The sequence below is a fragment of the Trichosurus vulpecula genome, chromosome 1 (genome assembly GCF_011100635.1).
Source record: "Trichosurus vulpecula isolate mTriVul1 chromosome 1, mTriVul1.pri, whole genome shotgun sequence".
NCBI lineage: Eukaryota > Metazoa > Chordata > Mammalia > Diprotodontia > Phalangeridae > Trichosurus > Trichosurus vulpecula.
In genome coordinates, this window is record NC_050573.1 from 566,821,797 (window position 1) to 566,965,975 (window position 144,179).

Here is a 144,179-nt window from a genome sequence, read left to right on the forward strand (position 1 = left end):
CAGTCAAGATAACATAAAACTTGGTAGCTGCAACAATAAAGAGAAGGGGATCTAGGAGTAATATTCCAAAAGAAAAAAGATTACAACCAAAAAGAATTTACCAGGCAAAACTAAGATTTAAAAAAGGATCATTAATAGAATAAAGGGCTTTGAAAAATTCCTTATAAAAGAGACTAAAGTTGAGTGGAATCTTTAAAATGCAAGCAAAAGAAATAAGAGATACCTAGAAAGTAAAACAAATTCAAGTGATTAGAAGAGGCTAAAGGAAAGTGAATTTATTATATTCTGAGAGGGAGAGAAGAGATAGGTCTTCCTTCAAATTCCCATTATCTTCTAGAGTCAGAAAGAGGAGAGCAAGACAAATTCAAGGCCTAGGACTTGTTTTGTCATATATTATGGCATTTAAGAGAGGAAAGAAAAGAAAAGGTAACTCAATACACTAAGAATAAGTGAAGAAGCAAGAAAAATTTACTATTCTTTGTTCAATTGGGGTATGCAAAAGGAATGTAAATATGTGGAGGAGTAGCTCAGGGAGGGGACATCTCATGAACCTCATCATTATCTGAAACTCGCAAAAAAGGTTTAAACACATAAATACAAAAGGTTTGGCATGAAAATGCATCAAAATCTGATTAACACAAAGATCAACCAAGATTCCAGAAGACCGATGACAAACATTGCTACCTGCTTCTTAATAGAGAGGTGATATACTAATATGCAGAATGGGAAATAGATTTTTGGACATGATCAAAATGTGGATTTTAGTTTGACTATGCATATTTGTTATAAATATTTTTGTTTTTCTTTTTTCCAGTGGGAGGGAGGAAAAAATGCTTGATAATTTTTTAAAGGAAGTAATCACTTGCAAGAGGAAAAAATACATTAAACTCAACAGGGGAACAGGCAGAGACAAAGAATAGAAAGAGGAGGATTTATAGGAAAGGCAGAGTCGGGAAAAGGAAATTCACAAGCAAAAAAAACCTTTAAATTCAGAGGGTAGATCATAAATTTGGAAAGCAAAAGGAGAGAAATAAAATATAAGAACTAGTGATCCAGATGTGGAATTAATGAATAGAAGAGGGGTCAAGAAATGGATCAGACTACTTCAACTATAGGTTTCTATCATTAGTCACCTTTTTCTTTCACCATCTTCTTTTAGATTAAGGGGATCAGCAGGAATGCAGTGATGGAGGGAAAAATATAATTAATAATCATAACAATGAGCATGAATAGGGAAAAACTCACCCATATAACAAAAGAAATGGATGGGATAGCATAATCCAACAATGTTTGTGACAAAAATACACTTGAAAGATAAAGCATAACATATAATTAAAATAAAGGGCAGGAGCAGAATTTATTAAGCCTCAGATGAACTCAGAAAAGTAGGTATAACAATCATGATCATGTAACAGCAAAAACAGATATATTTAAAAGCAATCAGCAAAAAGTACTGTTATATTTAAAGGCACCATATAAGATGAATTGACATCAAAATTCAATATGTTTATATATGCACCAAATGGCATAGAACTTAAAGGATAAATTGATAAAATTACAGTGAGAAATAGCAAATCTAAAATAGTTGGGGACTTTATTGTACACAGTTGAGAGTAAGATAAATCTAACAAAAACATAATTAAGCCATAAATTAATGGCCTGAAGAGAATTTTAGAAAATTTATGTATGATAGATATTTAGTGATTGTTGAATGGGAACAGACAGGGATATCTATATTCTCAGTTATATAATGCACCTTTACAAAAACTGAACAGGTTCTAGTGCTTAAAACCTTATTAAATGCAGAATAACGGAAATATTAAACTCATCCTTTACTAACCATAAGACAATAAAATTATAATCAATAAAGGACCTTTGAACAAAGGAATAAAACTTAAATGGAGACTAATTTAATCCTAAAGAGTTGTTAAACCAAAAAATAATTCATAAGAACAGTAGATCATTTCAGAGAAGAAAATGACAATGATGAGACAACATACCAAAACTTTTGAGATGCAACAAAAGTTGCAAAGAGTGAAGTTTATCATACACCCAGAGGCAATAAGGAACACATATTGCCATACTAATGGGCAACTAGAGGACACAGTAGATAGAGTGTTGGGTCCAAAATCAAGAAGATCTGAGTTCAAATGTGGCCCCAAATATGTGACTCTAGGCAAGTCACTTAACCCTTTTTGCCTCAGTTTCCTCATATGTAAAATGAGCTGGAGAAGGAAATGTCAAACCACTCCAATATGTTTGCCAAGAAAATCCCAAATGGGGTCGCAAAGAGTTGGACATGATTGAAAAATGCCGAAAGAACAAAATGATATATATCTGCAAAGAAACCACTATGAAAATAATTGCCACTTTATACACTGAGATCAGTTGATGAAGATGAATTGGCAGAGAAATACTATGAAGAATTCGACTAATCCTTCAAAGTCAAATCAGCACTCTGGCACTTGATAATTTAAAAGTGGGAAAAAGTGAGGCTGGGGGAAAGATATGGTTTTGGAAAAATGGACAAGAGAAACCAGTCCTGTATATTACACAGAAGGTTTCCAGTTTGTATCATGAATACTTTCTTTCCAAAAAGAAGCAGTAGGCACTGGACATGTCAAGCAGCAAATAACACCATAAGTAAAAATTACATTATATTTTAATAAAGAGGAAAAGATTCATTCTTTATGTGCTGGTTTTCTCTGAGCCACTGTCATCTTGTCGGAGCTAAGATCAGATTAGAATTACTGTCCCTTCCACTTCTCTCCAAAAAAAGAAAGAAAAATAATGAAAGTTTTGGTACACAATTAAAATAATTTAATCCTGAATTATTTAAATAAGTAATTGAAAGTGAAAATGAGAAATAGATAACAGAAATGATATCAACACCAGCTATAATTATTTCAGAAGTTTAGCCAACGAAATTAATTTCTGTAACAAAGAGACCAAAGCAGCCTGGAAAGTGCCTTAGTCAGCAAACTGAATTACTTGCCAAAGGACAAGATATGCCTGCCAAAAGTAATGCTGAGTCAAAACATAAACATGTTTGTAAAAATTAAAACAATAATTATAAACTCTCAGGTGCTTATCTCAACTCCCATTTGCACTGTCAGGTACCCTAGAGGGCTTACTAGCTATACCTCTCCCTCAAGGTTTCATGCCTGGGACTACACGTTTAACCTTTCTTTGCATCCCTAGCATTTAGCATACTGTTTAGCATTTAGTGGGCATCTAATAATTTTTTTTTTTTACTTACTGAATGACTAGACTAAGAAAAATTGGAAAAACATATAAATTGATGCAGAGTGAAATAAAGAAAACCATGAAGTTTTGAGGATAACTCTCAGGGTTTCTAGGGCAACCCTAAGAGATTAGAGAATTGTCTCTGATGTTGGATCATGTCGCCATTCTGGGGTGGTCTTCATAATCTCAGAAGTTGGTTATCATTTCAACATTATCTAACCAGTGCCAATTAATGTCTTCTCAATATCATCATTACTGTAGATTTATGCCTCAGTATCATTTATCCAATTAACCTCAATTAATGGTGCAAAAGTAATATTTACAGAAAAGGAGTAGCAAGAACAGAAGTACAAACACCCCTCCCTGACCCTGCCAAGTAAGGGCACACTCTCCCCTCAGTGTCCAGGGTACTGGACTCAAATTTGAAGTGATTGCTCTAAAGCATTCCCCACACGAAGTTCACATCCAAATGCCACAGAATAGATAGATCAAGTGTATCCCTTGCCACAGCAGAACAGAGTCTCACAATCAATACACTTCAGGGATGTCAAGCTCCTCGGGACCTCCCTGGTGCTTTACTTGGCTTGATTGCTCACAGACTTTGGCATGGACTCCACGTCCTATATTCCCAATGGCTCTCCTGACCTTTCATGGTTGACAAGTTTGTTATCTATTCTACTCCACCCGCAATACTCCCTCACCTAAATGCAGGAAAAAGCAAACACAATGAGGCAAGGAAACAGACACCATGTTCACGGCTACATGTCAACACAGGAAAAGAGATTGGCAGCTGTGAGCAGGAATCAGAAGCTCTCTCTTAGAGGCTTACAGCAGTCATTGCCTCGCTCACCACCAGGAAAGTTAGAGGTTGGAGTTCTTTGTCTGCATTAGAAGAGACCCTTTCTTTACCACCTGGCAAGTGGGACAAACAGCCAGAGAATATCTGAGCTTGTTCTGAAGTCTATGTGGGGGATTACTTCAAGCCAAGCATACTGAGCATGCTCATAGGGGCTGGGCTCCCATTGTAGTTTCCTGTTAGATTTATAAAGAAGTATACCGATGGGTGATTGTGAATAAGATTGTCTCGTAAAACAGAAACTTGAGAGGAAGGGGGGAAACTAATTTAAAGGAAGTGTGGCGAGTAGAGAAGTAGGAAGGCAAAAAAATAAATGCTAATTGAAAAAAAATACATGCAACTAAGCAAAATTATCTCAGGCAATTCAAGGGCATTGAACGACCTCTTGAAGCACCTCCTTCACTACAATGTATCGTGCAAAAGAAGATACCAAAGGAATGGGGGTGGGAAGCTTACTGACAGACCTTATTGATTCTGAAATAGACAAGTGAGAGAACATCAATAACTCTGGATGTCTTTATGAGCGTCATCTGGGGCAGCTAGGTGGCACAGTGAGTAGAGCACCAGCCCTGGAGTCGGGGGAACCTGAGTTCAAATCCGGCCTCAGACACTTGACACACTTACTAGCTGTGTGACCTTGGGCAAGTCACTTAACCCCAACTGCCCTGTCCAAAAAGAAAAGAGAGTCATCTATAGTTGAATCAAGGACATCCTCCATGAAGGCATTAGTAAGGAATAAGCAGGCTTCTGAAATCAACACTCAACAATGTGCTGCATCTTTATCCTTACATAATTAATTGAAAGATGGAGAGAAAATAAGTTCCCATTTTATTTACTGTTAATTACCAAAAAAAGGAATTTGATTTGGGAGAACAGAATTCTATTTTAAATGTTCTTAGATAGGATGTCATCACATATACATTCACCGAGAACATTCAAGATTCCCTGGAAAAACAGGCCACAGAAATAATCTTGTCCAATAATCCCCTGCTAATAAACACCAAGTAAAGCATAAAACCGGGAGATGTGAGCTTATCAATGTATTTGCCACTGTGCTAGAGGAGATCCGAAGGAGTCCAGGTCAAAAAGGGATTCCCTGAGGAAGGAGAAGTCCCCCAGATTCTCCCGTTTATGAATGACATTGTGTGTATTACATTAATACTAGAAACACTGCAGAGCCTCCTGGTAAAGCTCTAAGCCCTTAAAAGAGTTTGGTATGTCCGTCCACATAAGAACATGGGGATGAGGAATGTCTCTTGCCCAGATTTCATAATGCATTTGGAAACTGAAAGCCATCACTATAATAATCAATTGGGTTTAAACAAGCATTGAGAAAATTATCTCCTTCCTTTCACTGAAGAAAGGGAAGTGTATAGGAGTAGAATATCGCATATATTGTCAGAAGAGGTAGATATGTTAGTTGGTTTTATTGAATTGCTTTCCACATTCCCTACCCCTTTCCCTAGCAATCTCCTTACCCTGGAGTAATTCAAAAGCTTTGGACTCCAGCTCTTATAGTGCCAGCCCCAATAGGAGAGGTTTTGCCTTATCTCTCCAAGGCCTCACCACTTATCTTACTGTCCCTTTCCAGTAGCCTTCAACATGTTGACTTCCCCCATTAAAATATAAGTTCCTTGAGAGCACAGATCATCCTGCTTTGCTTATATTTGTCTCCTTACAGTTTATCATAGTATCTGGAGCATAGTAAATGCTTTATCTATTAGTCAATTAGCAATGATTAAGTGCCTTTTATGTGCTTATCATCTATCCTCTCTGCAGCTTAATCTTTGTTAAAAAGGATAACTCTCTGGATAGAAGAGGAAAAGCTATATTAAGAAATTAAATGTAATAATAAAAGATAATCAACTTTTTTAAAAAAACAGGTCATTTCAGATAAACTTTTTTTCAATACTATAAATCTGAGTCTGAGCTTTCCCCAATTTAACTCATCCTGTTGCTGTCCAATCATATGTTATGATTAGGTTATGTTAAAACATTAGTTTTTCTATCTCATGTAATGCTCTTTCTTCCTAGAGTCGTGATCTAGTGACTTTCTTTATTGAATAATAAATACCCTTTGTAACCAGGAAGTGCCATGTTTCAGGAAACAGAAGTGATCATGGCTGCCCATAATAACCAGGGAATATTTTATGAAGAAAGTTAGATATGAGATAGGCCCTGAAGAATTGTTAAGACTTGGACAACAGCTGATCTTTAAAAAAGTCATTTCAGAATTTATATTGGATTCTTTAGGCAACAATGATGCCATAAAGAGTAACAAGGCAGAAATTTACTAAATTATACTTTTTTGCAATGTTGACTATATCAAATTGAAACATTTTTATACAAATAAAATCAACAAAGTTAAAATTAGCAGAGAAATACCTCGGGAAAAGTCATTGTAGCCAAATCTCTGATGAAAGTATGATTCAGTAACTATAGAGGGAATTGATACAATTATAAAAGATTTGTTAACCAGGATATAAATGGTCAAATAATACAAGACCATTTTCAGAACATTTCAAATTATTAATAATAACAGGGAAAGTAAAGCAATTCTGAGGTTCTTTGTCACATCCATCAGATTGACCAAAGATGACAAAAATGGAAAACAACAGTTGTTTGTAGGAGAAGAAGCATACTAATATTGATAGAGATGTCAATTAGACCAACCATTCTGGAAGGCAATTTAGAACTATGTCCAAAAAGACACTAAATTGTATAGTTTTTTGAACTGTAAGATAATACTATAAGATAATACTATAAGAAAGTGTACATTAGGAAGAGGTCAAAAGCAAAGGAAAAGGTCTCATGTGTATAAAAATGTTAATAGCAGTATTTTTGTTGGAGCAAAGAATTGAGAACAAAGTGAATATCCATTAGTTGGGAAATTATCATCTCTATGCTGATGATTCTTAAATCTACCAATCTTTCTGGTGACCTCCAATCTCTCACCTCCAACTGCCTTTCAGACATCTCTCACTGGATGTCCAATAGACATCTTAAACCCAATATATTCAAAATGGAACTCATTATCTTTTCCCCTAAAGCCCAACTCCTCCTACCTCCCCTATTACTATAGAGGGCAACACCATCCTGCCCAGTCTTTCAGCAACACTATTCTCCCAGTCACCACCTAGAAGTGATCCTGGATTCCTCACTATCCCTCATTGCCCTATATCCACGTGGTTGCCAGGACCTGTCAATTTCACCTTTGCAATATCTCTTGAATATGCCCCCTTCTCTACTCTGATCATGCTCTCACTCTAGATATCTGGATTATTGCATTAGCCAGCCGGTGGGTTTTCCTGCCTCCAGCTTCTCCCCTCCCCCTCCAACCCATCCTCCATTTAACCACTACAGTAATTTTCCTAAAGCACAGTTCTGATCCTGTCACCTCTCTGCCCCTTGTACCCCAATAATAAACTTTAGTGTGTTCCTGCTGTCTCCTGGATCAAATAGAAAAGCATCGGTCTAATCTTCAAAGCCCTTCAAAGCCTAGTCCCCTCATACCTTTCCAATCATCTTACACCTTAGTCCTGCATATGTACTCTTTGATCCAATAATACTGGCCTCCTGGCTGTCCCACAAACAAAACACTCCCCCATGCCTGGAATGCTATTCCTCCTCTGTTCTTACTACTGACCTTCCTAGCTTCTTTTAAGTCCCAATTAAAATCTCACCTTCTCTAGGAAGCCTTCCCTAACCCTTCTTGTTTCCAGTGCCTTCCCTTTTTTAATTACTTTCCATTTATCTTATGTACGGTTTGCTTTGTATAGATTCGTTTGTATGTTGTCCCCCTTTAGATTATAAAAGGAACATCTTTTGCTTCCTTTTCTATCTCTAGAACTTAGCACAGTTCTTGGCACATGGTAGGTACTTAATACATATGAATTGATTGGTTGCAATGGCTAAACAAATTGTGGCATGTGAATATAATGGAATGTTATTGAACCCTGAGAGATTAAAAATGGTATTTGAATCATAGAAACATGGGCAGACATATGAACTGATTCATAATGAAGTGAACAGAACCAGGTGAACAATTTATACAACTACAGTAATGTAAAACCAAATAGCCAAATACTCAGACCATTACAATGGCCATTCACAATTGCAGGCTAATGATAAAGCATGCTTTCCTGATAGCAGAGAAACGATGACCTAAAGATGCAGAACGAAACTACATTTTTTTTTTTTTTTTTTAGAAATTGACGATGTGCGTATTTATTTTACTTGCCTATATTATTTGTTACAAGGGAAGGCCTCATGTTTTTTCTTGGATTGGGGGGGGAGTTGTGGTGACAGAGAGTGGTAAGGGAGTAATACTGATACCGAAAGGAAATATAATAGCATCAACAAAACATGTTTAAAATTCAGAGAAGAAAGCAGAGAAGTTCAGAAGAGGGCATAGACAAGCAGAGTGATGCTGGCACTATTTTAAATGTAACATATACTTTTTAACTGGTGCAGTAGAGAGACTCACAGCTTCATAAACAATCGTCTTTTTGTCTTTTGTATATAGAAATGTTCCTTTGTTTATGTTTGTAGAGTTCATAATAAAAATTAAGTCAAAAATATTTTTCTTTTTTGGAAGACACCAATTTGAACGTGCTTTACCACATTCTTATTTCTTTTCCCAATCCAAAATTTTCGTTCCGCAGTTTTTTTTTACAGTCCTAAATACTTTCCCGTTGCCTGTCATGGTCACCTAATTTTCACCTTGAATAAATTCTTCACAATTATTAAATTTGCCTTCTACACTCCATTTAATTACTCTCTCAAAATTCCCCTGAGGTCCTTCATGGGAGGCTGTTTTCCTCCGTTAACACTGAATCCAGGGCCTCATTTATTGGCTCTATTGTCAATTCTAAGTCACATATTCTGAATTTTTTTTCCTTTCTTTAGTTCAATTTTGTTATGAATCAGAGTAAAAAGAAAAGGTTACAGGGTCAGCTTCTGGATGAGGGAACCACCCAGCAAAAATCACCCCCTTTGTTTGTGACCTAGAAAACCCTAAGCATAACTTGGACCAGAAAATAAAAAGGAAAAAAAGGAAGAAGACTTGGCCAAATAGAAATAAGACTCTCACAAAAGAGAAAATGAGGCTTATTGCACTTTTGCCAAGAGAAAATTGGGACATTGGTTTTATCCAATTAATTTCAAATCCTCAGTTAGAAACTGAGGACTAGCAACCTAGGTATATTCAACATAACCATCAATCACTTTTTAATTAATTGTTTTTTTTTTTACATTGTACCAGATGTACATTTGTACATTGTACAAAGCCAGATCCAGGAGCAATCTCACAGCTGCCCATAACAAAAGATACAGTGAGTCAGCACAAAGAGAAAGACTTGTAACATTTTTATTCAATTCAGTTTAATTCAATAAGCATTCATTAGATGCCTATTATGTGCTGCATTTCATGCTAGGTAGCAGAAATATGAAGTATTAAAGGAGAGAGAAAGTGCCAAGATGGTGGAAAGGAAAATTTAGTCAAGCTTTCCTAAATTCCTCTCCAAACAACTCAAAAATAATGCCTCCAATTGAATTCTGGAATGTCAGAACCAACAAAACATCAGATGAAACAATCTTCTATCCCAAGACAACTTAGGCAGTCAGGAGGAAAGGTCTGTCTCACAGCGTGGTGGTCAGGCTTAGAGAGCAGAATAGACTAAGCAGAGGGGCACCAGCAGTGGATTTTGGAGGAGGCTGCATTGGCAACAACAACAGCTTCAGGAGCTCTCAGCCCACAAAAGATGAGGGGAGAGGATCAGGCTCTGACAACTGATAGGAAGGAGGCCGGAGACCCTTTGCTGGTGCTGAGTTCAGGACCCTATTGCATTTCCCATACGCAATTCTGGGTCACAGTCCCAGGGCCAAAAGGAGAGATACTGCTTGTGGATATTATTAGATAACATCTCTGGTTGTGGTTCCAGGTGGAGAGGAGTGCTTTGGGTTGCTCATGAGGGAATAGGGACCCTGGTTTCAGTTCCAAGACAGAGGAGAGCACTAGCAATTGCATGTGTAGGGGAGCAGGAGACGTGGTCACAGTCCCAAGGCCAGAAGGAACACTAACACTGGTGGCTAAAGGAGAATAAGGTCCCTTCCTGGGTAAAGACCAGACTACAGGCCAGGAGAGCAGAGACCACACTTCTGCTTAAACCCTACCACCTTAGAAGCACCAAAACTCTACAGACCTCTAGAAGTAACTCTGGAAATAGCTGCAAGAACTGTGGGGAAGTGCCACCTCCAACCCAGAAACAGAGTCCAACTTTAGTTAAAAATGAGCAAACCATGAAAAAAGAATCTGACCATATAAAGTTACTACAGCCACAGGGAAGATCAAGACATAAACTCTGAAGAAAATGAAGTCAAAACAGCTATATGCAAAGCCTCAAAGAAAAATGGGAATTTGTCACAGGCACATACACACAAAAAGAATTCATGGAAGAATTAAAAAAGGATTTTAAAGATCAGAAAGGTGGAGGAAAACTTGGGAAAAGAAGTGAGAGCAATGCAAGAAAATTATGAAAAGAGAGTCAACAACTTGGTGAAGGAGGCACAAAAAACACAGAAGAAAATGACACCTTAAAAACAGAATAGGCCAAATGGTAAAAGCAGCATGAAACTCCAATGAAGAGAAGAATACCTTGAAAAGCAGAATTGGCCAAGTGGAAAAAGAGATACAAAAGCTCACTGAAGAAAATGATTCCTTAAAAGTTAGAAGTGGGTAAAGTGGAAGCTATGGGTAGAAGTAGGTAAAGGGAAGTCCATGAGACATCAAAAAACAAAATCAAATCAAATCAAAAGAATGAAAAAAATAGAAGAAAACATGAAATGGCTGACCTAGAAAATAGATCAAGGAGAAATGATATAAGAATTATGGACTACTTAAAATCCACAATCAAAAAAGGGCCTAGATATTATATTTCAAAAAAATATAAAGGAAAAATTCCCTGATATCCTGGAACCAGAGGTTAAAATAGAAATTGAAAGAATCTACCAATCATCTTCTTTCAGTAATCCCAAAATGAAAACTCCCAGGAGTATTGTAGCCAAATTCCTGAGCTCAGATTAAGGAGGATGTATTGCAAGCAGCCAGAAAGAAACAATTCAAATATCATGGAGTCATAGTCAGGATCACACAATATTTAGCAGCTTCCACATTAAAGGAGTTGAGGGCTTGGAATATGATATTCTGGAAGGCAAAGGAGTTAGGATTACAACCAAGAATCACCTACCCAGCAAAACTGAGTATAATCTTTTAGGGGCACTTAATGAAATAGAGGACTTTCAAGCCTTCCTGATGAAAAGACCAGAGCTGAATAGAAAAAATGATATTCAAGATTCAAGAAAAGCATAAGAAAGAAAACAAGAAAGATAAAACATAGGACCATCAATAAGATTAAAATAGCTATATCTCTATATGGCAAGAAGATAATTTTAACTCCTAAGAGCTTTGTCATTGTTAGGGCATTTAGAAGGAGAATACAAAGACAGAGGGCACAGGTATGAGTTGACTATTATGGGATGATATGTAAAAATTAACGCATGTGAAAGTGGGATGCAATGGAAGGAAAAGAAAGAATGGATAAAATTATTTCACATAAAAGAGGCATGAAAGGAAGAGCTTTTATGATGGAGAGGAAGGTGGTGGGGGTGGTGGGCAATGCCTTACCCTTACTCTCATCAGAATGGGCTCAAAGAGGGAATAACATATACATTCAGTTGGGTATAGAAATCTATCTTACCATACAGGAAAGTACAAAGAAAAGGGGAGAAGAAAAGGGGAGGAGGGCTGATAGAAAGGAAGAGAGATTAAGAAAGCTAGTGGTCAGAAGTAAAACAAATTTTGAGGAAGGACAGGGGAAAAGGACAGAAAAGGACAGAAAGAGAGAGAAAGAGAGAGAGAGAGAGAGAGAGAGAGAGAGAGAGAGAGAGAGAGAGAGAGAGAGAACAGAGAGAGATGAACAGAAGAAAAATAGGAAGGAAGGAAATACATCATTAACAATCATAACTGAAAATGTGAATGGGACAAACTCACCCATAAAACAGAAGTGGATAGCAAAGTGGATTCAAAAACAGAATCCAGCAATACGTTTACACAAAACACACTTAAAACAGAGAAACATTCATAGAATAAAAATAAGGGACTAAAGTAGAATCTGTTATACTTCAGCTGAGATTTTTAAAAGTATGCAGGGCAGCTAGGTGGTGAAGTGGATAGAGGGCCAGACCTGGAATCAAGAAGACTCATCTTCATGAATTCAAATCTGGCCTAAAATACTTACTAACTGTGATCTTGGGCAAGTCACTTAACCCTGTTTGTCTCATTTCCTCATCTGTAAAATGAGCTAGAGAAGAAAATGGCAAACCACTCCAGTATCTTTGCCAAGAAAACTCCAAATGGGGTCACAAAGAGTCAGGCATGACTGAACACCACCAACAACAACAAAAGCAGGGATAGTCATCATGATCTCAGAAAATGTAAAAGCAAAAATAGACCTAAAAAGAGATAAGCAGGGAAATTACATTTTGCTAAAAGGTACTATAAACAATGAGGTAATATCAATACTAAATATATATGCAACAAATAGCATATCATCCAGATTCTTAAGGGAAAAGTTAAATGATTTGTAGGAAGAGATAGACAGTAAAATTATACTAGTGGGGCACCTCAACTTCACCCTCTTAGAACTAGATAAATTTAACCACAACATGAGCAAGAAATAAGTTAAGGAGATGTATAGAATTTTAGAAAATTTAGATATGATAGACCTTTGGGGAAAAAATGAATGGGAATAGAAAGAAATATACTTTTTTCTCTTTTTTACATGGCACTTTCACAAAATTTACTATGTATGAGGGTATAAAAACCTCACAGTTGAATACAGAAAAGCAGAAGTATTAAATGCAGATCATAAGCAATTAAAATTTATATTCACAAAAGGGCCATGGAAACATAGATTAAAATTAGTTAGAAACTAAATATCTAAATCTTAATCTTAAAGAATGAGTGTGTCAGAAGAACAAATCATAGAAATAGTCAATAATTTCATTAAAGAGAATGACAACAATGAGACAATACACCAAAATTTATGGAATGTAGCCAAAGCAGTACTTAGGGTAAATTTTATGTCTCTAAACACTTACATCAATAAAATAGAGAAAGAACAGAACAATAAAACCAGAAAAAGAGCAAATTTAAAAACCCCAATTAAATACTGAATTGGAAATCTTGAAAATCAAAGGGGAGATTAATAAAATTGAAAGAAAACCACTGAACTAATAAATAAAACTAGGATCTGATTTTAACAATAAAGTGAAACAAATAAATCATTGATTATTTTGATTTTTAAAAAGAAAGAACAAAACCAAACTACCAACATCAAAAATGAAAAGGGCAAATTCACCACCACTGAAGAGAAAATTAAAACAATTATTAGGAGTTATTTTGTCCAATTACATGCCTATAACTCTGACAATCTAAATTAAATGGGTGAATATTTACATACACACACACACACACACACACACACACACACACACACACATATATATATATATATATATATATATATATATATATATATGATTAACAGAAGAAGAAATAGAATATTTAAATAACACTATCTTAGAAAAAGAAATTGAACAAACCTGATGCTTGATGAACTCCCTAAGAAAAAGTTCCCAGGACCAGATGGATTCATTAGTGAATTCTGCCAAACATTTAAAGAAAATAGAAAAGAAGGACTTTATCAAATTCCTTTTACAACACAAATATAGTGCTGACACCTAAATCAGGAAGACCAAAAACAGAGAAAGAAAGCCATAGACCTATTTCCCTAAAGGACTATTACTGCAAAAAAATTAAATAAAATACTAGCAAAGAGATTACAGCAACATATCACAAAGATTATGTACTATAACCAGGTGGGATTTATACCAGGAATGCAGGGCTCATTCAATATTAGGATAATTGACCATATCAATAACAAAAACAATAAAAGTCATATGATTATCTCAATAGATGCAGAAAAAGTTGTTGATAAAATACAGCACTAATTTCTATTAAAAACACTAGAAGTTATAGGAAAAGATGGAGCTTTCTTTAAAATGATAAGTGGTATCTGTCTAAAACCATCAGCAGGCGTTATCTCTAATGGGGATAAGCTAGAAGCCTTCCCAATAAGATCGGGGTGAAGTAGAGGGTGCCAATATGAGTTATAGAATGCAGGACTACATGGTACTTTAGCATGAATAGTACAATGAAGGACTAGTCCCCGTGGTTTCCAATCTGAGAGGCAATTTCTTGAAACAAACCCAGGATCCATATGTATATCAAGCACTGTCATTTTGATTTCTGTTAAAGTGCCAACAAAATACACAGTGGGTAGGTACTGAGTATACAAAAATTAAGATGTCCATGCTTTCAAAAAGCTTAAATTCTACAAGCGGAGATTATCTGTATGTATATAAGTATAGTTTACACATACTGTTCTAAGCATGGAGAATACAAATGCAAGCAAAAGGAAAGACAGTCCTTACCCTCAAGAAGCTTACATTCTACTCAAGGCAGGGAAGAAAGGGGCCAGGTGGAGAAACAGTCCAGAAGCCATGGGCTAGTCTGGGTTTCAAGTGAGCGTGGCTGGCTGTGGGCGCTTCCTCAGTTAGAAGTCTTGAGAATGATTACATCACTCAGAAGAAGAAACCAAAGCACTAAAAGTGTTGCTGGCGTGAGAAGACAGCTGGGACAGAGGTTACTTGGTTAAATGGAAGGCCGAGGAGGGGAGGGAAGGAATACACATTTATTAAGTGCCTATTATGTGCCAAGCAGTAGGCTTTACACATGTAGTTTCTAATACATTTTGGTTTATTGACAGAAAGTCTCAAACACTTTGCTAAGTGCCTACTGAAAGTAAGGAGTATTGTGCTAAATAAAAAAGTAAGAAAGTTTTCTGCATAGAAATAGAAATATATAAAGATTAGGTTATTTTGTGAACCTGGAATACCAAGCTCAATTATTTGCATCATTCTTTGAGAATTCATAAAATAAATTTAATATGGAAATGACCAGCCAGATGAGAAAGTTCTTTTCCCTTCCATCATCTCAAACCCTCTTCTCCAGTCTATCCACTAATAAGTCTTTATTGAGTTTCTAGTAGATACTTATGCAGGCATGCCATGCTGGGTGGTCCTGTGCGAGTGTTTCCCATGTCTCACAATGGCATGCCTGCATCAAAGAAAGCACTGTGCTCTATGAGCAAAGCAGAAATGCAGTAATTCAAAAGAAACATGAGACATGCAAATATAGAAATCGATCCATTCCAAATGTTCATATGGACTATCTGTGCCCAACCTGTGATACAGCCTTCCAATCTTGTATTGGTCTGATCAGCCACCATCTGACACACTGTACCTTGCTTAATCAGCAAGACACTGAGGTCATTTTGGTCCTCTTGGGGAAGGAAAGACAGCAACTAAGTGGATACTTAGCACAGTGCTGGGCACTGCAAGAAATGAAGTATAATAAACACGTGGTCCCTTACTTCAAAAAGATGAATTTCCAGTAAGAGAAACATAACTAACACACATGAAACACACAACATGACAATAGATAATGGTGGCTAAATTATGTACTGATAGACTTCAAGTACTCTAGGGGGGTCAGAGGAGAGAGACATTAATTTGAGCTGGAGGAGTCACCAAGGAAGTAACAACATGTAGCAGAAGGAATGATGGACTTGTAATTAGAAAAACCTGGCCTTGAATCTTGGTTCCAGCATTTGCTAACTATGCAACCAAGAGCATTTCAGGTTCTGTGAGCCTGTTTCCTTCACTATAAAAATGGATGTAAAGATAATTCCACAACCCACCTTAAAAGGTTGCTATGAGGGAAAGTGCTGTGTAAATCTTACAGGATCTAGAACATGAAGTGATTTAGAGATTGTCTTGTTTAACTCATATGTTTTACAAATCAGAAAACTCAGATACTAGAGTGATTAAATGATTTGTTGAAAGCTACAGAGGCAGTAAGTAGGAGAGCTAAGATTCAAGCCTTTGCCTATAATTCTTGGGCTCTTATACAAAGGATTATTAAAGATGAGTAGAATTTAGCTAGCCAGAGAGGAATAGAGGAGCTTATCTAGACAAAGGGAACAATATGGTAATGTTTTCTATTGCTCTGACAAGCTGAATAGTAACTGTTCAGGCATGGATACTTCCATTATGTTCCTGCTTGTCCCTTATGTGGCCACTTCCTGTTTCTGATTTTAATTTTTCAAAGTTTGTTTTCCCAGTATCTCCCTTTCTCATTAACTCTCAAGTTAGCATTGTCTGGGAAATTAACTTGCTATTCACCCACTTCCAAATCATTAATCCTTTGCACATTTCCCAGAACTCAGTTTAAGGCCTTATATACCAGATGCTTCTTTTCCATTACTAATTTTTTTCAATGCTTTTGTTGATATACCTTCTGGCAAAGCTTTACAATGTAATATGAATGTATTAGTGGACATTACTAGGAAAAATGAAACTCATCACAAAAAACCAGCATGACTTCATCAAAGACAGATTGTGTTAGACTAGTGTTACTCATTCATCCCCCCACCATTTTTTAACAAGATTAGTAGACAGATAGAATAGGAATACTATAGATATAGTTTATCTAGAATTTTGTCAAAGAGTTTGACCAATTCTCCTAGGCTGTCCTTGTGGATATGATGGAGAAAAGTGGGATAGACCATAATACAATTAGGTAGATTTGAAAATGGTTGATTGACTAAACCCCAAAAGTAGTCATTAATGCCTAAATATCAACCTGGAAGGAGGTATCTAGTGAGTCTCTCAATGTTTCAATTTAGGGGCATCCATCATACCTATATTCAAGTGTAACAGTGTGGCCACCCCATGGAGCATGTGTGGGGATAGACTTGTATCCTAGTCTCTTCTAGAGATACATGTTCTAACAGGGACACTTCCCCAGGACAACTGAGCCTGTGCCATGGCAATTTTTGTGAGACCATGCATTTTGGACTCTCAGTCAAATGCATGTATAATCAGAGGCTCCTGGTAGATCCCCAAGGTTGGCTTACTCCCACCCCCATCACATAGTATCAAAAATGATTGGCCACTGAGCAACAAGAGCTTCCCACTCAGACTTCTGCTGTTGGTCTATTTTTCCTCTCTTCTCAATGTGTGACTTGGGACAATGGCAGCTCTCCCTTGGCTTTTCCTTAGTTGAGAGAAGGAGGATGCCCACCAAATGGGGGGTGGCTAAACAAGCTGTGGTATATGATTGTGATGGAATATTATCGTTCTATAAGAAATGACAGATTTCAGAAAAACCTTGGAAGACTTACATGAACTGATACAAAGTGAAGTGAGCAGAACCAGGAGAATGGTGTACATAGTAACAGCAATATTGTTCGATGAAGGACTGTGAATGACTCAGCTCTTCTCAGCAATACAATGATCCAAGACAATTCCAAAGGACTAATGGTGAAGCATACTATCTCTCTCCAAGAAATAGAATTGATACCATCTGAATACAGACTGAAACATGCTATTTTTCACTTTTTTCTTTCTTTGTTTTTTTTCTTTTATTCAAGTCTTCTTGTACAAAATGACTAATATGGAAATATTTCACATGAGTACAGATTTACAAACTATATCAGATTGCTTATCATGTTAGGGAGGGAGGAAGGGATAGAATTTGGAACTCAAACTTTTTTTTAATGTGTTTAAAAAATTTTAACATGTAATTGGGAAGGCATAAAATGTTATCTTCAGTTTTAAAAAAGATAGAAGGGATTTATTCTTGTCCCTCCTGACATCTATGGTACTTTCTTTCACCTGGCAGAGAGCACATGTGTTGGCCTGGATGAGCAGCTTCTTCTCCTTCCTGTTCCTTTCCTTGAGCACAAATGATCAAACGGTAAACTAAGAGATGGACTTTTTTCAACCTCGGGAGTTCAGACATTCCTGGGTTCCTCAGTCTATACTAGCTACCTTAGAGAAGGTACTCTCTGAAACTACTACAATGCTCCCCGAAAGAGGTGACTCTAGCTGAAGGATGAGCCCAAGCTGTGCCCTGGCTTGACAAAAATGTGAACCTTAAATGAGTTGCTGGGACAACGCAGAGATGAGGTGAACGTGAGTATTTTAACAGTCCCACAAAGTGTTTAGTCTTCCAATGCTTTAAATATCAGTTTCTCTGAAATGATAGATTTTATGAGGTACTGCTTTATTTTTTAAGTGTTTGTCAATTCACTCTTATGTGTCTTCTGCATTTTAAGCATTTGTTTTGTGGTGGAGGAAATATCTGACCTATACCTGATCTATTTTGTGCATCAAATATCTTTCTAGAAGGTATCCTGTTAGTCCATTTTTGGACTAGACATAAGTCATTTCCAAGCTTTCATTTAATAATTATCGAGAGACCCTCTAGACATAAGTCATTTCCAAGCTTTGATTAAATAACTATCAACAAAGTTCTACTTTGGGATAGGAGCATAATAAACCAGGGACAACTACAAAATCTGATACTCTATATGCCAGGATCTCCCAGGAATGAAAGCCTACATCAGCCCAGAACGGGGCTCCTAAGTGGGAGAATGCACATGCTCCCATCCCCTGATCCCAGAGGCTCTGTTGCAGAACACAGATATTTCAAAGGTGGTCTTGTAGAAAAAGGAATAGACATGTTTTGCTTGGTACCAGAGGGCAGAAACAGGATCCGTAGTTGAAAATTGCAGACCAATTTAAGCTCAATGTAAGGAAAACTTTCTTTACGATGGCGGCTATACAAAAGTGGAAAGGCTAACTCAGGAGGTAGTGGATTTCCTCTCACTGGAGATATTCCAGCAGAGTTTGGATGATCACTTTGGGGGTATATGGCACAGAGGATTCTCCAACAATCCCTACCTCATCATACTGTGGGAGTGACCCTGGGTTCCCAAAGATGGCTTGTGTATATATTTTACAGGTGACACCAGGTGGGAAGAATGTTGCCTGATAGAATCTAGATCCAAAAAAGTTTGTGACAAGATCATTAAGCTGAATCAAATACCATTTGAGCATTTGATTAGAGGATATACTGTAACAGGCAAGGACTGGAATAGATGGCTTCTAAAGTCCCTTCCAATTCTGAGATTCTGTCATTCTGGGTTTGCTGCCAAGGACGTGGAAGGTATCACACCATGCACGACATTATGGTGGCATAAAGGAAAGAGTGGTGGACAAGGATCCAGGAGAATTTTGGATCTGGCACTTAATTGGTGCTTGACTTTGGGCAAATGACTTAATCTCTGTGAGCCTCGGTGTCCTCATCTTTAAAATGGGGACAATATTCATACTGGTTTGTGGAGTTGGTTTTTGCCTATTTATTTGTTTTGTTTTGAGGTTTGGCATAAAGTGCTTTACAAACCTTAAAGGGCTATGTAAGTGTAAGTTGTTTTTGAACTGACCATAGAAACAAAAATCACATCCGTTTAATTAAATAACTTACTTGGTAGTGTCCATATTGACTTTACCTTAGCAATATTTTTCACATTTATATTCTCTACTTATCTATACTATCACCTGCATAGAGCAGGTTGCAAAAGACATCCTAACATGGCTTCTATCTTCTCCATTTTATAGATGAAGAAATTGAGACTAAGAAAAAGAATGAAAACAACCCCACCTTCTACAAGAAGCCTTTCAAAATCCTTCTCAAAGCCAGTGTCTTCCCTCTATTGATTGCCTGTAACTTATCACATATATGTATATGGATGCATATGTAATCATATGTGTATATCTGGTTTGTAGATAGTTATTTGCATGTTATCTCCTTCATTAGACTACAAGTTTCTTGAGAGTAAGGGAACACTTTTTTTGTTTACTTTTTGCCTTTCTTTGTATTCCTAGCACTGAGCAGGATGCCTGACACACACCAGGTGCTTAATGGATGTTTGTTGACTGACTGACTGACATTGCCCAGGGTCCCCTGTACTATGAATAGCAGAGTGAGGATTGGGACCTACCTCCTTTAACTCCCAATCCAATGCTCTTTCCATTGTGCTCCTCTGACTCTTTTCATGCCTGCTCTTTGGCAGACCGTTAGGGAAGCTCTTTATGGGAAGGTGGGTCCAGACTCTGCTAGCCACTACCAGTTCTGCCTAGGAATAAGACCAGCTTGGCAGCCATCTTCACTTCAGCATTACTCACTACATATTCCCCAAACCCAAATAGCTCTCCCTCTCAAATGCATGTTGTAAATTATAGGGGGAGTGTATCCGGATGGTTCAGAATAATCCGTCACCGCCACTGGAGAAGAGAATCAAAGCACAGGCCCTGCTGATGGTAGGTCAGTAGAGTCCTTCTGTGTATACAAAGGGCACCACTTTAAACTCAGTGTTCCTGGAGGGGGAAATATGCAGAGTGGGAAAGAGGAAACTGACGTGAACATTTCAGGGGGTGAAAATATTTTCCTGAAAATACAGCATCTTTATGCATTAGGTGTTGACATAACTAACCTTCTGTCTCGAGTCGGAGCTAGGAATAGATTTTTTTTCTTTTTTTACAAGAAAAAGGAAATGCATGGGTGTGGAGCCACTGGAGCAAAGGAAGTTTCCAGGAGACTTGTCATAGTACAATTTATAGACACGAGTCTCCAAAGGCTTGTAGAAGGTGGCCAGTGGAAAGGGTGTGATTTGTTGATTATGGACCTTGGCACCTGGGATCTTTCCTTCTGGATTTTACTAGATGTATATGTGTGTCCCCTATGTATGTATAGCTATACCCTTGTTGTTTTAATGAAGAAGGGAAAAAAAGAGGAAAAGAAAGAGAAAATTTAGACTTAGAGAGGGGAATTTGGAAGGAAAATGATGATTTGAGGTAGGGGTACTGGTCAGAATCTCTTAGGGGCAAGGAAACTTCCACACTCCTCTAGCATGTTTACTGGGGAGTCACTGATTTATAGCACACTCACCTGGCATCAGAGCGCTCATGAAACACAATAACACAGATATCATAAAGATCTTTTTAAGAAAAGACAAACCCCTTTTGCTCTTAGATCTGTCTGCTGGGATATGAACAAATGGGCTTTAAGAGCCATAGCCAAATAACCTGACACTGCTTGCTCTCCCTTTCCTCGCCCCAGCCCCCAACACCTCTCAAGTCATTGAAGCAACCAGAAAAAAAAACAGAAAGGAGCATGGCTCCTTAGTGAAAGCTAATTAAGCAGCTAGGCCTGACAGTCAACATGTCATCCTGTGGGAGAATACCACAGGCATGTTTATAGAGACCCTAGATGGTTTGTGCCAGAGCAAACAACCCACATGCACGGTACATCTGTGGCGAAGTTTAGAAAATTAAAATGTTTGCTCTGGAGAATGAGGCCTGTGACTCAGTAAAGGGTTGTACAGCCACAGTTGCTTCAACCTCTAGTCCATTCTTCCAGAAAATCCTCCCATCTGTATACACATTTTAAAATAAACATAAATAAGGAATAGTATCCAAACTGAAAAAGAATTACTGGAGTTCATCTTAAGGGTAGAGTATGAAAAACTGCAGCTGCTTCCTTTACCTTGAGAGATTATTGTGGGTGTATATGTGGAATTGAGAAATATGTGAACCAGTTTGAATGGACAACCTGGATTTTGAGGGAACTATTATTCCAAATGAACCCACGGTTTTGTTTTGTTTTGGTTCATAAATTGAACTTTGTTCCCTTAAAGACACTGATCTTCTGAACTCAACCCAGAGAAGCTCAAAAATCTGAGAGAGTGGCTTCTCAAGATAATTGGAATCTAGTCAAATCTGGATTCCTGTTCTTACCAAGGGAAAAAAAGGTTAAGACCCAGTTGTCATCCTTCAAGCATTTGCTTCCATTATTCTTCCATACCTACTCTTCTGGTGGATCCTAGGGGTCAAAGTATTCATGAGTGCTAGAATGCCAGGCCCAAAGACTAACTACAAATAGGGATGATGCAGCAAAGTCTGTAAGCATGCATTAAGTGATTGCTGCGTGCCAGGCTCTGTTCGTAATTGTGGGGATACAAAAAAAAGGTAAAAGACAATTCCTCATCATCGTAGACTTCATTATGATGCATCCCAAATGGACTTCAAAAACGAATTCGAGAGTAACGAGAGAGGCAAATTTTGCGATCCAATCTCCAATCCGAGACAAATCTATACAAGGTTAAAGGCATTGTTATATGGCTATACTGAAGACCTGAATGAATGAAAAAGGCATTCACCTATTTATGTTTTAAACACTGTGCTGAGTGCTAGTGATAATGGAATAGAAAAAATAAGACAGCCTCTGCTCTCAAAGAGGAAGACAACACATAAAAGAAAGTTCCAGTTTACAGCAGATAGAAAGCTTGAGATGTGCTAAGGGCACAGCTAGCAAAGCCCAATGGTCTTTAGGGAAAATTGACAAACCAGTGACAGTGACAGTGCTCTGCAGACTGTAAAGACAGGGAGAATGGAAAAGCTTGATTGGCTTTCATATATAGTGCCAGGGAAGGTGGTAAGACGATGTTCCCCCATCTCACTAGACAAATAGAGCTAGCGATTCTTGGTGGTGCAGTATGTAGAGCACCAGACTTGAAATCAAGAAGACTCGAGTTCAAATTCTGTCCCAGATACTTAACTATGTGGCCGCAGGCAAGCTGATTAACCTTCTTAGCCTCGGTTTCCTCATCTGTAAATAAGGGATAATAATAGCACCTGCCTCACAGGGTTGTTGTGAGGATCGAATGAGATAATATGTAACATGCTTTGCAAAACTTAGTGGGCTATGGGAGTGATAGTGATGATGGTGATAATGGTGATGATGATGATGATGATGATGGTGATGATGATGGTGATGATGGTGGTGATGAGGGTGATGATGATGGTGATGATGGTGATGGTGATGATGATGGTGATGGTGATGATGATGATGGTGGTGGTGATGATGGTGATGGTGATGATGATGATGGTGATGATGAAGATGGTGATGACAGTGATGGTGGTGATGGTGATGATAGTCATGATGATGATGGTGGTGATGATGATGATGGTGATGATGATGGTGATGGTGATGATGACGATGACGATGATGATGTTGATGGTGATGATGATGATGGTGATGATGGTGATGATGATGATGGTGATGATGACGATGATAATGGTGATGATGATGATGGTGATGATGGTATGGTGATGATGGTGATGGTCATGATGGTCATGATGATGATGGTGGTGATGATGATGGTGATGATGATGGTGATGATGGTAATGGTGGTGGTGATGATGGTGATGATGGTGATGGTGGTGATGGGGATGGTGATGATGGTGATGATGGTGATGGTGGTGATGGTGATGATGGTGATGATGATGATGGTGGTGATGATGATGGTGATGATGATGGTGATGATGGTGATGGTGGTGATGGTGATGATGATGATGATGGTGGTGATGGTGATGATGACGATGGTGATGATGACGGTGATGATGATGATGGTGATGATGATGATGATGATGGCGATGATGATGGTGATGATGATGATGGTGATGATGATGATGGTGATGGCGATGATGATGATGGTGATGATGACGATGACGATGATGATGGTGATGATGATGATGATGGTGATGATGATGATGGTGATGATGATGATGATGATGATGGTGATGGTGGTGATGATGATGATGATGATGATGGTGATGATGGTGATGATGATGATGGTGATGATGACGATGGTGATGATGACTATGGTGATGGTGACGATGATGATGGTGATGATGATGATGATGATGATGGTGATGATGATGATGAAGATGATGATGATGGTGATGACGATGGTGATGATGGTAATGGTGATGATGGTGATGATGATGATGGTGATGATGATGGTGGTGATGATGATGATGATGGTGGTGGTGGTGGTGGTGATGATGATGGTGATGATGATGGTGATGATGATGATGATGATGGTGATGATGACGATGGTGATGATGACGATGATGATGGTGATGATGATGATGGTGATGATGATGATGGTGATGGTGATGATGGTGATGATGATGATGGTGATGGTGATGATGATGATGGTGATGATGATGGTGATGATGATGATGATGATGATGATGATGATGATGGTGATGATGATGATGGTGGTGATGATGGTAGTGATGATGATGATGGTGATGATGGTGATGATGATGGACGACAATGACAACAACTCCCCATCTCATCAAAGCCATGTGAATGATCAAACAAGTCATGCTGGGTTTTGGGAAAGCTTGTGGCCAAGAAAAAACTGAACGGGTAAAGCAAGTGGGAAAGAGCAGCATGGTTGTGGCTGACCTTCCTACTGCTCTGTAATGCTTAAATCCTCATTTTTTTTTCTTTAAATTGTAGAGGAACTAACTAGGGGAACTTTTATTCTGGATCTGATTTTCACCAATAAAAACTGGTTACTAGAATAATGCTAGGAAATTTGTGAGGATAGTTCCGTAGTAATAACTGACATGATATGGTGCTTTATGTCTTCAAGCTACTTTTTGTACATTATTTCATTTCTTATCCCGATTTTATCAATGAGGAAACTGGAGCTCAGAGAGATTATCTAAATTGTGCCTGCATTCACACAGATAATAACTGGCAGGTGAGATTCACACTAAGTAATCGTCTGGCAATTACATCACACTGTATCTTGAAATTTGTGATAGAGAAGAGGAAAGCCAGACACCCTAAATTTGGGAAGAGTGGATTTCAAAGGGTGGAGAAAAAGGATAGGTAGGATCTAATGGAATGTTAATTCTACAGAAGAAAGTCAGTGCAGAAAGGATAAAAAACTCTCAAGAATGACATTTCAGAGGCACAAAGACCCAAAGTTTCCAAGAAAATAAAAGGAAGAATTTCTAAAATAGACTAATGCAGTTGTAAAAAAAAAAAGGAACTCATTCACCAGATTAGATTTTTAAAAGATAGCAAATGGAAATGAGGAAAGGTAGTGAATGCAAGATAATTTTTTTAAAGTTCAACATGATTCTTGAAAAACATCAGGAGTGGTAAAGCTCAGGATGAGATGACACAGGGAAAGAAAACTGAATAACAAAACAGGGCTTTTTTTAATATTGGGGAAAAGAGGAGGATCAAAGAAGGGAGGGGTCTCTGCTCAGGGTGGATAGAACAATGATAATGAACAACTGAAAGAAAGCAGAGCTGCTCAAATTCTATTTTTGCTTCCATTGAATCTGTCAAGAAGAGTGATCTTCATACTGAAAAATCCAGAATAAAAATAGCCATGTAACTCATGGCCTGAGCCCTCCCATTCTACCCCCAAGACTCTGGCATCACATGGAATAGATTAAATCTGGGACTGACCCAAAGGGATGTTTTTTAATTGGTTTATTGTCCCCATCAGTAGTTATTATAACAAAGTTTCTAAACAGAGCTTATATTGGGCTTGTGTCTAGCTTTCACCAAATGTGGGCAACAGGGGCCCAGTTTCCATTATAGGTACTTGAAGTGACAATGTGGGTAGGACAGGTTTTTTTTTTCTTTCAAAAGATTCAGAAAGCATAGAGGACTCAAAAGAACACATAAACCAACACAGTGACAAACAAAACATTCAAATAACTGAGTGCTCCAATAGGAAGGAAAATGAACTTAATGTTGCCACAGCATCCTCCACAGTCTAGACTTGTAGGATCACCCTTTGATTTGGGTGTCCTCCAGAAGGCAAACAAACTTTGAGGCTGCTAAGAAATTCCCTTCCCTCTAGGCCTTTTTCTCACTAGTTTTGCTCTCCAAGTAGGACTCTATTCAGAAACCATTTTGAATTTCTTCTTTCCTGCTGCATCAAGAAACCCCATGCCTTCTCTAAAAGGTCTAATACCCAAATTCTCCAACTAGGGGTTATCCACAAAGCAATCTCCTAAAACTGGTATTATGCAGGGAATCTCCCTTCTCTGGCTTAAAGGCTAGATTGTAGGATCAGGCTGCTTAGAGAATTTAAAATTTCACCTCCTCCATATAGGAAATTGGGATTTGCAAACAATGCCCATGAACTACTTTCTTGTGCCAACTGGTCACACTCATGTCTTCTCCATGTGTTTCCATGGGAAATCTATTGATTCCCCTGTTGTTGCCATCGACTAATTATCTCTTCTCCTGCCTCCTGTAGGCATGAGACCTATTTTTCCAGAGTGCAAATTTTTACATGTTCTAGCAGAGTAAGTTTTCCCACAGAATTCAGGAAAGTCTGGAAGTAAGTCTGGAAAGTCTGGAAGAAAGGCTGGAGTAACAGCCTTAACCTTTCGACTTCATATAGCATCTTGCTTTGCGTTTCTTCATGTTCTTATCATATACTATAATATATAATAAACTTACTGAGTTTTTGTCTAAACTTTGTTTTTCTCCCAAGGACTCTACAAAACATTGCACACAATAAGGGATTGTCAATGAAGGAGTGGAAAGGCATTTTTTAAAGTAGTTACTGGAGATACAAATACAAGACAGTCTGCCCACAAGGAGCTAACATTCTAAAAGGGGACATATTATATCTCGGTGAGTGGTGGACTCCAAAAGGGTGCAGTTAGAGGTAATGAGTGGGCTTGTGGGTTCAATTGACTAATATATCCTTTCCAGATCCAATTACTAATGTTGGACCAATCCTTGTTCCAATAGCAAGGGCTAGAAATGGAAGGGAGCAGGGGAGAGATGGGGAGATGAAAGTGAAACAAATATAGTTGGGGCTGGTTAGATGAAGTGAGTTCTCACAGATCAGTATAGCCCCAGGGCAAAAGCTGGAGATCCATTTGGAAGGGTACAAAGGACAACAAGGCAGAAAGATGGTGGTAGAGTACAAAAACATTTATTGAATTAATCTGAATATGCCACTGAATGAAACCATTCAAGCTTTAGTTGCATTAAATTTTATCTTATACTATGTAGAAAAATATATGTCCCAAAGAGCCAGTCACTATTTTGGTTGAAAGTGTAGTCACATGGACTGGTGGTACTTTCTTGGTAAATGATCTCTGAGAACAGAGGCATCTTGCAACCATATCTGCTACTTCTGAAGCCAGTCCTTACAATTCCGTAATCGAGCACAGCATAATTGTAGCAGGTGGTTCTCACAGGAAACCATATTGCTTTAAGAATTTGATTAAGGCCACATGAACATACACTGTAATTGAAGCGTTCTCAAAAGTGATGCCAGCAGAGTACATGCTTTGTCTAGTCCTACCAAGCTGGAGAGGCTTGGAGTTTGGTCCAATAACAGACTATATCTCTTGTCTGAGGACCAGTCTACCTAAATTCAGAGAGGCTCATTTCAAGGTTGCCTGCAGAGTGATGAACATCTCCCCTTCAGGAACTTTCAAAACTCATTTGTTAAGATACAGAACAGTTGCTATTGGTGTTAGTGGAGGAAGAACTCACAGCAATAAAACCATTGAGATTCATGAAGTATGGATGGCATGTATTGCTTTAAAATTTTTCTATTAAAATGTTTATATGTATTTCAATTACAGATAAAGCATTTTTAATATTTGTTTTTTAAAAATTAAGTTCCAAATTTTCTCCCTCCCTCCAACTCTCCTTCCTCCTTGAAAAGACAAGGAATTTGATATACATTATACATGTGCAGTCATGCAAAACATATTTCCATATTTCCATCTGTTGCAAAAAAATAGACCAAAAACCCAGAAAAATACAGTTTTATAAAAGTATATTTCAATCTGCATTCAGATATCATCAGTTCTCTCTCTAGGGGAGGTTAGCATTTTTCATCATAAGTCCTTCAGAATTATCTTGTATCATTTTATAGAGAGTAGCTTAATCATTCACAGTTGATCATTATACAAAATTGCTATTACTGTGTACAATGTTCTCCTGGTTCTGCTCATTTCACTTTGCATCAGTTCATGTAAGTCTTTCCAGGTCTTTCTGAAAGCATCCTGCTCCTTATTTCTTATATCACAATAGCATTCCATCACAATCATATACCACAGCTTGTTCAACCATTCCCCAATTGATGGGCATCCCCTTGATTTCCAATTCTTTGCCACCACAAAAAGAGCTGATATATTTTTCTACATATAGGCCATTTTCCTTTTTATTTGGTCTCTTTGGGATACAGACCTACTAGTGGTATTGCTGGTTCAAAGGGCATACACAGTTTGGTTGCCCTTTGGGCATAGCTCCAAATTGCTCTCCAAAATGATAGGATCAGTTCAAAACTCCACCAACAGTGCATTAGTGGCCCTATTTTTCCACATCCCCTTCTCATGTTAGCTAATATGATAGATGTGAAGTGGTACCTCAGAGTTGTTTTTTTTTGTTTTGGTTTGGTTTGGTTTGCTTTTGGGGGGGGGGTTGCTTCTTTTTTTTTAATTTAATTTATCTAATATATTTAGTTTTCAGCATTGATTTTCACAAGAGTTTGAATTACATATTTTCTCCCCATTTCTACCTTCCCAACCACTCCAAGATGGCATATATTCTGGTTGCCCTGTTCCCCAGTAAGCCCTCCCATTTGTTACCCCACTCTCCTCCCATTCCCCTTTCCCTTCTTCTCTTGCAGGGCAACATAAATTTCTATACCCCATTGCCTGTGTATCTTATTTCCTAGTTGCACGCAAAAACTTTTTGTTGTTGTTGCTTATGAACGTCTGTTTTTAAAACTTTGGGTTCCAAATTCTCTCCCCTCTTCCCTCCCCTCCCACCCTCCTTAAGAAGGCAAGCAATTCAACGTAGGCCACATGTGTATCATTATATAAAACCCTTCCACAATACTCATGTTGTGAAAGATTAACTATGTTTTTCTCCTTCCTAACCTATCGCCCTTTATTCAATTTTCTCCCTTGACCCTGTCCCTTTTCGAAAATGTTTGTTTTTGATTACCTCCTCCCTGTCTGCCCTCCCTTCTATCGTCCCTCGTTTTTATCTTCTTCCTCCTTCTTTCCTGTGCGGTAAGATACCCAATTGAGTGTGTATGGTATTCCCTCCTCAGGTCAAATCCGATGAGAGCAAGATTTACTCATTGTTCCTCACCTGCCCCCTCTTCCCTTCCTAGAGAACCACTTTTTCTTGCCACTTTTATGTGAGATAATTTACCCCATTCTATCTCTCCCTTTCTCCCTCTTTCAATATATTCCTTTCTTATCCCTTAATTTGAATGTCTATTCCAATGATGTATTCAGGAATAGGCACAATAACCACACTATATTCTTTCTTGGGCAACTGTCCAATTTTCATCATCAATTTAACTTGTCTGGCTGATATTTCAGTCCCTCCTAGTCCTGTGATGGTAATAGGAGTTCCATGGCTGAATTTGTCTGGATTCCCATAGATAAGGGTGGCCTCGGCCCCAGTATCTATTAATGCCCTAGTTATTGTACTTGACCCATTTTTCCAATATATGGTCAAGTTAATGTGAGGTCTGCAATCCAACTTACGTATTTCCTTAATTTGGGCTGGGGCCTGGCCTGTTTCCTAGTATTCCCTGGCATGTGATTCACTTGGGTATGAAGGTTCGCCATCTGCAGCATTTGCAGGAGCAGTTCTTATTTCCCTATCTCTCCTGTTATCGAGTCCTTTATCTCGGTACATCCTGTACAATTCATTGGTTGGAATGCCATCTATCATCTCAAAACCCACCCCTGCTCTCAATAGAGCAGTGAACATTTCTTTTCTTGTCACTCCATTTTGGCGCCAAGTTTGCTGGCTGTTCACCCTTCTCTCTCGAGGAGATCTGTCCCTTCCCCAGTCTCCTAAGTCATGTAACTGTAAAATCTTATTTATCACCTCTGTAAGATGGCTCCCTACTTCCCCAAGTAACAGATTCAAAATTAGTTGTTTATAAGCAGGGGGAGCTGTCCTAATTATTAAATTCCTATGAGGGATTCCTATGGGATCATTGTAATATTTGTCTGCAGTTCCTGTCATAATAGCAGTCTTCATTACCTCCTCCTTTAGTCTCATGATACAATCTTTAAGTGAATACCAGGGTCTGTGCTCAGTGGGCCACATAGAATCATTAGTATATCTCTTATTGCATCCCGCAGCAGCTAATGCCAACAGAGTAGTCCTGCTAGCATCATCTCCTCACTGATGATGCTCCCTAAAAGCTTGCTGAACTAGAGGATCGTGGCTGATACCTATGAATCTCATACAGTCCCTCTTATCTACTAATATTCCACCGGCCCCTTGATCACTGAGCCTTACCATCCAAGATATTAATGGTTATCCTACTCTTTGGCTGAATCTACTCAAAATATCTGTGACCTCTTGTGGTGAGAAATCTTCCTGAAATTCCCTTGTAACTAAATTGCCGCCTCTGGTTTCTGTCCTCCTCCTCTCTACGGGACGAACGCTTGTCTCAGTATTTAACCATCTCCCATTCTCTGTGCGAGGGATGTCCTGAACCCTAGTAGCGTTTTCTGTCTCAGCCCCTAACACTGTTTCATTTTCCCCCCACTCGCTTCCCCTGCCACCATGGCAAGGACACAGCAGGCAGTCAGGCTTGGTCTGGACTGAGTTGGGATGCACTCTTGGCTTATTTGGCCTCCTGTTGCTCCTAGCCACATTAATAGAAAAGTTCTCATCTGAGTCAGTGGGTTCTTGAGCAGCAATTTGTTCTCCTGCTATCTGAGATTCCCGTTCTTGCTGTGGGGTAGGAGTGCCCCCATCTCTTTCACTTAATCTCAATCTTTCATATACTAGCTGGTAGGCTGATAACACTATCCAGCTTTGCCTAGATAGTGATGCCCCTGACTGAATCCCAACCTCTTGTAAACACCTTTCCAAATCCTTAGGATCTCCTCTCTGTAGCCTTGGTTCCCAGTTTTCACAGGGTCCGGCTTTTTTAGCCAATTCCTTTGCTAAGGAGGAATAAAATGGATCCTCCCACCCTGGGATATTCATCTCTTCCTCTGAAGTTCTTCTGCTTCTGAACAGAGATCTTATATCTAGCGATCCCATCCACCTCGTCGCCAAATATATTAGGAAGGCAGAATTTATGATTTCAAAGAGAATCTCATATGTGCCTAAAAGGTCCGGAACCGCAGGATATAAGGAATTCTCTAGGCAGAAGGCAGGAGAACTAAAGCATGTATTTACACTCCACAGTAACAATCCCACAAACCAGCATCCCCATTTTGATATTTTCATCAAAAGCTTCCAGGCCCAATAAGTCCGCCTCACAAGAGTAACTAGGAGGCCACAGAGAAGCGAGATGGTATAAGGCAAAATCGTATACATGCTTCCCCTCTACGGTAAGAAGATTACCCACTAGCCTCTAGTCAGCTCTGCTACCGGCAGCTCAGCTTCGGCTGTAGGCGTCTCTGGCTCCAACCGGAAAAGGAAAGGAGGATCTTCAAGCTGTCCTCTCCCCTCTTATAGAGTTTTTGACATCATCAAGCGCCGCCTGAACAACCAGGGCCGATTGGTTCTTGACTTGGCCCCTCCCCCAGCGTAGACCACGTTAACACACCTCCCCTCAGCCAGCGCCACGACTCATCACACAGGAAGCTCTGGTCCTGCCCCGGAAGAGCAAGCCCCAGCATCCAGGGAAGCTCAACGAGGCAAGCTGAGTCATTCAAAGAAAACAAAGTCCATTCTGGCTACATATACACACACATATACACACATATATATGCACATATACACATACATATACATATGATTTGTCCTTGCAGATGGGACTTATAATTTCATACCCAATTTGGATGGTAGTAGCAAGATTTGGACCCAAGTCTTCCTAACTGCTAATCCTGCACTCTATTCACTCCCTCATACAGTTTGCTGCCTGCCTGGGGAGCCGTGCCTGGCACCACCCACTGGGAACCATGTGGAATTGCAAGAAATGTTAAGGTAATTCTTGGTGCTGCCTGCATGGAGCCATTAAGAGCTACCAGAAGAGCTTGCGAAGACCTGGAGGAGGAGCAACTCAGACAGCTGCACTTAATGAGCATTGGATTTGAATTCAGAGGACCTGAGTTTGAATTTGGCCTTGCTAACAGTGTGCAAGCCACTAAATCACCCTAGGACTTGCTTGGACCTATTAACTTCTAAGTTACCATTGAAAGGGGTCAGATTGTTCCAGGGCAAGGGTGGGGAACCTGTGGCCTGGAGACCACATGTGACTGAATCCAAACTTGTGGCCCTAGAGGCCACATGTGGCCTCAAGGTCTCAGGTTGCCCACTCCTGCTCTGGTGCTTCAATTTTGAAACTGGAACAAAATGAGACACTTGTAGAGCAACTAACAAGTTTAAATAAAACCATATTATAAGGAGGTTTACTTAGCTACAGTAGGGAAAGGACGCTCAACAGGGATAGCTTCCTTGCTACTGTGCTGCCCTTGCTAACACGCTGGTCAAATCCACCTCTTCAGGAGCTAACTTTGTACTTAGGCCACCAGAAGGCTGTGGCAACAACCCAAGCCTTAGTCTTCTGGGTGAATTAAGTCTAAAGGATAGTTCCAAGGCATTTTAATGAAAACAATTAACCTGGCCAACCTGGGAAATAGTGCTCCTACCATGGCTTTCTTCCAAATCTAAATCCTATGAACTTGTTTAACCTCTATGGATCTCTGTATCTTCATCTGTAGAGTGGGTTGGATTAAATGAGCTCTAAGTTACCTTTGAGTGCTAAATCCTTGATCTTATGAACTCATTAACTCTCTGGGCAGGAAAAAGACCGGAACTAGATGATCTCTAAGACTTTTCTCCTTACCAACATTCTGAGATTCTTAATGATCACCCTTCTACCTTCAAGTGTCTTGGTTCCTCTTCCAACATCCTACTCACTAGCCTGGCCCTCAGACAAGATTTCCCTAATTGATCAATGGTGAGCATCTTCCAATGGAACGCCACCTTCTTGTCTTCCTGTCCCAAACTTAGAGGTGAACCTCATGGGAGCAGTAAAGATCTAGCCAGAAAGAATGACAATACCTTTAAGACCTCTCCAGCTTTTGGACAATCTCTCCCATACCCAACCCTTCCAAATCACTCCACACCCAATTTTTGCCAAGAAAAAAAGAAGCCAAGTGAAGATACTTATTTAAGACTCCTCATTTGACTGTGCTAGACTCTCTAAAAGATTGACTTCCTCCTTCCTTTCAATCCTTCCCCCCACTTCCCGCAATGTATATATGAAGCATGTGTGAATATTTTACTCTTCCTGGCTTTAATCACCTTACCTCAGCATCTTATTGTGGCCATGGATTTCAAAGGTCCCCACCCACCAAATGCATTGCTTTTCATTTTCTTGCTTTTTATGTACATCCAAATATCAAGAGGTTTCTAATCCTTCTCATTTGGGTTGGTGGTTTTCACTTGTAGTTTGTTTTGTTTTTCTATATGAAAGGGATTTAGGTTGGCCTGGTCATGAATGATATGCCAACAACTCCAGTCTGAAAACCAGCTTTTTATTTTGGTGGAAGTTGGATCCGGGATTTCAGAGACACTTTGGAATCAGACTGCTTTCACTGTTCACTTTTCATTAAATATAAATTGAAAGTAATAAACACCTCCTGATTTAGCCTGGTATTTTTTTTCCTCTTCAGTAAACATTGACAGGCAGAGCAGGGAGGAAAGCACCACTCAGAATGCTTTGCCAATACAAGAAGAAAAAGGAACAATTTAGTTTTTGCTGGACCTGATCAAGATGGACACATCCAGGTGGGCTCTGAATTTCCTAGTTGAACACTTTGGAATCAACTGTACCCCACATTCCCACTACTCATTTTATCTTTTAGATAGATGGCTGAATCATAGTATCTTCATAGGAAGAGCTCGTTAGCTAATAAACCTGCACATTGTGTTCTTTGTAAAGGGGTTTGTCTTTAAGATTGTACCCCTTTCTCTAGAGATAAGGGAAACAAGACTTAAGGGAGTAAGCGACTTGACCAAAGCTTTAATAGGGCAGTAATGCCGCAAGGGAGATTAAAATTCAGAAGTTCCTGAGCCCCTGATTTGGGGCTCAGACCACTAGAACAGGCTGCTCTCTGTGTTGTCTTTCAATCCAATTATAACAGAGAGAGAGAGGAACAATGTAAAACACAAAAAATTTTAAAAAAAACTTAAAAAGACATTCCAGAGCATGAATTAATGGACCATTATAAAGTGTGTGGGACCAAGGAAGCAATCTAATTGGCTGTTGAGAATTCCAGCCTGGGTGATTCTGAGAGAGCCATCACTCTCTCTGGTGCCTTATTAGTCACAGGGGCCTCCCACAGAGCCATCTACCCAAGGAAAGGGGGGGATATCTTGGTGATTTTTTTTCCTTCTGCTGTTCCCCACCCCCCTAATTAATTTTAATCCATTTATGTGTAATTTTGAAAGTGCTGGGGGCAGTGGGATTCTGAAGCTTTTAGTGCCTTTGTCCCAACCACGAGATCAAGCAGCAGCCTAAGTGGCAATGCCTACCACATGGAGCTTTGAAAAACCGCAGACTAGAGAAGCCAGAAGTGGAGAAGGTTGGAGAGAGAAGGGGGAAGTTGGGGGGTGGGTAGCAGAGAGTAATTATCTTGAGGCTAGCTGTACAGCCCAGCTGTAGCATCAAATATGAAGCAGTGCAAGAATGGCTGCAAGAATGAGTGATGAATACTTCATTCTCAGCACCATCTTTTACAACTGATGAAATCAAAATCTTTTAGAAAAGACTAAAAGTTATGGAATTAGAATTGATTTATCATTATAATCATTAAAGTAATTTTCCTAAGGTTGTTTTGACTTGTGCCCTTTTATAGAATCAGCAGATTTTAGACCTGGTGAACTCCAAGACCATCTAGTCATGGGATCATGGATTTAAAGTCCTGAGAGGTCACTGGGTCCAACCACTCTCATCTTATAGGTGAGGAAACTGAAATTGTGACTCACCCAGAGTCACACACACCTAGTAAACGTCTGGGACGCTCCGTGAACTCAGATCTTCCTGACTCCATGTTCAATGCTCTGTTTAGTACACCATCCAGCTGACTCTACTTAAACCTTTTCATTTTAGAGAAGAGAAGTCTTATACCAGGAGAGGTTGCGATCTGTCCAAGGTCATGCAGCCACATGGCAACAAAGCTGGGACTCATCTGGTATTCTTTCCCTACTTGGTCACACTGCCTTTCCTGCTGTCCTAACAGATGCTCTGTCCAAAGTGCAGACAGGAAGAAAGATTCTATACCTTATTTTTCAATAGGGTTTCTTTCACTCACTTTAAATCAGCTTTTAATTCAAATTCAAAAAAGACAAAAGGCAGATACAAGGATATAAAATAATTCATAGTTCCCAATGAACCTGGTAGGGGGGAAGGCAGAGGGGGAAGGAAGCTTGGGGGGAGAGTGGAATTGAGGATGACACTTTAGTTTATATAAGATGGTGAGTTATGCTGAGAGAAAAATAAAAGAGCTTAAACAGTTAGTTTTATGAGTGGCCTGGGAGAACAACTAGGAAGAAACATGACTAAGCGGTAGATCTGTATTCTGTTTACCTACAAATTCTATATGACATTTCTCCCTACTCAGAGCCAGAACCATTAACTAGAGCAGGATGACCAGGGCTTTATTCCAGGCTATATAAATATGAAGGGAGAGAGGGAAAGCACTTTCAGTCTTTAAGTAGCAGAAACAACTAAGCTTAACACCTACTTAAGGAGAGTAATTAGTTAACATAGGAACCTACCAGATGGTCACTTGCACTCAATCCCAACAGGACTCACACTAGGTGAGCACTTCCCTGACATCATCCTACTCTGCTCTCCCCCTCTTAAGAGCAACCTCTCCCACCCCCACAGTAGCCCTGTGCTGTTCCACAGTCTCTAACATCCCTCCCTTCCACTTCATTTAGGGTGCCTTTAGTGTCACCTGCCCTGGGCTCAAAATTTACTAGTGACAGCTCTGATCCCAGTGACAAAAGAAAGAGGCACAGATGGAGCTCCATTGAATCACCTCAAGGCACTGCACACAGTAGGCCCTTAATGAGTATTTGCTGAATGAATGATTTGTAGATTGCTAGAACTGGAAGGGACCTCAGAGATGGTCTAATCCAGGCATTCTTAACCTAGAGTCTTCTTTGGTTTTTCAAAAAATATTTTGACATCAGGTTTCCTTTGTAAACCTATGTATTTTATTTTAATTTAAGCATATGAAAACATTATTCAGAGAGGGGGTCCATAGACTTTACTAGAATGCCAAGGAGTCTATGACACAAAAACAAGGTTATGAACCCCTGGTCTAATCCAGTCCCCTCAAATGAGGACCAGAGAGAGGAAATGAGGGTGGCCTTGGCTGAATCATCTGCCTCCAAATTAGTGTTCTTTGCACAGCTCCATTCTACCCCCTAAGAGATGCCACCAAAAAGCTAGGCCTTGTACAGAAATAAACAGCATCTGGGGCTGTCTAGCTGACCGACTGGCACCCCGCCCCATCTCCGACACATACTCACCAGCTGCAGGTTGCCCTTTTGTGAGATCCCCTTCCTTTCTTTACAGTCAGATTTTTCCCCTTTTGAAAATATAGGAATATGAGGGATGTGTACCCACTAGGAATGGCTCCATCCTGCTTGCATTTGGGAATCTCTACAGGCAAAACAGCAGAAGAAAGGGGGAAAAGGCACAAAAAATACTTGAAACCACCATTACTCTAAGTCCCTTTCATTAAACAAGGAAAACATTTTAAAGAAAAATCTTAGTGCAATAGCTCTCAAAGTGTGGTCCACAAACCACAGTCTGTGAGCATTCTCCAGGTGGTCCATGAGTTGGTCCCTTGTAGGATAGCATTAATGTTTTTAATGTGTCAATGTCTGTGCATAGGTTTCTGGCATGAATTAATAATATACTTATGATATCCCTCAGTGGCATCTCATCAAAAGCAGCACCAGGCTTCCCATTAATTCTGGCTGGATCTTTTGCAGTGAGGTTTTGGTTTGGGGGTTTGGGATTTTTTTTTTTCAATAATAAGTAGGAGTGGGTGGGGTACGTAGTCCATGGTTTCTTTGAGAATTGCTATCTTGGTGGCCTGACAGAGTTAAGACAGTTTCCTGAAGGGCCTACTTACTCCTAGAAAATAACATCTGTACTGGCATATAAAAAGATAAATAAGATTAGGTCCCATAAGGAGCTTACAGTCTTGTAGGAAGACAAAAACATACACAGATAAGATAAAATTAAAATGACTATATATGTGCAAAAGATGAATAGGAAAGGTTTTAAGAGCAGATGAATGCCCACTGCATGCATGGATTTTCCTTGACTTACCTAGATTTGAATGAATAATGCAGAGAGGAAGTGTAATTATTTTAAAATGAAAAAGTACTTTAGCTATCCCAGGCCTTGCTTGAATCAGTCAGCTCCACTAACAAACCTTCTCTCAGTCCTGTTACATACTTTTCGTTTTATTTGGATAGAAATACATCTATGTGTGTTTTGATGGAAATTTTTAATTTTGGAAATGATCATAGGCAAAGAATATGGCTGTTCTACTGCAAGCCAAACTGTCTAAATGCAGCTCAGCTTTCGTGCAGTTCTCGGCTCTGTTCCGCTCTGCTCACAGGGAGGCAACTCGTCACAGTGATCCCCTGTTAGGCTGTTTGCTTTGGCAAAGTCGTCGCACATGTGTGCATGAGGAAAGGTTGGATAGTAAAAAGGATTAAGAGAGTAGCAAAAATGGAATTACAACAACATTTCATACCTTTCTACCAGCTCTGGTTCAAATTCAGAATTTTGGATGTGGATAGGAACAGGAATGACAAGGAATTCATTACATTTGCCCATTGTTCTATGCCAAGCCTGACCCAGGTTGATCCAGAGGTTCAGGCTAGGAATGGGAAGGAAATGAGACACCACTAGACTGCATAAGCTTTAACACAAAGAAGTTGACTCAACAGTAGCATGGGAAGGATATTTAGCAGAGACACAACTTTGCTATAATGGTGGCACCTGCATTTGCCATGATGATCCCCTGGGTCAAGAATGCTTTGTTTACTTATCCAGTAAATGAGATAACATTTGTGAAAGCAGTTAGCATGGTGCCCGGCACATAGTAGGCACTTAAATAAATGTATAGTTCCTTTGTTTCTCCCAGTAGGAATATCATCAAGCCTAAGGAGTACAAACTACTCACACACTTGACTTTTCTGCCTTACAATTCAAGCTTTTGCTCTCTTTATTAAATGGGAGTTTCCTTTGTAAGGAAAAATTCTACTCATCAGCAAGGATCTTCCTTCCATTCTCACCAGACTGGTAATGGGTATTGCCCCTTTGTTGTTATTGTTGAGTCATTTAAGTCATGTCCAACTCACTGTGACCCCATTTGGGGTTTTCGTGGCAGAGATACTGGAGTGGTTTGCCATTTCCTTCTCCAGCTCATTTTATAGATGAGGAAACTGAGGCAAACAGGGTTAAGTGACTTGTCTAGGGTCACATGGCTAGTAAGTGTCTCTGAGGCCACATTTGAACTCAGGTCCTCCTGATTCCAGGCCTGGCACTCCATCCACTGTACCATTTACCTGCCTCTAGATATTGCTTCTACCATGCAAGTACTGGACACTGAATTCCTTTCTTGAGCTAAACTGCCAAGAATTCAAACTCTGCTTCAGAAAGTGCAACTCCAATGAGCTGGCCACTTTGTTCAAATGCCAAACATACATTTGCCTAAAAGACTATTTTATGGAGAACTCACACAAGTAAGCACTCACACAGAGGTCAGGAGAAGCGATACAAGGACACTCTCAAGGTCTCTCCGAAGAACTCTGGAATCGATTGTGAGACATGGAAGACAATGGCACAGGAGGGCACAGCATGGCATGCCTGCACCAGAAAAGGCACTGTGCTTTATGAGCAAAACAGAATTGCAATAGCTTAAAAGAGATGTGAGAGGTGCACATTTAGAGACATCTTCACTCCAAACGTTCACATGACCTGACCGGTGGTAGAACCTTCAAACTCATATTGGTCTGATCAGCTACAGTCAGACATACTGCACCTTGACCCCAACATGGTGATGTCATTTCGGTCCTCTTCAAGAATGAAGGACAACAACCAACGAGCCACACTGCTCAGGACCTACAAGTCAGCAGAATCATTATTTATGTATCCTTACTGGAGAAGCGAAGAGAAAGGAATAAGTATTTACAGATGTACCAGACACTTTGCTAAACACTCTACAAATATTTTCTCATTTGATTCTCACAGCAGCCCTGAAAGATAGATGCTGTTATTATCCCTATTTTATGGTTAAGAAAACTGAGACAAATGGAGATTAAATGATTTGCCCAGGGTCACACAGCTAGTAAGTGTCTGAGGCTGGCTTTGAACATATCTTTCTGACTCCAGACTTAGTGTTTTATCACTGTGCCAACTAGCTGCCTCTAGGGATTATTTGGGATCCTTTGAGACAAATTTTAAAAAGAAAGATCCAAACTTATTTAAGCCTATAGCCAATCAATTAAAAAGGCATTTCATGTGGGGAGGAATACTGCTGGTCTCTCAGAACTGAAAGTGAATTAAAGGGGAGTAGGCTCTTTCTTTGATACAGTTAACCAGGATCTGACTTCCACAGTGGCAGAGCAAGCCATTTTACAGTGATATCATAAGGACAGTTAATGCCAACACAAACAAATGAAATCTTTCCCCCTACGTGCCTAAAGTTCCGGTCAGAATTTCACTTATGGCATAAATGGGTTTTAGAATGGGAAGCACCACCGAGACTTTGTTAATGGTTTGGCTCGAAGTGGGCCCACAGCGACTCTTCAACTCCTCAATCATTTGGGCCACCTCCTGATGAGGAGGACTCTCGAGTAGTTAAGTCAATCTCTGTCCTTCCCCTCAAAGTGCTCTGATCTGCTTTGGATATTTTGGTTAGGGGGCTCAGCATAGATGACTAAAAAACAGTTTGTGAAAAGTTGGTGGCATGGTCAGACTACTCAGATGTACAGTCCAAACCTTTTAGGTCAAATCAGAAGAGGGAAAAGGCACAACAATTCTGATTGTACTGAAACTTTCTGAGATTTGAAGGATATTACTGACATTCTGAAACAAGAGAGAGAGCCGGCACATTGCAGAGATTGGATAAAAAAGCCACAGAGCGGAGAATTAATTTCCTCCAAAATAATGCTCTACAAGCTGTGTAAACTTTCTTTGGTTAAATAAATACACAAGCTGACATAGATTGAAGTTAGTCTAGGAAGCATTTGCCGTTACTATGGACTGCGATCTCATGGTCTTTGTACCTATGAAGTTCCCTCTTTTACTCCCTAGGAAAGATTTCCTGCCTTTACAGGCATTCTCTGATTTAATTTCACTAATAGTCCATGTGGAAGCAGGGCTACCAAAAGACCTAGATTCAAGTCTGCCACTGACATCAAAACTTCTGTGGTCCTCAGTTTACTCATCTGTAAAACTGATAGGGTTAGACTAAATGATCTCTAGAGTACTGTATGGGTCCAAGAGTCTCCAATCCTATGATTTTAGGCTATTTGTAGGCCATTAGTGCAAAAGCAAATTATACTAAACCTTAACCCTGAGGGTTATGATGTAGAGGACCCCAAAAGTCTTTGTGTATTTTTAAGCCTTAGTAACTTAAATTGTCTCCCAAAAATCTGAGTGCATTTTTAGGCTTTAGTATTTCAAAAATGCCCTAAGATTTTGGGGATGCACGTCATAGGCTGATGCAATATAGTAAAGAAAATACTAGCCCAAAAGTTGGGAGACAGGATTTAATCCTAATTCTGCTATGCAACCATAAACAAATCACACCCTCTGAGACTTCTGAAAGGAGAATAACGACATTTGCCCTGCCTACCTGATAAAGTTGTTTGTCTGTAAAAACCCTGTGGAAACTCTAAGGTGCTTCAGATATGTATGACACCACATCATCGTTGCCACTGCATAATCGGCGCACTTTGTGTTGGTTTGGGTTTTGTTGGGTTTTCTCAGTCCAAAACTTAGTTTATAACCTTTCATCTTCTAACCGTCACATGGTACAGTTCTATTCATCACACCACTTAAAAGGGGCACACAGATATGTATTTGTCTCTCGAGGGAGCCTAGAAGTCTCAGCGCATGTGCATTGTCAGTATTAGATTTTAACATATATTCACAAGTATTCCATGCATTCTAATCTTGCACCAGAGACAGTTCAATAATAAATGATTTTTTAAGTAATACTGGCACAAATTTACATATACATATATACAGACATATATATTACATATATAATATATATATACATATATTACATACATAATACATACATGTGTGTTATATATATACTTATATAATGGTCACATCCCACTTTTTTCAAGAATTGGCATAGAATCTGTGAAGATTGTGCAGTGAAATCGGGCATAAGGAGGTGGGAGTGATGTGAAATGGACCAGTAGCACTGAAGCACATTAACTACAACTTTATGTGAGCTGGAGGACAGAAATCTATGGTCATCTTTCTTATTCGCTGCCAAAGTTTCTGCTTCTTGAAACTATTTCTACAACTTGAATGCTGTCTCTCTCTCTCTATATATATATGCCTGTGTAAACTGTGTGTCTCTATTCTGTGCCTCAAAGCGCTCGGCTTTTAGAACATGGACATCTAGATTCAGTGTCTCCTACCAAGTGACTAGCTCTGCTACAAGATTCCAGGGCTGATAGTGGAGAGAAAATCCCCTCCCCCACCATGTTGCCCTCAGATAAATGGGAGGGGGAAGGGGACGGGGGAGGGGGCGTGTCACACTACACATAGCTATATTTATTCCATATTTATTTATTCTCAGCCTCAAACTCCTCAGCTGATTTTGCCATCTCCAGAGCTTGGTAATCTTACTCTTTAAGAGCATGGCTAACACTCCTTCTGATTCAAATAACTTTTTCACACTTTGCCAAGGGATGACAGACCTTTGCACTTCATTAGCATAGTAATGCCTCAATGCCTCCTTTATCTGCCCCTATTTTTCTGCGATTTTATCTAGAGTAGAAGGGAAAGGAACCAAAACCTCCCTTCAATTCAAAAAAAGAAATAAATAAAACATATGGAATGTCAGACAGACTGGGAAAACAGAACAGAGTAAATACATTTCCAAGTTCTGGTGCTATGTGATCTGTTCATTCATTTGGTTTTATTTTCTTAAAGGTCCTTGGTTAAGATTTTATTCTTTCATTGGTTAATTTGTTATATAAAATAACTATTGATAGTTATTTCTTTAAAAATTAAGGTATTATAATTTCCCAACATAATCTCCACAGTTAGGATGGAGGGAAACAACCCGATTTGTGACGAAGAAAAATGAGGCAAAATTACATCGTTAGTGATGAGCCTCATTCAGAAAGATGGGCCCCCATGATGGTGCTTTGAGAATTGTGGCTAGGTACAATTCTTGACATCATGGACAACTTTCTAATGTTGCTGTGGAGTCAGACAATTGCTGTATAGAGGAAACATAGCTCAAAATTGTAGTAAGAGCATCTCAGAGTTGGTTGCTTGTTGTCTTTCGTTCTTAGAGAGGACCAGAATGACATCATTATATTAGAGTCAAGTCAAAATGCCTCAGACTGCGGCTGATCAGACCAATGGGAGTCCAGAATGCTCCACCACAGGTAGGCACAAATAGTCCATGAGAACATTTGGGGTAGATTCTCTAAATTTGCACATTATATGTTTCCTTTGAGCTTCTTCAATTATGCCTTTTTTTGAGGGGGGGGGAGGCAGGGCACTTGGAGTTAAATGACTTGCCCAAGGTCACACACCTACTAAGTGCGTCAAGTGTCTGAGGCCAGATTTGAACTCAAGTCCTCCTGACTTCAGGGCTGGTGTTCTACTCACTGTGCCACCTAGCTGTCCCTCCAGTTGTGCTTTACACATAGAGCACAGCACCTTCTCAGACGAGGGCACGCCACGCTAGGTGGTCCTGTGTCAGTGTCTCCCATGTCACACAATCTCAGAGGAGTCAAAGTTGAAGAGACTGTGGAAAGACAGGCAAACAGATGCATTATTGAGGGAGCTGTGAATTGGTACAACCATTCTAGAAAGCAATGTGGAATTACGCTAAGGAAATATCTTCTGTAGTCACCTTAAAAGAAAATCCAGTTTCTTATTTTTAGAACTTTAGAACTTGGACCGAAAGAGAATTGGTCATATTAACCATCTATGCCATTTGACTCAGCTATCCCACGGCCTGGAAATAGGAACCAAGGAGGACAAAGACAGGAAAAAAAAGATCTAACATGCACTAAAATATTTATAGAAAGACCTTTTATAGTATAAAAGAACTGGAAAATGAAGTAGCTGCTAATGAATTGGGGAATAGCCAAACAAAATTATAATACATGACTTTGATAGACTATGACCTCCATAAAAAATGATAAATTTAAAGAACATAGGAAGGCTTTTATACACTGAGGGCCCTTCCAGCTCTACGTGTATAGGCATTACTCATTTTATTCTACTTTGCTTTTTTTGAGCTTCACAGATACTGCATTTTTTTTGCAAATTGGAGGTTTGTGACAATCTTTCCTCAAGCAAGTCCATCAGCACCATTTTCCCAACACATGCTCATATCATGTCTTTGCATCACATTTTGGTAATTCTTGCAATATTTCTAACTTTTTCATTATAATTATATCTGTTATGGTGATCTGTGGTTAGTGATCTTTAATATACTATTATAATTGTTTTGCGTTGCTACGAACCACACCCACATAAGACAGTGAACTTAATCAATAAATGTTAAGTGTGCTCTGACTGCTCCACCAACTGGCCATTCCCCCATCTGTCTCCCTCTCCTTGAGCCTCTCTATTCCCTGAGACACATCAATGTTGGAATTAGGACAACTAATAACCCTACGATGGCCTCTAAGTGTTGAAAGAAAGAAAGAGTCAATGGATGGGGCAAACTTTATTGTTGTCTTATTTTAAGACATCACCACAGCCACCCTCCAACCTTCAGCAACCACCACCCTGATCAGTCAGTAGCCATCAACATTGAGGCGAGACCCTCCACCAGCAAAAAAATTATGACTCGCTGAAGGTTCAGACAATAGTTAGCACTTTTTTTTAGCAATAAAGTATTTTCTTAATTAAGGTATGTACATTTTTTGACATAATGCTATTGCACACTTAATAGACTACAGAATAGTATAAACATAACTTTTATATGCACTGGGAAACCAAAAAATCATGTGACTTGCTTTATTGAGATGTTCACTTTATTGTGGTAGTCTGGAATCAAACCCAAAATTTCTCCAAGGTATGCCTATTATAACCAAAGATCCCATGATGTAAGGTGGAGTAAGCAGAACCAGAAAAAGAATATAAATAATAAATACAAAGATGCAATTGAAAAAGAACAGATACTGAACATTGAAATTAAATGCTGCGTAATTATAATGATAAGGCTTCATCCCAAGGAAGAAAGAGAAGAAAGTACCTCCTTCCTGTCTGTGCAGAGATGGGGGACTATGATGTAATAGTAATTAAGGTGGGGCTTTTTGATTCTGGCCTTTGTTTGAATGGGGCAGATAAAGTGGGATGTTTTTGCATTTCTCAGCACTGAGACAATTGGGAGCCATTGATTTGTATCTGATGTGATATTGGGGGTGGGGAACTTCTCCTCGCCCAGCCTGGGTAAAGTCTGGTCCTGAAAAGGATATATAAGCACAGAGGAGCTCTGAGCCACAGCAGGAGTGGCGTGTGACTCTGGGCCTGCCGTTCTAATGAGCTCCCCGGCTGAACACTCAGATGTTGATAACTACGAATTGTTTTTAGTCTGTAATTCAGGGTGCTGGTTTTTTCCTCTGAACTAAGTAAATGATATTTGTATGCTGGATTAAAATAAGATTGTTAACCCTTTAACATTGCTTTCCTTAATAAAGTGGATGAAAAGGACCTGGACTTGCCGCGTTCTGTAACCTGGTTGTTGTTGGCTTTACACCTTCACAGCAGCTGCTAGCCGGATTGTTGATACATATGGATATGAAACATTGCACATACTGTTGGATTTGATTAATGTGTTGTATTGTTTTGCTGATATGTTTTTTTCTCTTTGATATAAAGAATGGCTCTCCAAGTGGAAGACAGGGAAAGACATATAGTTATCCCTTCCACATAGTGGCTTTCCCCATTATAGTTTCGATATATCAGGGGTTGGCATAAAAAATTAAATGGGAATTTGGGAGGAGTTTTGTGGAAGCCACAGATGATGTGCAAAGGCCAGAAAATGACACAGAAAAAGTTTAGAAAGTCAGAATTGCATGAAATATATGTACAACCTCAACATAGTTTATCTTGTAATACTATAATAATTCAAACTTCTTCTCTGATATGGAAGAAAAGCCAAAAAAAATTTTATGCAGATTTTCCAGATCACAGGGTCACCATGCCCCTAAGCCCCATGATGTGGAAGGGGTAACTGTATTAGGAAATGAAGGTGATAAAAAAAAATATATATATATATATATATATATATATATATATATATATACACACACACATATATATGTGTGTGTGTGTGTGTGTGTGTGCATACATGTGTGTATATGATATATAAACTTAATATCATTAAAATACTTTAAAACACAAGCAAGACCAGTACTGACCATTTCTGAACCTTTATCAAGAGTAATTTCTGTCTTTCCCTGATTTGTAGGATAAAACAAGTCCTGAAACATCCTGGAGATGGACCAAGGAAAAGTTGACAGCTTGTAGTAGTCCTGACAGCTGTGCCAGAACCCCTCAGAGCTAGGGTGATGGCAATGGTAGCTGCCTCAGTCATCCCACCCTCATTATGGTTGTCTATGTCTACTTTAGCTAGTCCAGCTGTTTAGCATTAGAGATCACACTCTCTGCTTCCAAAGTTGCAATGCACATTACAAATATCTCATTTTAACCACAAAACCCTGGGAAAGGTATTGTTATTATCCCAATTTACAGATTGGGAAACTGAGGCAAACAGAAGTTAAATGAATTGCCTAGAGTTACAAAGCTGATGAGTGTCTGAAGCTGGCCTTGATTTCAGGTCTTTCTGACTATCCACTGAACCACCTAGCTGCTTCAAAAAGTAAGCTTCCTAATTAAAAATGTCAAAGTTAGTCAGTCCTTCAGAGACATACCTTTTACATCCATCTTCTCTGTGTTCCCCTCAGAAGAAAATCCAGTTTCTTATTTTCTGAACTCTAGACCACAACTCAACATTTGTTCACATTAACTTAAGAAACAAAAGAAACAACGGTAAACTCAACACAAAACTTAACCACACACATTTCTAAGATGAGAGATAGCGAAGCATAAAAACAGCTTATTTTTTTAAAACCTAATGAATGTGGAAAGTGCCCTGTTTCATTATAATGATCCCATAGTAGCTCTAAACCTAATTTTGCAATAGCATGGAAAGAATAAGAACCTCTTAAGCTGGTTGTCCTCTACTCTGAGACAGGATAATCTTAGAGAAACATTTTACGGTGCATCTTTTGAAGAAAAGTACATTAGTCGTTACTGAAAAAACATTTGGTTGACCTTGAAAATAAAAGCATTCATGAGAAGTATGAGCAGAAGTTTTCATTATTCCTTAAGCCCTCCCTTCAGAGAGACAAAAAATTCCACCCTCCATTGCAGCGCCACAATACCAAGTTGCCAGGCAACTGATCTTTTATGGTAGATCGCCATGGAGACTGATGTAAACAAAATCATAAATCCCATTACTTAGCTAAATACTAGAACTGGGTTATAAAAGGAGCAAAAGAGCTGCTTTTTTATTTAAAATAGATAATATAAAACCTGAGTGGCAAGATTTTAGTCAGAATAAATTGTCATGGATGATATTGTACTTGGCATAGCTCTTTTTCTTTACAATGGGCAACAGCTCTTGATTTTTCCATCCCCCCTTCCTCCCCCCCCCAGCAAAACAATGGCAGGGAGGAAGGATCATTCATAATTTAAGAATTATGTTGTCAGCCCAGTCACAGCAAGTAAAGGACCAATTATGGTTCATCCCCAGGCAACTTCCAAGGATACCTCTCTACCTGTCTGAGGTTAGAATCAACCAGTCAGTCAACAAACATCTATTCACCAAGGGCTGTGCATAGAGCACTGTTACAACCTAAGCTCTCTATGGAAGTGAGAACAGCACAAATTCCTTACTAAGAATTACTTCACAAAACCCTTCATGAAATGGAGAACAAAGTAAAAAATGGAAGCATCTATACATAGCCTCGAATTTGCCAGTGTCCATAGTCATCTGCTCTTAGGAAAGACAACTACCCCAAGCTGAAGTGTCATTCTCAAAGAAGTTCAGGTGAGCTAAAAAAAAATCCACAGAGGCAAGTTGACAACTATTCAATATTCATATTCAATAACTTGATCTATTTACTGGTTGTTGCCATTTAGGAAAATTGAATTATCTCTGGGCTCTGAAATAAGACACCATGAAATGTTGGTCAATTATCACATTGATATTCCTAGAAACAGATCTGACATATCTCTCCAAGAGCCATTGAGAAACTTCTTTCTGTCTCCATGGGTCAAGCTCCCCAAATCTGCCTTTCCTTATTTCTAGTTTGTCTTTGGTCTCTTAGTTCCCAGTGTAGACACTCCTATACCCCCAGAGCAACTGTGTTTTAGGATTTTATCATCACTAGATTTGACCACTACTTAACATCTGACTCTGATCTAGTTTGTTGTTTTTATATGTAGCCCAAAAAGGACTCTGATTATTTCTGCAAGTCACAAGATGTTTCTTATATGTGGTCACATGTTTTTATCCAATGGTCGAATTATTCCTATCAAATTAAGTACTTATTGAGACCTAGGTTATGCTTTTGATTGACTCATTCATTTATTGAGCTCTCTGGGTCTTCTCTGATTAATTGGGAAGGGAAAGGAACTCCACTCGAACAAATGCATTGGAAATACTTTGTTTTTAAGGTAAGCTTAAAGACTTCCATTGGGTCTACTGAGTCAATGTTTTATCATCAACAATAGAAAAGCAGAGTCATATATTTATAATTCCAATTATTTGACTATGAAAATGCAATCTGGTAGAGAAAATCAATTGTTTTTACATATGCACTTATTCACTTCTTATACTTTCATCAAGGAAACCCTTTAAATATGCATAGACATTCTTATAAAGAATTTATAAACATGAAAAAGTAAGCATATGGATCAGTAGCTGTTGCTGTCTTCAGAGTTGCCTTTTTTTTTTTTTGGCTACGGTACCTACCACTCATGATCTCCACTGAGGAAGATCTGAGATCTTCCCCAATTTGAACTGCATTGAAAATCAGTCCCCAATTGTCTTTAAAACAGCGCTGCCTCCAGCTTGTATTCATTCTGTAAATGGTTAGACCTTGACATTTCCCAACTTCCTCTTGAGTGTTTTTGCCGTATTGTCATAAAGTGCTTTAGGTACCCAGGTGGTGAACTCCAAATGTAGTGACTCCACTTCATTAGAATCATCAGATCTATGACTAGAAGGGACCTTATGGAGGCTAATGTAGTTCAGAGTCTCACTTTGCAGCCTGAGACACAGAACCCCAATGGAGTGAAATGACTCGCTCAAAATACTTCAAGTCACATAGTAAGTGGCAGAACCAGGATTCAAACTCAGCTATTCTGTTCTCCGATGGATCCAGAGATCCAACACTTTTTCCACTTTGCCATTTTGCTTCTTTTTCAGGTCCATTTCATAGTATTTAAGCTTCCACTAAATGAGTCAATAACTAAACTATTTGACTGATGAATAAACAAACGACTGACTGAATGAGAAAGATACTTATTAAGCATGCACCACATACAACACATTGTGCTAAGTATTGGGGATACAAATAGAAAGGTAGGACAGCTGCTGGCCCCAGGGAATTCATATTCTAATGGAGGAGATAACATATAAAGGTTTCAACCACAAGTTAAATGGAAAGGTCTCACATTCCTTAGGGTTCAGTGACAAAGCAGAGAGTAACCTCTTCTTTAATGTCCTTTCTGCTGACAAAACCATATGAGTTTCTGATGTTTAGTGCCAAGGACTTTGGTAAGAACTAAGTTCTCTGGATAGTTAATAGCTGTGGCTACAGTAACTGCTGAAGCAGTTTCTAGAGCCCATTTCTGGAGGAAGTGATAGTAGCTTTGGGGGCTGAGTTGGAAGCAAGACTGAAGTTTGGGGGGGGTGGTACTTCCATTGCCAGAGCTCTTGCTCTTGCCCGTCCAGCAACGGCAGATGATTAGCAAGTGATATCGTTGATGACAAGGAGGGCAGGTCACTTCTCCACATTAAATACTGCCCTTAATAATGGCTGCAGGGCTCAGGGTTGAAGCAAAACCAATAGTCTGGAGGGCAATGCCAGGTGAGCCAGGAATATGCAAGCATCTCCGTCAAGCTATAAAATATCAATCCCCCTGGGGGGCGGAGCCAAGATAGCGGCTGGTAAGCAGGGAATAGTCTGAGCTCTGTACCGAGACCCTCCAAAAACTTATAAAAAATGGCTCTGAACCAATTCTAGAACGGCAGAACCCACAAAACAGAAGAGGGAAGCAGGGCCCCAGCCCAGGACAGCCTGGGTGGTCTCTGGGTGAGGTCTATCCCACACGGAGCTCGGAGCTGGGAGCTGGGAGCTGGGAACAGAGTGGAGCAGAGCCCAGCCTGAGCGGCATGGACCATCCAGACCAGAAGCCGGGTGGAGGGGGCCCTAGCGCCCTGATTCAGTGAGCTGCGACAGTTATAAGACTTCTCAACCCACAAACACCAAAGACTGCGGAGAAGGTTAGTGGGAAAAGCTGCGGGAGTGGAAGGAGTTCCCGGTTCGGCTTCCAGCCCCGGGAGCAGCGGAGGTGGGGCAGCTACAGCTGTTGTTACTTCCGGCTCCAGGCCCACCTGGTGGGAGGAGTTAAGTGGCGGATCAGAGCAGGGGTGCACAGCCTGCCAAAGATCTAAGCCCAGTTCGGGTTGGGGGTCCTTGGAGAAGGAGCAGTGCTGGTGCGGCAGAGCTGGCACCTCCCCCCCCAAACGTGGAACATAGAACTCTGTAATCTACAAGCAGTCATACCCCACTGAAAAACTCAAGGGTCAAGTTAGTTGGTTGGGAATATGGCCAGGCAGCGAAAACGCACCCAGATTCAGTCTCAGACTTTGCATTCTTTCTTTGCTGACAAAGAAGACCAAAACATACAGACAGAAGAAATTACTAAAGTCAAAGAGCCAACAACAGAAACCTCCAAGAAAAACAGGAACTGGTCCCAGGCCATGGAAGAGCTCAAAAAGGATTTGGAAAAGCAAGTTAGAGAAGTAGAGGAAAAATTGGGAAGAGAAATGAGAAGGATGCGAGAAAACCATGAAAAACAAGTCAATGATTTGCTAAAGGAGACCCAAAAAAATGCTGAAAAATACACTGAAGAAAACAACACCTTAAAAAACAGACTAACTCAAACGGCAAAAGAGCTCCAAAAAGCCAATGAGGAGAAGAATGCCTTGAAAAGCAGAATTAGCCAAATGGAAAAGGAGGTCCAAAAGACCACTGAAGAAAATACTACCTTAAAAATCAGAATGGAGCAAGTAGAAGCTAGTGACTTCATGAGAAATCAAGAAATTATATAACAGAACCAAAAGAATGAAAAAAATATCTCATTGGAAAAACCACTGACCTAGAGAATAGATCCAGGAGAGATAATTTAAAAATTATTGGACTATCTGAAAGCCATGATCAAAAAAAGAGCCTAGATACCATCTTTCAAGAAATTATCAAGGAGAATTCTAGAGCCACAGGGCAAAATAGAAATTGAAAGAATCCATCGATCGCCTCCTCAAATAGATCCCAAAAAGAAATCTCCTAGGAATATTGTTGCCAAATTCCAGAGTTCCCAGATCAAGGAGAAAATACTGCAAGCAGCCAGAAAGAAACAATTTGAGTATTGGGGAAACCCAATCAGAATAACCCAAGATCTGGCAGCTTCTACATTAAGAGATCGAAGGGGGCGGAGCCAAGATGGCGGCTGGTAAGCACGGACTAGAGTGAGCTCCGTACCCGAGTCCCTCCAAAAACCTATAAAAATGGCTCTGAACCAATTCTAGAACGGCAGAACCCACAGAACAGCAGAGGGAAGCAGGGCTCCAGCCCAGGACAGCCTGGATGGTCTCTGGGTGAGGTCTATTCCACACGGAGCTGGGAGCTGGGAGCTGGGAACGGAGTGGAGCAGAGCCCAGCCTGAGCGGCGTGGACCATCCAGACCAGAAGCCGGGCGGAGGGGGCCCTAGCGCCCTGAATATGTGAGCTGCGGCAGTTACCAGACCCCTCGACCCACAAACACCGAAGACTGCGGAGAAGGTTAGTGGGAAAAGCTGTGGGAGTGGAAGGAGTTCGCGGTTCGGCTTCCAGCCCCGGGGGCAGCGGAGGTGGGGCAGCTACAGCTGTTGTTACTTCCGGCTCCAGGCCCACCTGGTGGGAGGAATTAAGTGGTGGATCACAGCAGGGGTGCACAGCCTGCCAAAGATCTGAGCCCAGTCTGGACTGGGGGTCCTTGGGGAAGGAGGAGTGCGGCTCTGACAAAGCTGGCACCTCCCCCCCAAACGTAGAACATAGAACTCTGTAATCTACAAGCAGTCATACCCCACTGAAAAACTCAAGGGTCAAGTTAGTTGGTTGGGAATATGGCCAGGCAGCGAAAACACGCCCAGATTCAGTCTCAGACTTTGGATTCTTTCTTTGGTGACAAAGAAGACCAAAACATACAGCCTAAAGAAGACAACAAAGTCATAGAGCCTACAACCAAAGCCTCCAAGAAAAACATGAACTGGCCCCAGGCCATAGAAGAACTCAAAAAGGATTTGGAAAAGCAAGTTAGAGAAGTAGAGGAAAAATTGGGAAGAGAAATAAGAAGGATGCGAGAAAACCATGAAAAACAAGTCAATGACTTGCTAAAGGAGACCCAAAAAAATACTGAAAAATACACTGAAGAAAACAACACCTTAAAAAATAGACTGACTCAAATGGCAAAAGAGCTCCAAAAAGCCAATGAGGAGAAGAATGCCTTGAAAGGCAGAATTAGCCAAATGGAAAAGGAGGTCCAAAAGACCACTGAAGAAAATACTACTTTAAAAATTAGATTGGAGCAAGTGGAAGCTAGTGACTTTATGAGAAATCAGGATATTATAAAACAGAACCAGAGGAATGAAAAAATGGAAGACAATGTGAAATATCTCCTTGGAAAAACCACTGACCTGGAAAATAGATCCAGGAGAGATAATTTAAAAATTATTCGACTACCTGAAAGCCATGATCAAAAAAAGAGCCTAGATACCATCTTTCAGGAAATTATCAAGGAGAACTGCCCTGATATTCTAGAGCCGCAGGGCAAGATAGAAATTGAAAGAATCCATCGATCGCCTCCTCAAATAGATCCCAAAAAGAAATCTCCTAGGAATATTGTTGCCAAATTCCAGAGCTCCCAGATCAAGGAGAAAATACTGCAAGCAACCAGAAAGAAACAATTTGAGTATTGTGGAAACACAATCAGAATAACCCAAGATCTGGCAGCTTCTACATTAAGAGATCGAAGGGCTTGGAATGCGATATTCTGGAGGTCAATGGAGCTAGGATTAAAACCTAGAATCACCTACCCAGCAAAACTGAGTATCATGTTCCAAGGCAAAATATGGACTTTCAATAAAATAGAGGACTTTCAAGCTTTCTCAGTGACAAGACCAGAACTGAATAGAAAATTTGACTTTCAAACACAAGAATCAAGAGAAGCATGAAAAGGTAATCAAGAAACGGAAATTGCAAGGGACTTACTAAAGTTGAACTGTTTTGTTTACATTCCTACATGGAAAGATGATGAGTATGATTCATGAGACCTCAGTATTAGGGTAGTTGAAGGGAATATGCATATATATATATATGTTTATGTATATATATAAGTGAATGTGTATGTATGTATGTATCTATGTGTATATGTATGCGTGTGTATGTATGTATGCATATATATATATGTGTGTGTGTTTATATATATATATATATATATATATATATATATATATATATGTAAAAGAGAGAGAGCAGACACAGGGTGAGTTGAAGATGAAGGGAAGATATCTAAAAGAAATAAAATGAAATTAAGGGACTAGAGAGGAACATACTGAGAGAGGGAGATAGGGAGAGATAGAATGGGGTGGATTATCTCGCATAAAGGTGGCAAGAGGAAGCAGTTCTGTGGGAGGAGGGGAGAGGGCAGGTGAGGGGGGAATGAGTGAACCTTGCTCTCATCAGATTTGGTCTGAGGAGGGAATACCATACATACTCAGTTGGGTATCTTACCCCACAGGAAAGAAGAGGGAGGAAGATAAAAAAAATAAAAGGGGGGGGATGATGGAGGGGAGGGCAGATGGGGGTGGAGGTAATCAAAACAAACACTTTCGAAAGGGGACAGGGTCAAGGGAGAAAATTCAATAAAGCGGGATGGGTTGGGAAGGAGCAAAATGTAGTTAGCCTTTCACAACATGAGTATTGTGGAAGGGTTATACATAATGATACATGCGTGGCCTAGGTTGAAGCGCTCGACTTCTTAGGGAGGGTGGGTGGGAAAGGAAGAAGGGAGAGAATTTGGAACTCAAAGTTTTAAAAACAGATGTTCAAAAACAAAAAAAAAGTTTTTTGCATACAACTAAAAGATAAGATACACAGGCAATGGGGCATAGAAATCTATCTTGCCCTACAAAAAAGGAAGGGAAAAGGGGATGAGAGGGGAGGGGGGTGATAGAGGGGAGGGCTGACTGGGGAACAGGGCAACCAGAATATATGCCATCTTGGAGTGGGGGGGAGGGTAGAAATGGGGAGAAAATTTGTAATTCAAACTGTTGTGAAAATTAATGCTGAAAACCAAATATGTTAAATAAATAAATTTAAATAAAAATAAATAAATAAATAAAAAGAAGAAAAAAAAAAAGAAAAAAAATATCAATCCCCCAAAGTGTTCAAGGGTGGTTTTTTTTTTTTACTTTCAGTGCGTCTGGAAGTGTTTCCTTGATTGAAGGAATGATGAATTCTGATAAATATATTGGTATACTGAGAAGCAGAATTGTAACAAAATCACTGAAATTTCTAAAAGAAGATAAAATAGTACATCAGATCCCTATGCCATGCCACACATCATAAAAAGTTAAGCAATTTACCCAAGAGATGGCCTGAGAACTCAACTGTTTTAAACGCCATTCAATAGGAAAATGGGTTATATGAGTTATTATCAATGCTACACTTTGAAAAAAATGGATTGTTAGTTAAAGGTATGACTAATATCCAATGCGACAAAAATGTGGTTTTGTGATTAAAGAACATATGTCAAAATCCTGTGAACTCAATGCCAAATCATATAAAACAAGTGATTGCAGCAAAGACAATTCACTGCCTATTAAAAGTTTTTGAAAAATGTAAAAACTTGTGCACTTCATTATACCAACAAATTTAATTATATTATTTTGTCCCAAGTAAGTCATTGATATCACTGTAGTTTCTATTGTTGCTGTGCATCCGTAGTTTCCAAAGTGGTCCAATGACACCCAAGGGTGATGTCTTGATTTGCAAGTGAATTGGATTTAAGTAAGGCAGAGTTGCACAAAGTCTGAATCAGCTTCACTCTCTCTTACAGGGTCATTGAAGTTGACTGGCAAGACAAAGTCAAGACAACAGCAATTGCCCTGGGATGCAACGGATGATCTTGGCATCTTTGATATCTGACCAAGCTCTAAGTGCTTCACAGCACCTGCATCGGCCCCACGTTCATAACTGTTGGAGCAAATTGTTCTCATCTGCCCATTCTGCCAGGAGAAGTCTTCACATGCTTGGGGCAGGCATCTCAACTCACCAATGGGTCGAAGGCCTGTCAGTTACCCTCAACCTGTCTGGTAAGAATTTTCCCACAGTGTGGCCACTGTGCGTGCTACAGCTTCTTAGAGCCACAGGAGAGAGTTGGTGACAGGTGAACAGCAAAGATGAATGAGAAACCCTGAAAAGAGCTCATCAAGCCTTTACACCGAGGTGCTATTTCTCCCTGGGGTGGGGGATGGAGGATGTTCACCTTTTAGTAGCTCTAACCTCAACCTTTCTGTAGGTACATTTCCCTCCATACTACTTCTCCTCTTGGTTTTTTATGGTCTTTTCCTCCCTTCAAAGCATATCTGTTCTGTGATTGATATTTTAGTACCCTAATTGAGGACTGGTTGGTTAATCTGATTAATTTTAACAAAAGTATTAATGATTGGTAATTGCTTTATTATTATTATTACCTTTCACAAACATGCATATGCATACATACACTTTCCAGAGAATATAAAGGACTTCAATGCTTTAACCTAGAAGAGTAAGTAATGTGGGAATTTCAGATACATAGTGGCAGGGACAGTAAGAGAGATATTTTTGGTCATTGGGACATTTTTACCATCTTTAAATCACAACATATCTTAGCTTCCTACTACTTCTATAAGTAAAATTGACTCTGCCCAAATCACACGAGGACATGAATACATGGGCACACTTGCACGTACATTGTTCGGGGCATGAGAAAGAAGGCTTTTTTCCTTAAGGGTCCTCTGTGTCCAGAGGCTGAGCTCAGTTCAGATAAAACTCCTTGGGCCTACAGCTTAATGACAGTCATTCATACACTGAAGAAACGCATACTAAGGGCCTTCTGTGTGTGTGCGTGAAGCACTGTGCTAGATTAGGGAAGGGGGGGAGGAGATACGAAGATGAATAAGACATAGTGCCTACCCTTAATGAACTTACCACGTTTTGATGTCCTGCTATACCATTCTTAACTAAGCAGCACTTTTTCCTATAGCAAATGTAGCATCAAAATAAGTCATATATTTGAATGTCCTCATGGTGTAACATTTCGATATATTAATAAGAGTGAAGAAATCAAAACTTTTTTTTAAAAAGAGACTGGGAAAAATACTAAATCACTTTCATTTATTCAACTATGCACTTAAGGAATTAAAAAATATATGGTGTGGTTCCTTCCTTCAAGGAGTCTGCAATGCTGGCGTTTATAATCTAGAAGACCTTTCTCTCCTAAACCAAACTCATGCCAACCAAGGAGTACCTAGACACTTATCCCTGCTCCTGCCCTAAACAGGTTCCTAACTAGAAAACTTGTGAAATCTGAACCAATATAAACCCAGAGAAAACGAATACAATCTTTACTACTATAAACAATGCCTAAGAGTGTCTTCAGACTAAGTGGCAGGCTGAAGAGTCAAGCTTCCAGTGGGCTGACCTCATTGAGGCATTTCTTTACTTGTCCTTATGAAAAGGAAAGGAAATTGCTGATTACAAACTCAAAAGATTTTAAAAGAAGTAGCCCAAAAAATCCAATCCCTGGGGCCTTTTTAGAATGAGCTTTCCCGCTCATGGTCAAAAACCCATCCAGAATACTCAATTTTCCCACTTTGGGAGAGATAGCACAGTAATGGATAGAGATCTTGGAACCAGGAGACCTGTGTTCAAGTCCTGTCTATGATACATATTTGCTTTATGACCGTGGATAATTCACTGAGAAGTGCCCCCCAGGCACTTCACAACATGCAAGGGTAGACGGAGTTTCATCACCCTAGAATGTCCTATACTAATGGAAGCACAAGCTCAATCTTTATCCTTAGAAGAAGAAAAAAAAGTGGGGGGGGAGGGAGGAGTTATCGTTCCTATAGTGGCTTACTGAGCATTCTGCACAAATTAGTTAAAATTAGTTAGGCGGAAGAGGTAGAAAGGGGAAACCCACTACTTCCTTTTGTAGATTATGACACCATATAATCAACCTCCTGTGAGGGCACTTTCTTTTGCTCAATTTCATCCCATTAAATGTAGTTATATCCTTTAGAGACCACCTTAAATAATGTCTCTCTGTCCCTGGTGCTTGTAACCTTCAAGTCATTAAAGAGTGTTTTCATATTCCCTCCAGTCTAACCAACTTTGGTTACTGTTAAATCAACCTAAACATGTTTGTTTCTTTTAATCACAACTTGTGATGTTGGGGTAGGAGAGAAGAGGAGAGAAGAGAAAACAGGAGGGGAGTGGAGGAGAGAGGGAAAAGATGATTTTTCACTATGCTGTCAGCTAAAATACAGTATAGTCAAAAGTGCCTGAAATTTCTATCCAGTATAACTCAAAGAGACTCTGAAATGAATGGTCTAGCCTGCCTCATATCCTAATTGCCATCCTTGAGTTTCCAGGTTTAGCTGGGGGTTCAGGTCTAGAGGAGAATGAAGCCAAACCACAGTTAGTCTGGGCAACTGGAGTGAGTCTTCAAAGTTAAACCAGCTTCTGATCCAAGGAGGTTGTTTTGATCAACTCAGAAAATGTCCCAGAATGCCCTCATTTGGTCCAGCTCTTCTGAAACCATGTTCCAGATCCCCAGAAGTCATTTCCAAACCTACATTCCCTAATAAGCTCTACTCATTATGACTTCATGGGATGTATCTGTCCTACTTCTGCCACGAGGGATTTTGTATAAAACTTGAATTGCATAAATCACTAGAACCTCAATTAACTGAAACAGTTTGTGGTGCTCCACTTTCAGGAAAAAGAGGCAAATGACAACAAAGCAAGTTATCAAAGATTTAGTCGATAAGTTGACTTCTAAGATACAACATGGCGTCACTAATTACCAGATTAAAGACCCTAAGTCACTAAGATTCTATATAACTGGTGAAAGATTCAATTATATAGAATCCTAGTTAAACAACATAAATTAGCCAAAATACTCATTCCCTGAGCATCCTAGTAAATCAAGTTGTTGTTTTTTTTAATTTTTCATCATCACACCATTACATTTCTTTTTTTTTTGGAGGGGAGAAGGGAAGGCAATTGGGGTTAAGTGACTTGCCCAAGGTCACACAGCTAGTAAGTGTGTCAAGTGTTTGAGGCTGGATTTGAAATCAGGTCCTCCTGACTCACTGCACCACCTAGCTGCCCCACCATTACATTTCTAACACCATTTGCAAAAAGCATCGGTCACAGTGTCTTGGCTGAGGTGGCCTCACCTATCATAATGAATTTCAACTCCTTGGGGACTTCTGCTCAAAGCAAAAACTGCAAAAGACATTTGAATGCACCCTCCAATATTTATTGAAAAAATATTTTCCTTGCTTTCTAAGGACCCGTGACAAAAGTACAATGTCCACTCAATGCCCTTCTTGATGTCCTCGTTGATGATGAGGTACAGAGATCTGGGATACTCTACAAAGGTCAGAAAGTCAGAAAGATAATCTAAGTTTGCAGATATGTTATCTTCATGGAGCATATTTCTACAAATATCTTGACCCCAAACCCCAAATCTAGCAATCTTTTTAATCCATCTCATTGTCTCTTCCTAATTTTATCCCCATATTTTAAAAAGAGGGGTGGGAGGAAAAAAAGAGGAAGGAAGGAAGGGTGAGAAGGAGGAAGGTAAAGAGGAAAGGAAGGAAGAAGGGAGGAGAGGATAGACTATATGGGTGTGGGAGGGAGAGAGAGAGAGAGACAGAGAGAGACAGAGACAGAGAGAGACACAGAGAGAGAGAGAGAAATTGTAGTGAGAATTGAGACAGTTAGACATTTGGCATTCTCTGAACCAATTTCAAAAATATCTGGTATTCTGAAGGTTGCTGAAGAGAAGGCTGAAGGTTAAAATATCTCATATACATATATACACACATATATACATATATGTCTATGTAGGAGTAGCAGGGCTATGTTACTGTAACCCATCTCATCTTTTTTCATCTTAGGTTCTGAAAACTGAGCAAAGGAGTTTCACTAAGTCGGTCTGAGAAATTTAAGAATTCCTCATCATGGCCTCTCCACAAGGATTTCACAAGTTCTGAAATTCATTTCTGAGTCAAATACACACTGAGGAAGCAACATAGTTTCCTATAGGTTGGTCCTATATCATAATAATAGGGAAGAGCAGAGTCGTCAGGGATCTTGAGCCTATATTCTTCAGGTACAAAGTCTTTTCATTTTACATTATTTGGAAACTATCATAAATATTTATGGTGCTGAAAAAGATAATTTTTCCAGACATAACTGTAACTTCATTATAACTTTCCCAGAAGTTGAAGATAGGTAGCATATAATAAAGTTGGTCTGGGATAAACAGAACCCAAAAAACACTCCAGATCAGATAGATTTTTTTAATGAACACAATTTTCTCACATGCCCAAGCACCTTACTAATTCTATTTGATCTCCTACAGAGCCATGATATGAATAAGTTACATTCACTCTGGCAAATTCTTCTGGTTTCATAATTTAATAAAAGATTATAAATAAGGCTCATGGGAAGGATGAAACAGAAAAGAAAAATAAATAAGGGCAACCACATATTTAAATTCTTGTCTCAAATTTGTCTGGATGGGGATTCTCAACTGGTATTTGCCCATACCAAAGACCCACTACATAATCTGCTATAGAATCATAGAATTTGAGAGCTAGAAGGGACCTTAGTGTCTATCTAGTCCAACTCACATATGAGGAATCCCCACTGTAGTACAACCAACAAACATACATCCAACCTCTGCTCAGAAGCATTCCATTCCACTTCTGCGCAGCCTAAATATGAAGAAATTTTTCATGACATCAAGCCAACATTGGCCTCTTTGTAACTTCCACCCATTTCTCCTGCTTCTGCCCTCTGGAGCCAAATAAACAAGGCTATTCCGTCCTCCACATGACAGTATAGTTCTTCAGTGTTATCTTAAAGGGAGCCCAAGCCTGAAGTTACAGTTGACCAAGATACTCCAGATCAAGGAATGAGTATATTAAACACACACACACACACACACACACACACACAGAAGTGTGACTTATTGATAACCTCTATTTAGATAACTCTAATTGCCATCAGAAAATGATAAAATTAGCCTACTAATAACAACACCAAAGAGAAAAACTAAGGTGGTTACCATGAAATTCAGCATGTTCTGTAGGCACCTTTCAATCAAAGAGTAGAATGGGCCATCTTGGGAGGTCGTGGGTTGCCCATTGTTAGAGGCATTCAAGCAAAACCTGAATGACTACTTACTTGTCAGGTTGTAAGATATATTGTAGAAGGGATTCTTTTTAAGATACTGGCTAGACAAAATGAACATTGAGGTCCCTTTCATCTCTGAAATTCTGTAACTTATATGATTCTTGATCACTCATTTCTGATCCTATTCTGTTGATACTTCGATAGATCTGTGATTTCATTGGTGGGTATCTCCCTCACCAGTATAGATCTCAAATAGTCCATATCTCAGCAATTCTGGTCTACATCTTTCCGTAAATCCTACAAAAAGGATCCACAAATGCATGACAGGACTTATTATATCATCCCAGGTGTACCAACATAGCTCTTAGATCACCCATTTGCTGTATTTCAAGAATGGAATTGCTCTGGTCTGAGAGCCATTGTGTACTGTTGTCCATTTTGTCCATTCTTGTGGCCATTAAGAAAAATTCATAAGCTAATGCTTACTCATAACATAGCCTCCTGGTGATAATGAAAGTGTACTTAGATAGAGTTTGTTGCAAAGGCCATTATTTGTAGCTTTTACAGCTTGGGCCTATCAGATAAGAAGTCTGTCATTCCATTGATGTGGTTTCCAGGACACCTCACACTGTGATAAGACTTCAAAGTAGTACTTTAATGAAGGCTTATCTACCCAGACCAATAGAAACCCAAGTAATGATATGGCCAATCTCAATTCTGATGAAACACAAGTGGCACATTAAAACCTAGTAATGGAAGCCCAAAGAAAGTTTTCTTCAGGATGCCTGAATCAGCATGCAAGCAACAAGAGGAACCAGCAACAAAAATTAAATACGAAACCATTTTAGAAATTGGGTTTCAATAAACCCTAGTTGGAACACACTCCATTTACTCATTTAGTAACTATGGCCATCAAGTAGTCATCAAGGCCTCAGCAAACTCTCCTATATCGAGTACCTACTCTCTGGAATTAACTGGAGGGAAGAGCCATCACTTTGGTTATATATGTGTTTACATTATTTGATTATAAAAACTGAAAATTTAGGACTCAAGAGAGCTCTAGAAGTCCAATACCCTGAGTCATACCCACAGACTGTGGAATAGATGCTCTTTGAAACCAGGGGCTGTTTCTTTTTTTCTTTCCTTTGTATCACAAGGCATAGTGCTTTGCATATGGTGTTAACTAAATTGTCCAATTAACTTGAATCGAAGGTGACACTGCAGAGTGCTGCTTTACACCCCGCAGAGATTGTTTTAGGGCTTATCAGGAACTACTTTGGCTTGCTCGCTGAAAAGGAGTGTCTTGTTGTACAAAGTATACCTGATCTGGGGCAGCTAGGTGGTGAAGTGAATAAAGTACCAATCCTGGAGTCAGAGGGACCTGAGTTCAAATCTGGCCTCAGACACTTATTAGCTGCATGACCCTGAGCAAGTCACTTAACCATGATTACCTCCAAGAAAAAAAGTATCCTTGACCTGAAATCTAGGTTCTAATCCTGTGTCTAGTTAGCTGTGTGACCTTAAGTAAATTGGAATTGTAAGGTTGAGCAAATATTGGACCCAAAGTCTGGGGACCTAGGTTCAAATCCCAGTTCTGACAGTTATTAGCTGTATGACTTTAGGTAAATCACTTAACTCCTCTGGGCCTCAGTTTCTTCATTTGTAAAATGACAAGTGTGAACTAGATAACTTCCAAAGACCCTATGGCTCAAAATCTGTGATCCTGCAATGTGTGGGTAAGTCGTGGCATCTTTGCATCTCGGTGTCCTCATCCATGAGGACAACAATAGGTGGTCTGGGAATTATACAAGGTCCTTGTGAAAAAAAGTACTCAGACTTTAAAGCGCTGTAAAAATGCGGGTTATTGTAATGAAGTAACTTCATCTCTAGGAGTTTCTTTTCCTTCAGGTAAAATAAAGATGATGAGAATTATGCTACATTCTTCACAGAGCTGCTATAGGGGAGAAATGTATGTGAAAACACTTTGTAACTTCAAAACACCATGAGGATATAAGGCATCATCATCGCTCCCGTGGGTGGCACCTTTAAAAAAAAACTCAGAAACTGAAATTCAGCATTTGGAAAATAGACGACATCAGAAGGGTCAGTCCAAACCCAGGTGTGATTATTTTATATTTTCAGAACTTCCTCTGTATATGTTTGATTGACCCCAAATCCAGGGATTCAAGTGTTCAATGCTGACCCCTTTATTGTCAAGAAGGTCCCACTAGGATACCGTTCTTTGTACCACAAATCAGTGGCAACAGACTCAAATAGAAACAGCACCACTAAACCGTGGATCCCGGGGTGGGGGGCGGGTACAAATTGACTTAGTAAACCACATATTTACATTATCTATGTTCTATTCTTATCGACTTTATTAAATATTTCCCAATGATATTTTAATCTGGTTCAGGAGTGCTGTGCATTTGACACCTCTGTCACACATCATAAACTTTATGATTTTTATTTCTTCTTCCTCTTCTCCATGCTGCTGTTGCTGCTGTGGATTAGAATTACCATAGTTACTAACAAAGAGCAGTTTCAAACTTTGTTTCAGAAAGTTTTTTACAAAAATCAGAGTTTTCACAAAACTATGAAAATATTTTCTTAGTTTATACTTTATTCAAATAAAATTAAAAATTTAACAGCATAACATTAAAGATACATTAAAATAATATAATATACAAAGATATTTAACAGTAGTTCCTTTACAATATTTATTTATAACATAAAAATAACAACCATAATAATATTAATATGAGAAGAATTATTTTTCATTCCAGTCATTCAAAACATCATGTCATTTATAAGATTATTAGTTATAATTCATTTTCAACAACTAATTGAAATAAATATTTTGCCTTTATAACAGCTATAACAGAAAACTCTTTCATACAAATAAGAAGGTCCCAGAAGTGGAAAACTGCATCACTGTGTTTAATTAACCATTGTTCAAATGGAACAAGACCAAGTATAGCATAAAAGTCCATGATAAATGGATTATTTATCCATTTATATTTAGAAATAGTCAAACCTTAGCTTCCAGTTAAGCTAACAACATGAAAGGCTATAGAGAAACTGACTTCTCCAGAAGAAATTCCAGAGCACTCTGTTCACTGCACCACCTCACTACCCTGGTTCTTAGTTTTCTCAAATGTGAAATGAAAGGGTTAGACTATATGACCTCTAAGCTAATTTCTGGTTCTAGAGCTATGCTCTCATCATCCACTAAGTAGGGGACTCACCAAAAAATAGAAGAGGGTAAACTGAACTCATGACCCTAGAATAAATATTAGAACAAAAATAAAATTTGAAAACAGGAAAAATATGTAGGTCTCTACTATCAAAAACAACTGATCTGGAAATGAGGTCAAGGAGAGATAATTTAAGGATCATCAAACTTAAGTTAGATATGACAAACATCTGGAAAAAATTGAATGGGAGATAGAAAGGAATATACCTTTTTTCAGGGGCACATAGCACCAAAACTGATGATGTATTAGGGCATAAAAACCTCACCATCACATGCAGAAAGACAGAAATATTAAATGCATTCTTTTGAGATCACGATACAGTAAAAATTACATCTCGTAAAGGGCCATGGAAAGATAGATTAAAAATTAGTTGGAAACTAAATAATCTAATCCTAAAGAATGAGTAGGTCAAGTGGCAAATTATAGAAACAATCAATAATTTCATGAAAGAAAATGATGAGACAACATACCAAAATTTATGGGATGAAGCCAAAGCAGTACTTAAGGGGAATTTTCTAACCCTAAATGCTTACATCAATAAAATAGAAAAACAGAAGATCAACAAATTGGGCATGCAAGTAAAATTTTTTTGCAAAAACAAATTAAAAATCCCCAAACACCAAATTGGAAATCCTGGAAATCAAAGGAGAGATTAATAAAATTGAAAGTATGAAACCTATTGAATTAATAAATAAAACTAAGAGCTGGTTTTATGAAAAAAATAGATGAAACATTGGTTAATTTAATTAAAAAAAAGAAAACCAAAGTTACCAGTATCAAAAATGAAAAGGGTGAATTCACCACCAATGAAGAGGAAATTAAAGCAATAATTAGGAGCTATTTTGTCCAATTGTATGCCAATAAATCTGACAATGTAAGTGAAATTTAAAAAACAACTAACTCTAATACTATATAAACTATTCGGGAAAATAGACAAAGAGGGAGTGCTACCAAATTCATTTTATGACACAAACATGGTTCTGATACCTAAACCAGGAAGAGCCAAGATGGAGGAAGAAAACTATATACCAATTACACTTATTGTAGCACCAATGCAATATTCATAGTGCCTACAATAGCTATGAATATGCCGGCATAGCTCTGAATTGCAAAGTATAACAGACTCTCCACATAGAAGACAGACCAAAACATTTATTCAAACATTAGAAAGACAAATCCCAACACCAGAAGGCCAAATCCATCATAGCAACAAAGAAATCTATACACATTAGCAATGCAGGGGGCATTGCCATCCCCAAGCCTTCCCTCTGTTAGGGCCTTCCCACAAACAAACACCCTCAAGCAGAATCATTCCCTGGTTCTCACTCCTGCTAACTGCTGCAATTCTGACTGCCTCCTCTCACTCTCCAAGCCACAACACCCACTGTCTCTCTCCCAGCTCTGACCACTCTGAACAACTTCCTCTCAGCTCTGCTCCACCCCTTCTTCTTCCACCTGTTCAGCAAACTCCTCCCACTACAGGCTTCATGTGACTCCAACTCATGTGACTTAGGATTCCATGTGACTTAAGCAGGTCACATGGGCCTATTAATGGATGGGAAAGATCTTCCCATTGCATTAACAATACATTCAATACATTAACAATACACTTACGAATATTGATGCAAAAATTTTAAATAAAATACTAGCAAGGAGATTACAGCAACACATCACCATGATCATACACCATGACCAGATAATATTTATACTGAGTGATATCCCAACTGATAAATGGTCAAAGGACATAGTTTTCAGAAGAAGAAATCAAATCTATTTATAGTCATATGAAAAAGTGCTCTAAACAATTATTGATTAGTGAAATGCAAATTAAAACAACTCTGATCTACCACCACACACCTATCAGATTGGCTAATGTGATGGAACAGGAAAATGACAAATTTTGAAGGGAATGTGGGAAAATAAGGACACTAATACACTGTTGGTGGAGGTGTGAACTGATCCACCCATTCTGAAAAGCAATTTGGAACTATGTTCAAAGGGCAATCAAATTGTACATACTCTTTGACCCAGCAATACCACTAGTAGGTCTGTATCCCAAAGAGGCCAAATAAAAAGGAAAGGAGCCTATTTGTTGAAAAATATTCCTATCAGCTCTTTTTGTAGTGGCAAAGAATTGGAAATTGAGGGGATGTTCATTAACTAGGGAATGGCTGAACAGGTTGTGGTATATGAATGTAAGGGAATACTACTGTGCTAAAAGAAATGAGGAGCAGGCAGATTTCAGAAAAACCTGGAAAGCCTTACATGAACAGATGCAAAGTGAAATGGACAGAACCAGGGGAACATCATACACAGTAACAGCAACACTGTGTACCAATCAACTACGAATGATTTACTCTCTTCAGCAATATAATGATCCCAGTCAATTCCAAAGAATTCATGATGGAAAATGCTATCCACATCCAGAGAAAGAACTGATGAAGTCTTAATAAAGATCAAAACATAGTGTTTTCACTTTATTTTTTTCCTGATTTTTTTCCTTTTGATCTGTTTCTTCTTTCATAACATGATTAATATATAAATATTTTTTGCGTAATTGCACATATATAACCTATATCAAATCCCTTACCAATTTAGGGGGAGTAGAAGGAAGGTGGGAGAAAAATTTGGAACTCAATTTTTTTCGATGAATGAAAATACTTTTTTAAAATAAGAATCATCAGACTTCCTGAAAAGCAAACAGAAAACTTACACGCCATATTTCAAGAAATCCCTAATAAAAATGGCCCAGATCTACTAGAACTAAAGGGCAAAGAAAAAAATAGAAAAAAATCCACTGATCACTACCTGACAAATCCCAAACTGAGAAACATCCAGTAGAATATGTCCCTCTACTTCACTTAAAAACATTAGGTTTCTAAAGGAGTTGCTTCTCTCTTTTTCTCCTACAAGAATATAAGTAATACTTCATCACTGAGCCCTTTCCAATTGTTCAAATATATTTACCCTTCTAGATTTCTCTTGCCTTTTGTTTGCATTTCAGAGCTTCTATTTTGCACTGATATTTTCATCAGGAATATTTGAAAGGCCTCTCATATTAAAAATCATTTTCCCATTGTAGATTTACAGGGCAATATTTCAGTCCACAATTTCCTCTTCTTTGTGATGTTTGCATAATCCTGACAAGGTCTCTTGCTATTTGGCCTCTTTCTCTCTGCCTACTTGTATCACGTTTTCTTTATTTTAAAAGCTCAGAATTTTGGCTATGGCATTCTTCAAGACTTTGAGCATGCAACTAAGAAAACTAGAAAAGCAACAAAAAAATGTTAAACCCAAGAACAGAAATTCTATAATCCAAAGACATAATTAGATTTTAAAACTACTAGATTGATAAAATGAGGAGCTGGAGTTTTAGAGGGGAAAAGACTGATAAAATAAACAAACCATTTGCTGATCTAAAAAAGAGAAAGAGAAAAATTAAATTACTGCCAAAAAATGAAGAATTCATATTAAATGAAAATAAGGGAAATTATTGGAAGGAATTTTGCCCAATTATATGCCAGAAAAAGATAACAATTTGAGAGAAATTGGTGAATATTAACAAAATAACATAAATACCCCAATAATTAGAATAATAAAAAGAGAATGTAAGTAATTCTATCTCATAAAAAGACATTGAAGGCATAAAGGAACATATCCCCCTAAATAAAAAAATAGAACAGGATGGATTTAAATAGATTCTAGCAAACATTCATAAAAATTAATGTAATTTTGCATACATTAACAAAATAATAAAAGATAGCATCTTACCATACTCCATCTGATTGATAAGTGTGGGTCTAAAGAATACTAAGGAATAGTAAATCAGAAAAAGAATGCTATAGAAGAATTTCACTAATGGGAAGAGATTAACAAAATTGAAAACAAAAATACCATTGAGTTGATCTATAAAATTAGGAGCAGATTTTTTTAAAAAGCACAATTTAATAGATAAAAACATTAGCTAATTTGATTTAAAGGAGAAAGAGGAAAGCCTTATTACTAATATCTAAAATGAAAAAATAGAATTCAAATCAAATGAATAAAAAAATTATTAGGAACTATGTTATACAGGAGGCACGTGAGTGGTTCAGTGGTTAGAGCACTAAGCCTAGAGTCAGGAAAGCCCAAGTTCAAATCCAGCTTCAGACACTAGCTGTGAGATCCTGGGCAAGTCACCAAACCTCTGTCTGCCTTAATCCATTGGAGAAGGAAATGGCAAACCACTCCAGTAGCTTTGCCAAGAAAACCCCATGAACAGTAAGGCCCATAGGGTTACAAGGAATTGGACATAACTGAATGAACAGCAAATGCAGCAGACACTGTGCTGAGTCAGAAAAAATAAAAAGTTGTCTCTACTTGAGGGCTAACATCAGGCAATAGAGCTTTGGAGTAAAATAAAAATAGTGACGTTTCTATAGCCCATTAATACTGAACTCACAAGGAAAAAACTTCAAGACCAGATGAATTTATGAGTGGATTCTATCACACATTCAAAGATCAATTAATTTTAATATTAAACAAACTGTTTAGAACTGTTCAGAGTTGTTTAGAAAGAATCCTACAAAGCCCTTTCCATGATACAAATATAGTTTTGATACCTAAACCAGAAGAGTCAAAACAGAAAAACAAAACTATAGGTCAATATCTCTAATGAAAATTAATATTAAAAAAAATCAAATTTTATCAGAGAGAATACAGCAACACACCCAAAAGATCATGCATTATAATCAGGTTGGGTTTGTAGTGGGAATGCAGGGTTGATGTATTAGGAAAACTGTGAACATAATCAAACATATCGATAAAAATAACATATAACAAAAACAAAAACATGTCATAACAAAACTGCACAAAAAGCTTTTGACAAGATACAATATCCACTCTTGTTAAATAACACTAGAAAGCATATGATTAAATGAGCCTTTCCTGAATATGACAAATGGTATCTATCTTTGAGATAAGAGAGAGAAAACTGTAGATAAGATTTTCCTTTCACATGCCAACATTACATGACATGAGGATAGAGGACTTTCCAGTAAGTAAAGCCAGGATGTCCATTGTCATCAATACTGTTTCATACAATAATTGACATATAACAGTAAGACAAGAAAGCTAAGTTGAGGAAATAAGCATAGGGAAAAATGAAACTAAATTATTGCTTTTTCTAAATTATATGATGATTTACTTAGAGAAGCCTTGAAAGTCAACTAAAAAGTATTTAAAAGACTAAGTTCAGTGAAGTTGCAGAATGTAAAATAAATTCACATAAATCTTCTGTATTTCTGTATATTACAAATAAAACCTAGGAGAAAGAAATAGAAAGAGAAATTCCATTTAAAATAACTACAGAGAGAACCACCACATGCTTCGGCATAGCCCTGGGCAAACAGGCATCCTCCAGAGCTCCATGTGCTTCAGCACAGCTCTGGGCAGGCAGGAATCCTCCAGCATTACAAGAAAGTAGGACAGACCTCCACATGCTTCAGGAAAGTCCAGGGAAAACAGATATCCTTTGATGACTAGACTTCCGGAGGTTTCAGTGTAGCCCAAGGGATATGCAGAAAAACCCTACCAAGCTAGACACATGCTAGATACCACCACTAGGATCCCTGGGCTAAGCTGCCAGACCCCTACAGCCTCCAGCAGTACCAGCTACCACCCACCCATCCCTCAATATAGCACCAGATATGAGGGTCCCCCATGGGCCTCAGGGGAACATCAGCGTAGCATCAGGTAAATAACCAGGACCTACAGCCACTGGCACAAGAAGCCAGAGATAGAGCCCCTTCCACCCTGGGAGCAAAAATCAAATTTAAAAGAAAGGAAAAAGGTCCCCCCCAAAAAGATGAGCAAAACACAACAAAAAAAAGAGTCTGACCATAGAAAGTTATTATGGTGATAGGGAAGACCAAAACACAAACTCAGAAGAGGACAAGAATGTCAAAACACTATGGGCAAAATCACAAAGAAAAATGGGAAGTCATCTCAAGCACAGAATGAACTCACAGAAGAGCTCAAAAAGGAGCTTAAAAATCATATGAGAGGTAGAAGAAAAATTGAGAAAAGGAAGGAGAGTGACACAATAAAATTATGAAAAAAGAGGCAACAGCTTGGAAAACTGTTTAAAAAAAAAGAATTGGCCAAATGGAAAAGGAGATAAAAAAATCCACTGAAGAAAAAAACTCCTTAAAGAGTACAATTGGCCACATGAAAAAGAAAGTACAAAAACTAATTGAAGAAAACAACACCTTAAGAGTTAGAACTGGGCAACTGGAAGCTATATCAGCTATATAAGACATGAAGAATCAATCAAACAAAATCAAAAGAAAGAAAAAAATGGAAGAACATGTAAAATACCTTACGGGAAAAACAATTGACCTGGAAAATAGATCCAGGAGAGGCAATATCAGAATCAGGACTACCTGAGTGCCATAATCAAAAGGAGGATCTGGACAGCATCTTTCAAGAAATCATCAAGGAAAACTGCCCTGTTGTCCTCGAACCAGAGGGCAAAATAGGCTTTGAAAAAATCCACTGATCACCTCTGGAAAGAGACCCCAAAATAAAAACCCCAAGGAACATTATAGCCAAATTTCAGAACTATCAAGTCAAGGAAAAAATACTACAAGTGTCCAGGAAGTAATAATTCAAATATCAGGGAGTCACAATCAGGATCACATAGGACTTGGCAGCTGCAAAATTAAAGGACCAGAGGTTATAAAACATGGTATTCCAGAAGGCAAAGAAACTAAGACTACAACCAAGAAGCACCTACCAAGCAAAATTAAGCACAACACATCAAGGGAAAATAAATGGTTATTCATTGAAATAGAGGGATTTCAAACTTTCATAAGGAGAAGACCAGAACTAAAGCAAAAATTTGACCTTCAATATCAAGACCCAAGAGAAGCATAAACAGATAAAATGGAGAAAGAAAACATAAGGAATTCATAGAGCTAAAGTATTTCTATCCCTACACAGGAAGATGATACTTGTAATTCTTAAGAATTACAAGCTAGAATTACTAGAAGGAATATACATGGACAGAGGGTATGGGTATAAGATGAATTTGAGGGGATGACATTAAAAAAAAATTTAAGAGATGAGAAAGAGGAGTACAATGGGAGCAGAAGGAAGGAAGAGGTAGAATGTGGTAAATTATTTCACATGAAGAATCACTAAAGACCTATTACAGTAGAGGGGCAGATGGGAAAGTGGGCAATGAGCATTGCTTGAACCTTACTCTCATCAATATTGGCTCAAAGAGGGAATAATATACACAATCAGTTGAATATAGAAATCCATCTTACCAGACAGGGAAATAGGAGGGGAGGACATCAAGTAAGGGGGGTGGGGCAGGGACAGACAGAGGGGAGGGCAGATCAGGGAAGGTGGTAGATATAAACAAAACACTTGTGAGGAGGGAAAGAGTGAAAGAAGAGAGAGGACAAACAGGAGGAGGAATAGGATGGAGGGACATATGCAGGTAGTAATCATAACTGTGAATGTAAATGGGATGAACTCTCCCATAAACTGGAAGTGGATAGCAGAGTGGATCAGAAAATAGAATCCTACAATATGTCGTTTACAAGAAATACACTTGAAGCAGAGAGACACACACAGAGTAAAGGTAAGGGGCTGGAGCAGAACCTATTATGCTTCAGCTGAAGTAAAAAAAGCAGGTTAGCAATCACAATCTCAGACAAAGAAAAAGCAAAAATAGGCCTAATTAAAAGAGATAAGGAAGAAAACTACATCTTGCTAAAAGGTACCATGGACAATGAAGCAATATCAACAATAAACATATATGCGCCAAGTGGTATAGCATCAAAATTCTAAAAGAAGTTAAGCAAGATACAAATTGGGACACTGATGTACTGCTGATGGAGTTATGAACTGATCTAACCATTCTGGAGAGCAATTTGAAACTATGCCCCAAGGGCAATCAAACTGTGAATACCCTTTGATCCAGCAATACCACTACTAGCTCTGTATCCCAAAGAGATTTTTTTAAAAGGGAAAAGGATTTACTCATGCAAAAATATTTATAACAGCCCTTTCTATAGTGGCAAAATATTGGAAACTGAGGGGTTACCTATCAATTGGGGAATGGCTGAACAAGCTGTGGTATATGATTGTAATGGAATATAATTGTGCTATAAGAAATGATGTGCAGGCAGATTTCAGAAAATCCTGGAAAGACTTGTAAAACCTGATGCAAAGTGAAATGAGCAGAACCAGGAAGACATTGTACACAGTGTCAGCAACATTGTGTGATGATCAACTATGAATGATTCAGCTCTTCTCAGCAACACAATGATCCTGGATAAATACAGGGGACTTACGAAGGAAAATACTAACTATGTCCAGATAAAGAACTGATGGACTTTGAAAGCAGATTACGGAATATTTTCTTTTCACTTACTTTATTCTTTCTTGTGTTTTTTAATCTATTTCTTCTTTCACAACTGTGACTAATATGGAAATATTATTTACATGATAACACCTGTATAAATGATACCAAACTGCCAACCATTTTCAGAAGGGGAACGGGAGGTAGACAGAGAGAAAATTTTGGAACTCAAAACATTATAAAAATGAATGCTAAAATTTTTCTTGACATGTAACTGAGGAAAAAATAAAATACTATAAAAATTTTTTTAAATAAAAAAAACTATAGAACATATAAAATACTTGGGATCCTGCAACCAAGACCCATAAAATAACTATCTGAATACAACTATGAACACTTTTTACAGAAATGTAGATAGACCGAGATAACTGAAGAAATATTCATTGCTCATGAGTGGACTGTGACTATACGATAAAAGTGATAATGCCACCTAAATTAATTTACATATTCTTTGTCATATCAAAAAAATTATCAAAAGATTACTTTCTAGAACTAGAAAAAATGAAATTCATCTGTAGGAACAAAAGGTCAAGACTCTTAAGGGAAAAAATGGAAAAAATAGTGGAAAGGAAGAAGGCTTAGAAGTGCGAAATATTAAATATAATAGAAAGCAGTAATTATCAAAACAATTTAGTACTGGTTTCAAATATAGTGGCCAACCAATGGAAACGATTATATACGGAATGTAAAGAAGCAAATGAACACAGCAGTCTAGTGTTTGACAAACCCAAAGACCTCAGCTGCTGTGGTAAGGACGTTGTTCAGTCAACTCAGTCCTGCCCGACTCTTCACAATCCCATGGATCGTACTATCCATGGGTTTCCTTGGCAAAGATACTGGAGTGGTTTAGAATTTCCTTTTCCAGTGGATTAAGGCAAACAGCCTTCTCTCCCTCCCTCTTCTCCCTCGGTCCACATAGGGAATCACAACCTTACCTGTGGGTGCTCTGCCCAAAGGAATATAAATTTTTATCACTGAAAGCTCACAAGATATCTTGGGGTTTATGGACTAGATTTCTTTTTTAAGGACCAAGCCTTAAAGCCAAATCACTCTGGCCAACAATAGTTCCCAGCCCAAGCCTCACTTGGTCATTGGTCACATTAGCTCAGATGACACAGAGTATAAATAGCAATTGTTTCTGTTTGGGCCCAGAAAACCTGAGGGTCTTTTGCTCCCAGATTGATTTTTTTGTTTTGTTTTGTTTGACTAGGTAAAAGAGTCCATTCTTTGCCTTATTTCTTACCTAACCTTAATCACTGAATGAGTGTTGTCTCAGTCAAACTGAGGTCTGAGAAAGATCTTAGCTTAGAAAGGCCAAGGTCTCCCATTACATGCAAGGCCATCTGCAGTCATCCTGATCTATGTCTTGCCACTGGTCCCAGATGGCTCAGGAGGAAAGAGTGAGGCTGATGACTTTGCTCAGCCCTCCCTCACTTAAATCCAATTCACTTGCAAGCCATGACATCACCTTCCTGATGTCATCATTCTCTTAGAAAACAAAGAAAAACCACAAGGAATGAAGGCAAACAGAGGTTAAGTGACTTTCCCAGGGTCAACCAGCTAGTAAGTAAGTGTCTAAGGACAGATTTGAACTCATGTCTTCCTGACTCCAGACCAAGCATTCTATCCACTGAGCCATTTACTGCCCCAATAAGTCCTTGTAAGGACTTATTATTCAACAAAAACTGCTGGGAAAACTGAAAACTGGGCGGACAGAAAATAAGCATAAGCCAGCATTTTACACTGTATTTATACAAAGTTAAGTTCCAAATGGACACAAACAGACATAGACATAAAGGGTGACATTATAAATTAAAGGAGCAAAGAATAAATCACCTTTGAGAACTACACATAGGAGAACATTTCAGCAGCAAATAAGGAATAGCGGGGATCACAGGAGCTAAAATGAATGGCTATGATTATATAAAATATAAACGTTTTCCCACAAACAAAACCAAAACAGCTAAAATTAGAAGAGAAGTAAGTAGCTGGGAAATATATTTGCCACATGTTTCCTCTGATAAAGTCTTCTTTTCAAGATATATAAGATACCAATTCAAATTTAGAAGAATATGAACCATTCCTTAATTGATGAATGGCCACAGGACATGAATGGGCAGTTTTCAGAGGAAGAAATCTGAGCTGTCAATAACATTAAGGAGGGGGGAAGGTTTCACATCACTAATAATTAGAGAAATTCCAATTAAAGGAATACTCAAGTTCTACCTTACACCTATCAGATTGGACAAATCAACCAGAAAGAACATAATAAGTGATAGGGAGACTGCAGGAAAACAGGTAAATTAGAACATCATTGACAGACCTAAGAATTGATCATGCCATTATAGAAATCAATTTGAAACAATATTATATATATATGTGTGTGTGTGTGTGTGTGTGTGTGTATTTATATACACATACATATAGGTACACATATATATATAGCATATGACCAATATGGAAATTTGTTGAGCTAAAGTATGCATATTTATTATAAGGGTTTTGTTTTACTTCCTCCGCCTTGACCCCCACACACACCTATGAGGATGGGGATGAGAGAGAGACAAAAATAGATTTTTTGTTAATTAAAAAAATTAAATTAAAAAAAGAATTACTTCCATAGTCCAGTAAAGTAATTGATAATCAAGTCATAACTTGTTTTTATTTTATTTGCAGGGCAGATATTTTTAAAATTGGAAAGCACATAAAAAGATGTAATTTTTATCCGTAGCCCTTAACTTTGACAAATACAGTGATTTTATCTTTCTGGATCAGAGTATAAATTTGAGGGCTTTGAATTAGTCTCTTTAGAGTACTCTTTTTTTTCGAAAATAGACACAAAACATTTGAGTAGTAAAGTTTTCTTACAAAATAAATTTGCAAATTTATTAAATATAATGTCAATTTCTTATTTTAGATCATTCTGGTCCTATGCAATATTTTGAAAAGAGACTTCCATTTCATGAATTGGTTTTTGATAAAGTCGATTACTCTGACATCACTATGAAAAATAGTGTTGCTCTACCCTCCCCTTTCTCAGTATAAGTGTGCCACATGTAATATGTTCAAAATGCACAAAACGCTACATTTAGCTAGCTCCATGGAACCACCTTTTGTTCTGACACTGCGCTCTATCAGTGCATACATAGCCCAATATAATTTTCCCACATTACTCATATTTTATTATTTAATTCATCAAGACCACAGACTGAAAATGTCTCTTGAGGTAGCATCGCCATCAAAAAGTTTGAAAAGGAACAGATCTTCCCTTGTATAAATTTCCAGAATATGTTATACAGAGATGATCAAACAGGCACATGTGGCTATATCTGTTGCTTCTTCCATTTGCAATACAAAATAGGAAAATTCTAGTCGCTAACTTAATTGCGCACAGAAGTCTTGAAATATATGAGTGATTCTCTTTTCCATACTATTTGCAAATGGAACTTTTCAAAGGTGTTTGTCACGTGATTCACCGAGCATCATTTTGACCATTTTAATAACTGCAGGCAGCACCAAAATTTTCCCCAACAGATGAAGCTTTTTATGCTTCACAATTCTGTAAGCAATCTCATGTAATGAAAGTAATCCTTTTGATATTGCTGACACATTTTAATTATTTTTATCTTATTTTGTTTTGTTTATCAAAAAAATCATTTTCTCTGTAAAAATTAGTCTTGGTGGGGCTAAGATGGTGGTGTAAAAGCAGGGACTTGCTTAAGCTCTCCCCCAAACCTCTCCAAATACCTGTAAAAATGACTCTAAATAAATTCTAGAGCAGCAGAACCTACAAAATTACAAAGTGAAACAAATTTGCAGGCCAAGACAACCTGGGAGGTCAACAGGAAAGGTCTGTTGCACCAGGGTGAGAGAAGAGCACAGTCCAGCGTGGGCCACGCTGGCACAGACAGGCCAAGGCAGGACTGAATCACTGGCAGCTGTGGCAGCTTCCAGTCTTCTCGACCCCAAAATGCCAAAGGCAACTTAGAAGGTCGATAGAAAAAGTCTGTTGGACCTGTGTGAGAGAGGAGTCTGGTCCTGCCCCAGCTCCAGGGTGATGGTAGTGACTGCGGTGGCAGCAGCAGTAGTGGCTGCTTCTGGAGCTCTTGGCCCACAGACAGTAGGGGGATCAAGCAGCTGATCACGGGGGATTTGCAGGGATCTCTACGCTGGCATTCAGTCAAGATTCTTTTGCTTTGCCTGTGCTTTGATCTGGGTCACAGTCCTGGGATGCGGTCCTAGTGTGAGGAGGATGGCTGGCATGGCAGAGCTTGTGGCAGCAGTGGAGAGGGAATCCTCCTCACAGTTCCAAGGCAGAAAAGACTGTTTGTGGTCACTCACAGACCAAAGCACAGGCCAGGAAAGGAGCAAATACCTCTCCTTTAATCATACCACCTTGGAAGAACTGAAAATTTACAGGTCCCTAGAAGGATCTCTGAAAACAGTTGCACAATACTCCTGAAGCTTGGGACAATACATCTCCCCCCTCAACCCCCACTGCAAGCAGAGTCCTACCTTGACAAAAGGCTAAAAAAATAAGTAATTGGTTGGAAAAATAAGCAAACAGAGGAAAAAATCAGACTATAAAAATTGGTCTTAATATATTCTGCATGTACATTTTCAAAAATACTATTTTAATTTAATTTAGTTTCATATAAAGTATAATTATTTTATTCATATAAAGCAAACAGTAATCTTCCTTCATCAATAACAGTATTTGTCTTAGTGATAAATATAGAAGATCATATTTTTCAGGATTTGAGCTTTTTACTTTGTGGATTTTCTTCCTGAAGTAGTGTATTTATTCACCATCTCCTTTTAAAGGGATATCAACTCTTTTTAAGGAATTAGAGGAAATAAAAACTATAATTTTCTCAAAACTTTCAATTATTTATAACTTCTTAAGTTATTTCAATTTCTTGAAAAAATCAATTATTTTCAAAACCAGCTTATTATATTATACTTGTCAAAATGAATGATGTATAAAATTTTAAAAGGCATGATGGCACTTCTAAGGCCCACGTAAAGACTGTTTAATTTCAGGTTTACATATATCATGTTTAAGTAAGCAGCATGATGAAACAACTCACCAGCATCCTCAGCCTACAACTGCTGATACTAACGATGACAAATGTGGCACATAGCAAGACTCAGTACATGGTGGCTTAGAGTTGCCCTCTTTTCTACAGATCATATTAAACAATCATTGCCCTGCATTCACCATATTTTTCTTACTTCTGTTGACTTTGACTTGAACTTTGTTTTCATTTGTGAAAGTTGATGTATTCATATGGAAATTGTACTCAAAATTTTGATAACTTGGCTATTATTTCATACCCCCTAAGAAGATTTCATTCATCTACAAGAGGTCAACTCCATGGAGCAAGATGCCCCTGCTGCAGATAGTCCATGGTGCTTCCTCCCCTTGCCCCCTTGCCCCCCCCACTTTCCTCCCTCCTTTTGTGTGGTGTCTCCCCTTTTGTGTGTGTAAGATCCTTGAGGGCAGGGACTGTCTTTTTTTTAATTAATTATATTCTCAGTGTTTTGTACAGTGCTTGGCACACAGTAGGTACTTAATAAATGTATATTGGATTGAATTAAGAAGCTTCCTCAGGTGGGGCAGCTACAGCTGTTGTTGCTTCCGGCCCCAGGCCCACCCGGTGGGAGGACTTAAGTGGCGGATCAGAGCAGGAGTGCACAGCCTGCTGAAGATTTAAGCCCAGTCCGGGTTGGGGGTTCTTGGGGAAGGAGCAGTGCTGGTATGACAGAGCCAGCACCTCCCTCCCAAACGTGGAACATAGAACTCTTTAGTCTACAAGCAGTCATACCCTGCTGAAAAACTCAAGGGTCAAGTTGGTTGGTTAGGAATATGGCCAGGCAGCGAAAACGCACCCAGATTCAGTCTCAGACTGTGCATTCTTTCTCTGGTGACAAAGAAGACAAAAACATACAGACAGAAGAAGTTAACAAAGTCAAAGAGCCTACAACAGAAGCCTCCAAGAAAAACATGAACTGGTCGCAGGCCATGGAAGAACTCAAAAAGGATTTGGAAAAGCAAGTTAGAGAAGTAGAAGAAAAATTGGGAAGAGAAATGAGAAGGATGTGAGAAAACCATGAAAAACAAGTCAATGACTTGCTAAAGGAGACCCAAAATAATACTGAAAAATACACTGAAGAAAACAACACCTTAAAAAATAGACTGACTCAAATGGCAAAAGAGCTCCAAAAAGCCAATGAGGAGTAGAATGCCTTGAAAGGCAGAATTAGCCAAATGGAAAAGGAGGTCCAAAAGACCACTGAAGAAAATACTACTTTAAAAATTAGATTGGAGCAAGTGGAAGCTAGTGACTTTATGAGAAATCAAGATATTATAAAACAGAACCAAAGGAATGAAAAAAAGGAAGACAATGTGAAATATCTCCTTGGAAAAACCACTGACCTGGAAAATAGATCCAGGAGAGATCATTTAAAAATTATTGGACTACCTGAAAGCCGTGATCAAAAAAAGAGCCTAGATATCATCTTTGAAGAAATTATCAAGGAGAACTGCCCTGATATTCTAGAGCCACAGGGCAAAATAGAAATTGAAAGAATCCATCGATCTCCTCCTCAAATAGATCCCAAAAAGAAATCTCCTAGGAATATTGTCACCAAATTCCAGAGCTCCCAGATCAAGGAGAAAATACTGCAAGCAGCCAGAAAGAAACAATTTGAGTATTGTGGAAACCCAATCAGAATAACCCAAGATCTGGCAGCTTCTACATTAAGAGATCGAAGGGCTTGGAATACGATATTCCGGAGGTCAATGGAGCTAGGATTAAAACCTAGAATCACCTACCCAGCAAAACTGAGTATCATGCTCCAAGGCAAAATATGGATTTTCAATAAAATAGAGGACTTTCAAGCTTTCTCAGTGAAAAGACCAGAACCGAATAGAAAATTTGACTTTCAAACACAAGAATCAAGAGAAGCATGAACAGGTAATCAAGAAACAGAAATTGCAAGGGACTTACCAAAGTTGAACTGTTTTGTTTACATTCCTACATGGAAAGGTAACATGTATGATTCATGAGACCTCAGTATTAGGGTAGCTGAAGGGAATATGCATATATGTTTATGTATATATATATATGTTTATGTATATACAGCAGACACAAGGGGAGCGGAAGATGAAGGGAAGATATCTAAAAGAAATAAAATCAAATTAAGCGATGAGAGAGGAACATACTGAGAGAGGGAGATAAGGAGAGATAGAATGTGGTGGATTATCTCGCATAAAGGTGGCAAGAGGAAGCAGTTCTGTGGGAGGAGGGGAGAGGGCAGGTGAGGGGGGAATGAGTGAACCTTGCTCTCATCAGATTTGGCCTGAGGAGGGAATACCATACATACCCAATTGGGTATCTTACCCCACAGGAAAGAAGAGGGAAGAAGACAAAAAAGGGGGGGGATGATGGAGGGGAGGGCAGATGGGGGTGGAGGTAATCAAAAACAAACACTTTCGAAAGGGGACAGGGTCAAGGGAGAAAATTCAATAAAGCGGGATGGGTTGGGAAGGAGCAAAATATAGTTAGTCTTTCGCAACATGAGTATTATGGAAGGGTTATACATAATGATACACATGTGGCCTATGTTGAATTGCTTGACTTCTTAGGGAGGGTGGGTGAGAAGGGAAGAGGGGAGAGAATTTGGAACTCAAAGTTTTAAAAACAGATGTTCTTAAACAAAAAAAAAAGTTTTTGCATGCAACTAGAAAATAAGATACACAAGCAATGGGGTGCAGAAATTTATCTTGCCCTCCAAGAAAGGAAGGGAAAAGGGGATGGGAGGGGAGTGGGGTGATAGAGGGGAGGGCTGACTGGGGAACAGGGCAACCAGAATATATGGCATCTTGGAGTGGGAGGGAGGGTAGAAATGGGGAGAAAATTTGTAATTCAAACTCCTGTGAAAATCAATGCTGAAAACTAAATATGTTAAATAAATAAATTTAAATTAAAAAAAGAAACTTCCTCAGCTTAGCTATCCCTGTCAATATCACAGTTCAGAATCACACTTTCTAGTTATTTGAATGTGGGCAGGGATGTGGAACACCCAGGCCCTCCCTCACTTGGGAACTAGTATGGGTATAGTCCTTGAGTGGTCACATGTTGAGGAGGCACATTCATTAATGGGTCAGAAACCCCTAGGGTCAACACTATTTTCCCAAGGACTTTTGTGGGTAAGATCAAGGAGGTGGCTTTCCATTCAGCACTGGGTCAGGACTTTAAAAAAAATATTCAGAACTGACTCCTTTACTGGCAGAACTTGGAATGCAGAAGGTAAGAAAAATCACCCCACCCTTGGGGAAAGAGCTGAAGAGTACACTTGGATCCTCAGAAGAAAGGTGATTAGGAATATATGGCCTGACTCGAACAGCCATAGCAGATGGAGTTCCAAGGCCCAGATCTTCCGGGTATTTCTTGTGACCTTACTCTCTTCCCTTCTGGTTGGTGAGGAGTATAGCCACATCTTGGCTCTGCTCTGGCCTTTCTCTCTTTTTCCTCAGCTTGAGCAGAGTAACAGAGCTTTCTATCTCTGTCCTGGCTCTCTATTCTTCTAGAGGATTAGGGAACATTGTGATTCCTAAATTTCTGTGCAAGCAGAAGTCTATAAAGGGTTACTTTTCTGAGGGCAGAAAAGTAACAAGTGGCCTTGTCTTTTCATTTTCTTCCTTGTTCTCTCTCTCTGCTAAGAGTCGAGAAGTTCACTTGGTAGGCTCCACTGTATCTTGGACAGATACTGCTAACCCATTGCCATCCCATTTTTAGAAATAATAATGTTGCTTATTTTGAGATTGTTGTTAATATTTCAATTTTAATTTTATGGGAAACATTTTATTATAATGGTATTTTTCTATTGAGTTAAAAATTTCTCCTCCTTCGATGTGCTTTATAAATCTCTCTTTATACTGAATTTGTCAACATCATAGCTCAGAGTCAACACTTTCTGGCTATTTGAATGGGAGCAGGGATATAGAACACCCAGCCTTAGCTGGGTTCTTAGCTCATATTGAACTAAGAATTTTATTTATATTCCATAAGCCTGATAGTTATAAATAACCTCTCTATCAAGCAAAACCACATATTTTGTTAGGTTTTGCTTCAAGGAAAACTACTGACCAGTTCAACTCAACTTAGCAATCATTTTTTAAGCATAGACCTGACCGTGTCAACTCATTTACTCAATAATCTCTCATTCTCTACTACTACTACTACTACTACTGGAGGATAAAATATAAAAGCATGCATCTGGAATTCAAAACCCATTACAGCCTGGCTCAAACCCAGCTTTCTAGCCTTATCATTCCCCTTCCTGAACTTTATAGTCCAGCCAAAGTGGCCTTGCTGCTATTATTTCTCATATGAACACTCCACTAGAGGGAAAACTAGGTAACACCATGTGACTCTGGGTAAGTGCCTCAGTTTTCTCATCTTTAAAATGGGGATTAATAAAGCACTTCACAAGGTTGTTGTGAGAATCAAATGAGATGATATATGTAGCACATTCCAAATCTTGAAATACTATATAAGTAATAATAATAATTTATTATTATTATCTCCTGATGTCATCACTTGGCACTGGCTATCTTGCATACGCAGAAGATTCTCTTTCCTCACCTCTGGCTCCTAGAATCCTAAATTTCTTTCAGCACCCAGCTCAGGTGCCACCTCCTACGGGCAGACTTTCCTGATCAAGTTTCATTATCATCTCTATGCAGATATTTTATCTCCAGGTAGTAGGGAGCCCTGGAGTGCGTTGAGCAGGGGAGTGAAGTAGTCAGATCTATATTTTAGCAGAATCACATTGGTAGTTCTGTGAATGATGGACAGGATTGGGGAAAGATTTGAGGCACTGATACCAATTAGGAAGCTATTTTAAGTAACCCAGGTGACACATGTTAAGAACCTAAATTTTTGTGTTGTATATAACCAGCCCTAAACTCTCCGCTGAGCTCCAAGCTTGTATCACCAAGTAGTTTTTGAACATATTGAAATGTATAGTCCTTAGACATCTCAAAGTCAGCATGTCTGAAACAGAACTTAATATCTTTTCCTCACCCCCAAACTCTTCCATCTTTTTTTAATTTCCCTGTTACTGTTTTGAATTTTTTTGGAAGTTAATTGGGGTTAAGTGATTTGCCCAGGGTCACAACAGCTAACATGTGAGACTGATTTGAACTTGGGTCCACCTGACTCCAGGGCCAGTGCTCTACCCACTGCACCACCTAGCTGACCCTTCCTATTACTCTTGAAGGTATAGTGACCTCCCAGCCACCCAGGTTCACAACCAATATCATCTTCTTTGCTTCTGTCACAAGTCAATCCACATGTACAATCTGTTGCCAAATCTTCTACCTCCACAATATCTCACATTTCTATCTCCTCTCTATTCACAAAGCCATCAAGCTGATGCAGCTCTCATCTCCTCATGTCTGGATTATTGCAATAGCCTTCTGGTTGGCTTCCCTGCCTCAAATCTTTTCCCAGTCAAATCCATCCTCTTCTCAGCTGCCAAAGATTTCGTAAATGGGTTCCAAAATATGTTGGGTCCCTGGATTCTCTTTCTGGAGAGAAAAACTGTAGATGGTCAAGGCTCTAGGGTACAACTTATGAAGAGAAAGTACATAGGGATTTTTCTCCACTTTGATACTAGATATGACCCTCTCACAAGAAAAGTTGCCCCCATATTTAGGTCACTTTGTGGATCCACATCCACTCAAAAAAACCACAGTTCATGCAACTTCACTGTTGTGTTTATTTTTATGAATTACCCAGACTATTGTTGTTGTCCTTCATTCTCAAAGGGGACCAAAATGATGTCATTATGCTAGAGTCAAGTTTCTGTGTGTCTGACTATGGCTGATCAGACCAATACGAGCTCAGAATGTTCTACCACAGGCCGGGCACAAAGTTAGAACATAATAAGAAAAGGAGCAAGAGAACATTCCCCTGTATACCAACAGCACATTCCCTCCACAAATACACACAGAACTGGTAGGAAGAGTGGACATATCCAGGAGATATGTGCAGAGGGCCCATGTATTGAGAATATGTATCATCAATCTGCATGCATGAAGGAGCCAGGGCACATGCATTAAAGGCAGATCATACCTCTGATGACGCAAGGTCACCAGTATCTTTTGGTGATGCCACCACACTCTGCCGGTGGGCATGCTCCCCACTGATCTCACATGGCATGAGGACTCTGCCAAGGGGTCCCCAGGATGTAATCTCTATCATGAATGTGGCCTCAGTTACCTCTGGTGGGCATTTGATTGAAGCATTTCTTTCTTCTTCCAGTTTCTAGCTTAAGCAGGAGTCTTCAGTTGAGGCTCTTACCCTTTCTCCTTAAGAGAAGTGATCACCTCTTTTAGCTTAAATCCCAGAGGCTTAAGCTTCAACTCTGTTCAAGCCCTTCTGCACCAGAATAGATGAAAATGTTTAGAGACAGAAATTTCCCCCAAAGACTGCTTTAGCAAAATGCAAAAATGTGGGTATGTTGTCCACTGGTGTCATCATCTTTAATGAAAGTATTGATTGTCTCTATGATTTCATCTTTGAACTACCCATTCTTTAGAATTTAATTATTTGATCTCCAATCAATTTTAATTGTTTCATCACTGGCTTTTTATTTAATATAATTTTATTGCATTGTGATCTGTAAAAGATCCATTTCATATTTCTGCCTTTCTTCATTTTTGAAAGGTTGGTAAACCCTAATATGTGGTCAATTTTTATGAAGGTTGTATGCACAGTTGATGAATCTATGTACTCCTTTCTATTTCTATTCAATAATCTCCAGATATTTATCACATCTAACTTTTCTAACATTCTGTTCAAGGCCTTCACTAATTTTTTTGTTAAACTTATCTAGGTCTGAGAGGGGATAAAATGAGGTCTCTCGCTATCAAAGTTGTATTATTTCTCCTTGAAATTCATTCAACTTTTCCTTTAAGCATTTAGATTCTATACCATTTGCTACATAGATGTTTAGTATACTCATTCATTGTCTAAGGTAACTTTTAGGAAAATGTTTCCTTGTTTATCTTTTTAAATTAAATCTATTTTTGCCATCGCTTTGACTGAGATCATGATTACTACCCCTACCTTTTTTATTTTATCTTTAGCATAATAGATTTTGCTTTAGCAACTTATTTTAACTGTGTGTGCATTTTCTGTTTCAAATATATTTCTGGTAAACAACATATTGTTAAACTCTGATTTCTAATCAATCAATCTTATTAAGTGTCTTCTGTGTGTCTGCTGTGCTACTGTGCTAAGGAATTTCTAATACATCTTGCTATCATCATCCATTTTATGGGTGATTTCATCCCCTTCACACGCACAGTTATCATTGTTCATTATTCATTTCCCTCCACCCTATATGTCAACTCTTCTCATGAACTCTACATATCGTCAGAGAGCACGCTCCGTATCTATTGGTAGAAACATTTTATAGCTATTGTTTTTGCTATGCTTCTTAGTAAATGACATTACTAAGAGTTAACTGTGTCTTCTGGATGATTGTTAATGGGAAACACAATGGTGGGAGCTCATAAAGCTATAGTTTTAGAAGAGTGACCCCATAGGTCACAACTGGGTAAGTGTGGTTATCATCCTTCTTAGGACCTATCCCTTGAGAGTGAATATAAATTGAGGAAGTAACCCAGAAGGAATACTACATTTGGAATTCATTAGCTTTAAGGCTAAGTTTATAAGGACTTTAGTTAACAATGCAAGCCAACGTAAAAGTAAGTACCCAAGTTCATACACTAAATATTATAGAAGTTTGTAGGAGAAAATATCAGTGTAAAAACTGAAATATTAGTCTAATGGAGATTTCTTAGCAAATGGAAAAGGAGGAGAGGGGAGACATCTCCAAAAGGTGAATTTCATAAGCATATTTCCTGACTCCCTTTTGTAGTGACAACTGTCATTGACTCACTAATGGTCACAGGTAGCTCAGGTATAGCAATCTAGAAAATATTATTTGATCCAAAGTAGAATGGTACCTTCTTCTCTCATCATTATTAAACTCAGACTCTGATCTATTTCATCTATTTCATAGTATGTGCTCCCCAAGTGGTCCATGGAGATTTCCAAGGAGAACCCATGCATGGTCAGCAGATATTTCCACCAATCATACAAGCAACAGTGTCTATCCAAAATCTTGGCTTTGAGCCAAGCTAAAGTGAAAAGGTTTCACACATGATCTAGCCTGTTAAGTTCTTGAGAGTTTCATGTTTTATCACGTGAGTCTGGTCAATCATGCATGAAGGGACCCTAGATCAAAGCAGTGGGACTTCTCCAGTTTAAAGAAGAATCCAAGGAGCTATACATATACCCATGTGTATATACACACATATTTATGTACATACATATGTATATGCAGACCCATACGCAAGAAAGTGATTTGAAACAAACATATAATAATTCCAAACCATACAGTTGATCACTCCTTTTCTGGAAGTTATAAAAATGTCTCTTTTGCTTTTCTTTCTACCACTTTTTACGAGACACATGTACCACCTTGGCAAATATGTTCTGTGGAGAGGCATCACATGGGTACTTATGTAGCTGCCTACCCAACTTTCAAGGAAACCACTATTTCATAGAACCATGTTGTAGAATAGATGTAGAAAGTAATGTCAATTTGAAACTTCCCCACTGCCCAGCAAAGAAGCAGTGTGATATGATAGAAAGAGAAATAGATTAAGAGTCAGGAAACCCTGGTTCTACTCCTCCCTTTGCTGCTAGGTAAATGGTGCCAAAGATTAAGTACTGTATAACTTTGGACTAACTTCTCTGGACCTCATTTGTAAGATGAAGGGGGTGGATTTCTAATGTCTTTCATAAGATTCTGTTTTTTCCCAGGGAATAAAATTTCCTTCTGGTTAGAATGGTAATAGAGATGGTAACTTCTTCAATTAAACAGTAAGTTCCTTGAAAATAGGGCTTGTCTATAAAAGAAGTCGTTGTTGTTGTGTTAATGGAACCTATGATTTCATTTGTACAGTGAATTCCCCATGTGAAAAGTTCTTCCTCTGATGCTAGATACCAAGATTGTAACTCATAATCAAACATTAGAAAGTATTTATTAAGCACCTATCACATGGACTAGACAGATTCACAACTGATTTTACCAAATATTTAGAGAACAATTAATTCCAATACTGTATAAACTATTTGGGAAAATAGACAAAGGAGTCCTACCAGATTCATTTTATGACACAAACAAAACCCGGAAGAGCAAAAATAGAGAAAGAAAACTATAGACCAATTTCCCCAACGAATCTTGATGAGAAAAATTTAAATAAAATACTAGCAAGATTACAACAATATATCACAATTATCATATAGTATGGCCAGGTGGGATTTATACCAGGCTGTATCAACATTAGGAAAACTATCAGCGTAATTGACCGTATCAATGACAAAAACAACAGAAATCATATGATGATCTCAACAGATGCAGAAAAAGTTTTTCACAAAAATCTTTTGACAAAATTCCTATTAAAAACACTAGAAATCATAGGAATAAATGAAGCTTTTCTTTAAATTTATATATATATATGACCATCGCAAGCATTATTTGTCACAGGGATAAGTTAGAAGCCTTTCCAATAAGACTGAGGTGAAGCAAGAGTGCCCATTATCACTACTATTATTCAATATTATTCTAGAAATGCTAGCTGTAGCAATGAGAGCGAGAAAAAAGAAACTGAAACAATTAGAATAGGCAATGAGGAAACAAAACTATCACTCTTTGCAGACGATACGATGGTGTAGTTAAAGAATCCTAGAGAATCAACTAAAAAACTAGTTGAAATATTTGACAACTTTAGCAGTTTCAGGATCCAAAATAAACCCATATAAATCGTCATCATTTTTATATATAACCAACAAAGTCTAGCAGCAAAAGAGAGAAAGAGAAATTCAATTCAAAATAACTGTAGACTATATAAAATACTTGGGGATCTACTTGCCAAGATAAACTCAGAAACTATGAATACAATTACAAAACATGTTTCACACAAATAAAGGCAGATCTAAACAATTGGAGAAATATTCTAAGAATTGAAATTGAGGGGATATTCATCAATTGGGGAATGGCTGAACAAGTTGTGGTATATGATTGTGATGGAGTATTATTGTGCCATAAGAAATGAGGAGCAGGACGCTCTCAGAAAAACCTGGGAAGACTTATATGAACTGACACAAAGTGAAATGAACAGAACCAGAAGAACATTGCACGCAACAACAACATTATTGTGTGATGATCAAATGCAAATAACAACTATTCTCAGCAACACAATGATCTAAACAATTCTGAGGGACTTACGATGAAAAATGCTATCCACCTCCAAAGAAAGAACTGATGGAGTCTGAATGCCGATTGAGGCACTTTTTTTTTACTTATTCTTTTTTTTTGTCTGTATTTTCTTTTGCAACATGGCTAATATGGAAATGCTTTGCATGACAGCACATCTGCAATCCATATCATATTGCTTGCCCTCTCAATGAGGGGAGAGAGGAAGAAAATATGGAACTCAAAATTTAAAAGAAAAGAAATGTTAACAATTTTTGTTTACATATAACTGAGAAAAAATAAAATAAAAATTAAATGAAGAAAAACTTTGAGCTTCACCAACTCTGTCCTAATACAGGAATATTGAAGGCTGTGAGTTATACATAAGTCCTAGGCAAGACACCAAATCTGGTTCTACCTGAATGGACAAGGGCTTTCCTGATTCAGACCAGGTAGATTTAATAAGTTTACAGCACAGAGAACACTGTGATTTTGCAAAATAGCTTTTTGCTCATAAACGTTTCAAGTTATCAACTTGAAACATAAAGTCAGAAGTTAGGTCACATCAGGTGTTGCTGGGTGTTTGGTAGAGGCATTCAAAAGGGAAATGAGGTACATCTCAATTTAAATCAAGAGTTCTTAATCCTTGACAGTTACGTGGCACAGTAGATAGACCCAAAACGAGGAAAACCTGAGTTCAAATCCTGCCTCAGAAGCTTCCTAGCTGCCTAACTCTGAGCAGGTTACTTAACTTCTATAGTGCCTACCTTTCAAGATATTTGTAAAGCACTTTGGAAACCTTAAGGCACTATATAAATACTATTGTCACTGTTTGTATCGGGGATTCCTTTTTCTAGTCTGGCAAAGCCTATGGACCCCTTCTCAAAATAATGTTTTCAAATGCATAAAAGTACAAAAGAAACTAATTCTATTGAAATACATTTATCAAAATTGTTTTAAAAGACAAATTCATAGACCCCAGGTTAAGAACTTCTGATTTAAATGAATAAGAAAAAGTTTGACTGCTGCTCTTATTAAATCTTTGGTTATACTATTAAGTGAAAATATTGCCCATAATAAAATTTCTCTATATTCTGGCTAGATCAATTCCATTCAAGTAAAGGTAAAAAAGCTAAATTTTCAACATATTCTATAGTCCTAAGAAGAGGGAAGCAGGGCTGGAAGTTTCTGTGGCAGCTAGGTGGTGCAGTGGAGACAGAGCATTGGGTCTAAAGTCAGAAAGATCCGAGTTCAAATCCAGCCTCAAACGCCTCCTAGCTATGTGACTCTGGGCAAGTCACTTAACCTCTGCTTGCATCAGTTTCCCCATTATAAAGTAGAGAGCACCTACCTTGCAGAATTGTAAGCATGAAATGAAACAATACATATATATACACTTGCCTGTTACATAATAAATATTATAAAAACGTTTGTTATTATGCATAAATAGGTGTCAGAATCCATTCCTTCTTTGCAAAGAAGTCTCATGCAAGCAAATTATCAGTCAGCTCCTTTAGTTGAAAACAAAACAAAATACTCTCAACTCCTATCCTTGGGGTCTATTTATATATCCAGTCTTATGAAGCGGAAGAAATAACTCTTTCAAAATCTGCTCAGTCTATTTCTCTTTCTATCACACACCACAGCAAAGTAGTGGTGACGGTTCAGTGGTAATACTTTCTTCACCTGTTCCATAGCAGCACCAGTAATCATGGCAAGCTCTCCTCTCTGATGCTTGGTTAACTGGTTGACAGGATGCTCCAGAGTCGGGAGCAGGGGACGAAGAAATTCTCCACTAGCCTTTTCCTGTCAAGGAATCCCATTTAACTCCCACAGATAACTACATTGAAGTTTCCTTGCACTTACCTGCCTTAGAGTTTTGTTTTGTTTGTTTGTATTTATGTGTTTGTGTATGTTGGAAACATAGTGGCCACTCATAATATTGATCCGCATGGCTGCTCTGTTTGAGGCTTGAGCTGGTTTACCTCTCCTTTGGCAGCCTTCCCTCCCGGAGATACACTTAACTGATGTTGGACTCGGGGCTGATATCTCATAAGCCTTACTGAAATTCAGAACTCCTGAGCCGAAGGGCTCTACCAGCCTCAGCGTCCCCGGTAGCAGGGAACGAAGACATACTCTATCACCCCTTGTCCCAGTTTTATGCTTTGAAGACTAGGGCTGATAATAAAAAGTTTCCAAAATCCGTGATTTCATCACTTAAGAGTATTTCTCCTGCTGTCATAGATCACAACCAGATGTCTTTCAGGGACAGCCACCAGCCCTGGAGTGAGGAGGACCTGAGTTCAAGTTTGGCCTCAGACACTTGACACACTTCTTACTAGCTGTATGACCTTGAGCAAGTCACTTAACCCCAATTGCCCTGCCCTCAAAACAAAAAACAGTGTCTTTCAGTTGATGTGCCTTTAAAATGTGTCACCCTGTGGCTAACCACAAGGCTTAACTAAGCCAAGTATCCTTTGTCTATGTTACTGGACACTTTTGTCACTTGGTAGGACTTTCCAGAGCAGGGATTCTTAACCTTTTTGTGTCATTAATATGGTGAAACCTATGGCCCTTTTCTCAGGATAACGTTTTTAAATTCATAGAATAGGCATCGTAGCACATGCCTGTAATTCCTGATACCAAGGAGGCTGAGGCTGGTAGATCTCTTCGGCTCAGGAGTTTTGAGCTGCAGTGTGCTAGGCTAGGAATCTGCATTAATGTGTTCAGTGCTAAGGTAGGCCCAGAAGGTTGCTTAAGGAGGGGCAAACTGGCCCAGATTTGGAAGAGGTCAGAGATCCTATGCTTATCAAAATAGAATCAGATCCATCTATGAGTGTCCACTGCACTTAAAGCCTGGGTGAGATAGAAACATCTAGTCTTTTTAAAGAGCAATTAAATGTATAAAATAAAATCTATACTCTTACAAAATAATACATATTGAAATAGTTATTGAAAATATTTTTAGAACATTCAGAGACCTCAGGTTAAGAGCCTCTGCTCCAAAGGAACAAATGGAACAAGCAGAATGGTGTGATGAATTGCACACAAGACTGAGAATCAAGAGACTTTTCAGTAGCTCTTTAGTGCCTCTGGGATAAGAGTTCTTAACCTTTTTATTGTTACGGACCCCTTTGGTTATCTGATGAAGACTATAGGACCGACCCCTTTGCAGAACAATGTTTTTAAATGCATAAAATAAAACACATGGAGTTACAAAGGAAAGGAATACTATTAAAATATAATTCACAAAAAAATTGAATAGTCCATAGATCCCAAGTTAAGAACTTCTGTTCTAGAGCCTGTCCACCACTGGTATAGCATTCAAAAATTAAGGTTCCCTTACACAATGCAGTAGAACACTGGGCTAGGACTTCAGTGGAAGAATATTAGATTTCTTTCCTAAAATAATCATGATAATTTTTATAGATAATTGATATTATTCATAATCTATGAGCAATGACTTGGATTTAACGTGGAGCACCTTTCTTTTCCCATCTATCATTTCATTTGTCTTTTCAGACTCTAAGTCTAAGGGAAAGACAGGTAATATGTCTGTCATTTTGCATATGGAGAAACCAGGATACATGAAATTTATCATGAGTTGTTCAGCGTTAAAGTAACTGCATTCAGCCACTGAAGCAACCTGATAATTCCTGAACTAGTGGTCGAGGAGTGCCCAAAACCAATCCACTAACTACACAACTGCTTGGTAAGTGATCCCAGCCCCATCACTATGACTGATCCTTTGTAATTCATGCCCTGCCCCAGATCTGTTCTCAGAAAATTGAACTCAGTAAACATATTTCCCAAGCGGTACCTAACATCTATCCCGAGACAACTACCCTTGAGGAAAACTTAGGGAAGCCACGCAAGGCAAGGTGAGTTTTGGATCTTGATTTTCTTCCATGTTGACCAGCAGCTAACCTGGCCATTCAAGTTGGATTGACCTTGAATTGACACTCAACTTTTCTGCATGTATACCCTTCTTGAGCTGAATGGCAAGTATCCATCCCTCAAAAAAGCAACTGTTTTTCCTTTTTTAAAAAGAGTTATAGACAATAGCAATCAACAAAAACCACAAAAAAATCCAATGAATATTCAGGATATTGAATAAAATCACAACTTTAGCTCTTAATATATTACACAGAACACTTTAACAAAGTAGACCCAAACATTTAACAAACACACTCTTTCTGTTCCTGCCACTCAGCTCCATTTATCATGGTAATATCTTGGCTCAAGGTCATGAAGAGGATCTTGAGACTGTCTCCTATGAGGTCAAGGAGTAACACCTCACTAAGTGCTCTCTTCCACCTCCATACCCTGCTTCACTTCCCTCTTCCTTACTTTTTGGCCATATTGTTATCAAGAGTTGACTGTTTAGAAGAGTTTACAATACAAATTAAAACAAAGGCTGGAAAAAACCACCACCTGGGAGATAAGGAGGCCACACATAAAAGATTCACATTTCCCCTTTCCCTCCTACTGATGTACTGCTCATCATTTCCACTGCATTACAGCAACAACACAACCCGCTGCTAAAAGGGTACAAACCACCTAACTGGATCTGAGGGCAGTTTAAGGCTGAACTGTAGACAAGTAACCTCATAAGATCATGAAACACGTGTAGCAATAGCTTTGGGCTTCTATGTGTAAAGAAAGTAGAAGTTCCTCCTTAGGTGTGTGTTTTTTAATTTTCCTTTTCATTATGATCTTAAACATCAACAAACATGAAGAGTTCATTACACAAAGAAAATGAAAAGAAAGATTTATTTTTTCCCTGCCGTGTACATTTTGATGGAGTATTTCTAGAATTTACATCACATTATATTACAAGTACATCTATAATTTAAATATAATACAACAGTTTCAATACTGCCCTGTTTGTCTCTGTTCCCTTCTAAACTTTCTTCTATACTTCTCTACCTTTTTATGATTCATTCTTTTCTCTTTTAATATCACTGTCACTGCCTTACTATTACTTTGATTCTTCCTGCCCCCCCCGCAAAAAGAAAAGCCATTGCATTTAACAATTACAGCTCATAAAACAAATTCAGAGATTGAGAGTGTCTAAAAACGTACATCTTATTTTGTACATCTTTTCCAACACATCTGTATTAGGAGGGCAGAGTTTATAATCTCAAAGAGGATCATAAACACGTCTGAAAGGTTCGGAACCGCCGGATATAAGAAACTCTCAAAGTAGAAGGCAGAAGAATCAAAACATATATTTAGGCTCCACAGTAACCAACCCATGAACCAGCAACCCCATTTTGATATATTGATCAAAAGCTTCCAGGCCCAATAAGTACGCCTTGAAAGAGTAACCAGGAGGCTACGGAGAAGCATGATTGCGTAAAGCAAAATCATGCTTCCCCCTCTATGGTAATAAGATTACCCACTGGCCTGAAGTCTTTGTTCAGCTTCCTCCCGTAGGTCAGCTCTGCTACTGGCAGCCCCTGCTTCAGCTGTGGCTATAGCTATAGCAGCCTCTGGCTCCAACGGGAGCTGCTTTTAACCATCCAGCTTCTGCGGGGGTGTAAGGTACGCCGGGGAAAGCACAGGTTCTTTCAATCTGCTTAAGCAAGGTGAAGGGGTTGACCGGGAAAGCACAGGTTCTTTCCATCAGCTTAAGCAAGGGAAGCAAGGTGAAGGGGCCGACAAGCTTGCTCCAGTCCAACATACAAACAGCATTCAGTTCAGGGGAAAAAGCCAAACTAGTCAAGGCCACTTGTTGACTAAGTGCTAAGGAGCCCATTTTTGGTTGCCAATACACTCCACCCCTTGTTATAGGATACATAATCTAATCAGCCATGTATCCTAGAACATACATTGTGATCCAATTACAAAGGAAACTAAAACATATCATTCATTATAAAGCAAAACATATCATTTGGTGACATTCCTAAATATTGGTTTACGATTCAAATGTGATCCACCCCTAGGTCCCAGCAAGATAATCTCTTCAATCAATCATCCCAAAAATAATTATTAATAATTCAAATGTCCACCCCTAGATCCTTGTATCCATTACATAGGATCAATAATATCATAACAATAAAACAACACAGCAAGGATAACGCAAAACAAGTAAACATAGAACACTATCATCATTCCCACCCCCCTTGAACGATTGGGGCTCAAAATCTTGGGGTGAGGGGTGAAGGTCTCATTTTCTATAGCTTCTTCTTGCTGAAATTGGATGTAGAGATGGCCCTGTCCCCAAAAAGTCCCATTCCAGAGGTCAGTTCTTTAACAAGCTGGCAGGAATTCCAAGAATGCTATGTGCTTAGGCAGTCACCAGAAAGTGCAGGGTGCTTAAGCCTAAAGGAAACAAAACTAGCAACAACGTTAGCCAAAACAAAGGACAAAAAGAGTAGACAAGTATGGACTATTATTCTTCAAATAAAATCATCTCAAGTTTGGTTGAGATTTCAGTTATGCAAAGATCCAACATCAGAGCCAAACTCAGGTGGGAAATGTTTCTTTTCAAAAGGAACATAATGAGGAAGCCAAGAGGATCCCACCCTAGATAGAGACTAAGATTGTCCTCTCAGCCTTTCCCCAGATGTACAAGGAAACACAATGGGAAAATTAAACTAAGAGGATCCTATCCTAGATAGAGACTAGGATTGTCCTCCCAGCCTTTCCCCAAATGTACAAGTTTTCATCTGTTAATCACACAAGGTCACCTTCAGTCTGAGTGGCTTGTGGGCTTGCAGGAGCAGTTCTTATTTCCCTATTTCTCCTGTTATCAAGTCCTCTATACATTCTATATAATTCATTGGTTGGAATTCCATCTATCATTTCAAAACCTACCCCTGCTCTCAATAAAGCAGTAAACATTTCTTTCCTTGTTACTCTCCTTTGGCGCCAAGTTTGCTGGTTATTCACCCTTCTCTCTCGAGGAGATCTATCCCTTCCCCAGTCACCTAAGTCATGTAACTGTAAAATCTTATTTATCACTGTTGTAAGACAGCTCCCTACTTCTCCAAGTAATAAATTCAAAATTAGTTGTTTATAAGCAGGGGGAGCTGTCCTAATTATTAAATTCCTATGAGGCAGTCCCATTGGATCATTGTAATATTTGTCTGCAGTTCCTATCATAATGGCAGTCTTCATCACCTCCTCCTTTAGTCTCATGATACAATCTCTAAGTGAATACCAGGGTCTGTGCTCAGTGGGCCACATAGAATCAGTAGCATATCTCTTATTGCATCCCACAGCGGCTAATGCCAACAGAGTAGTCCTGCTATCACCATCTCCTTGCTGATGATGTTCCCTAAAAGCTTGTTGAACTAGAGGATCATGGCTGATACCTATGAATCTCATACAGTCTGTCCTATCTACTGATATTCCACTGGCACCTTGATCACTGAGTCTTACCATCCAAGATATCAATGGTTCTCCTATTCTTTGGCTGAATCTACTCAAAATATCTGTGACCTCTTGCGGTGAGAAATCTTCCTGAATTTCCCTTGTAAATGAATCTTCACCTCGGGTTTCTGTCTTCCTCCTTTGTATGGGTCGAGCCCTTGTCTGATCATTTAACCATCTCCTGTTCTCTGTGTGAGGCACATCCTGAACCCCAGTAGTGTTTTGTGCCTCAGCCCCTAACATTGTCTCATTTTCCCCCCACTCACTTCCTCTGCCACCATGGCTAGGACGAAGCAGGCAGTCAGGCTCTTTCTGGGCTGGGTTGAAATGCACTCTGGGCTTTTTTGGTCTCCTGTTGCTCTTAGCCACATTAATAGAAAAGTTCTCATTTGAGTCAGTTTGGTCTCCTGCTATCTGAGATTCCCCTTCTTCCTGTGGGGTAGGAGTGCCCCCATGTCTTTCACTTAATCTCAATCTTTCGTATACTAGCCGGTAGGCTGATAACACTATCCAGCTTTGCCTAGATAGTGATGCCCCTGACTGAATCCCAACTTCTCGTAAACACTTTTCCAAATCCCTAGGATCTCCTCTCTGTAGCCTTGGTTCCCAGTTTTCACAGGGTCCAGCTTTTTTAGCCAATTCTTTTGCTAGGGAGGAATAAAATGGATCCTCCCATCCTGGGATATTCATCTCTTCCTCTGGAATTGTTCTGCTTCTAAATAGAGATCTTATACCTAGCGATCCCATCCTCGTCGCCAAATGTATTAGGAGGGCAGAGTTTATAATCTCAAAGAGCATCATAAACACGTCTGAAAGGTTCGGAACCGCCGGATATAAGAAACTCTCAAAGTAGAAGGCAGAAGAATCAAAACATATATTTAGGCTCCACAGTAACCAACCCATGAACCAGCAACCCCATTTTGATATATTGATCAAAAGCTTCCAGGCCCAATAAGTACGCCTTGAAAGAGTAACCAGGAGGCTACAGAGAAGCATGATTGCGTAAAGCAAAATCATGCTTCCCCCTCTATGGTAATAAGATTACCCACTGGCCTGAAGTCTTTGTTCAGCTTCCTCCCGTAGGTCAGCTCTGCTACTGGCAGCCCCTGCTTCAGCTGTGGCTATAGCTATAGCAGCCTCTGGCTCCAACGGGAGCTGCTTTTAACCATCCAGCTTCTGCGGGGGTGTAAGGTACGCCGGGGAAAGCACAGGTTCTTTCAATCTGCTTAAGCAAGGTGAAGGGGTTGACCGGGAAAGCACAGGTTCTTTCCATCAGCTTAAGCAAGGGAAGCAAGGTGAAGGGGCCGACAAGCTTGCTCCAGTCCAACATACAAACAGCATTCAGTTCAGGGGAAAAAGCCAAACTAGTCAAGGCCACTTGTTGACTAAGTGCTAAGGAGCCCATTTTTGGTTGCCAATACAACATCTCTGCCAAGAAGTGGGAAACTTGATTCATTGTCAATTTTCTGGAGTCAAAAGCGTTCATTCCATTGTTCACAGTTCTTTAGTCATTACAGGTTGTTGCGGTGGTGGTTTAGCAGCTTTAGAAAATGTGCAGCTCACTCCACTCTGCATTAGTTTATCCAGGCTTCTGTGAATCTATCATTTCTCATGGCACAATAATATTCCATCACATTCATATGTCATCATTTCTTCAGTCATCACCCAACTGATTGGCACCTGATTTGTTTCAAGCTCTATTGTTTCTCTCGTGTTTCTCTCACATTCTTTCTCTTTGCTCTATTGTTTCTCTCGTGTTTCTCTCACATTCTTTCTCTTTGCTCTATTGTTTCTCTCGTGTTTCTCTCACGTTCTTTCTCTTTGTCTCTGTCTTCTACTTTCTCTGGTCTCCCACAGTCACACCAGCAATTGTCTTCCAACCGCCCTGATAGGTATGAGGAAGAACCAATGACTTATTTCAATTTTCATTTATTTTTAGGGATTTAGAATATTTTTCTTATAATTATTAGTAGCTTGCTTTTTTTCTTTTAAAAATTACCCATTCATATCCCTTGACCATTTATCTCTTGGGTAATGGCTCAAGACAAGTCAACAAGCATTTACTATGTGCCAGGCACCCTGCTAAGTGATACAGAGAAAGGCATAGATACTATGTATATATGTGTATAATTCTATATGTGTATCTTGAATATCAGATCTTCATATTATATATGAGAGAAATTTGTGACAGAAATAATTTTTCCCCATTAACCATTTCCACATAATTCTAAACGCATTAATTTTGTTTGTGGAGAAACTTTTCAATTTCATATAATCAAAATTATCCTTTTTTTCTCTTGCTGATCTCTCTATCCCTTGTTTAGTCAAGAATTCTTCCTCTATGTATAATTATGAAAAGTATCTCCTGTCTTCCTCTAATTCGTTGATGATATGAGTTTCCACATATGCCACTAGAGCTTATTGTGTGGGAGATGTTGGTCTAGATCAAGTTTCTTCTAATTTCTTTTAAACTTTCCTAGCAGTTTTTGTACACTATTGATTCCCTACCCCAGCAGTTGGAGTCTTTGGCTTACATTTTATTGTGTGGTAATCAGTTAAGGATGTGTCTAAAAATTCTGTTTTTCTGCATTTGTTAATGAGATTTTCATGCTGTAAATAATGGCTCTCAAATTTTTTGGTCTCTACTACTTTACTGTTCTTTACACTCTTAAAAATTACTTTGGAACCCAATGAGTTTTTGTTTATATCCAGTGATATTTACCACATTAGAAATTAAAACCAATAAATTTTGCAAATACTTATTGACCCATTTTAAAATAGCAATAACAAAAAAACAATAACAAACCCATTAGATGTTAACATAAATAACATGGTTTTTTAATGAAAAGTGATTATATTTTCCAAAACAAAAACATTTAATGAGAAGAGTGGCATTTGTTTTATATATTTTGGCAAATTTCTTTAATGTCTAGCTTAATAAAAGACAAGTGAATTTGTATTCACTTGTATCGTATTCAATCTGTTGTGATACATTATTTTAGTTCAATTACATGAAGAAAGTCTTGCTTCATATAGATACGTAGTTAGAAAAAGGAGTATTTAATAGAAAAATAACATTTTAATATTGTTCTTAAAATAGCTTTGACTTTGCTGACCCCTTAAATAGTGTCAAGGATCCCCAGAGTTCCTTGAGAGAAAAACTCTGAGAACCACCACTCTAGAATGTGTTCATTTATTATAAAGGTGCACAGATACAGTTAACAAATACGTATGTTCCTTTCTACCCCATTCAATCATCACCATAGATCTATGATATCTAACTATTCTAAAATTCTATTCAGGTTTTTTCTATTCTTTGTTTTTTAAATTTTTTGCTAGATTTATCTAGGGATAATAGGAATGCATTGATATTCTCCAATTAATATGTTTTTGCTATCTTCTTCTCTCTGTAATTCAGCTAATTTTCCCCTTTAGCTGCTACATCATTTGGTTCATATATTTAAATATTGATAGTACTTCATTATGTGCCATGTCTTCAAATCTAATACCATTTCCATGTTTATCTTTTTAAACCATGTCCATTAGTACCTAGTCTGTGATCATGCCTTTTTAAAATTCTCCTAAACCGTAATAAATTCTGCTCCAGCCCCTCATTTTAATGTTATATGAGTTTTTATATTTCAAGTGTATTTATTTGTAAACAATACATTGCTGAATTCTGGTTTCTAATCCATTCTTCTACCTTTCTTCATTTTATGGGTGAGATCATTACATTTACACTTAGTATTATTAGTGTTAATTGCATATTTCCATCCATCATATCCTCTTATACATTCTCCTTTTTTCTCTTACTTTCTTCTTGATAAAGTAGAAGAATTGGGGGTGAGAGGAAAAGGAATCTGATCAAAACCAGTAATGTATAATCGAAGTGGTCTCCTCCTACCCTCTGCTCCTTCTCTCTTGGACTCCAATTTCTGTTCCTTACACTTTCTTTTCTTTTCAATCACCATTCATGATCAACCCTCCAAAGTTAAAGTGTGTTTTGCTTGTGACTATTTTCTCCCCAGCTACTTTCCCTCTTACACCCTTCTTCCTTTCGCCCCTCCTTACCTGTGTCACTATTGATTTTAATGTATTTCTATACCAAATCTTTTGTGTATACATGTGTTCTACTCTCTTTTGTCCAGCTCAGATGTGTCAAATTCATGAGATACTGGGCTCTTCTCCCGTCTTTCTTGTATACTCTTCTTACTTTGCATCCCAATTAATGTTACTAAGTAGCGACTTACTATCCCTTTTTCCTCTTTTCTACTCTAATATATTCCTTTTTCCCTCCCTTTTGTTGTTGTTGTTGTTGTTCAATTCTTTGTGACTGCATTTGGGATTTTCTCAGAAAAGATACTGAAATGGTTTGCCATTTCCTTCTTCAGCTCATTTTAAGATGGGGAAACTGAGGCAAACAGGATTAATTTTCTCAGGGTCACACAGCTAGCAAATGTCTGGGGCCATATTTGAACTCAGGTCCTCCTGACTCTAGGGCTTGCACTCTATCAACTGTGCCACCTAGCTACCCTGCTTGGTACACAGTAGTCACTTAATAAATGCTTGCTTCCTTCCTTGTGTTTACTCATATATTCAGCCTCAATTCTTGGTTTAGGATTTTTGCTCGGGGCAGTCCCCTCTTGGATAAGGGGGTTTGGTCCGGCCCCCATCCGTAGCACAGATGTCATGCTACTGCTGAAATCTAGGTGGGGTGACTGGTATCAGGCCACATCCTTTGCCTCAATCCCCGACTTCTGTCTCAGTCTCCTGGAGGCTGGCTGTGGGTTTTAGCCTTGACCAGACAAGATCCCCAACTGGAAGTTGTTTTCTGCTTGTTGTGACCCTGACAGGCTCCAATGAGATGCTAGAAATCATGCTGGTCTCGGGCCTTTTATACAACTCCCCCACTGCTGGTGCCCATATGAACGGGTCACATTGCTACAAAAAGTACACTTCTGGGCCTGTCTCTCGGTGAAGTGAGTGATCTAGGGTGATTCTGTCCTACTTCTGTTCTGACAGTCCAGTATTAGAATCTAGCTTTAGGTCCCTGATTATTGAAACTTGCAATGAGTTGCAATCTACTTCCTCATCACTGGCTGACTCCAGGTACATTTGCTAGAGTGCATATTGGTTTGCCTGACACTGCTTCTCTCCCCATCTCCACTGGCTTCTGTGCTTGCCTACACTGGTTCTGGCTCTACCTGATTCTACTAGCTTCTGCCCACTAGAGTTCTAAACTGCATGATGGATGTCTTTTTGTTTCTTTTGAGTTTTCTTTATCATTGGTCTTTCCAGTTTTATTTTGTTTTGTTTTGTTTTTTTGCAAATAGTTGCTGGGGTTTATTTGAGAGAACTGGGCTTTTCTATGAAATTTTACATCACTGTCTAAACTAGAAGTCCAGAAGTTCCCACTGATAAGGAAAGTATCTAAATGTAGAAGATGACATGCCATAGGTGAAAGAAGTCTGGGTAAGGCCCCACTTCTAATACTCCTCCATACATAAAAAGAATGATCATTATGGTTTCAGGCGTAGCAATAATACTTCATAGACAGTCTTAATGACTTGGCTTAACAGTAGAGGGGATAAATATTCTTTTTCTGCCCACATGGGGGTTCAGGACATTCTCCACCTCAGCTCAAGTTTAAATTATCACCTGCCTCCTTAAGGGTAAAGCCTCCTCCCAAATCTTTTGCCATGTCAGAAAATAAAACACGTTAACCATTAGCTTGAATTACATGGCCACTAAATATATGCATAAATTTATAAGTAAAAACATGTGGTAAACAATTGGGGAATGCTTCATTTGGAATGCTGGCTACCTGAGACTAAGACTGGGAGGGAACCAAATAGGTGTATTCTCTCCCCACCATAATTTCTCCCAAGTGGGTATTTAGATAGTTAATGGATAGTTAACAGAGGGTTGTTCCCATTCCAGGGATAGAGGAAGGGAGAAGGGAGGGGTGTGTGTGTGTGTGTGTGTGTGTCTGTGTGTCTGTGTGTCTGTGTGTCTGCGTCTGTGTCTGTGTCTATGTCTGTGTCTGTGTGTCTGTGTGTCTGTGTCTGTGTGTGTATATGTCTGTGTGTCTCTATAGCTACGTGTGCATGTGAAAATGTAGCTCAGCAGTCCACTATGCAATAGGCTTCTTCCAGTAGCACCACACATTGCTCCCAGTTGCCATTGTCGGGATAACAATGCAGTGTCCCAGAGAGTGAGGGGAAAGTACAGAGCACCTAGGGAGGCCAAGTAGGATTCCAACTCCAACCTGTCCTCCCATATTCCCAATGAATGTCTCTGCCAAGATGTTCCTCATCCTTCTGCTTTCCCGAATTCTCGATACCAAATTCACAACCTGGCTAAAAGTCTTCTTGGTTGTCATGAATAATCCTCAGTTTTCACATCTCCATGGCAATGTTCACAGACTGGAGAGCCAAGAGCTATAGCCAGAATTGGTAAATTCCAAATACCCTCATGTTGCTTAATGTAGTTTGGCTCTGCTAAAGCATAGTTCCCTTAGACCCTACTGTACCATCCCTGGTTCACTCCCAAATGGGCTGGTTCTAATTCCTTAAGTCATTAACTCCTTCCTTGCTTATTCATCTTAATTTCCACTTCCTTAGTCCAGTTATAGCCATGAAATAACGAAAATAATATAATGAAAAAAAATAGATTTTGAAGCCAAAGATTTGGGTTCAAATTCTGGCTCTGCTTCTTATTCTCTGTTTGACTCTGAGGGAATAATTTAACTGCTCTGAGCTTGTTTTCTCATACACCAAATGGACTGGATGACCTCTTAGGTCCAATATGACTTTAAATCTATAATTTCACGATTAAAGAGTCTTTTCCTCTCTAAGTAAGTAGCCATAGACCCACTGCTTCCTTTTGTAATTTCTGAGAAACCCCCAAACTATATTTCTTTCTTCTACTTTTTTTCTTGGCCTAAAAGATACTCTTCTGTCTAATCTCTCCCTTGTTCATTCATGTTTCTTTCTTAGATCTTTAGGATCCTAGATATCACTAGGCAATTGTTGCTGCCTTCCAGGCTCCTCAACAGAATGGGACTTAAAGACTTTCAGAGAAGCAACAGATACACTGAGTTCTGAGCTGTCACACATCCAGAGTTCTAAGTTCATAGGACCCTGGTTGTTGCTATTAAAGTTAAAGAAAGTCATAGAGAGTCACGGAGTATCAGAGACAGACAAACGGCTGGACAGACAGAGACAGAAGAGCATGATTACTTAGGAATTTGTCAGAGATGAGTGAGAGAAAATAATCTTTGAGGGTGTCTTGGGGAAAGCTCAAAAGCTTTCTGATGAAATCTAAATTCAGTAGGGTGGGGTAGGGAGAGTGTTGGAAGGAAAATTTGTTGATGGTTAAGGAAACAGAAGAAAGAAACAAAGAAATCACCAGCAATATCAGATGATTGGGCAAGCAAGCATTCAGACCTTTTCATTTGGGGCCAGTAATGTATAATTTGGTTTTGTTGTAACCATCGCCACAGTGGGGTTTAGTTTATTCTCAGTAAAGGGCCTCAACAGCAGTGGGCTCATGGTACACATTAAAAACATCGAGGGTGGATTTAGACAGAAATCGAGGGAAAGATTTAAGAGCACTGATGAGGCAAATGCTGGACGATTTTTGCAAGCTTCATGCCTCTGGAATTAGATCTGCTTTCAGAGTCTCCCCGTGTTTCCCAAATACCCCTTCACCACCTCTAAGAGAAAACTCAGGAACAAGAGGGTGAGTGAGTAACCCAGCAAAAACCATTAAGTCACATCACAGCCCCCAAGACAGTCTCAGGAAAGCCTGGCAGTTCACTTGTCACTTTCACACAACAGATGGGGTTAATAGCACCGTTAACTTGCAGGAGGATTCTCTTGGGTTAATTAACACAGTATGATACTAAGCTCTGACTCTGACTATACCATAATGAGGACAGAGTTATGATTCCAGGTCCTAGAAACTCTAAAAGGCAAAGAGGATCTTGTGAGATTGGGGTGGTTGTTGTTTCTCGCATGTTTCCAAGTTCCAAAAATCATCCTTTCTCAGGCCACCCTTGATTTTCCCCCTTCGAGTCACTGGCAATTAAAAACAAACTAACATACCGTAGGCTAATCCAGAGATTCTCTTAAGTATCAAAAATTTAGCACCCCAGCTTCCTTATTTTTCCAGTTCCAAATATAAAAGGAGGCAACTTGGAGATAGAAAGTCCTGAATTCAAATCCACCCTCAAACACCAGCTGTGTCACCCTGGTCAAGTCACTTAATCTTTCTATGCCTCAGTATCCTCATTTATAAAATGTGGATAATAATAGCCTCTACCTCCCAAGGTTGCTGTGACAATAAAATGAGATCATATTTATAAATACATTGCAAACATTAAAGGACTATATAAATACTAGCTATTATTCTTAATATTATAAAACAACTCCCTCCAAAAAAGTATTCAAATGAATCAACTTCAAAGATTTTCCCCCAATTCCTAGTAGCCATTACAAAATGAAATAGCAAAACCTCTTCAGTTTTTTCCCTTTGGGGAAGGGGGTATTGTTTTTTCTCTTCTCTTGAAGGAGAAAGAAATCACTGCAAAGGAAAACAGAGGGCTCATAGAGCTCCAGGAAATGCTTGCATAAGGCTTATTTATCTTTTAACTAACATTTGTTAACTGAGGATTAGTGGAACAGCCTCTTGTAATTATAGTTGTTGTTCCATTTGTGGCTATCTACATGAGACCAGTAAATCTTAAAATTACAGACTGACCACCCTGGAGAACTAAGGTTGAGTCAGCCACATCTCCATTGGGCACCACACTGGGATGATTACCCCCAGAGAAGGACATTTTAGCTAGAGAGAAAAAGGCCTATACTCACAGCTTGGGAGTCACTCTTGGCCCCATTGTGGTTGCAAGGTCAATAAAACCAGGGTGGCCCTTGACATCCTGCTTCCCATCTTAGTAGAATGGGAACCGGCTGGCTCAGATGGTCCTAGTTAAACAGTCTATCATCCTAATGCCCATCTTGGGTTTCTCCTGGTTAGAAGTCTAGGGAGCAAAGCTGCAGCAGAGTGAGGAGGGAGAGAAGTAAGGGGATGAGGTGGGAAAAGTGATATCTGGCCTGGCAGTGAGGTTTGCAGCCCTTGTTCTAAACTTAGTGTCAGGAGTCAAGGTTAACGCCTTTGCAGACTTCCCATGTCACAGGGAGAGAGATGCCCTATAACATATCACTAGGTGCTCAGGTACCCGAGTGAATCTGGAGGTTTACCAGATCTTGTATGAAAAGTTGCTTTAAAATGATAAGTTCTTTTTCTAATAGTCCATTTAGCCCTGGAAAAAATTAAATCATTTAGATTAAAGTTTCAAAGAATCTGAAGAAAAGTGAGATCTATACCTTGTATTAAGGAGTTCAGAGGATCATTGATCTAAAATTGAAATGGACCCTAGTTAAGTCCAACTCCCTCATATTACGGGGGGGGGGGGGGAGCTGAGGCCTATAGAGGTTAAGTGCCTTGGCCAAATTCACATAGGTAGTTCCACTGTCAGAATTCTGAAGCCATGTCCCCTCAATTCCAGACACCGCACTATTTTTGTGGTACTACTGTCTCCTAGACTATCCCAGAAATGGCTATTACAGAAATGTGAGAAACTGACCCACGCATTGTAAGTAGGATCCTCACAAGGACAGAGATATGATTATTATTGGCATTTTGCATTTTCTGCCATTACATTTGATGCCTCAGATACCAATTCTCTTTCAAATTAATTACCTGTGACTTCAGCGAGGAGCACATGCATTTCAATATACTATTTCAAGACATTTCAAAATATTGAAGTAAACATTTAGAAGATGGAAATTACCCACATATGTATCACAGTGGTCTATGAATAGCATGCTATAAATTCAGGAATCTAGCCTAAAATAATGCCTTTTATTCTAGAGTTATATTCTGCTAATACATATCAGTATCATTCTAGAACTGTGAATTCTATAGATGAGGACATGCTGAGCCTTTCATATTTCTGCTACCACTGTTATCAATGCACTGTTTAAAACACTTTTTTCTTTATGAAATCCATAGATTCACTCCTTCTAGACTTGCCATAGATTACCAGGTTCAATAGATTTGTAGTCAGTTTATGGCTCAAGCCTCCATGAAATGCTAACTCTGTTAAGAGCTACCAGGCAAGAACCATAAATAAAATAACAAAGTATTTAATTGGGACAGAATAGTCAAGTACATGACAGGGACAAGTCAAAGCAACAGCCTCATGCCTAGCCCACCCAGGGAATACAACCTCCCAGGACTGACATCTCAGTGGGAAAGGGATTAGGGGTTCCTCCCTGAGCAAATCCCTAGAAAACTCATGTTCCAAGATGAGGCAAGGTTTCAGAATCCTCATGTCTGAATCCTCACAGCAGCCAAGTATGCCTCACTGCTTCCCACCTCTACCTCCCACAACTCCATGGATGGAAGTTCGGAAACTCCCTTGAAGCAGTTACACCACATATCTCCTCTGCTACTGTTCAGCTTGGAAGAATGCCATTTTGGTGCCACTGAAGGATTTCCTCTCCAGAGCACCGATCTGCTGAAGCTCTGTCTCAATAGAAAGGTGTCATTTTCTTTGAGAGTTTTTAGAAGCAGCTAGGCAGAACAGTGTGGGTACAGTGCCAGACCTAGAGTCTAGAGAAGACCTGAGTTCAAATCCTCTCTAAGACATCTGCTAACCTCCGTCTGTCTCAGTTTCTTCATCTACAAAATTCAAATGATAACAGTATTTACATAAATACTAGCTATTACTGTTAGAGTGAAACAGCAGTTTTAGAGTGAAAACTACCTAAACCAACAGGCCTCAAGGCTAGACAACACAACCTCAGTTCTGCAGGGTGTTTCTAAAGTCTGGACACACAGGCAAAAATGCATATTTTCAAGAAATGAAATGATTGAAATTTTCAGTAACATTTTATTTAATTGGAATATTAACAAATAACATCTTCCATATGATCTCCATCATTGCAAGATTCACGTGAACTCGACGCAACAACTCAATAGCTCCACGTTGCCGTCAATTCTAGCACATTCACTCTTGGAACACAAATAGGAAATCATATGATGTTGTTTGAAGTTGAAGCTGTTATTTGTTATTTGTCGGAGAGAGGAAAAGAGAGCTCTGGTGTCCTCTGCCAGCATTCCAGCAAAGCCCGCACCTCCTTAAGACTGCCATGAATGAACACTGTACCTCCGGAGCATTCACAGAAAAGGATATTGCTGGCAATTTAAGATTGATCAGTTCTCCTCTTTCCAGATGCCTAGTCTTATCTACTCTTAACTCTCGGGCCTGCCAATCAGTCAGCTATCTTCCTAATTCCTTAGGGCTGTTCATTTTGATCTGTCCACAAAGGGGATTGGAAGGTCGTAGGTAATTCCTCTCTCTCCAGAGCTCAAAATACTTTGCAACTAGGATTATCTTAATCCTCAGAGCATCCCTAGAGAATGCATTTTACTCATAGGACCTTAGGCCATGATGCTGGAAGGGACCTTGGTGATCAGCAAGTCCAATATATAACAAAACCAAGACCCAGAGAGGTCCAAGGACACCAAATTGAAAAGTTTTTAAACTACAAAGCACAGCCTCTTTTCATTACAGAGAATGGAGAGTAGAGTACCTTGAAAAGAGCCTTGGGCTAGGATTTAGGAATCCTAGACTGGCAATCCAGCTAAGACATTAATAATATTAGCTCTTAATGAATGTTTTTAAATCAGCTGCTCACCTTTCCATAGAACTTCTTTTAAAGGCTTGAAAAGCTCCTTACGTATATTGTCTTATTTGCCTCCCACAACAACCCAGTGTATTAAGTGCTATCATGTCCGTTTTAGAGATGAAGAAACCAAAGCAAGAGAGTTTAAGTGATTTACCCAGGGTCGGACAACTAACTGGTAAGATATCTGTGGTAAGATCTGAACTCAGGTCGGTCCAAACTTCAGGTCCAATGTTACGGCCACTATACTTCTTAATATCTATTAACCTTCAGTTTAAATAAAAAGGGGTTTGGAGTAGATGAGTTCTAAATCTCTCTCAGCTCTGACAATTTATAAATACGTAAGCTAAAGCACAAAGAAGTTAATGGACTTATCCAAAACCACCCAGATGACAGATATGTCCTTTCTTCAGTTCTGCCAATTCATGTATGATTCTCTATGTGGTTAAAGAGTCTCATGAGCAGCCTAGGCCTGAGGGTTCTGAATTCAGATCACTATGTGTTCACTTTCTCTTCCCTTTAAAGAAAAAAATGGGCTCAGAAAGTCAGTCTCTCTCTCTCTCTCTCTCTCTCTCTCTCTCTCTCTCTCACACACACACACACACACACACACACACACACACACACACAGCACCCCAATGAGTGCAACTTTATACACATAAACTTCAAGAAAATTTTAAATTGGGGTTTTCTTCCCTTGCTATCTGTGAAAAAAAAAAACCCTTGGGAAAAAAAAGAGGGGGATGGGGAGTGGGCTGGTGATAGAAAGCCTTGAAGAAGGGAGTTAAATTACAGTTGCTTTAGGAACTGGGTGGGAGGGCAAGAAGGATGGGAGGAGGAGGCATTCACTCCCTCCCCACCCTGGTGGGTCAGCTTTTGATTGTTTACAGCAAAAGTGCCCCAAGGGAGCCTCTCTTTTGTTCTAGGACCAGAGTGCTTTTCAGACATTAACTTATTGATCCATACAAGCCCCCCAACCCCTACCCCCTGGGAGGTATAGGACAAGGATGGTGGTCTTCTCTCTATGGGAGGAGAAATCCCCTCTAAAAGAAGGTCCTAGACTTGTTAGAGTCGATAGGAGAACTGTGAGCGATACTTAGGTTTATTTAGAGTCTGGGTCTGATCTGTAACATTAGCTGTCAGATTTTATGTCTTTCTTTTTTAGCAGTACATTTGCACACTTAGAGCATTTAGGTACCATACCTCCCCTCCACTTCCAAGAATGCATCAAGTGACCAGGGAACACACAAAACTTGCAAAGTTTTAATAAGTTTTCTTCTTCTCGGGGTGGATCGCCTCATCTTCACCCCTTAAAATAACTTTTTTGGCCTTCTGTATTTAAAATGGCCCTCCGTCGTTCACACTTTTCTCCCCCACCCTGTTTCATTCCACTTTACGGCTGGATTCACATATCTCTGACTTCTGTGGAAAGAAGACTGTTGGAAACTCAGACTCCCCTTAGAGGGGCCTGGTGCCAAGCCGTCTGGGGCCCCCTCCCTGGGGAAGCGGAAAGCATAGCCAACCCTGTCACAGTGCCCCAAAGTAGGATTGCTAGCCCTGGTAAACGGATCTTCCCTAATGTAATCATAGGTGTTATTTCATATACATACATCTACCTAGAGGTTTACCATCAATGGTGGATCAACAGAATAATAAGAGAGGAAAAGAACCCTATAAATCTTAAAGCACCACGTAAAAGTTAGCTATTATTATAATACTAGTAGTAGTAGTAGTGGTAATGGTGGTAGTAATAGTGGTAGTAGTGGTGGTAGTAGTAGTGGTGGTGGTGGTAGTAATGCTGTTCACCTCCATTCCAACCTGCGGCAGTGACCTGCCTACATGGGTTAATTCTATGGTTAGGGTGGGAATCTAGGAGTTTGTTAAGTGTCTGTTGTAATGGCAAATGAGGGGCCCGAAAAGCCTTCTCTTTCTTCATTCATCATTTTCTATAATGTACCTATCATACCGCCTGCTACTCTTTCCTTTGCCAAACTAAACAGTCCCAGGCTTTCTAATTGCTTCTCAGATAGAGGCCCCAGAAATAAATCTAGTTATTCTGGATGCCCTTCCCTGGACCAGTATTCCTGGAGAACTCAGCAGAGAGTACATTATAAAATACACAACAGATAATGGCATAAGGAGCTGTCACAAAGTATGTTATAAAATGCAGATGTTGTCCAAACAACGTGACTGTTATAAGACTTAAACCGCAAATTAGCCAGTTTGCTAAAAGGGAAAAGACAATTTCTCATTCCATCTTTATCCTTCCCATGCCCCATTTGTCTTTGGCACCTATTAAATAGTAAAACTTAAGGTAAGATGGAGTAAGATTAGAGAAAATGAACTCAGCTGCTCTCTGTGCTAGCTTCTCTTTGCCTGTAAATAATCATTTAAATCACATTAAGCTTCTTGATCCAAGTTTTAAAGAAATGTAAATAGACTTCATAACTTCAGTTAAGCAGGACAAATGTATTTTTAAAGCAGAGGAAAGGGTCTGGATCTGTGATTTCATTGTTATAGGAAACTCACAGATGAAGAAAATCCCTCTATCAATGCAGGTCAGCACCTTCTCGGCAATTTACAGCCTTAGTTGCCTGGGACACCAAGAAGTTAAGTGATTTTTTTTTCCCAGTTTCACACAGCCAATAGGCGTCAGAGATAGGATTTGAACCCAGAACTTCTTGGCTCTCTATTCACTCGGCCATGCTGTCTCATTTTTAAAGTAACAGAATATTATTTCAGGACCCTGAACCAGATATATGCCTCTTGGTACTATTTAGACATTGTTATTTAAATGCAGCTGGTGACACAGTGGTTAAAATGCTAGGCTTGGTGTCCGGAAGACCTGAGTTCAAATCCAGCCTCGAATACTTACTAGATGTATGGCCCTAGGCAAGTCATTAAACTTCTCTTTGCCTCAGTTTTCTCAACTGTAAAATGGGGATAATAGCACATACCTCACAAGGATGTAGTGAAAATAAAAAAGTATTTGTAAAAAGTGCTTAGCACAGTGCCTGACACACAGTAGGCACTATATGAATGCTTCCCCCACTTATTTCCCAAACAGCTTCTTCCACCTAAGCAGTTGGCATTGACAATGAATGTCACAGACTCATTTTAACACTTTTAACAAGTACCTATGTTACCTGAAGTTCTACCTTCAGAAAGAAGCTACAATGCCCTCAAATTAGATGATATTTGTAAAGTGCTTAGCGCAGTGCCAGGCGCATAGTAGGTGCAATATAAATGTTTATTTTGTACACATCTGTACACATTTTGTACACATGGTGAGAATATGTGTGTGTCTATGTGTGTGTCTATGTACATACATACACACACACATACACACACACACACACACACACACACACACACACACACTCATATGTCCTAAGATGAATGAAAGTTTCCTACAAACATTTGGTCCTGCTGACATGGTCTGTGAATGTTGATCAGATGTTCACAAAGGAAGGTAGGTTCACCAAGAAAGCCCTTTGGATCATCAAGGAAATTAAACCACTCTTCCCTTTATCCTTCTCTTTCCATCAACCACTTTCCAAAAGGAAATCAATTCCAAGTGTAAGGAAATATCAGAAAATGAAAATGTCAGGACCAATTTTCCCTTTAGGGTTTTTAAGTCATAAACAGATGCCCACGAATAATGAGCTATGAAGAATGAACCTGCACAGACAGAATTAGCGGTTTGGGGAATGGCTAGATATCTTGGCTAACCTGGTTCACTAATGCCTCCCTAGCTGCCAAATTAAAAAAAAAATCTCCTGGTCCCACAGGCAGGGCTAGAACTGGAATGGATTCAGTTGGGTGCAAATTCACCCAATGAGCCATAACCCAATTCTTAAGAGGAAAAGTAGAATATTTGAAGGGATATAGGAGTTGGGGTATAAAGAGCATTTCTGGAGTCAACAGAGAGAAATGAGACAGTGGCAGGGTGGAAGAGGGAAAACTGAGTAAAGCAGAAAGCTTCCCAGGGGACCTTTAGACCCATAACCCAAGAAGATGCAAGCATACAAAGAAGATAGGTGGCAAAGCAAAGAAATTGAAGTCAGAAAGACTTGAGTTCAAATTCTGCCTCTGACACTTACTGGCTGTGTGACCCTGGGCAAGTTGCTAAACTTCTCTGTACCTTGGTTTCCTTAGCTGTAAAATGGTGGTAATAACAGAACCTACCTCACAAGGTTGAGTTAAGACAGAAAAGGGACTTTGCAAAACTTAAAACTCCGTGTAAATGTTAGCTGTCATTACTAATCTCTGTTATGTTGCTCAGGGTTAAGGTGCTCCCAGAACCCTTTGCTGACAGGTATGCCTCCCTCTAGTAGGCTGTAGGGTCTTAAAATTATGCTTGGCTTAAAGTAGGGTGGTCTTGTCTACTCTGGAGGGGAAATTGTCCCCCTTCTCAAAGATGTGGAGATCTGATGTAGCAACCTGGCTTCAACTAGGAAGATGGTAGTCGGAGGAACAGCAGCCAGCACAGCAAGGGTTAATCTGTGATTTGTGGTGATATAATAGCTAAGAAGCAGAGTCAAGAAGAGGTTCGGAGCTAATGAGGTACACGGGATCATTGTCAGCGTGGAATAGGGAAGCCAGGGCCAAAGAAAAGGTTTAGTGACAGCAAACTTCTTCTGAGACAAAGGGCGCTCTATGTACAGAATCCTATATAGAGAATTCTATATGTAGAAGGGAATGACCAAGTCAACACAGATTTGGGGTGGCGGGTGGGAGAGAAATATAGAAAAAAGCAAGGGAGACACAGGGGGAACTGAGCATATTTCTCCAGAAATCTCCACCAGCAACCCCTGCTAGGGATAATAAAAGTAACCCCCACCTCAGAGAGTTATTCTGTAAAGTACAAAAGAGATCATTTTTGTAAAGTGTTTTGCAAGTCCTTGTTTGCATGGGGTGGATTGAAGCACTTCCAATGGAAATGGCTATGTGCTCTTCTTATCCATTTCTGTAGGACATATGGTCTAGCCTCTTGTCAAAGGACATTTATGACATAGAAACTCCTGGTTGGTCCCTTGTTCTCTGTGATAAGGGTTATGTTGAAGAAGATTTGCTACTGAGTCAGGAAGAACTGCCCACTTTGTAGCTTGTAATAGCAGGTAAGGAGGAATTGAGTCTCCATTTTATAAACAAAGAAACTTAGATTCAGCAGCGTTAAGTTACATGCCCAAGGTCATGCAAGTAGTGTCAATATGAAACAAGATTCAAACTCAGGCTTCATTGATTCCAAATCTAGCTGCAAGTGCATTTTACAAATGGAATCTGAGCATGGGGCTTGTTTCTATGAATGCAGAAAGGGAAAAGATGAAAAGCTGAGGGGGGACCCCATTGGATATGATGTGGTGTAGTGGAGAGCACCCTGCCCTGGAGCCAGAAGGACCCAGGTTCAAATCCCATTGCATATACTCACTAGTTATATGACCCCAGACAACTCACTTAACTTTTCTAGGTTTCAGTTTCCTCATTTTAAAATGAGTGTGTTAGAGCTGAACTCTAGGGTCTTCTCCAGCTCTAAAGCTATGATCCTACAAATAACTGGCAGTTCAGTTAGAGTGTAATGTAACATCCATGAAGGAGAATAATATAAAATAAGGCTAGGTAGATTGGACCAAGAGAGTAGACAGCTTTGAATCTCAGACTAAGGAATTTTTATTTTATTCTAGAAATAATAGGAGACCACTGAAAGATTTTGAGTAGAAGAGTCATATAGAAAAGTCTGTGCCTTAAGAAGATTATTTTGGCAGCTGTGTAAAGGATGGATCAATGAGGGAAGAACCTGGAATCAGAGACATCATTTATGGGTTGTTACAATAGACAATGGCAAGAGAGAATAAGGACCTTAATTAATGTGATGGTTGTATAAGTGCAGTAAAAGGTACAGATGTCAGGGATCTGAATGTGGAACTGACTTGGAAACTGATTAGTTCTGATAGTCTGAGAAAGAGTTGGAGTGACTCCAACATAACAAACCTAGGTGACTTGGAGGATTGTAATGCCTCCAACAGAAAAAGAGAAGTTTCAAGGAATAGAGCTTTTAGGGGATATAAGAGGATAAGCTCCATTTTGGTGACAGGACAGCTAGGTTGAGATGCTCAGTAGATAGTTAATGACGTGGGACTAGAGTTCAGCAAAAAGATTAGGGGTACTCATTTTGGCAGCACATATACTAAAATTGAAATAGAACAGAAAAAAATTAGCTTGGTCCCTATGAAAGGATGTCATGCAAATTTATGAAATGTTTCAATTTTCTTAATCTTTTGGGCTACAGCCAAAGCACTCCTTTGGGTGAAATTTATGACTCTAAACACTTTCATCAATAAAAGAGAAAAAGAAAAGATGAAAAAAATGGGTGATACAATATTTTTTAAAGCCAGAAAAAAAAACAAATAAAATGAAAAATACCAAAATAGACATTTTGAAAATCAGAGAGAAAGAAAACCAAATGACTAAAATGAAAAAGTAAAATTTGCAATGGATGAAGAGAAAGTAAAGGAAATTATTAGAAACTACCTAATTGTATGTCAACAAAACTGACAACTTAAATAAAGTAGGTAAATACTAATAAAGAAATAAAAATACTTGAATTTACAGAACAGGAAGTAGGAATTTTAAATAATACAGTTTATGGGAGGGAAAGTAAATAAGCCATAAATGAATTCCCAAAGAAAAAAACCACAGGCCTAGATGAATTTGAAAGCAAATTTTATAAAACATTTAAAAACAAATAATTCAAATATTTCATGAATTGTATGCAAAAATGCAGAGACAATCCTATAAAACTCCTGTGATATATTTTTGATACTCAAACCAGGGGGAAATAAAGTAGAGAAAGAAAATTATAGACCAGTATAATAATATCAATGCAAAAATATTGAATACTAACAAAAAATCTATAGCAATATATTTAAAAAATTATACAAGTTGCTCAGTTGAACTTATTCCATGAACACAAGGTTGGTTTAATATCAGGGAAACTATAAACATAATTGTCCACATTAACAACAAAAACAATTTTAAAAAATAACAAGGTTACATCAACTGATGCAGAAAGCCTCTGATGAAATACAACACACTTAGGTAAAAATACAAAAATCCTGGGACTAAATGAACTTGTCCTTAGTATGATAACTTAAGCCAAGATTTAACATTATCTACAATATAGAAACAGTAGAAGTCTTTCCAATAAAATCAGAGGTAAAGCAAGGATAGTCTTGATTTTCATCACTGTTATTTGATAAAGTTTTAGAAATGTTAGCTATTGAAATAAGAAAAGATAAAGAAATTGGGGGCATAATCATAGGTCAAAAAAGAAGTAAAATTATACATGTTTTGAAATTATATGATACTGTATTTAGAGAACATTATTTAGCTAACTTAAAATAATTTTAAAATTCAGTACAGTAGCTAACATAAAATAAAACCATAAAAATCATTAGGCTTTCTGTACATGAATAAGGACAGTAAGCATACAAGAGAGCAAATAAAATTCTATGCACAAAATAAATATGAGGTGATTTAGTGATGCAAATACACCATTGTCTGCATCTGTCAGGAGAGGCTTCATGTAGCTAGCATGAGCTGAACTTTGAAGGAAACTACGGATTCCAAGGGACAGAGCTGATAAAGTAGTGTGTTCCAGGTGTGGGGAACAGCTAGTGCTGTCTCCCACAGTCCACTCTGACAGGCTTAATTGGTGGTAGCTGAATGATTAGAGAAAATGAGAAATTCAAAAGATGTTAGGAGTATAGACCTAACAAGAATTGGCATTAAACATGGAAGAAAGAGTAAAGTCAGAGAAGGCAGCAAGTTTAGAGGGAAATAACTAATCACATATCTATGTTACTTTAAGGTTAATAAAACACTTTGCTCACAATAACTCAGAGCAGCTATCGACATCCACATTTTGGAAGAGAGAATCTGAAACTCAGTTTTTGATGTTCCCAAGGTCACGCAGTTAATAAATTCCAGGGACAAGATTTGAATCCAGGTTTCATCTAACTCCAAACATAATGCTCTGGGAGCATGTTGAATTTAAGGCAAGTATGAATCTGATCTTCTTCAACAAAAACACTGATCTCTTAATTGCCAAATCTAGTGGCCTTTTCTCTCTCCTCATCCTTCTTGACTTCTCTGTAACCTTTCACACTGTCAATCGCTTTCTTCTTGATTCTCCCTCCCTTCTAGGCTTTCATAACACTACTCTTTCCTGGTTCTTCCACCTCTCTGACTCCTCCTTTTCACTCTCCTTTGCTGTATCTTTATCCAGGTAATGCCCAATAATAGATGTCCCACAAGGCTCTGTATTATGGCCTCTCTTCTTTTCCGTATGTACTATTTTTCTTGGTGATCAACAGCTCCTGTGAATTCAATTATCATCTCTATGCTGATGATTCTCAGATCTACTAATCCAACCCTGACTTCTCTCCTAACTTCCAGTCGCCTATCTCCAACTGACTATTAGACATCTTCAGCTCAATATGTCCAAAACTGAACTTGCAATCTTTCCCCAAGCACCCCCCTCTTCTGAACTTTTGTGTTATTATCATGAGTGTCACCGTCCTCCCAGTTACCCAGGCTCACAATCCAGATGTAATCCTCAATTCTCCTTCTCACTTTTTCCTCCATATTGTTGTCAAGTGCTGTCAATTCTGCCTTTGTTATATCTCTTAGATGCCCCATATTCTCTCCTCTGTTACTGCCATCACTGGAGTAAAGCCCTCATTATCTCATGCCTGGACTATAGCAAGAACTTGTTGATTAGTCTCCCTGACTCAAGTTTTTCCCCACTCCAGTCCATCTTCCTCTCAGTTATTCAATTATTCTATCTAAAGTCTATTTTTGACTATGACAGCTACCTATTCAATGAATTCTAGTAGCTCCTTATTTCCTCCAGGATCAAATATAAAATACTCTTGTCATTTAAAGCCCTTCATAACTTCCCCATCCCTATCTTTCTAGACTTCTTACACCTTACTCCATACCACATACAATGCAGCTCAATAACACTAGCTTCCTTGCTGTTCTTTCCACAAGATAATCACTGGCTGTCCTCTATACCGGGAATTCCTTCCCTCCTCATCTCCATCTCTTGGCTTCCCTGACTTCCTTAAATTCTCAAGCAAAATCTCACCTTGTACAAGAAGACTTTACTGACCCCTTTAAATATTAGTGACTTCCTTGTGTTGATTATCTTCAGTTTATTCCAGTATTTATCATGTTTGCAAGTAGTCATTTGCATGTTATCTTCCCTACCAGACTGCAAGTTCCTTGAAAGCAGAGATTATTTTGCTTTGTGTGTTTGTTTGCTGCTTTGGTATCCCCAGTCCTTAGCACAGTGCTTGACACATAGGCAGCTTAATAAATGCTTGTTGACTAACTGATCACCTTTCGGTTGAAGTTATAGATAGAAGAATAGCTCGGGGGTGACATTGGCAAACAAGCAAAGCCAAGACCTGCTCCAAAGCTCAGAAACGCATCATAAATTATAGAAGTGTATTAAATTCATTACTGATACTTTGCTTATAATTACCTCTATAAGGTAGCAAAGCATTTTCATACGAATTTGAATGGGACTTAGTAAGATTAAAATTAATGTTTACAGTTTCTATGGGTATACAGGACCATATTAGTCTCTCCTATTTCCCTTCTACAGAAGGCAAACCCAATCTGGTTATCTTTTTACAGAAGCATATGTCAGTGCTGGAATAAACAATCAGTTTATAAGCAAAGAAATTCTATAACTTCTTGGACTAAAGAGAAAAAGTGAGTTTCTCAGAGATATCACCATATTTTCTGGGACTATCCTAATTTTTAACAAACTGCCATGACTGTCAAGTTTACTCTTGGTTTTTTGTTTTGTTTTGTGTTGTTTTGTTTTTAGCAATTGACCAAGTTAAATAAGAATACTTACTTTTTCTGAAACAACAAAAAAATCCTTAAAATTTTGTTCATTGTATTTTGGGATTTTCAGTTTTCTCATAGAGAAAACAATCAATTCAGCCATAAATCAGCCATATGTCTTTTATGATCTCCTTTATCCCTAGTTATGTTAAGAATTCCCCTCCTAACTATTGTTGTAAAAAATTCTTCCATCCATTTCTTCCCTTTTTATTAATGATGTGATCTTCAATATTTGTCAGCTACACACTTAGAATTTACTGGAATATATGGTATAAGATGTTAATTGAAACCAATGCAGTGATAGTTATAAGTAATATTAATAACAAAATCAATAAAATCACATTATTATGCCAATAAGTGCAAATAAAGCTAATCATTGGAATAAATAAGCAAGATTCAGACTTAAACAAACATAATAAACTAAATGTTTAATAAACCCAAAGACACCATGTACTAGGGTAAAGACTCCCTAATTTTCAAAAACTGCTAGGAAAAGTAGAAAGCAGTTTGACAGAAATTAAGTATAAATCGACACCTACCTTTCATCATACACCACAATAAGTTCTAAATGGATGCGTGATCTAATGTGAAAGGACATATCATTTAAAAAATAGAAGAAAAAAGGAGATACCGTGCTCGATTATGACAAGGGAGAAATTCTTAACTACATGAGCTATAGAGGCAATCACAGTGAATAGAATGGACAGTTTCAATAAGATTAAACTGAAAGGTTTTTGCACAGACAAAATAGCTAAAATTAGAACTGAAGCTAGTAGTTGAGGGGGAAAAACGTTCCAGCAAATATCTCTGTTAAAGATCAGTGAGTAGAGCACCGGCTGTGGAGTCGGGAGGACCTGAGTTCAAATCTGGCCTCAGACACTTGACACATGTACTAGCTGTGTGACCTTGGGCAAGTCACTTAACCCCAATTGCACTGCCAAAAAAACAAAAAAAAAGTAAAGATTAGATATCCAAAATATATGGGGTACTGATATAAATACATAAGAACACAATTCATTCCTTAATAGATGATTGGAGAAAGCATATAAACAGGTGGTTTTCAAAAAAAATTCAAATAATCAACAACAATATGAAAATGCATCCAATCATTAGTATCATCAGATGACAAAGATGACAAAAGAATATTAAATGTCTGAGGAGCTGGGAGAAGATAAGCACACGAATACACTATTGGTAGAACTGCGAATTGCTTCAACCATTCTAGAAAGCAATTTGGAATGATGGTAAGGAAGTGACTAAGATGTGGAATGTATCCTTTGACCTACTGAAGCCAATGCTACTGCTAAGGATGTAATGCGCCAAGGAGATCTGAAACGGAGACAAAGGTCCCTCTGACTCTGGCGCTCTGGTGTATACAGACATACGTGCGTGTGTGCGTGTTTATAGAATAATGTTCATCATAATAATAATAATAGCTAACGTTTATACAGCACATACAATGTGTCAGGCCCCGTGCTAAGCGCCTCACAGGGATTACCTAATCTGACTCCCGACAACCCTGTCTGCACTTTGCAGATGAGGAAAGGAAAGCGAATAGAAGTTAAGTCATTCGCCCCGGGTCACAGAGCTATTCAGTGTCTGAGGCCGGATTTGAGCTCAGGTCCTCCTGATTACAGGGACGGTGCTCTATTCACTGTGCCACCCGGCTGCCCTAATATAGAAAATGTTGACGGCAGCGCTCTTTGGAGGAACGCCGACCTGGAAGAAAGATGTGAGCCGTAAATTGGGGAATGACTGAACAAGCCGTAGTACTATATTATTATAATTATATTGTACAATATACACTATTATATCATATAATATATGTTATATTGACGCTCACGTTATATCATATAAACAATTAACATGGGGAAATTAGAGAAGAGCCACGTCAGCTAATACAAAGTGAAATCGGCAGAACCATGATGTATCCAATGACCACAAAAGCATCACAGAAAACAGCGCTGAAAAGACCTGAGCCCTCCGACCAGTGTAGTCCGTACACCATCGTGACTTCACAGAACTGACTGACGGTAGCGCCCCTCCTGATCCTCGGCAGTTGGTGGTGGACTGAAATGCTGAACGAGGAAGGCACTTTAAAATACTGTCAATGTATTAACTAGTCCGGCTAGACCGCGCTTGTTACGGGAGAGGGTTCTATTAGGGCTGGGGCAAGGAAAGAGGCATTGCAAATTCATTTCTTCTCCGTTCTGATTTATTTTTTTCATCTTTTGTCTTTGTGAACTAGCGCAAATGCTTTGCAAACATCAGGATCTTACCGAATGGTTGCAGAAATGAACTGAACACTTTTAACTAGAGGAGTTGAAAAACAAAGAGCTTAAGTGATTTTTCCCAAAAATACATTATTTTGAAGACTTGGGCATTGAGTCTTGGCTAAGAGTTCAGGAAATCATAATACGATATGCATAGATCACTGAAAAAATACACCTAAGAGACCATCTTGTCCAACCCATTCATTTTACTGATGAGGAAAATAAAGCCTGTGGAGGTTGAGCAATTTGTTAAGTTCACATGGGTAAGGGACATGAGAGGCGAGATAACTAAGACCCATTGGTAGTATGTGTAATAGTAAAAGGTCAAAAAAAAATTTATTTCTGCAATTCAAAAAAAAAAAAAAAGAAAGAAAAGGTTGAGGGATTTTTTTTTCAAAAGCAAGCTTTGGGGATATATGAGAGAAGCCAGCTCTTTGTACTTTATTTTCTTTGGGGCCTTAATAGGAAGAAGTGCTATTTAAGTTATCTTGAAACATGGCCTTGATGCTGTAGAAAAGAACACTGGATTCAGAGTGAGAGGATCTAGATTCAAATCTTGCTTCAAACGCTACCTCTGTGACCTTAGGCGAGTCCTGTCTCTCTGGCCTGGGTTTCCTTATCTGTAAAAAGAGGAGACTGGACTTAAAGACCTCTACTATTGCTTCCAGCTTTAAGTCTATGATCCTATGTCCATTCTCTTAATCAGCAGCTTATTACCTTTTAACTTCCAGCTCCTTTCTTGTTCTGAAGAAAGAGTTGTTATGTATACATAAATGAAACCAAGTGCATGTTGGTTAAGGAGTATCCAAGCTTTGCTTGGGTAATTTGCATTCAACACTTGGAGGGCTTTGCAGCCAGCTTGAAGAATAACATGGAAAACCTTACGGGGATATGAAAAAAAAATAATATTAGGATTATTTTTTTTCCTGACTCTAAAAAGACCACACACAGGGTCCCATGTGAATTACACACTGGACCATCTTCAAAAACATGGAAGCTGCATTTTCAACTGCCATGCATAGGTTTGGTCTCATTAAATATAGACCTCTGTCAGGCTAGTAGACAAGCAGATATGGAGAAACACTGGGTCCTTCTATGGTAGGAATTTCCCTTGGCTGAATGTTCTCTGATAAGATAAGAATTAAGGAGAGGGCAATCTTAATGCTTCGAAGGTTGGACGGATGTCTCCATCTGTTTTAAAATCATTTTGTAGTCAGGAAGAGAGGGGTGAGATGTGTTTTTGAGATGAGCATGGTTTGTTTTATTTTTTTTCCTCTCTTCATTGAAACACATTGAAATGAGTAGCTAATTAAATCCATATGTTTCTGATTTATTTACACTTAATTCATCAAAATGTTGTTTTGCAATAGTTTTTTGAAGTCCAAGGCACCCCTTTTGAGTCTTTTCCCTAAGAACAAGGAATTTTCAGAGTGCCAGACAACAGTAGAACTAAGTACCAGAAGGTTCAAATATGTTTCAAAATTCAAAACTGACAAGGTTCAAGTGCTTTCTTAAGATGGCCAAACACCCCCTGAGCTGAGTTCACAGTGACCTTCCTGAATGACCAAGTCAGTAGCCCTAGCATATTCTTCTAGCCACTTTGGTATGTCCACAAACCGCAGGCATTTGTAGTTTAGAAAATGATTCGCAAGAAAAAGAATATTAAAGAAAGACATGGAACCTCTGCTGATCCATTACATATAATATATCTGCTAATACATGGTTACTTTGCTAAGATGATAAAGAATTCCAGATCTGGATGGGCCCTTTGAGATCATCTAGCCCACTAACCTTGTTTTACAGATAAGGAAACTGAGGCACCAGAAAGGCCAAGTGATTTGCCTCAGGTCACATAAGCAGTAAACAACCAAGGTGGGGTTTAAAGCAAGGCCCTCTGAAGTCAGACCCCAGGTCTCTCTTCTAGAGAACCACACTGTTTCTCTTCTACTCATCCAGCCAATTTCCTAGTGAGTGTAATGTGGTAAGGGGAGGGGGGAGGAGGCACACAGGATCATTAGATAATAGATAAAAAGTTGGAAGAGACCAGAGGTCTTCTAGTCCAATTACCTCATTTTACACATGAGGAAAGAGGCCCAGTGAAGTTATATGACTTAACCTAGGATATAGGCAGTATAGATCAAAGGTAGTATTTGAACTCAGGTCCCTTACAGCAGCATCTTTCTCCTGTACCATGTTACCTCTTTGTTTTAATTCTTTGTCCACACACTGACCTTCTGACATGTCTTCTTTGCCCCAATTTGCCGCCCAAAATGGTACCCATAGGAGGGACAGCAGATGGAGGTTAGTAACGTCCCATAAAGAATTCATATAGATTTTTGAAAGTGAAGAAATGGGAAGAAATGGGCACCAGGACAAAATAAGCAGGCTGGTCTTCCTGCCGCTGGGCTCTGGGATCATGCTGACCTTAGGGGCCTTAATCATGGACTCTTCCCAATGAAGGTGGAGCTTCAAGGACAGATATGTGCTCCAGCTGTGGAAGTAAATGGCCCTTAACTAACCAGAGCAAAAAGAAACTGCTAGTTGCAGCTCAGGGAGGAAGCCACAGATGGACACCAGAGAAAGCAAAAGCAGCCCTTTGGACCTTAAGCCACTGCATCTATTAAGAGTTTAGACTATGTTTCCTTATGTCCCCTTCTATATCGGGAAGCCAAGACTTCAATGAGCAAATACAAATTCCTATGGTCCAGTGACCCACTCCTTAGCTGGCACAATAATATTTGGAGGAAAAGAATGCCAACCTGAGTACAGGTTTTCCTTCAGGGTTGGGAATCATAAGGGTATGGATTGAATCTGAAATTGTTTGGAATGCAAAGTTTACATCGCATCCGATTGATGCTTCTGCCTTTGTGGTGTTTACTAACTTCATTGAATGGTACGCTTAACTTTTTATATGATCCTCTTGAGGCTTAATTGATAAGGCATGCTGGAAAATGGAAGAGAGATGTGGCTCAAGCAGGTGGTAATTCAGAGACAGAGAGATATATCCCTAAATTAGATCAATAACAAAGAGAATTTGGGAAAGTGAGAGCTTGTGCAATAGAAAGAAAGGATAAAGGAGGAGGGGTGTTGGAACCATATGCCTGCCCAGAGTCCAGATCAGGCTCTGGTCAAAATGTCCCCTGCCTATTGCATGAGCACAAATAATGTCACTGAAGGTTTCATTTATCTAATTTACGGGATCAACAACCTGGTTTATCCCTTTCCCCCTCTCCTATTCTGCCCCATAAGTTTAAAAGGACTTAAAAACTGTACAGGTGTATATCTATATAGCAGGGCTGAGAGTAGAAGCATTTGGAAACACCAGCTCTGTCTGAAACAGTCTCTCCTGGAAAGTGTTTAGGGGTATTCTAGAGATGAGAGGAACAGGGCAAACTTGAGCAAGATAAGTGATGATAGTAAAGGTCAATTGAACTAGAGAAAGAAGCATATGATAGGGGTAGGGTGGGGAGTTGAGAGACTCTGTCCATTACTTATGGAATCAACTTGTTTACAGAGTGATCAGGAGGTCCGTAAACCCGTGTAGCTAACTTCCCTCACCTACTTTCCTTTAGTTCAGCATTTTGCTTAGGAAGATCACTTGGCAAGGATTAAAATGAAGTATACAGAAGTACACATAGAAAGAACAAAAGAGGATGAAGAGAGAAAATAGGGGGAAGTGTTGGAGAAATCACTTATAATGGGCATTGTAAGCAATATGACCCCCACATTTTAGAAATGTACCAGCATGTACCATTTTATCTTCTGTAAGATGTTTTTGACCCTTTGGATGTTTAGGCTTTATATTTTTTAATCCAATTTGAGTCAGTTATCTCAATATTAAGTGCTATACTTTTCTCTTCCTCTTTACTTCTTTCCTCATCTCTTAGTCCTATAATCTATTTGATTAAACAAATATTTATTCAGAACCAACTAAAAAACTAGTTGAAATAATCAACAACTTTAGTAAAGCTGCAGGATATAAAATAAACCCACATAAATCATCAATATTTCTATATATCACAAACAAAATCCAGGAGCAAGAGAGAGGTAAATTCCATTTAAAATAACCATAGACAATATAAAATCCTTGGGAATCTACCTGCCAAGACAAACCCAGGGACTTACACTGTTGCAGAACACTTCTCACACAAATAAAGTCAGATCTAAGCAAAAATATCAATTGCTCATGGGTAGGCTGAACCTATTTGTACAAGAATGTTTATAGCAGCTCTTTTTGTGGTGGCAAAAAATTGGACTTTGACAGGCTGTCTATCAACTGGAGAATGGCTGTACAATTTGCAATATTGTAATGTAATTACTATTGTGTTATAAGAAATGATAATTAGGATGATTTCAGAAAAACTTGGAAAAACTTACCTGAACTGATACAATGTGAAATGAGCAGAACCAGGAAAACATTGTACACAGTAACAGCAATATTGTATGATGATCATGTGAATGATTCCGTTATTCTCAGCAATACAATGATTTAAGACAATTCCAAAAGACTCATGATGAAAAATGTTATCCACATCCAGAGAAAAAACTGAGGGGAGTCTAAATGCAGATAAAAGCATACCATTTTTCACCTTGTTCATTTTGCGGGGAGGGGGTTGGCCTGTATCTTCTTTTATAACATGACTAATATGGAAATATGTTTTGCATGATTGAACGTGTCTAACCTATATCAAATTGCTTACTCTTTCAAGGAGGGAGAGAATTTGGAACTCAAAAAAATTTTTAATGAATTAAAAATTGTTTTACATGCGACTGGGAAAGATTAAATATTATTTTAAAAATATTTATTCAGCATCTATTAGGTTCATTGTGTTAGGTACCAAGAAGCATAAGATATCATCATAGCTGGTATTTTTATAGCTCTTTAAGGTTTAAAATAAGCCTGTTATAAAATGTGCATCCCTGATCTCAAGGATCTCACATTTTATAATAGGAAGAGAGAAAATATATAGGAGGTTTTAGCCTCAAGTCAGATAGAAAGATGATCTATCTTTGACATATCAAGTGGTATATTCAATCCTGTGAAATCTGTATGCGAAGAAATGACTCTATGGGGAGATTCCCTATAACCCTAGTCTATCCTCAAGTCAAGAGCGCTAGATGGCAATCAGGACGGATTTCTGTGTGAAACTGTCACCATCCCAAAGGCGTGGATCCATAGTCGTTATAGCGGGTAGTCTCACAAAGATGACTCATTTCCTTCGCTACACTGACTTGCCCCTGCCTCATTCAATATCACATTTTTTTTCCTGGAATTCTTGTTATGTGATATCCTGTCACACTCCAAGTAGAGGGAGGCAAAGACAAGACGAACAAGTCATAACTGTCAAAGCTCCTCCAAAACCTCTTCTGCGATGACCACGCAAAATGGACCAAACTAAAATCCAAACTGAAAAGCCAAGAAAAAGTCACAGTGAATCATTTCTCCAGCCCAGAGCAGCTTTGTTGTTGTTGTTCAGTCTTTTTTTTTTTTTAGTCATGTCTGACTCTTTGTGATTCCACCGTAGTTTTCTTGGAAAAGATACTGGAGTAAATTGCCATTTCCCTGTCTAGCTCATTTTATAAATTAGGAAACTGAGGCAAACAGAGTTAAGTGACTTGCCCAGAGAAGCTTAGGTAGACTTAAAGAAAGGTCTGTGGACCCTGGAGTGGGAGCTGTCCAGAAGTGCAGTGCAGCAGAAGTAGTACCAGGTGATAGTGGCAGAACCAGACTGTGGCTGTGGCAGCAGTAGTGGGGAATAGCTCAGAGGCCAGAAATGGTAAGGGGAATGAAAACCTAAGCAGAAAGAGATCCTAGGGAACCCTGTTCTAGCACTGAGGGCAGGATTGGGTGACATTTAGCAATTGTCACCCATTACCCAGTTCTGGATCACAGATCACAGTTCCAGGGTGCAGAGAGTGGTTCTGGTAACAACAGAGCAGAGGCCCTACCTATGTTAGGACCAGAGCATACATCAGGATGGCAGTGAGCAGTGTCTCCCCAGATCACAGCACAGTGAAAGCACCAAAAACTTACAGGCCCCCAGACTGAGCAATGAAAGCAGCAAAAGGACATAAAAGACCTACACTCAAGCCAGTCATTCCCCCAGAGATGAACAGAACCTAGCTCAAACATAAAGTTCGAAGTCAAGAAGAAGACTAGAAAAATTAACAAACTACAGCAACAATGAAAAAGAACCTGACTGTAAAGAGCTACTATGGTGACAGTAAAACTCAAAACACAAACTCAGAAGAAGACAATAACTTAAAAACAGCTACAAGCAAAGCCTCAAAGAAAAAGTACAGATTAGATACAAGCCTAATAAGAATTCCTAGAAGATCTAAAGAAAGAGATTAAAAAGAGCGAGAAAATTATCTAATAAGGTCAGTAGAGGAAAATTTGAGAAAAGAAATAAGAGCTAGGCAAGAAAAGTATGAAAAGAATTAATAGCTTGGTAAAAGAAGTACAAGATAACTGAAGAAAATAACTCCTTAAAAATCAGAATTGGCGAAATCGTAGAAGAAATAAAAAACTTCACTGAAGAAAATAACTCCTTAACAATTAGAATTGGTCGAGTGGAAGCTAACAATTCCATGAAACATCAAGAAACAATAAAACAAAATCGTAAGACTAAAAAAAAAGGAAAAATATAAAATATGTCATAGGAAAAACAACTGACCTGGAAAATAGATCAAGGAGAGATAATTTCAGCACTATTAAACTGCTTGAAAGCCATAAACAAAAAAAAGAGCCTTGATATCATATTTCAAGAAATTATAAAAGAAAATTTCCCAGATATCTTAGAGGGCAAAGCAGAAATCTAAAGAATCTATCAGTCACCTGAAAAGATGAAAACTTCCAGTAATATTATAACCAAATTCCAAAGGTCCTAAATTAAAAAAAATATTGAAAGCAGCCAGAAAGAAACCATTCCAATACTGTGGAGTCACAGTCGGAATCATCAAAAGATTTTCATCATCATCAAAAGATCACCATCATCAAAAGACTTAGAAGCCACCATGTTAAAAGAGTAGAGGGCTTGGATATGATATTCCAGAAGGCAAAGGAGTTAGGATTATGTTCAAGAACAATCCACCCAACAAAAACAAGTATAATCCTATATAAGAAAAAAAAAGGAAGTTTAATGAAATAGAGCACTTTCCAGCATTCTTGATGGAAAGACTAGAGCTAAACAGAAAATTTGACATTCACACCCAAGAGTCAAGAGAAACATAAAAAGATAAACATGAGTGGGAAATCATAAGGGACTAAACAATATCAAACTGTTTACATAATACATGTAAACCCTAAGAACTTTATCATTATTAGGATATTAGGATAAATAGAAAAAGATCACTATTAAGTAAATAGGGGGCATAGGCATGAGTGCATTACAGTTAGATGGTCTCAAAATAAGAATGGAAAAAAAAATGAGAAAGAGGAATACACCAGGAGAAGAGTGAAGGGAGAAGAATGGGAGAAATTATCTCCCGTAAAAGAAGCATGAAAGGAAGAGCTTTTACAGTGGTGGGGAAAATAAAGGGGGAGGAATAGTCAAATGGTTGAACCTCATTCTCATCTGGTTCCAAAGAGAGAATAGATAGAGATGATATAGCTACAGATACTAATATAGATATAAATATAGAAATAGACGATAAAGACATACACACACGATTGGGTGCAGAAATTCATCTCACTCAACTGGGAAGGAGGAAAGAAAGGAGTTAAGAGAAAGGAAGTGAAGGAAGAGAGGATATATTAAGGGAAGCAGTGGTCAGAAGCATTTGAGAAGGGGACATGGTAAAAGAAAGAAGGATAAATATAAGAGAAAATGATCAAGGGAATACACGGTTAGCAATCATAGCAGCAATCACCACCTATAATTAGAAATAGCTCAAATTAATCTACAAAAGACACTGAAGACAATCATAGTTGCCTACAAATAGCAAATTGATAGTCATGGGGTAAAGGGAGGGAAGAGGGAATGAATACTTTGAATCTCAAAATAGATATGCCCTCAAAAAAGCTAATGAACTGAACAAAGGACTTTTCCTCCTGCAGAGAGTACTGTTCTGCTAACAGGAGTTCTCAGGCACGATGAATATTTCCTAAAAATGGGATTAACACTTTCTCTGCTACTGAACCCTTAATTTTCACCAGGTCAGAGAAAGTTCTTCTCAAAGAATTCTTTGATTCGTGAAGACACCTGGCTCCTAGAGTACATCGAAGGTAGGATATTTAAATAAGGCCAGAAATAAGGGTTGGAGTCATACGGTAGGGGGCCTTAAATGCAAAGCTAAGGAGTTTATATTCCTAATAGTGATGGTAGTATGGAGTTGTTTGGCTAAAGAGGAAAACTAACTACTCTCTCTGACCGCCACCACTACCATCGTTATCACCCTCCTGCATGTGGAGCCACTCTTGCCCAACTATCCTGACCTTCGGGCATCCCAATAGCCATGACTTTCTCTTTTGTCATCACCTTCCATTTTGTCTCTGAGTCCGGGTGAGAGGGTTAGAAAGCAGAGAAGAAGTCCTTTAACTTGTTTGCTGAGAACAATGAGGAAGGGAGTTGCCAAGGACATTGACTTCTTCCTGCTTATTCTTAGCAAACCTTCTCACACCAAACAGTTGGCTCATTTGTGCCCTGGGAAATTTAGGGCTAGCCATATTCACTTTGATGTCTGTTTTTATGGAGTATACTAATATGCTATCAATAAAAATCTCTCTGGTTCATCTTGAGTCCCCAACTGATGAAAACCTCAGTAAATTAGAATTTCCTTTTCTCTCTCTGTAACTGACCACAGCTTCACTGTCATTGCCTCTGAGCAAATCAAATACATACATACCAGTAATGTATTTAGTTAACCACAGTTTTATCATAATACTGGTTTGTAGAGACTAGCTGGACAGAAATCCAGAGACTTTAAAGAAACAGAGCTAAGCTCTGGAATGGACACATGTTCACCTGAGAGGGAAGAAGAAAAGGAGGACAGCCACTGTTATTTTCTGCTAAACAAATAGCTGGACAACCTCCCAGTGTATCATCATCCCATTGTCTCATTCTTTTAGGCCTCTAGTAGCCTTGCAGTTGAAGCTACCAAACTTAAAAGCTGTGACATCACAGTTGGAGATACTTGGGTGAGGAGGCCATGGTGGAAGCCAATAGCTGCCCCACTTGCTTCCACACATTTTGGGTGACTGTGATCGCTCAGAATCTTAATACATTCCCTAGACTCCTCACGACTAACTGCAACAGCAAGCACCCTAGCATACCCAGGATGGCCTGCTAACAGGTTCTTTGATCTGCTTTTAAAGGAAAGACTGCTCAAAAAGATATCAATCTTCTTTTAATTACATTCACTAGTTCAGGGGAAGGGTCAGGACCCTGAACGTCAGAGAAAATACAGAGAAGAGAAATTAGCATAAAGACCAACAGACAGGGCTCTGACTGCCTGAACCAAAGCATCATTGCTATACACTTTACATACACCACTAGATTGAGAGAGCCTTTACATCTGAGCAGTCAGGGAGCTCTGAACATATGCTACGCAGAATCTCGACCAGGAAATCAAAAGGTCCTTCTCACAAGCAAACCCCCAAAGCAAAACCTCACCTCAGAGTATGTATACACTTTTTGCTAGTAGGCTCAGAGCCAGAAAGCATCACAACCCTCCTGACTCAGTGCCTAATTAGCTTAGTACCAAAAGGTGTGAAAGCCTTCCTACAAGCAAACTCCTTCTTAGGCAAGTCTTTCCCCCAATGAAGTCCACATGAGACCTATTAATGAGGGGGAGGGGAAGATCTTATTATCCCATTAACATTACAGCGTCTAAGTGGGGAGTCACTGAAAAATTTTGAGATATGGTCAGACCTGTGTATTAGGAAGATTACAGGGAGAGTAGGAGAAAAATTTTGAAATGGGAAGAGACTAGAGGCTGGAAAACCAGTTAAAAGGCTATTGTAATAGTCCAGGTGAAAGTTAATGAGAATCTGAAAGAGAAAGCAGCATGAGTGGAAAGGAAAGTGAGGGGCAAGAGATATTGCAGACAGAAAGTATAGGACACGACTGATTAAATGGGGAATGATGACTCTGTAGTTATAAGTCTAGGGGTGACCGAGAGGATGCTGGAGTCATTAACAGAAATAGGAAGATGGGAAAACAGGTTTTACAGAGAGCATGAATTTAATTTTAGACATGTAAAGGCACTGCAAGGATGTCTAATAGAAATATTTAGCAGATAGCAATTCCAGCATTATAGGAATCCAGAGGAGATCCTGGTAGTAGAGATAAAGATTTAGAAGTCATCTGTAGAGAAGTGATAACTGCTGCATTGAAGTAGAAAAGATTACCGAGGGAGAGAAGAGAGCCATGGATAATGCCTTGAGAGACATAGTTATTGATCAAGACGAAGAAACAACCACTAAAGGATATTGAGGAACCATCAGACAGACATATAGAAAGAATCAGAAGTAGTTACACAGAAACTGAGAAGAGAGTGTATCAAGAAAGGGGGGACATGGGGGGCAGCTGGGTGGCACAGTGAGTAGAGCACCCACTCTGGGATCAGGAGGACCTGAGTTCAAATCCAGCCTCAGACACTTGACACATTTACTAGCTGTGTGACCTTGGGCAAGTCATTGAACCCCAATTGCCCTGCCTTCCTCCCCTGAAAAAAAAGTTTTAAAAAAAGAAAGGGGGGGAATGCAAATAATAGTTTCAAGTACTACAAAAAGGTCCAGAAAAATAAAGCTTAAGGGAAGATCACTGTCAATAAAGTGACCAGTGGCAGCAGTTTTGATTGGGGGATGGAGACTATGGGAAGCCAAACTGCAGGAGGAGAGTGGGGTGTGGAGATCAGTGAATGGACAGTGAGGAAATGGAGAAATTAAGCATAAAGTCTTCTTTTTAGAAGTTTAGCTATGAAGGGAAATAGAAAGACAGAGAAGGGGAGGCCAGTATCAGAATAAAGGGAATTTTTGTTCTGCTTTGCTTTTTAGGACTGAAAAGACAGACAGGAGGGAGAATAGATTAAGGATGAAAAAGAAAAAAGGAATAATCAATAGAGAAAACTGCTGGAAGTGGAAGGAAGGGATGAGAATAAGGGCATAAACTGAGGAATTCATTTTAGCTAGAAGGGCCATTTCATCTAAAGGAAAGAAAGAGGGTAACTGAAGACACAGACATTTTGAGATGAGGAAGAGGAAAGATGAAGGATCTCTTAACAGATGGTCTTAATCATCTTAGAAAAGTGAAAGGCAAGATTACGTACTGACAGAGACAGGCTTGGGGATATAGTTGGGGGCTTGAAAAAAGAGAAGACATAGAAGAATCACAGGGAACAATAAGATAGACAATCAGAGATGAACAAAAATATTGCCATTCATGACTGAGAGCTCACATGAGTTTACAAAGCATAAACTTAAAGCAGATACAAACTGTACAATCTAGTGTATGTAGCCATTTACCCCAGTCTTTGCTATACATTTGCTCCAGAAGCATTTAGCAGTTGGGCATAGGTATATAGAATATGGATAGTGGGGATACTTAGAGTTGTAACAGGATAGGAACATTGAAAAGACAAAGACCAGAATCAAAAATAATTCAAAGTACTGAGCTATCCCATAAACTATGCAACATCTGATAAGAGAGGGGGGAAAATCAACCAATCAAAAAGGATTTTTAATAATATTTTCCCCAATTACATGTTAAATCGATTTTCAACATTTGGAGTTTTTTAAGTTTTGAGTTCCAAATTCTATCCCTCCTTCCCTCCCCCCTCCCTGAGTTGACAAGCAATCCAAAATAGGTCATACATGGCAATCATAAAACATTTTCATATTAGTCATTTTGTACAAGAAGACTCAAGGAACAAAATGAAAGGAAGGAAGGAAGGAAGGAAGAAATAATATGTTTTGGTCTGTATTCAGACAATATCAGTTCTTTCTCTGGAGGCAGAGAGTATGTTTCATCATGAGTGCTTTGGGATTGTCTTAGATCATTGTATTGATGAGAATAGCTAAGTCATTCACAGTTCTTCATTGTACAATATTGCTGTAACTCTGTACGGTGTTCTCATGGTTCTGCTCACTTCACTTTGCAACAATTCATGTAAGTCTTTTCAGGGTTTTCTGAAACTATCCTGCTTGTCATTTCTTATAGCACAATAATATTTCATCACATCGTATACCACAGCTTGTTCAGCCATTCCCCAGTTTATGAGCATCCCATCAATTTCCAATTCTTGGCCACCACCGAAGGAATTGCTATAAATATTTTTATATAAATAGGTCAATTTCCCCCTTTTCTAAAAAAAATCTCTTTGGGATGCAAACCTAGCAGTGGTATTGCTGGATCAAAGGGTGTGCACAGTTTGGTTGCCTTTTGGACATAGTTCCAAAACGCTCTCCAGACTGATTGGATCAGTTCACAAATCTACCAACAGTGCATTAGTGGACCAGTTTTCCCACATCCTCTCTAACACTTATTTTCCTGTTTTGTCAAATTAGCCAATCTGATAGATGTGAGGTGTTACTTCAGAGTTGTTTTAATTTTCATCTCTCTAATCGATTGTGATTTAAAGTATTTGTTTCATATGACTATAGATAGCTTTGATTTCCTTTTCTGAAAATTGCCTGTTCCTATCCTTTGATCATTTATCAATTGGGGAGTGAATTATAAATTAGACTGAGTTTGCTATATATTTGAGAAGTGAGGCCTTTATCAGAGACACTTACTGTGAAAATTGTTTCCCAGTTTTCTGCTTTCCTTCTAATTTTGGTTGCATTTGTTTTGTTTATGCAAAAACTTTTTAAATTTTATATAATCAAAATTATGTATCTTATATTTCATAATACTCTCTATATCTTGTTTGGTCCTAAATTCTTCCCTTCTCCATAGGACTGACAGATAATTAATTCTATGCTTTCCTAATTTGCTTATGATGTCACACTTTATGTAGGAATCATGTACCCATTTTGGCTTTATCTTGGTATATGGTGTAAGATGTTGGTCTATACCTAGTTTCTGCCATACTGTTTTCCAGTTTTCCCTGCAGTTTTTATCAATTAGTGAGTTCTTATCCTAGAAGCTTGGATCTTTGGGTTTATCATACACAAAATTGCTATAGTTATTTACTACTGTGTCTGGTATAGTTAATCTATTCCACCGATCTGCCACTCTATTTCTTAGCCAGTACCATATTATTTTAATGATTACTACTTTATAATATGATTTGAGATCTGGTACAACTAGACCACACCTTCCTTCACATTTTTTTTCACTGATTCCCTTCATATCTTTAATCTTTTGTTCTCCCAGATGAATTTTGTTATTTTTTTCTAGCTCTATAAAATAATTTTTAGGTAGTTTGATTGGTATGGCACTGAATAAGTAAATTAATTTAGGTAGAATTGTCATTTTTATTATATTAGCTTAACCTACCCATGAGCAATTTATATTTTTCCAGTTGCTTAGATCTGACTTTATTTGCATCAAAAGTGTTTTGTAATTGTGTTCATACAGTTTCTGGGCTTGTCTAATCAGGTAGGCTCCCAAGTATTTTATATTGTCAAGTTATTTTAAGTGGAATTTCTCTTTATATCTCTTGCTGCTGGACTTTGCTGGTAATACAGTTAATTCTTCCACATCGTGAGTGCTAGGGGCACAGTACTCACACCATCTGGAAAATCTGCATAAGAATTTTTGGCTCTCCCTTCATATCAGAGAAGGTCTGAATTATTATGGTATTAAAAGATGAGATACATTGATATTTTACAACACTATACATATATTTTATGCATTTCCGAGCTTCTAAACTTTTCCTGTGTCATCTACTGGTCTTTGTATGTCATCTGCAGCTTCTGCAAAACTCCCCTCAAAAATTCCCATTTTACACTGACCACAAGATATTGAAATCATGATGGAGAAAGCCAAGGTTTGGAAGGGATAACAGTATGTAGAAATGCTGATGAAATATGTAGGTTTATTTTGTATCCTGCAACTTTGCTAAATTTGTTAATTATTTCCACAAGTTTCAAGAAGCATTTCTTAAATGTCTACTATACACCAGGCACTGGACCAAGTCCTCAGGATGCAAATACAATGAATGAGATCACTTCTAAGTATCTTGGATCCTAATTTTGGAGACAGCAGGTGCATAGATAAGTATATACAGACTTTATATAAACAATAAATATAAAATAGGTAACTGCAAGGTAGTTTAAGAGGGAGGTGTTTTAACAACCCAGCGAGCAGCTCCTGCTAGCAGCTCCTGTGGGGGCGTAAGATCCCCCCACAGCCAGCACCCAGGAGGCTGCTGGGAAAGCACAGGTTCTTTTTATCTGTTTAAACAAGGAAAGCACGGTGAAGGGGTTGACCAGCTTACTTTAATCCAGCATTCAGTTAGCATACAGACAACATCCATTTAGTTCAGGGGAAAAACGCCAGCATTCAGTTAGCATTCAGTTAGTTCAGGGGAGCAAAGAGACAAGCATCAAGAGACAGACCAAATACAGATTCACTTACTTCAGGGGAAAAAACCAGCACCCTGAGGTTCAGAACATTCATTTAGTTCGGGGGAAACGAACCAGCACCCTGAACTTCAAAACAAAATACAAACAAATTACAAATATCAACAGACAGACCCAATACAATTCATAGTTACCAACATCTGGGCTCAGCCCAAGCACAAGGGCTGGCCCAGAGTCACACTTGCCGCTGCTCCCACACCAACTGGAAAAGGAAAGAGAGCTCTTCAAGCCGTCTTCTCCCCTCTTATAGAGTTCTTGACATCATCAAGCACTGCCTGAATGACCAGGGCCGATTGGTTCTTGAGTTGGCCCCTCCCCCTAGCGTGGACTAGGTTGACACCCAACAGGGCATGGCTCTGGAGTTAACACCTCCCCTCAGGCATCCCCATGACTCATCACACAGGAAGTTCTCTTCTTCCTGGAATGGTTTCTGGGCTTCCTGCCCTGGAAGAGAAGCCCCAGTGCCCAGCAAGGCTCAATGAAGTAAGCTGAGCCACTCAAAGAAAACAAAGGCCATTCTGGCCACAGGAGGATACTAACAAGTGAGTAGATGGAGAAAGGCTTCAGGTAGAAGGTAGTGCTTAACTATATCTTAGAAGGAGAAAGGGACTCTATAAGGTGGAAGTGAGAAGGAAGAGCATTCTAGGCATGAGGAATGACAAGTACAAAAGCACAGAGACTGGATTAAGTGCCCTAGTAAGGAACAGAAAGTAAACCAGTTTGGCTGGATTTGGCAGGGAGGGGAAGAGGGAGGGCTGCAGGCAGGTAATGGAAATATAAATTGAAAACAGGTAGTGAAGGTTTTTAAAATTAAATACAGAAGTTTATATTTTATCCTAGAGGCAAAAGTGAGCTGATTGAGTTACTGGAGTAAGGCACTGACAGGGTCAGATCTTTGCTGAAGGAAAATCATTTTGACACCAATGTGGAGGATTAACCAGAGTGGGAAGATACTTAAAGCAGTGAAACCAATTAGGTAGGAAATGAATGAAGGTCTGAACTAAGGTCATATCTTTATAAATAGAGAGAAGGCATTAGGTGCAAGAAGCTTGGGGAGGAAGAAAGAGCAAAGTGTGGTAACTGATTGGATATGTGGGATGAGAGAGAAAGAGCTTGAGAGTAATGCTGAGATTGTGAACCTGAGGGACTGAAAGAATGGCATCTTGGGAAGTTTGGAAGAAGGATGGGTTTCAGGGGAAAGATAATGAGTTCTGCTTTGCACATATTGAGTTGGAGATGGCTCCAGGAGACCTAGTATGAAATATCCAAGAGGCAATTTATGAAATGAAACTGAAGTTCAGGGGAGAGAATGGAATTTAATATATAGATCTGTGGAGGTAGCTAGGTGGCTTGGTGGATTGAGCACCAGGCCCGGGGTCAGGAAGACTCATCTTCATGACTTCAAATATGGCCTCAGACACTAGCTGTGTGATCCTGGGCAAGTCACTTAACCCGATTCGCCTTAGTTTCCTCATCTGTAAAATGAGCTAGAGAAGGAAATAGCAAACCCCTGCAGTATCTCTGCCAAGAAAACCCAAAACGGGGTCATGAAGAGTCTGACACAACTGAACAGCAATAGCACATAGATCGGTGAGTCAATGGCATAGAAATTGTAATTAAACAATTAAAAAGAGTAGGTCTAAATGAGAACGGGGACAGAGAAATAAAAGACAGCCTCAGCATTGCCCCACTAAAGTGGAAGCTCCTCGAGGACAGGGACTGTTTCAGTATTTAGTCTTTGAAACTTCCAGTGCGGGGTCTTGCATATAAGAAATAGCGGATAAATGCTTATTTAATCGGACGCACATGTAACTCCTTTCACCAGTCAGTCAGTCAATAAACATTCATTAAGTGCTTCTTATGTGTGCTAAATGCTCAGCATATAGAGAAAGGGGCAAGGGTGCGAGGGAGCCAATGCCCGATCTGCCAATGGAGGCAAATAAATATTATTGAATTGGTGTGAAAATTCCCCGCCTGAGCCCCGTAGAAGTTTTATCGGGAAAACAGCTTACAAATGACAGAGACAGAATTTGAACCCAGGCTTTCCTGACTCAGCTGCCTCTCTGTAAAGGAAAGAAAATGACGGTTTCACATACAAACCTTTTTTGTGCTAATACATATATATAAAAGTATACATGTATGTATATATAGATATATGTATATGTATGTGTATACACACACATACATGCTTAGTTTATTTGCTGTTTGTTAAGTTCAGAATTTGCTTAAATAAAAGGACAAAATTAGCCTGTGAGTTGTTGAACTAGTCACCAGTCACAGATGGGTCTGCAAAAAATAGGTCCCTCAAACATGACTGATTCCAAGTATAACTTACAGAGGTGTTCTGTGGAAATCAAGTAAGAATTCAACCTGGTGAAAAACAGAAGACTTTCTGAGAGGGCAGAAAAAGGTGTGAAGTGAACAGCTCAATATCCCAAAAGCCACACAAATGCTTTCATCTACTTGAGTGTAGATTCCTTTAGCAGCAGCAACTGACCCTTCATTTAAGCCAGATAGAAAACTCCCCAGTCCATTTCCCTGTAGGTTACTACTTTTTCTTCATAGCCTTTCCTTCTAACTGTGTGCATTGATTGGAAAACTCATAAACAGTATTATAATGTGGCATAGAGGGAAGAAAAAATACAGGGAACCACAAGAGGATAACTTTGGGGAATCTCTTGGTGGTTAAAAGCAGTAACCAAAGAACTGAATTTTATCCCAGCACTCTGTAGTTGGCACTAAAGGAAAAACTAGCATTTTTATAAAAGGCTTTCCATGAGGGGAGAGTGATCTCACTTCCTGAGGAAATTACTACAGGGATGTCTGCAGGAGCAAGCCAGGCATGGCTTTATAACATCTGAAATGGCACCCAGTGTAATCATGTATGACTATTGAGTCAAATTACCCATGTTTATAAGCTTATCATGTTATCTGCACACATGCATGCATACACACATACACACACACAGAGACTATACATAGTAACCCAGAGCAACTGCAGTGGATGACATTCAGCTTTTAGATATTGTAAAAGTGAGAAGTTTTGAAATGTTTGATGGCCAGAGAAATCTAAACAGTTATTGAAAATTACAACCCAAGGGGCAGCAAAATCCATTTAGAGCACTTTCTGAAATGGACAGGTCACTAGTCTGCATAAATCACATTTTGGTTCCATTCCACAGCCTTTAACAAGACACAAAGACGAACAAATATAGGCAGCACCACAACATTCTAGCAATTATCATTTAAACAAATAGGGCTCTTTTATAATACCCACATTCCTTTCCAGTATAATCATGAAATACACACACACACACACACACACACACACACGCACACACGCACACATTCATTCCCTCCTAAAAAGAAAAAAAGTATACAAACTACAGGGAGGAGAAGCACCAATCCATTCATTCCCTGAGTGCTGCTAAGATATTCTCAAATGGATACCAAGGAAATTACTTCTGCTGTTGCTATTTTGGGCTTATTGGAGAAACTATGTCATAATTATTAGAACACCCAAAGTGCCACTATTGATGGCAAAGATGGCACTGTGAAAGTTTAATGTCCAGCCCAGGCCCCCTAGGAAACCCTCCAGCAAACATAAAGGTGCCAGATGAAGCAATAATTAATAGAACATAAGGGAAATACCAGGAAGCTCCTCCATCCAGTCCAGGACTACACAAGAAGACAAAGCCCGCAGGCACTCCAGTAGGGAGGATGGAGAGTGAGGAGAACTGAAGCCAGAATGATCTCCAGTAAATGGAGCCTGAAGCTAGTGGGATTTCAGCCCCAGCCTATTGGAACTACAACAGAGAAGGAACAAAGCCAACTCCTGGTAGGTCCTTGTGCAAAGAGACAGAGATGGGACAGAGGGCCCTTGAGGGAACTGAAGCAACTGAATCTCTAATATCCTCTTGGAGCCAAGCAATAGACAAACTGCCTGAGGAAAAGGAGATGGAGAAGAGATACCCAGGCAGTCTGAACAGGGGCCCATCAAAAAACCTGAAACCAGTGCAAACTCCAATATTCTTTGGCCATATCAAGAGATAAAGGAGCTAGAGATGGGGCACAGAGTGACCCTGAGCCTTGAGACCCTTTAGGAAGCCCAAAGCCAAGCCAATCTCTGATGGCCAATCAAGGTCTGTCAAGACCACAACAGTGTACAAATCCAACTTTCACTTGGAGACTACAACAATAAAGAAATGTAGACAGTACTAAGGCCAAAACCTGTGCTGGGCCACCAGAAGACAGAGGCAGAAGCCAAGTACTAAGGAAGAGGGTAAGTCCTGATCCAGTTCCAAGCTCAATTCTCTGTCCCAAGCTATGGTTGCAAAAGCAGGCAGGGAAGGTATCCAGGGCCCTGACACCCCATTCGTAACTGCCCAGAGAGGGCAGTTACTATAGTATCCAGACAATAGAGGAGATAGCAGTAGGGCCTAGCCACCTCAACCAATGTGAGAGGAGCTAGAACCTATCCATGGCACAAAAATCCAATCCCAGCATATGCTTGAGACATGAGTAAACAGAAGAAACCTCCTAATACAATGAAAAAAAATACTGTAGGTTAAGAGAACTCCAAAAGACAAATATAGAACAAACTCCATAATAAGCATAAATAGAGCCTCATGAAAAAAGAAAGAACAGCCTTGGGACAAAGCCTCTAAGAGTGACTGCAAGAAATAAAGCAAGAGATAAAAAATGAAATTAGAGCTCTTGAGGGAAAAAATGGGAAGAAAATAAATAGCTTAGAACAGATAGTTGGAAACATAAACCAAGGAATGGAATCCCTGGGGGGGGAAATGTATCAAACAGAACTCAATGAGTCCATGAGACAAGAACAAAGTCAAAAAATTAAAAAAATTATAAAGATGGGTAACTTATCTACTATCAAAAACAACAAATTTTGAAAACAGGTCAAGGAGAGACAATTTAAGAATCATCATTTTCTCCAATACCCAATAGATCTCCAAAATAAAACTAAAAGAGGAGTTATTTGCTGGGAGTAGAGCAATTCCAACTGTCTCCATAACATAAGAAACCAAGGAGCTCAACAAGGAAACAGACAAGAGCTCGCAGTGGAGAATGCTAATCCCTAACTCACACACTCAATAGCCCTCCTCCATCAGCCTCCACATTCCAACAAGGCTCACAGACCATCCCATAGCCTAGTGCCCTGGGATCCCTTCAGAAATTTTCCTACTATTGCAGTCTCTGCCAGTATATATGCCCCTTCCTTTACCTCTGCATTCTGTCTCAACAAGCTTCAAACTCCAACTCTCCCTAGCCAGGTGTAGAAAAGTGGGGGAGTATAGGATGTAGAGACCATGCTCTGCTTGGGATAGCTCCAAGGTTAGGAAACCCCAAAGCTATAAAAACTCTGCCCAGAATACCCAACCCCCCTACCTAAAGCCTGCAAAAGGTAGTAAATCTTGACTTACCTCACCTAGAGAACTAAAGAGCAGAGGGAATTGGGGCAGGGAAATTGGTATATGGGATTGTACTAGGCCTGAAGAAAAAGGGACTGTCTAGCTGATGCCAGTCATTAATCCCCCAGAAGTTGTTTGGTGCACATACCAAGACCATCGAAAAGTGAATTCCCCAGTGTAAGAAGAGACTAAGATACCTTTGAGATCCAGCTCCAGAGAGATAAACCTATCATTCAAGGGAAAGAAATCAACAAAAAAAGGGCCAATGGAATACAAGAAGAAACCACCAAAGATCTCAGAAGGAAGAATCATCAAACTTTCTGTAAACCCCAACCAAACAAAAAAATCAGCATACTATATATCAAAAAATTTTATAAAACTGCCCAGAACTATTAGAATCAGAGGAGAAAGTAAAAACAGAAAATATCCACCAATCACCTCCTGAAAAAAATTCAAATTGAAAATACCCAGAAATGTCATAGCCAATATCCAGAGCTTCTGGGTAAAGAAAATTAGTCAAGAAGCCAGAAAGAACAAGTTCAACTACCAAATTTCTCCTAGTAAAGAACAAGGAGACTTGGGAATGTTAGAAGGTAGTAGGGAAGATATCAGTAGATAAAGACATTAAATATTAAAGAGAAAGGATGAGTGAGTGGATGATTTGCTGGAAAAAATGGGAGAATGGGAACAAAGGTTTTTGTGGATGGATTGGCTTGGCAAGGATAAGGGCCACCTCATTACCAAACTGAAGGGGAAAAGTGTTGGATCATGTCAAGGGGTTTTAAAATAAAGAGGAAAGGAGAGGGAGATCATATCAAATGGCCTCAAGGAAGCAAGACACTAATAGAGAACATGAAGTCAGAGGAGATATGGGAAGCTTGAGAAAAAAAAAGAAGTTTGAAACAGTTTCTATGGAAAATTGAATAGGCAATAAATTAGAGAAGAGTGAAAAGATCACCTTGCTGCAGTGAGGACTCAGTTGAGATTAGATTTAAATTTGTAATGCACCCATTCACTTAGTTGCACAGCTTCCTCTAGTTCCATTCAGGAAGATGATGGAAGTTATACAATAGGAGCCTGAAAATGTATGAGCAGGAAAAGGGATCAGTATGGAATTCAACTGGGTAACTACAGAGTTGAAACTGGGAAAAGCAAATTGAAGTCAGACAACAAGTAATGACCTGAGAACGTACGGAGGAAAGAAAGATTGGAGGTCACAATGAGGACGAAAAATAGGTTTAGGAGGGGTGAGGAACAGGGAGAAATGGAATAAGTGATAAGAGGTTATAGTCAGATAAAGAAATGTTGGAGGAAATCATACTAAAAACCCTACTTTTATCAAAAACATGACCACGTACCAAAACGTTTGAGATGCAACCAAAACAAACCTTACAGGAAATTTTCTATCTCTAAACACTTTCATCAACAAGAGAAAAAAAAATCAGTTCACTGAAGGCCACAACCAAATACCTCAAGCAACAGGTTTTTTTTAAAAAACACAAAAATAGAAATAATGAAAATTATAGAAATAAAATAGAAATAAAAAATAATTGGATTGATAAATAAAATGAAGTATTTTTTCAAAAACTAATGAAATAGTCAAGCTGTTAGCTAATTTCATTTTGATGGAGGGAAATTAAATTACAAAAATCAAAAGGAAAAAAGAGACAATTAACAAGAGGAAATAACAAAAGAATTGGGAGATGTTTTACCCAAGCATATCCTAGCAAAAATTATAACTTAAATTAAATGGATCAATAAGGATTGCCATTGTACCTGTGACTTCATTGGTGTAGACAGTGTCCAGCACACTGAAAGATTAAGTGACTTGCCTAGGATCACACAGCCAGTATCAAAGGCAGGACTTGAACCCAAGGTTCAATTCTCTATTCATTATGCTTTTCAAATGGATGAATATTATAAAACTATTTTAAAGGCCAGATTATCTGAATGAGAAATATATAGTTTAACTCAACCTAAGAAAAAGAAAGTAAAACCATAAACTTCCCCCCCCCAAAAATTGGGCCCAAATAGATTTAAAACTGAATTACATGAAGCATTCAAAAATAAGCAATTCTAATACCACAAAAATTGTTTGCGAAAATAGATAAAAAGCATCGTACCAGACTCTTTCTAGAAGACAAATAAGATTCTGATACCCAAACAAAGGAGAGCTAAAGAAGAATGGAAAAAAGCATAGACCAATATCTCCAATAATTATAAATGCAAAATATCAAATATAACAAAACAAAGGACCTACAGTAAGTAAGACTTTACAGAGACTATGCAGTATTATCAGGTTGGAATTATTGCAGGAATATTAATAGAAATAATAATATCTAACATTTATATGGAACTTACTATGTCTCAGAGTCTGTACTAAGTGCTTTACGGTTATTTCACTTGATTCTCACAACAACTCTGGAAAGTAGGAATTATAATTATCCCCATTGTACAGGTGAGGAAACTAAGGCAAACAGAGATCTTATCCAGGGTCACACAGCTAGTATGTGTCTGAGGCCGAATTTGAACTCAGGTCTTCCTGACCTCAGACCTAATGCTCTATTTACTGTGCCACCTGGCAGTCTAGAAATAATTTTTTAAAACACATAATATCAATAAATACAGAAAAATCTTTTCCCAAAATACAACACAAGTTTAAAAAAATACTAGAAAGCCTAGAAATAAAAAGGCATTTCCTTAAAATGATAAATCATATCTATCTATAACTAAGAACTAACATTATCTACCACAGAAAAACACTAGGAGCCATTCCAAAAAGATCAGAGGTAATGCAAGAATATTCATTTCCACAACTATTATTTATATAGTTCTAGAATGAGTGTCTATTGTAATAAGACAAAATAATTTCTCTCCCAATTGCATTATGGACCTCCTCTACTATGTCCCAGCTCTTCATCCCTCATCTTGAAGCTTCACTCTTGCCCTGAAATTCACACTTTGAAAGTACTGCCCCCCCCCTTTTGGCCTCAGCATTTTATTGGAGGGCTCCTCCCAGAGATCCTTCATTTAAGGAGGGATCTCAGGTCCGCCATGTCTCTTCCTCTCCAAGGACCCTCTGGAATTCTTTCTTCATCTCCTTCCTACTTTTAAGTATCCTTTTATGTATTGTCTTCCACTCTAATAATGTAAACTCCTTGAGGGCAAGAATAATCTATCCACTTGTATTTGCATTCCAGTCACTTAGCACACTGCATGACACATAGTAAACACTGAATAAATGCATCTTCTTAGGGCTGTTGTTGTAAACAAATTGAGGGAAAGAGCACAGGCAAGAAGGGGGGAAAATCACTTTTTGTACATGATTGTTTAAAGAACTCTAGAAATTTGCATAATCATGACTTAAAATGATAACTTCTGAAATGTAGCAGCATATAAAATAAACCCACAAGAAACATCAGTCTTTCTATATTTTATGAACAAACCCCAGCAGGAAGAGAAAGAAAAGGAAATTCTATTAAAAATAACTATGAAATGTATAAAATGTCTGTAACTATCAGTCTACAAAGACATGGTCAACATCCAATTACAAGATGCTCTTTGTAAAAATAAAGGATGACAAATAATTGAAGAGATATTAATTGCTCATAGATGGCTAAAGGTAACATAAGAAAAATTCTATTACTATCTAAATTATTTTACCAATTTAGTACTGTACAATCAAACTCCCAAAAGGTTATTTTCTACAACTAAACAAAGTAATAATAAAATTAATCTGGTGAAATAAAGGTAAAGATCTCAAGGAAAATCATAGAAAAAAGAAAGCAAGACAGCATACTAGAGGTACCAGATCACAAATTATACTAAATGCCTTATTCATCAAAATTATTTGGTACTGGTTAAAAATAGAGCTCTAGATTTGTTATCATTTTCATTTCTCAAAAAAAGATTTTTTACTCTAAATATTATAATTGTGTGCTTTTTCTTTTGAGAATTGTCTGCTTGCATGTTTTATTTTCAAATCTATTGAAGAATGGTTCTTTTTATACTATATGTTTGAATCAGTTCTCTATACATATCTTGGATATCCAATTTAAATCGAAGAACTTTGCTACAAAATTTTTTCCCAGTTAACTCTTCTAATTTTAATTGCATTGATTTTGTTTGTACAAAAGCTTATCAACATTTGCAATCAAAATTGTCCATTTTAATTCCTATAATCCTTTCTATCTCTCTTTTAGCCAAAAATTCTTCCTCTATCCACAATTCTGAAATGTGTCTCTTCCTTGCTCCTGTAATTTGCTTATGAAAAGATTTTTTATATCTAGGTCATACATCCATTGGAGCATATTATGGAATGTGGTATAAGATGTTGGTCTATACCTAAATTTTGCCAGACTACTTTCCAGTTTTCCAAGAAGACTTTGTCAAATAGTAGGTCCTTACCTAATTAGTGTCTTTGCATTTATCAAACATTATGTGACTAAATTTATTTGCCTTTGTAGATTGTGTACCATTTGTTCCATTGATCAACTTCTCTGTTTTAATCAATATTACAATGTTTGGATGATTACTATAATTCAAACAAGTTGTTCCAGAAACATCTCAAATTCAGTATTTATAAAAACAGAACTCATCAAACAATTAAAGTGAGCTTAACAAAATGAATTTTTCACAGGAAAAAGAAATTCTTGGGCCTTTATTTAGTAGGCTACAATTATACCTGAAAGATGATAAAAACATTATTAAATTTACATAACGGGGATGTGTGAAATTCAGCTAAACTTCAATCTAATTTTGTACAATGGAAAGAAAATAGATTCTTAGTCCATGACCAAAACAAATAGTCAGAAAGTTTATCACTACACTAAACAGCCATTTTGATCAATTTTTTCACTTACTTGAGTAGTAAACACAGCCTCATAAACAGAAACCCAGAGAGACTGAGACCATAAAGCACCATAAAGTGACTGTTTCAAAATAAATCTAGATGTTAAGCACCTACTTTTATACTTTAAATGTAAAGCCCAAATATTTACCTTACCCTGGTATTTGAGACTCTCAAGGCTCTTACCCTAATTTACTTTTTTTAGTCCTATCTCATACTACTCCACTTCATATGCCCTGTACTCTTGCCATACCGTTCGATTTCTCATGCAATTCAAAGAATATGCTCTCCTTTGGTATACATCTTTGCCTGTTGAATGCTTTCTCTTCCAATAAGACGTATCTTTTTTAAGTTATGATTTTTTTCCTCTGTTCTGCTATAAACAACAGTACTATGTTCCTTAAATTATTTTGCTTTATTTTTTTAAAGTGGCCCTGTTCTTACCAGTTCTCTTCTCTTCCCCCTTGATCCCCTCTTCTAGTTTGTCACCCTCTTTTTCTTTTAAGGTTTTGTTTATTGGTTCTTTTCTTCTGCTTTTATTTGGTTATATGTTTCTTCCCCCTATTTTTTCCAGTTAGCCATGTTGATTCTCCCTTCCTCTCCTCCCCTTTATCTAGTCTTGTTGTTTTTAAATTTCATTTTCCACTCCCCTTTCCATTATTCATCTTCTCTTTCTGTTCGCTCTAGACCTTCCCTCTTTGATTTATGACCCCTATAATCATCTGAATTCTCTCTTTTCTTAGCATTCTTACACAATCAAAACTTACAAGGTACCCATTCTAGGCTCAGAGCACAGAAATCACCTTCCCCTCTTTGCTAGCCCTTGATTTGACCTCAACACATCACTCACTCCTCTCTACCCTCCTGTCCCCACCCCTTTCCATGTACTCTCCTTTGTTGTAATGTAGTCGCTCAAAAGAAGCATTCACTTGTAGACAGCATGTTGCCAGGTTCGGTCCATAATGTCCCC

General features: G+C 38.7%; 1 non-coding gene across 1 annotated transcript; it reads left to right on the forward strand.

Moving 5' to 3' along the window:
- Positions 1-112,370: 112,370 nt before the first annotated feature.
- On the forward strand, positions 112,371-112,478 carry LOC118835046. Its single transcript, XR_005009409.1, has one exon. It is a non-coding gene; the product is annotated as a U6 spliceosomal RNA (small nuclear RNA).
- Positions 112,479-144,179: the final 31,701 nt, after the last annotated feature.